The sequence below is a fragment of the Rattus norvegicus genome, chromosome 10 (assembly GCF_036323735.1).
Source record: "Rattus norvegicus strain BN/NHsdMcwi chromosome 10, GRCr8, whole genome shotgun sequence".
NCBI lineage: Eukaryota > Metazoa > Chordata > Mammalia > Rodentia > Muridae > Rattus > Rattus norvegicus.
The window spans coordinates 92062501-92172500 of NC_086028.1; the positions used below are offsets into that span (position 1 = coordinate 92062501).

Sequence of the window (110000 nt, forward strand, 5' to 3'; positions counted from 1 at the left end):
GAATTTCAAACAATTCTCAATTCTGCCTCCACACTCCTGCCTCTGCCTCAAGAGTGCTGGGATTACAGGACTCTGCTATCAGATAGTAGGTTGTCTGTCTGTCTGTCTGTCTGTCTGTCTGTCTGTCTGTCTGTCTGTTTTAAGACAGGGTCCCTCTGTAGCTCTGGCCTGGAACTCACAGTGTAGACCAGGACTTCCAGGAACTTACAGAGATCTGCCTGCCTCTGCTTCCCGCCAAGTGCTGGGGTCAAAGGTGTGTGCCAATGGTACACCTCTATAAGTGTTACGAACATCACACTAGGTCACCTATGGTGTGACTACCAGTGCACCTTGGTCCACAGTCACAGGAATATCCCAAAGGCCTTATTGACTTATTGATCTTCGGTGAGGAACATGTGGCTGAGCATCCACCATCCCCCACCCCACCCCTCTGCGTGCGTGTGTGTGTGTGTGTGTGTGTGTGTGTGTGTGTGTGTGTGTGCGCGCGCGCTCGCGCACTTCAAAAATCCCAGCACCTGCCTGCCAGCATGTCACCTGAGGGAGGCGGGAACACAGAAGGAACAGGCAACTGGACGCTCCTTGGTAACTAACTCTACCCACTTGGGAATCTTCCTGGTCACCTTGTCTGTATGCAGCCCAAACCAGGCGTGATGCTGTTAAAGTCACACAGCCATGCCAAGCCGAGGAGGGAAACCTGAGGCTCCCAGAAGCACTCAGGAGGGACAGCGGCAGCCTCTGCAGCCTCTTGGCATCAGATGTTGCTACCCAGAAATTTTGATGTAGGTGTTCAGACAGAGCTTGGTTCTCTATATTTGACATAAGCTCGTGGGGTTGGGAGTCTGGGAGTCCCCAGATGATGCCTGTGATATGAAGAAAGCAGCAGTGCCGGGCTGGGGATTTAGCTCAGTGGTAGAGCGCTTACCTAGGAAGCGCAAGGCCCTGGGTTCGGTCCCCAGCTCCGGAAAAAAAAAAAAAACGAAAGCAGCAGTGCCCTGCAGCACTAAAGTAAAGATTACCTATGGTCGCCGTTTACATTTAGTCACGGGGACCCCTCTGTGGTGGCTTGAATATGCTTGGCCCTGTGAGAAGTGGCACTGTTAGGAGGTGTGCCCTTCTTGTTAGAAGTTTGTCACTGTGGAAGTGGGACTTGGAGGTCTCCAATACATGCTCATGTTTGGCCAGTGTGACATAGAGTCGCCCCGGTGCCTGTGGAAGACAGTCCCTTTGTGCCGCCTGCAGCTCAATATGTGGAAATTTCCGCTCCGCCAGCACCATGTCTGCTTGCACGCTGCCATGCTTCCCACCATGATCCAACGGACTGAACCTCTGAGGCTGTAAACTAGCCTCGATTATACCTTTATATGACTTTATAAGAGTTGCCTTGGTCGTGGTGTCTGCTCACCACGGGAATCAAACCCAGGACCTCTGGAAGAGCAGCCAGTGCTCTTCACCACTGAGCCATCTCTCCAGCCCCTGGAGTGATATCTTTTCCAAATTATGCAGATGCGGCTGAAGCCACCGCTCAATGGTAGAACACTTACCTAGGATCTATAAGGCACGCTCTGAACTCCCCACCCCCTCCCCGGTTATGACTTACACGTACGTATCATTTCCAAGGTCCCTTGCTCTGGGGTTTTTGAGACTTATAGATCCTCACCGTTGAGTCTGCCTGCTTTCCTAGGCTCTAACTCAAGAAGCCTGAAGCGCCCTTGCCTGAACATGCTGGCTTTCTTGAACACTAACTCAAAAGGCATGGCTTCCTCTCTTCCTTTTTCCAATCTCTCTCTTCCCAGTATCTGCTGATGTTTACTTTGCTGCCCCTATGTTCTATCAAGATGTCCTCAAGGTGGGTTGGGGATTTAGCTTAGTGGTAGAGCACTTGCCTAGCAAGCGGAAGGCCCTGGGTTCGGTCCCCAGCTCCGAAAAAAAGAAAAAAAAAAAAAAAAAAAGATGTCCTCAAGGTAAGGGGGAGGAAGGGAGAAAAAAACTATTCTGAGGAAGCGTATCTCTTTCGTCCCTTCAACTATGACTTATTCTTGACACAATATGGTGTCCTCTGCCCCGTCCCCCTTCTTGCTATGCTGAGGGTTAAACCCAGGGTCTTACAGGTTAGACAGATACTCTACTTCTGCCCTGCACTCTCCCTTACCCAAGGTGCCATGTTGCAAGAAGAAAGTGAGCCCTCATCAGACCCCAAGTCAAGAGCATTTCATTTCGAAAATGCTAGACTTCTCAGAACAGAGTGACATCATCTGTCAGCCCCCCTGCCCACCCCCACCCTCCCTCCATCTAAACCATTTATTGTGACAGACAAGCAGTCTGAAAAGCATCCTGAGGAAACGCCAGCGGGTGTAGCTGAAATGCAGGGTGCAAACCACCTCCTCACAGGGCTCCAGGGCATCCAGGCACAAGCCCCTTGTCATGGACGACCTGTGCCTTCTTCAGAGGTGATACTCCCTAGGGAAGCACGGGGACTCAGAGGTGATACTCCCTAGGGAAGCACGGGGACTCAGGAGCCAGCAGGAAGTGACATAGTGGGACTTCCTGCAGCAGGGAAGGTTAAAATAGTCAGGTGATTCCGCTAACCTGAGGACCAAACTGGTCACTAAACTAACATCTTGGGGGGTAAGGATTCTTATCTCTCTCTCTCTCTCTCTCTCTCTCTCTCTCTCTCTCTCTCTCTCTCTTTCTCTCTCTCTCTTTCTCTCCCCCCCACCCCCTCCAGGAGTGCTAGGATTGCAGGGCTTCATTCATGCTAGGTAGGATCCTATCAACTGAACCGTATCCCTAACCCCTGGATGTAGGGATAATCTCTTGTGCACTGTGTGGGAGATTCACTTGTCAATAAAAAAATGATCAGCCAATGAACTGAGGCAGAACTAGAAGGTGGGGGATCTAGGAGAAGAGAGAGGGAGAGGAGGAGGGGGACAGAGAGGGAGATGGGAAAGGGGAGGGAGACCGGGACAGGGAGAATGAGGATTCTGGGAGAGAAAGAGGCACGGGAGGAGGAGATTTACCACTCAGAGAGAGGAAGATGGTTGCATGTAACTGAAGACCAGGTAACCAACCAGCCATGTGGCAGAACTTAGACTAGACTAATGGGATGATTAGGTTATGAGCTAGTCAGGGGACCATCCAAAGCCTTTGGCCAAGGCATTTATTCATATGTAAGAAGTCTCTGAGTCGTTATTTTAGGGTAAAAAAGTGTCTGGGTGGAAAGCCCAAGATTACACCTTGATATTGTGTTTGTTTTTGTTTGTTTTGAGACAGGTTCTTACTAGCCTTGGCTGGCCTGTAGCTCACTACGTAGACCAGGCTAGCCTCAAACATACCTTCTTGCCTCTACTTCCTGAGTGGTACGATTAAAAGCATGTACCACCATACCCAGCAGTTTTTTTGTTTTTTGTTTTTTTTTTTTTTTTTCCGGAGCTGGGGACCGAACCCAGGGCCTTGTGCTTGCTAGGCAAGCGCTCTACCACTGAGCCAAATCCCCAACCCCATCTTTTTTTTTTTTTTTTTTTTAAGATTTATTTATAAGTACATTGTGGCTGTCCTCAGACACACCATAGGAGAACATCAGATCTCATTACAGATGGCTGTGAGCCACCATGTGGTTGCTGGGAGTTGAACTCAGGACTTCTAGAAGAGCAGTCAGTATTCTTAACCGCTGAGCCATCTCTCCAGCTGTTTCTTGATTAAAGCCAACTAAATAGTGAATTCACCAGACACTAGTGAGGGAGTGACCTTTGACTTTTCCCAAACTGTATGCTCTGACCCCTAGCACTGTGCTAAGTAGGATAAGAATGTCACATGTAGGGGGAGTATCCCTGCTTTTAAAATGTGCTTTTAGAGTTTTTAAACAGCTGGGTGTGGTAGCCCCTATAAAGCCAGAACCCCAGAGGCAGAGTGTTGTGGTTTACCCTGAAGTTATCTGTATTTTGATGCTAATTCCACTGCCCCAAGGACAGCTTCCTAGTCACATACTCAGGAATCAGGTGACTTCACCAGAACCTTCTCCCCATTGAATTTGTAAAGTACAGGTGAGGGGCTTGTACCGGATAGAAGGAGGCCTGTCATTGGAGGAGAAGGAAGGATGGGCGGGAGAGAAGTTTGAAGGAGGAGGAGGAGGAGACTAGGAGAGAAAGGAGAGATGAGGAGAGAGAGGGTGAGAAGCCATGGCAGGTGATGTTAAGATTCTGCTCTGGGGGCTGGGGATTTAGCTCAGTGGTAGAGCGCTTACCTAGGAAGCGCAAGGCCCTGGGTTTGGAACCCCAGCTCCAAAAAAAAGAACCAAAAAAAAAAAAAAAAAGATTCTGCTCTGTGTATTTACAGGTTGTTATTAATGTTCTCAAGGGATGGATGGTACCGGGCTTTGTATGTTTAAGTGGGCAATTATATCTTATCAATTGGGTCAAAGATTATTGTGTTGTGTGTTTTTTTATGTGAGGGTTTGAGTGTAGGAAAGTGCGAGGCTGGGATGTGTTTCCGCCAAGATATCTAGCAGATATCTTGGGGCGCCACGGTGCAGACCTAGCGGGGTAAAAGACAACCCTTGCCATTTTATTTCTATATTTTTACAACAACAGCAGAGGATTGCAAGTGGGAAGACAGCCTGAGATACAGCCTAAGACTCTTCGCACCTCCTCCCCTAGCATAACAGTCTCCAGCTCAGGACTTTCTCTCTCCCAGCTTCTCCTTATAACCCAGCTACCTCTGCCATGCTCTCTCTCCTTTGTCCCCTCCTCCTCCCCACCACCCCCTCCTCTCCTGGCCAGGCCCAGTCTGCTGGCCACGTTCAGGGCACTGCTTTCTCTGTGTTCTGGACTCTCCCGGATGCCTCAGGCTGTACTCTCTCCCATTTCTACAATAGATACTTTCCCCTTTGGCTCACAAACATCTGTAATGGGATCCGATGCCCTCTTCTGGGGTGTGAAGACAGCTAAGGTGAACTCATATAAATAAAAAATTAACAAAACAAAACAAAACAAAACAAAAAACACAGAGAGGGAGGGAGGGAGGGAGAGCAAGCAAGTGAGGGCATGGCAGACCACTCCACTAATCCTGGTGCTTGTAAGACAGAAATAGAAAAGAAGATGCCCAGAGAGCGTGGGCCAGTCTGTCTAGCTGAATCTGCAAGCTTCATAGTGGCAGCTGTGCAGGCAATTGGCGCACACGGATCTCTAAGTTCAAGGCCAGCCTGCTCTACAAAATGAGTTCCAGAACAACCAGGGCTACGTAGAGAAACACTATCTCAAAAAACGATAACGTGCTGGCAGTTCCCCACGCTCAAGTGCACGCACTGCTTTCTCTCTGTGCTCTGGACTCTAACAGATACCTCTGGGTGTGTTCTCCCTCATTTCTACAATAGAAACAAAATATAATAAATGTTAGAGTAGACTAATACATATGAGCTGGGGAGATCAGGAGATGCATAACGGGGCCTAAAAGGCCTTGGTTTCTAGCTGACAGGCACAGGGACTGCTTTAGTTAGTGACCTTGCAAGGGATAGAGGTGTGATCTCTTCCCTGGAGAGCCAAGTACGGAATCGATGGTGGGGGACACTGAAAAGGTGGAATTAAAGACATAAATTACACTTGTTTGTCTTTAGAGATGCTGTGCATGGCCTTCGCTGGGCATTCTAGAGCACGGACAAGGCTTCTGTGAATTATCTTTGAAAAGAAGGAGCGGGTTCAGAATGGGGGAGGGGCGGGGCTGGGGAGGCAGCGCACAGGTTAGATTGGTAATGGCAGGACGAATGTTCTGTGGGTTTTGCTTGTTTTAGGAACAGGAACTCGGGCTGGGGATTTAGCTCAGTGGTAGAGCGCTTACCTAGGAAGCGCAAGTCCCTGGGTTCGGTCCCCAGCTCCGAAAAAAAAGAACCAAAAAAAAAAAAAAAAAAAAAGGAACAGGAACTCAAGTAGTTCCAGCTGGCCTTGAACTCCTGACTCTCCTGCTTGGCCTCCCTCGTTCTAGTGTGTGTTTCTGTCAGCTAGAGTGGAAGACCCTGGAGCTCAGGGAGCACACTTTTCAGCCGTGGCAAGAATGGGTTCCGGGGCTGGGGATTTAGCTCAGTGGTAGAGCGCTTACCTAGGAAGCGCAAGGCCCTGGGTTCGGTCCCCAGCTCCGAAAAAAAAAAAAAAAAAAAAAAGAATGGGTTCCAAACACCGCTGTGTCCAAACTAACCAGGATTAACAGCAAGTCTCAGAAGGATCGAACTAGGCTTCCTGAGATCAGCTCGCTCCTGGAGTCAAACGGTGATCAGGTTTTTGTTTGTCTTTTCGGTTAGTTGTGGTTTTGTTTTGTTTGAAACAGTGTCTCATCTCGCCATAGTCCCGGCTCTCCTGGAACTCACTTTATAGTCCAGGCTGGTTTCAAACTCAGAGATCGGCCTGCTCTGCCTCCCACGTGCTGGGATTAAAGGCGTGGCCACCCCTACCCAGGCATGAGTGTTCTCGTAAGAGAGAAGCTTTGAGAGAAATGCACACAGAGAAGGCAGCATAGAGACAGCCACAAGGTGCTAGACTTTGTACTCAGGGACTGGAGAGACGGCTCAGCTGTGGACTGTTTAATGCTCTCCCAGAAGATCCAAGTTTGGTTCCCATCACCTATAAGGGGCAGCTCACAGCCGCTTGGAACTCTCACTGCCACACTCCATGGGCACCTGCATTCACACAAGCACACAAGCTCATGCCCACACACAGGCACGCACATAAACAAATAGTGTTTAATGTTTAATTTCCTTTTAATCTTACCAAAAAGTAAAATAAAATAAAAGCTACTGGCCTTGAGCAAAGCAGGTTGGTACACTCCTATGATCCTCTCACTCAGGAGGCAGGCAGATCGCTATGCGTTCGAGGCCAGCCTGGTCTACAGAGTGAGTTCCAGGACAGCCAGGGCTACACAGAGAAACCCTGTCTTGAAAAAAACCTAAAATATGAAATAAGGAAATCTTAACTAGAAGAAGCCGGTCCCGTCTTTACTTGTCTTTCCTGTGTCGTTGGAGGATGGAAATTACCTCACACAAAATGTCAGGAAATGTTCTCAATGATCATAAAGACGTGCTGACGCTGCTCGGTTGGAAAACACTGATGTGCCGTCACGTCCATTCAAAGATGACATGGTCACTCCCAGCCTGGATCCACAGAAGAGTTTTGTCAACCCTCCACTCACTGGGACACACACTGGGAGCTTCCGGGAGTGAGGCAAGTGACCAATTCTCTCAATTACAATTTATTCTTCCTCCTTTTGTTCTCACAGGCTGTAGGAGAGACATAATAAAACTCTTTTGAGTCTGCCAGGGGAAAAAAAACAGCATAAAATCCTCTGGAACTGGAAGTAATCATTCTGTCTACAGTTCTAAGAAAAATAAACAAATCAAGGAGTGGCATTTAGAGCCGCCCCGAGTCAGTGCCAGCCAGAGAACCAGAGTTTGAAAGAGGGGGACCCTAGGGGCTAGAAAGATGGCTCAGAGGTCAAGAGCACTGACTGGTCTTCCAGAGGTCCTGAGTTCGATTCCCAGCAGCCACATGGTGGCTCACAACCACCTGTAATGGGATCCGATGCCTTCCTCTGGTGTGTCTGAAGAGGGCCTAGATGAATTGTTTGGCTCCCTTGGGTGCTGCTCTGCCTAGACTTTGCTCTGGCTAATCCTCTCCCCACCCCACCCCTGGCACTTCAGCCAGTCCTACCGGTTTCAGGGCTTGCTCACAGCATGGGGCCTTCACCTCACCTCACCCTGTCTGACCTTATCAAGTGCTGTATACTCCTGACCTCCAAACCCTGAACTTCACCGGTCCCTTCAAGCTGCAGCTCTTTTGTTTGTTCTGAGACAGGGTCTCACTCACTATGTAGCTGTCCTGGAACTCACTCTGTAGACCAGGCTGGCCTCAAACTCACAGAGATCTGCTGCCTCTGCCCTCCAGGGGCTGGCATTAAAGGTGTGCTCCATCACATCCTCAAGCAAAGAGAAGGTTCTAATGGACTTAGAATGTTTACCTGATTGCTTGTATTTTGTAGAAGTCCAGGAGTCTACCCATGCCACACACACACACACACACACACACACACACACACACACACACACAGAGAGAGAGAGAGAGAGAGACAGACAGAGACAGAGACAGGCACAGACAGAGACCTAATGGCTCATATATCTTTAAGGGACACAGTCTGGGTGATTACCAATACTTTTGTACAATAGCCAAGGTCTTCATGTGTAAATCTTCACTTTTGGCATGTTTTATAAAAGGCAATATGATGCGTCGGAAAGGGGGAAGGGTGCCTTAGCTGGGCCCACGCTGAGGCGTTCCTGGGAGGTATCACCCATAGGACAGGTCTAATATAAAAGGAAGTTTATTTGGGATCCCTGAAGGAGGTCGAGGCAGAGAAAAAAAAAAAAACAAACTAGGGGACAGAGAAGGACAGAGAAAGAAGAGAGGAGGCCAGCCATGGGCTGTTGCTAGGTAACTGTTGGGTGGAGCCAAGAGAAAATGGTAACAACATTGCCTTGAGAAAGAGTTTTTGTTGTTTTATTTTTGGTATTTATTTACTTATTCATTTATTTTATATGAGCACACTGTAGCTGTCTTCAGACACACCAGAAGAGGGCATCAGATTTCATCACAGATGGTTGTGAGCCACCATGTGGTTGTTGGGAACTGAACTCAGGACCTCTGGAAGAGCAATCAGTGCCCTTAACCACCGAGCCATCTCTCCAGCCTTATTTCTGGTATTTTTGAGACAGGGTTTCTCCGTGTAACAGCTCTGCTCTCCTGGAGCTTGATCAGACTACCTCTGCCTCCCAAATGCTGGTATTAAAGGCATTCACCACCACTGCCCAGGGAGACAGTGTTTTATTTAGCCCAGGCTGTTCTCTAACTTGTACCTAGGGATGACTTTGAACCTCTGTTTCTACCTCCCTGTACTGGGATTGAACCCTGGGCTTCCTGTGCACCAGGCAAGCTCTCTACTGACTGAGCTACACCCCAGCCTTGGTTTTCGCCTTGGGAGAATTACCAAGAGATGGAGTCACTGAGCGAGAGAAAGGTTTCCTAGTCCTTGGGACCAATTGCCCTTGAATCTTCCCAAGAACAACTGTGGCACATCCCTCTCTGCCAGCAGCTTCTAGGGGCGCTTGTCTCCTCGGGGGGCCCCCCACAATTATGACCACTTTGGACAGAAAGGAATACAAGAATAGTCGCTATTAAATGTGAGAGAAAAATTGCCTAGCTGAGAGCTTTTGAAAGAGGGGCATTTAGCGAGCTTTTGACGCCTAATTACCGTTTGATCAATCTGGGAACCGTAGACTGGTTATTTGCCTGTTGCAGAGGCTGGGAATTGCAATGCATGGCTGGTAATTTTGCCAGTGTTGGGAGCGCCCTTCACAGGCTTTTCCAGGCTTCCTCCCCACTCTGGCTGGAGCCTGTAAAGTGTCTCCTCCCCATACACTTATCTGCAATTTAGCTGAGAGGCTCACAAGGCAAGCAGGGACTGGTTGCCATAGTGTTGCCCAAGGCTGCAGGTTCTTCGCTGCCACATTTCTTACTCTTTCCTCTTCCTCCTTGTGGCAAGCAAGGCGTCACTGGCAGAATTACCAAACGTTTGGATCCACCGTGGGGCTGGTGGGAGAGTCTGTGCTTAGCATATCCAGGTCTGGGGTTTGTCTGTAGCACAGGGTTTGGATGCGCCCGCCCTGGAGGGAGGAGTCTCCACTAGGCATCTCATTCTCATCTTTTTGTTTTGTTTTTGAGACAGGGTCTCTCTGTGTAGCCCTGGCTGTCCTGGAAGTCACTCTGTAGACCAGGCAGGCCTCGAACCCACAAAGATGTACCTGCCTCCACCTCCTGAGTCCTGGGATTCAAGGTGTGCACCACCACAACCTGGACGGCAGTTCACTTTCTTTTTTTCCAGAATGGAAAAGGCCACAACTCTGCTCTGCTCCAGGAGTAGAGGGTCTCCAGGGCACAGACAAAGAGAAGTTTCTAGAAGGAGAGAACAGCACCATAACTAAATCCAAAGAAGGATAATATCCACTCAGGTGTTCAGTGTGCTCATAATGACCCACCCTTGACTAAGGGCCTGAATAAAGTGAAGACGTGACCAGTCCACGACGTGGTTCAGGGGAAGGTTCTTGTTGCAGGTATGAGGGAGAGAACAGCCAGAGGCCATAGGAAAGCAAAGGGCCATTTTGGGTTTATGTGAGTGTGTCTGTGTGGTGAGCCCTTTCCAAGGTGTCTGGGCCACCAACGGTGTGTGATAAAACACCATGGCCAAAGCAGCAAAGGCTGTACAGGTTTCAGTTTACATCACACTCCATCTCTGAGGGACATCGAGCAGGAACTCGAGGCAGGAGCCGATGCAGAGACCAGAGAGGAACGGTACTTCCTGGCCTGCCCTTTGTGGCTTGTCCAGCCTGTTTCCTTATACCATCCAGGACCACCTGCCCAGGGATGGCACTGCCTACAGTAATCGCCAGTCAAGAAAATGCCCTACAGACCTGCCTAGAGGCCAATCCTACGGAGGCATTCTTCTCAATAAAGATTCCCTCTTTCTACATGGCCCTAGCTTGTGTCAAGTTGATGTAAAAACAGCATCACCCTTCTGAGACACTCAAAACCAAGTTCGAGCCAGATGTGGTGGCACAGGCTTTAGTCCTAGCACTTGGGAAGCAGAGGCAGTCAAAGCTCTGATTTTTGTTTTTGTGTGTGTGTCTGTCTCAAGGCTAGTCTGGTCTACCTAGAGAGTAGCCAGTCAGCTAGTGAGATCCTGTCTCAATTAACCAAAGTAGGACACCTACCTACCAGAATGTTCTCACTTTGGAGCAGTTCCTCTATCCCCAATACTCAGGGTCAGCATCTATTACTAAATGCCTTAAAAACAAAACAAAACAAAAAACAAAAAAGTCATGTAGCCCAGGCTAGCCTCTAAGTGACTATGTGACTCAGGCTGGCATTAAATTCCCATTCCTCCTGTCTCCAATTCCCAGGTGATTGCAGGTGAGAACCACCACACTCTATGTGACGCTGGAGATTCAACCCGGGGCTCTGTGCATGTTGCGTAACTGATCTACCCACTGAGCTACCTCACCAGCCAACCTGCCTTTCAAAGCCCTATGGAGGAAGTCAACTCTTGTACCACCTTAGGTAGCTCAGTCAGCTGATGTGATTCTTAAGAAGTCACCTGGCTACCCCACCCTCATCCTAATTGTCACATGCTCAGAGCAATCTTGTTTGCACTACTCTTGGCCCCATTTCTGTGTCCAGGCATTTAGGTGTATCTCAGCGGCTTTGCCCTTGCTCACCCAGGACACTTTCTGAGGGCAGAAATCGTTCTTTCTGTCCATTTGTCCTCCCTCCAGATATGACTTTCTATATGCCTCATACACACACAGCAGGGACTCAGGAGCCGAATGAGCTCCCCAGACACAGGAGCCAGGGCGGAAACTACGAGAGCAACTTGGTCTGGGACACTGGTTGTCCAGAATAAACTGACTCACCTGGGTCCTGTTCCTGGAACTCTCATGAGAAGCCAACCTGGAGACCCTTGATGGAGACCCCTGGAATGAACTTCATGGCTTTCTTCTAGGAGGAGAGGTGTCTCAAAACAGGAAAGCCGCCATTTTCCTGTCTCTGCTTAGGGGCTGTGCTTAGAAGTGGGTTGGGGAAGAGAAGTGAGTGGGTTGTGGCTCCTCCCCCGTCCAGCCGTGTAACCGTGGATGTGTGGAGGGACCTCTCTGAAATTTATCTGCAAAATAGACCTTCTACACACCGCAGTGTAAGGTATATTGTCTATGAGCTGATTCTTGGAAAGAGCCAATTATAAACCATGAGAAGGTATAAGTCGTGCTTATTAGCACGAGGGTAAATACTTGGTTATCAGCAGAAATAGGTGGGCTTGGAGGCTGGGCAGAACAAGGCTGGATTATTGGAGGAGAAAGAAAGGAAACTGGATGACTAGAATAAGAAATGTATAGAGGGCCAAAGGGCCTGTTCAATCCTGTGGGTGAAGCTTGGCCGAAGCCAAAGGAAACCACAAAATGACCCCTAAACTTTTGTTTCCTCTCCCAGACTCTGAAGGCCTGGGCAGCTCCTGAGGCCAACCCACCCACCTGGATGAGTGACAGCTGCTCAAGACAGCCTACCCACCTGGATGAATGACAGCTGCTCAAGACAGCCCATCCACCTGGATGAATGACAGCAGCTCAAGACAGCCCACCTACCTGGATGAGTGACAGCCGCTCAAAACAGCCTCGGGCACTCCTGGATAAGTTGCCAGATAGGATCCTGCCTCAGGGCTCCTTCCTCAGGGTCATGGTGAAGAACTGTATAGGAGCTTAGTCACGCAAGTGCTTCAAGCCTGTAGCTACCTGGATACACTGTGTGCACAAAGGGGGCTGAGATTGTATCAAGTGCTCATAAGGAAGCCCTCCATCCCCATAAGGAGCTGAAGGGAGATGTGAACCTACCAATCCTCTACCTTGACAAAGAGAAACCTCCCTGTGAGGGTTTCACTGCAGAAGGAAAGGTACCTTGGAGGACTGGAGCTAAGAACACCACAATGTCACACCATGCAACAGGCCTCATGAGAAAGTTTTATTGAGGAGGGCGGTTATACAGAGGCAGCCTCTGAGCTACGGTGGAAGGGAAGAAGAGGGCAGGTGGTAAAGGTATTGGGGCTTTTTTAAATCTCTTTTTTAAAGATTTATTTATTTATTCTATATAAGTACACTATAGCTGAATTCAGACACACCAGAAGAGAGCATCGGATCCCATTACAGAACCACCATGTGGTTGTTGGGAATTGAACTCAGGACTTCTGGAAGAGCAGTCAGTGCTCTTAACTACTGAGCCATCTCTTCAATCCAAGGCATTGGCTTTTTATAAAGGGCTATAGCACACAGACATAGGGAGAATAGGAGACTGTGGCAACAGTGGACATGTATTCTATTTTGGTGGCTGGTAACATGGCTGCCGTTGGGTTACTGAAGATGGGCTTGAGGAGTGTGGTTTCCCAATACTCACTCCCAACCCAATCCCAGGTCAAGATAGTCAACCCAACCATAGTGGTACAGCTGCCACAGAAGCAATGCCTCACTCTGCTTCCAACGGAGCAGTCTCCTGACCCTTACACTCAACCTCCCTTCAGCCCACAAGATGCCTTCTCTTGTACAGTTTACCCAGTACGGCCCTGCCCAGCACTTGATACTTCTGCTTAGTTGGTGACCAGGTCTGAAAATTGTTGGGGTTCAGGAATTGACTCTCTAACCACACAAACACCGATCTCAGATAGGGGTAGTTTATTGAACACACACACAAAGACTGATCAATCAGAGTCACTGAGGACTTGGGAGCCAAACTGTGACACTGGTTTGTTCTCAGGGGAAGCTTTTTATAGGAAAACTCAAGTTCAGAAGTTCAGAAGCGGAATAGGGGGAACACAGCATTACATTTTGGCCAACTAGACAAAGTATTACCAACTGAACTGATTGGTGGGGCTGGAGAGATGGCTCAGCTGTTAAGAGCACTGACTGCTCTTCCAGAGGTCCTGAATTCAATTCCCAGCGGTACAATGTACTTATATATAATAAATAAAATCTTTTTTGTTTTTTAAAAAAGTGGGGTGGAGGGGTTGGGGATTTAGCTCAGTGGTAGAGCGCTTGCCTAGGAAGCGCAAGGCCCTGGGTTCGGTCCCCAGCTCCGGGAAAAAAAAAAAAAAAAAACCAAAAAAGTGGGGTGGTGATCAGGGGTTTTCCAGAATTTTGAGATAACAGACCATGAGTGATATACACCCATAACCTTATGACCCTTCAGGAGAAATTTTCAGCATCATCTTCCTTGATTACTTTGGGGAAGTGGAGTCTGAGAACCTGAACTTTGCCAGGGGCTAGCCCCGCATTCAGTTCCCGGAGGAAGGCAGCAAAAGTGGGCATGGGGTCAGCGACTGTGTGGCCAAAAAGTGCTTACTTTTGGCAATTTAACTCTTTAACTCTGCTATTCTGTGCCCCAAAGTCACCAGCTTCTGCTACTTTAACTCTGTGCTATTTTGTTGCCAAAAGCTCCTGCTGATAGCAGCAGGGGATTATGGGATGGGGAGGGGAGGTTTAGTTACTAGGGCTCCTTTCTCTCGGGTTCTAGGGCCTCTTGCTGGCCAGGTGTTAACTCTTCAGGAGTCAGAGAGAAAAGAAAAAGGAGAAAGAAGTCTCTGTCTTTGTCTCTCTCACAGACACACACACACACACACACACACACACACACACACACACACACACACAGTTTTTCAAGGTAGGGTTTCTCTGTGAAGCCCTCACTCTGAAGACTAGGCTGACCTGGAACTCCTGCTGGAATTAAAGGTGCACCAGTCTGACTTAGCCCTCTCTTCACTCTGAGGAAGGAACTCACTAAATGGTCCAGGTTGTCCTTCAACTCAAGGCCCTCAGGCCTAAGCCTCCTGAGTAACTGGGATACTGGGGTTAAAGGCCTGTGCCACCAAACCTGGCTTCCTTCCTTCCTCCCCTCCTTTTCTTCCTCCCCCTCCTCTTCTTCTTTTGACTTTGTCTCCCTTAATATCAAATATTGATCTTGGAGTCAGTTCCTCTGCCTCCCAAGTGCTGGGACTGCAGATGTGCACAGCCATGGCTGCCTCCCCCTCTCTTTCTTTAAGAGCGTCCAAAGATGCCAGGTCTCCTCTATTCCTGCGTCTGTCAGTGTCTGAGGACAGCTTTACCCCGTGGGTCCTATACTGAACTCAGGCTGGGTTCCTCAGGCTTGTCAGCTAGCACGTTTACCAGATTTGCCTCTGAAAGACCCCAGCTTAGCAGCAGTAACGCCATTTTGCAAGGCTGTACTTAAGATGACTGGTTCAGGGAAAGGTTAGAACACTGAGTACACAGCGCTGCCAAGCAAGATATGTTTGGTTGAAGGCCTGGCAACAGGACGACTTCGGTTGAGCACCTGACAATGAAAAAAAGCCCCAGGAGAGGTCCCACACCCTGGTGGGGGGCCGAGTCAGTCGTTATGTTCCAAGAAGGTAGCTAAGAAACTTGCCCCCGGGCTGAACCCTTGGGGGGCCGAGTCAGCCGTTATGTTTCTGGAAGGTAGCTAGGAAACTTGCCCCCGGGCTAAACCCTTGCCATATTAGAATCCACCAATTATATCCCTGTAACCATGCATCTGCTTCTGTATGCTTGCTTCTGCTCCCCAAAATCCTATAAAAGCCCATCCTTGGTTCTGTGGGGCGCGCCAGTCCCCCGAGTGACTGAAGCGCCCGCAGGTGCCTGTGCCTGTGTATCCCGACAATAAACCAAATCCTCTTGCTGATTGCATCCTGTGGTGTCTCAGTCTGGTCTTTGGAGTTGGAGGGTCTCCATCCCGAGGGAAAGTTCTCCCTGAGAGCTTTTCATTTGGTGCGTTGGCCGGGAAAGGAGATCCTCCACCCAGGGACCACCGACCACCCACTGGGAGGTAAGCCGGCCGGCGTCTGTCTGTCTGTCTGATTTTGTCTCGTTCTGCCTTATTCTGTCTGTTCTGTGAGCGCTCAGCCAGGTCTGTTCTGTGAGCGCTCAGCCAGGTTCTGTGAGCGCTCAGCCAGGTCTGTTCTGTGAGCGCTCAGCCAGGTCTGTTCTGTGAGCGCTCAGCCAGGTCTGTTCTGTGAGCGCTCAGCCAGGTCTGTTTTGTGAGCGCTCAGCCAGGTTGTTTGGAATTTGGGCGGGACGAAGAAGGAGCTGACGAGCTCGGACTTCTCGCCCCGCAGCCCTGGAAGACGTTCCAAGGGTGTTAGGGGCCCGACTTTTCGGGGCCCAATCTGGGAGAGGAGAAAGATCCGGACTAACGGCACCTCTGTCTGTATTTTTGGCTTTCAGAGGGCCCCGGACCTTTGCCACCTCCATCTGACTTTTTGCTTTCAGTTTGGTACCAAAGCCGTGCAGCACGCCTGTCTGTTGTTTGTTTGACTGTTGGTGTTGTTTGTTTTCTCTGTGTTCTAATCTTCCTTAGAACTAACATGGGACAGTCCCTAACAACGCCCCTAAGTCTCACTCTTGATCATTAGAAAGACGTCCACGACCGGGCACACAACCAGTCCGTCGAGGTTAAAAAAAAAAAAAAAAGGAAAATGGCAGACTCTCTGCACATCCGAGTGGCCCAACTTTCGGAGCGGGATGGCCAGTGAATGACACATTTAATAAGCCTGACCAGGTTTCTTATATTATCACTTGAGAGAGTCTCGCCTTAACCCCCCCCCCCCGGGCGGAACCCTTCGTGGACCCGAATTGGCCTCCCCTCAACCCCCAGCCTGTCCCCTCGGCCCCGCCCGGTCCGCCGGCCACGTCTTCCTCTCTCTACCTTTGTGAAATCAGAGCCTTCTAAGAAACCTGTCCTCCCGGCAGACCCAAACTCCCCTCTCATAGATCTTCTCTCTGACAGGCCCGGCTGAAACGGAGGAGGCAGAGCCGCCGGCCAGATCAGTTGCCGGGCCACAGTCTGATAAGGGTTTCTCCCCTGTCGCAGGGAGATTGCGCAATAAGCTCGAGGTGATGCCAGATTCAACCTCCCAGGCTTTCCCACTTAGACAGGGAACCGGTGGCCAGACCCAATACTGGCCGTTTTCAGCAGCTGACATTTACAATTGGAAACAACACAACCCTTCTTTCTCCAAAGATCCGGTGGCACTCACCGACCTAATAGAATCTGTTTTACTTACCCACCAGCCTACTTGGGATGACTGCCAACAGCTCTTACAGGCCCTCTTAACCTCAGGAAAAAAAAAAAAAAACAAAAAAAACAAAGAGTGTTCCTAGAGGCCAGAAAGCATGTTCTGGGAGATGATGGGCGTCCCACCCAGCTGCCTGAGGACCAAACTGGGATTTTAATACAGCTGAAGGTAAGGGACACCTACGCCTTTATCGCCAGTTGCTTCTAGCGGGTCTCCGAGGGGCTATACGACGCCCTACTAATTTGGCTCAGGTAAAACAGGTATTACAGGAAGCAGGGGAAACTCCCTCCGCCTTTCTAGAGAGACTTAAGGAGGCCTACCGTATGTACACTCCCTATGACCCAGATGACCCAGGACAAATGACGAGTGTCTCTATGTCCTTCATCTGGCAGTCTGCTCCAGATATCAGGACTAAGTTACAGAGGTTAGAAAATTTGCAGGGCTATACATTACAGGATTTACTTAAAGAAGCTGAAAAGATTTTTAATAAGAGAGAGAATTGAGTCGAATCTTGGCCGCCGTAGTTCAGGGCCAAGAAAGGAAGGGAGATAGGGGGGAGCTCGAAAGGGGCTGAAGCTGGATAAAGATCAATGTGCCTATTACAAAGAGAAAGGGCACCGGGCCAGAGAGTGCCCCAAGAAGCCTGGCGGACCCCGAAAGCCTCGACCACGAACCTCCCTCTTGGCTCTAGATAAAGATTAGGGAGGTCAGGGCCAGGAGCCCCCCCCCTGAGCCCAGGGTAACGCTTAAGTTGGGGGGCAGCCGGTTACTTTCCTGGTAGACACAGGAGCCCAGCATTCAGTCCTCACTCAAGCTTCAGGACAACTCAGCGACCGGACGGCCTGGGTACAAAGAGCTACTGGTGAGAAACAATACCGATGGACTACGGACCGCCGGGTTCAGCTGGCTACTGGTAAGGTGACCCATTCCTTCTTACATGTTCCGGACTGCCCGTACCCTCTGCTGGGCCGTGACCTGCTCACCAAACTAAATTCATTTTGAGGAAGGAGGGGCCCAAATAACTGGCCCCCACGGAACTCCCCTTCAAGTTCTAACCCTACAACTAGAGGATGAATATAGATTATATGAACCGGGACAGGACAAGCCACAATCCCTAGAAATAGACACTTGGGTCACGAATTTTCCACTGGCTTGGGCAGAGACTGGTGGGATGGGGTTGGCGCTCCAACAGCCCCCCTTAATTATACAGTTAAAGGCCACTACAACTCCAGTCTCCATAAAACAATACCCCCTGTCACATGAAGCTTATCAAGGTATAAGGCCTCACATTACGAGGCTTCTAGATCAAGGCATCCTAATCCCCTGCCGGTCGCCTTAGAATACGCCTCTTCTGCCTGTAAGAAACCTGGCACTGGAGATTATAGGCCAGTACAAGACTTGAGAAAGGTCAACAAGAGGATAGAAGATATTCATCTGACTGTTCCAAACCCTTACAATTTGCTCCTGACTTTAGGGTTCAACATCCCACCCTCATACTCCTGCAAACCTTTTGAACTGTTCATCGATGAGAAACAGGGGTATGCTAAAGGGGTCCTAACACAAAGGTTGGGACCCTGGGAACGCCCTGTGGCCTACCTGTCTAAGAAATTGGACCCTGTGGCCTCCGGCTGGCCACCGTGCCTAAGGATGGTGGCTGCTATTGCTGTCCTGATCAAGGACACTGGAAAATTGACTTTGGGACAGCCACTCACCATCCTAACACCCCACGCAGTGGAGGCCTTGGTAAAGCAGCCCCCAGACCGCTGGCTCTCTAATTCTCGCACCAAGCCTTGTTACTGGATGCAGAACGGGTTCAGTTTGGGCCCGTAGTCGCCCTCAATCCTGCCACCTTGCTTCCTCTACCAGAGGAGGCAAAACAGCATGACTGCCTACAAATCCTCGCAGAAGTACATGGAACCAGGCCGGACCTATCGGACCAGCCTCTTCAGAATGCTGACCACACATGGTACACGGATGACAACAGCTTCTTGGCAGAGGGAGAGTGAAAGGCTGGAGCTGCGGTCACTACGGAGGACAAAGTGATTTGGGCGAAAGCCCTGCCTGCTGGTACCTCCGCACAACGGGCTGAACTCATCGCCTTGACTCAGGCGCTCAAGACGACAAAAGGTAAGAGGCTAAATATATATACAGACAGCCGTTATGCCTTTGCCACGACACACATCCACGGGGAGATCTACCGGAGGCGGGAGCTGCTCACATCTAAGGGTAAAGATATTAAAAATAAGGCTAAAATTCTGGCCCTCTTAGAAGCCTATTCTTGCCCAAAAGACTGAATATTATGTATTGTCCAGGACACCAGAAAGGGCACAACCCAGAGGCACGAGGAAACCGGCTGGCCGATGCCACGGCGAGAGAAGCGGCCATGAGCAAACAAATCTTGCCCTTAAATAGCCCAGACCAACCCACGCCCCCACCAGTGGGACAAACCAGTTGGGTTTATGCCCATGAGGACATAGAGCTCCTAGAAAAAATGGGGGCCATCTACCACCCTCAACTAAAACAGTGGGTCTACAAAGGACTTTTGAATTGATCTCCTTTTTACATAAATTAACCCATTTGGGGTTTAAGAAGATGAAAACCTTACTAGATCGGGAAGAGATAAATCTGTGTTTTTTTTTTTAATTGGGACAAAGTGATACAAAAGGTGACTGAGAGTTACAAAGCGTGCGCTCAGGTTAACCTGGGAAGGACCATGATTAGACAAGGAGTTCGTCCTAGGGGACACCGTCCCGACATCCATTGGGAAATTGATTTTACTGAAATTAAACCAGGTATATATGGATACAAGTATCTCCTAGTGTTTGTAGACACCTTCTCAGGATGGGTCGAAGCCTTCCCCACAAAGCACGAGACTACAAAAATGGTCACCAAGAAGCTCCTCGAAGAAATCTTTCCCAGGTATGACATGCCTCAAGCGTTGGGGTCGGACAACGGGCCCGCTTTCGTCTCCCAAGTAAGTCAGTTGGTGGCCAAATTGCTGGGGATTGATTGGAAATTACATTGTGCCTATAGACCCCAGAGTTCAGGTCAGGTAGAACACATGAATAGAACAATTAAGGAGACTTTATCCAAACTTACGCTTGCAACTGGCTCAAAGGATTGGGTGGCCCTCCTTCCCCTAGTTCTATATCGGGCCCGGAATACCCCGGGCCCCCATGGTCTAACTCCTTTTGAAATAATATATGGAACACCACCCCCATTTGTCCATTTCTTTGATTCAAACATTGCTGATTTTGCTGACAGCCCTTCTCTGAGGGCCCATTTACAGGCCCTACAGATTGTGCAGAGAGACGTCTGGAGACCTTTGGCCACTGCTTACCAGGACAAGCTTGAGCATCCGGTGGTGCCACACCCGTTCCAGATTGGAGACACCGTGTGGGTGCACAGACACCAGACCAAGAATCTCGAGCCACGGTGAAAAGGACCCTACACCGTCCTCCTGACTACCCCGACCGCCCTAAAGGTAGACGGAGTCTCGGCTTAGATCCACACACCACACGTCAAGGCAGTCCGGTCTGAGGAATTGACTAATCACAACACTACACCCCAGACATGGAGAGTTCAGCGCATTCCAAACCCCTTAAAGTTAAAACTCCTACGTGGCTCCTCCTAGCCCTTTTGTGGCCTAGAGTCAGTGGGGGAATAAGCCCCCACCAGACAGAAATTTCTTGACCAAGTCGAGTGAAAGATTTCACTCAAAGTTAGCAAAAAAATGGGGGAATGAAAGACCCCAGCTTAGCAGCAGTAACGCCATTTTGCAAGGCTGTACTTAAGATGACTGGTTCAGGGAAAGGTTAGAACACTGAGTACACAGCGCTGCCAAGCAAGATATGTTTGGTTGAAGGCCTGGCAACAGGACGACTTCGGTTGAGCACCTGACAATGAAAAAAAGCCCCAGGAGAGGTCCCACACCCTGGTGGGGGGCCGAGTCAGTCGTTATGTTCCAAGAAGGTAGCTAAGAAACTTGCCCCCGGGCTGAACCCTTGGGGGGCCGAGTCAGCCGTTATGTTTCTGGAAGGTAGCTAGGAAACTTGCCCCCGGGCTAAACCCTTGCCATATTAGAATCCACCAATTATATCCCTGTAACCATGCATCTGCTTCTGTATGCTTGCTTCTGCTCCCCAAAATCCTATAAAAGCCCATCCTTGGTTCTGTGGGGCGCGCCAGTCCCCCGAGTGACTGAAGCGCCCGCAGGTGCCTGTGCCTGTGTATCCGGACAATAAACCAAATCCTCTTGCTGATTGCATCCTGTGGTGTCTCAGTCTGGTCTTTGGAGTTGGAGGGTCTCCATCCCGAGGGAAAGTTCTCCCTGAGAGCTTTTCACCTCCTTACCCACGGCTTTGTTTTTTTGTTTTTTTTTCCCTTTTCTTTTTTTCCGGAGCTGGGGACCGAACCCAGGGCCTTGAGCTTGCTAGGCAAGCGCTCTAACACTGAGCTAAATCCCCAACCCCCACGGCTTTGTTTTTAAGCCTGGGGCCCAACATAGTCTGGGTTTTGTGCTGCAGATATACATGTAGTCTCAACAGTCTTAGTTGTTTACCTATTTATTCATCTGTCTGTCTGTCTATTTATATAATGGTAACCCAGGCCAACCTTAAACTTATCATCCTCCTGTCTCAGATCCCTCAGTGCTGACACTCTTGGCTTTCTTTAGTCTCCTTTGACATAGAACACTTCCTCAGTACCCCTGGTCTTTTCCGACAGGGGCATCAATCATGTCACATCGCTGTGATAAGATCCCTGACAAATGCCCCTCACGGATGGGGTTGCTTTGGTTCACAGCTTGAGAGTATCAACTCTCACACCAGGGAAGGCACAGAGGCTGGAACGTCCTTGAAGCAACTGGTCCTGCCCTGCCTGAAGTCAAGAAGCAGAAGGAGCTAAATGCTGTGGGTGCTCAGCTCGACTTTTTCCCTTTCCTTTCTATTAATTACATTTTTATTTATCTCATGAGTGGAGAGGGGGCAAACATGGGGCGGTCAGAGGGTAGTTGGGAGGGAGCAGCTTCTCCTTCCAGACTGTGAGTGCCAGGGACCAAACTGAGGTCGTCGGCCTTGGTAGTAAGTGCTTCTACCTGCTGAACCATCTAGAACCCCTAGGCTTCTTCTTTCACTCAGTCCAGACCCACAATCCATGGAGCACAGGCACGGTTTCCTCTGTTAAACCTTTAGGAGATCGTCATAGACTCCCTTAGAGGCATTGCCGTGACAATTCTAAAGCCAGCCAGTTGAGAAAGGAGAGTAGGGGCTGGAGGGATGGTTCAGCGGTTAAGAGCACTGACTGCGTGGGGTTGGGGATTTAGCTCAGTGGTAGAGCGCTTGCCTAGGAAGCGCAAGGCCCTGGGTTCGGTCCTCAGCTCCGGAAAAAAAAAAAAAAAAAGAAAAAGGAAAAAAAAAAAGAGCACTGACTGCTCTTCCAGAGGTCCTGAGTTCAAATCTCAGCAACCACATGGTGGCTCACAACCATCTGTAATGGGATCTGCTGTCCTCCTCTGTGTGCCTGAAGACAACTATGGTGTACTCATATAAATAAAACAGAGAGAGACAGAGAGACAGAGACAGAGAGGAGAGTAAGCACCACAGGGCTGGGGATGTATGACAGCTGGTAGTGTGCTTGCCTGGAGTGCAGGTTAGACCCCACCCCAGCACTTCATAAACTGTAATTCCCGGGCTTAAAAGGTGGAGGGAGGCGCATCAGGACTTTGGGGTCATCCTCAGCTACACATAGAATTCAAGGTAAGGCTAGGCTGCATGAGATCATTTTTTAAAGAATCAAATTTTTTTTTAATATTCCAAGACAGTTGTGCTAAAACTGAATTACTTAAAATACAATCCTTCAATTCTTGAGCATTATGACCTAGGAAGGTAATAAATGTTATTAACACACTTGGCCACCAGGTGGCGATCTCTGCCTCCTATGAGCCTCAAAGCCCCTTGGGAAAGCTTTTAAAGTCTGTGCTTGCAAGGTGCTAGAAGCCTCTGTGGGTTTGTAAAGACACGCGGCGGCGTCTTTTCCAGCAGGGCTTCTAGTGAGTCACCTAGGTTTGGGTTCGGTAGACTCAGGGTGTGCCCCGAGATTCGCCATTTCTAACCCACCCTTTTGAGTGACAGGAGTATGGAGTAGGCATTTGAAGAAATGGATCTCTGTACAATTAGACGACCTCGCTGTGTGGTTCACCAATGAAGCTGACCTCACCCGTTGCTCTCCTGCTCGCTCCGCTCCGTCGCTTCAGCTTCTTTGTTCCTGTAGCAGGGGACCTTTGTCATTAGCTGGGTCCCCTGCAAGAGCAGTAGTTTTGAGCCCTCAGCCGCTGACCAATCCCTCCAGTCCCAGACTTCCCTCCCGCCTTTTCGACTCACATTGTCGACTGACTGCTGTTTCTTGCAACCAGTCCTGCTTCAGCCTTCCCAGTGCTGGGACTCTAGGCATGTTCCACCTCTTCCAACTTCAAATCTCAGTTTAAGGAGGCTCCCTGAACTCCCTACCAAATGAAAGACGCTCCGTAGTTCCCCCTCACACACGTCTTCTCCACTTCCCAGATCAAGCCTTTCCTCCACAGCTCTCGCCATCTTCTCTCACGTCATACAATCTACGTATTGTATCCCAAACAGAATGGCTGCCCACTCAGCAAATTCACCTTTCCTTTCTTGGCACCACAAACGTGTTCTTCATAGAAGAGCAGAGAGAAGATAATAAGAGTTGTCCTTCTGCCACTGTTTTTTTGTTTTTTGTTTTTGTTTGTTTGTTTGTTTGTTTTTTAATTGCTTCAATATCTCTACCACTTTGAAAATTGTAACAGTTACTTTGAACGCTGCTAAAAGGACATTTTGTGTAGGGTCAAGTTATTTTTGTATGAGTTAATGTTGTAAATGGGAATCTATAGCGATGGATGATGTCTGTATAAATCTGCGTCTATCTAGAACCTGTGCTGTCAGGGCACACTCTTCCTCACGCTGCTGTTACTCATGCACCATTCAGACTTGTTAGAGTAAGTGTAGGAATAGGACCGCTGAGTTTGCCCAGAGCAGTAGTTTTTATCACGAAAATGTTGGACTTGGCGTTCTCTAGTAGTTTCAGCATTAGATAGTTTTTCCTTCATACATCTGCATATTCATCTTTAGGTGGCTGAATGTTTCAGAAGTCTGTGTGCATAGTTACTAAGTTTTTAATGAACTGCTGTGTTCTGTTAATGCATATTGCCCCGTAACTCCAGTATATCTCACCTGTACTGACCAAAGCTAAATAAAAATTTTTATTACAAAAAAGTGTTTATTCTTTAGTTATTATTGTTACTACTACTTCTGCTAGTACTACTACTACTATAGTTTAGAAGTCTCACTGTGTAGCCCTTGGCTGGCCTGAAATCCAATATAGAGATCCAACTGCTTCTGTCTTCTTAGTGCTGGGATTAAAGACACATACCACAACATATAGCATCAATAAACGTCAAATCTATCTTACATATTCTTCCTGGTCTATTTTTTCCCCCTATTTGAAAACTTTCTCCTGTATTTATGTATTTAGTTAGTTTTCTTTGCTCTTTTATATGTTTATTTTGAAAAGACTTATTTTTGTGTATGACTGTTTCACTCCTATATATACATGTGTATCATGCCTGGTGCCCTTGGAGGCCGGAAGCAGGCATGAAATCTCCCCCCTACCCCAAACTGGTGTTACCGATGGTTGTGAGCCATCCTGTGGGGGCTGGGAACCAAACCTGGGTCCTCTGCAAGAGTAACCAGTGCTCTTAGCCACTGACCCATCTCCCCAGCTCTATTCTATTCTGTTCGTGTATGCGTGTAAATCTGTGGGAGTGTACGCACACAAGTTTGTGCGTGTACCTGCAGAGGCCTGGAGAGGGCTCCAGATCCTTCAGAATTGGAATCAGACACTGTTAAAGGCAGTGTGATGTGGATGCTGGAATCCGAACCCAGATCTTCATGGTTGAGCAGCAAGCACTCTCAATAAATTAATATTTATTTATTTGAAACAGAGTCTTGCTAAGGATCCTTGGTTGGCCCTCGTACTCTTCATGTAACCCAGGCTGGCCTTGATCTACCTTCCTTAGCCTCGTAGGTACTGGGATGGCTGGTATATGTCACCGAGGCCAGCTTCTGGTGGTTTTTTGATAAGTAGAAGTCACCATGGTTATGTCTTAGAGTGGCCTGGACCACTCTGTTTTTCCTTGTCTCAGCTGCAGCCTCCCCTCCCCAGCCCCTGCCTCCCGTGTGCTTTTTTTTCATCTGGCATTGACTCTAGCATTTTGGCAATCTTGGGCTATAAGAAGCCTAGGGCTTCCACTCACCCGATGTTCAGTGGTCTCAGCCTTTGCTGAGGTAGATATGGTTTGAGTGATTCAAGTACTTGTGTGTTGGAAGTCTGGTGATGACAGGTAGGGCCTAGTGTTTAGACAATGTTGGGTACTGAGTTAATAGTTTTCGTGGGACCCTACGTTAGTTCTGAAGAGAATAAGTTGTGGGCTGGTGAGATATCTCAGCTGTTATGAATACTTACTGCTCTTTCTGGGGAACTGAATTCAGTTCCCAGCACCCACGCCAAGCAATACACAATTGGCTTTAACACCGTTTGATCTGATGCCTTCCATTGGCCTCTACAGGCATTCGTACACACATGGCGTAAACTGAGACGCATGAAAGCACTTAAATAAAAATAGTAAAAGTCTTAGAAGAGACGGTTGAGGGCTAGCAAGATGGCTCAGCAGGTAAAGATGCTTGCCTGGCAACCTGAGTTAATCCCTGGGACCCATGCCAAAACGGAAGGGGAAAACCAATGCCACAAGGTTGTTCTCTGGCCTCCAGGTGTGTGCAATGACATGTGTACACCCTCATTCTCAACATCACACACACACACACTCAGAGAGACAGACACAACACATACACCTCACATACATGCACACACACGCACACACTCAGAGAGACAGACAGACATAGCACACATACACTTCACATACATGCACAAACACATCACACACATGCACACACACACACATGCACACACTCAGAGAGACAGACAGACATAGCACACATACACTTCACGTACATGCACAAACACATCACACACATGCACACACACACACACAAAATGTAATTTAAAAATAATAAAGTAAAAAGAACCTGCCCTTTTGTCAACTTCTAACGCTAACCTGGCCGAGAACCCACCTGCGAAATAAGCTTGTCTTGGTACAGGACACACTTTTTGCTGTTGTTTTGGTTTGGAATTGAGCCTCTCATTTAGCCTAGGCTGGCCATGTAGCCAAGGTGACCTTGAACTTCTGACCTCTGGCCTCTACTTTCCCCAGTACTACAATTACAGGTGTCTGTCACCACCCTGGGTATCTTAGTTTCATTCCTCTTGCTCTGAGAAAGCACTCCGATAGGGGCTCAGCGGTGAAGATCAGCTGCAGAGGACCTGGGTTCAATTCCCAGCACATACATGGCAGCTCACAGCTCCAGTTTGAGGGAATCTGATGCTGTCTTCTGATCTGCTTGGGGACCAGGCACACAGGCAGCCTAAACACTTACTACATATTTTTTAAAAATTAAAACTACCTGACAAGAAAGCAGCACAGGGGATAAAGTGATGTATCCAAATTCACAGCTGCAGGCTACAGCCCTGATGTCACAGCAGGGAAGTCGCATGGCGAGGGGCTGAAGCAAGCCCCATCCCAGTCAAGAGCAGAGAAAATGAATGCAAGCTTGGCACTCACCTGGCTTTCTCTTGGCTTCTATACTCCAGAGATGGTGCTGCCCGCTGTTAGGCTAAGCCTTTCCACATGACGAAGACAATCAAGATACCACCCCCCCCCCACAGGTATGAAACCCTCACATACACCCTTTTTTGGGGGGGTTATTTTTTATTTTGGGCATGAAACCCAGTGCATCCAAAAATCTGTAAAGTTGTTTTCTGAGAATGTTTGATCCTTAGTCGATTATTTTTCTGAGTATTTATTGGGTTCCTTGGAAAAAAACCCTCACTGCCGCCTTCGTTCCTCCCGAGCCTGTGCATGTGAGGTGAGCCCTCTACCAGCTGAACCACATCCCCAGCCAGGGGCACACACTTCCAGCCAGCACACGGTGGCATGGCATCCAATTCCAGATCTGCCCTCGCTCTGAAAGGCATTCCACAGGGTCCTGTTTCCTTTTCCTGGGGACCCTGTAGAAGTCCTGAGACTGGGGAGAGTCTTCTTCATGTCGAGTCTGGTCCCGACAACCCAAGGCTGAAGGAGAGTATTGATATACCAAACAGTAATGGAGCGGTCGCTGGCACCACACCAGACCCGCCTGTGCCAAGACAGTTCAGGAAGTGAGGCACGCAGACCAGGAAGAAGTTAGGCTGCAATGAGGGATGTTTTCCTAAAAGCAAATAAACACTTGGGAAAAAAAAATAACTCACGAGGCAGAAAAGAACTGAACTTTACAGAGAAGATTCCATGTATCGGGCTTTGGCCGGGACCATGAAGCTCATCAGTACCTGTGAGCTGTGTGTGTTCTTCACCCCGGTCCTGACCATTTAAGGAGGAGAAGAGGCAGTGAGAACTGAATGGAAGAAGGAAAGGAAAGGAAGACCCAGAGGAGGAATGAAAGACGGCCCAGCCCTTGAGAGGGAAAGGCAGGAGGATCAAGAGTTTGGGGCTAGCTTGGGCTACATAGTGAGTTTGAATCCAGCCCGGGCTGGACTAATTAATGGGGTACACACAATGAGACCCTGTCTCCAAATAAAATTCAAGTAAAATAAATAAAAACAAAACAAAAAAACCCTAAAAATGGACGATGGGGTGGTGGCTGGGAAGGTAGGGAAGTTGGTGAAGCCCTTGCCTCACAAGCACGAGGACCTGAGTTGGACCCCAGCGCCGCACAAAGGAACCAGCTACTCTGGATGTTGGTGCCTGTGAGGTGTAGGGACAAGAGAGAACAGCCTGGTTCTCTGTGACACTGGGCGCAGTGAGAGATCCTAGGGCTGCATTTATTTTATTGGCATGTGGCCTGTCCCGGTAGATGACACGTCACGGACAACTGAAGAGTAAAAATCCGTTTTATTTAATACAACTCCCCTCAGGGGCCCTCTAGCCGGGTGGCTGAGGGAAGGCAATGGGGGTTAGGTATGAGATTCCATGGCAAAATGGAGGCAGCTCCCATCCGCCCACTCAAGCCACCCTCGGAAACAGCTCAGACCTCTGGAGACTGTTTCTTTAGCAGGGAATAAATAAAGAAAAATTAGTGAGAAAAGTACACGTTTTCTTTTACTATTAAAAAAAAAAAAAAAAACAAAAAAAACAGAAGGCCACTGTAGCCAACAGTTTCTCTTCCTTGGGCCTTCAGCACGGAGTGGAAAAGAAAGCAGTTTAAGGATGTCTGCCCTCGCTCCAGTCTCGAGTTTTGCCATTGCCGGCTTGAGGCCTGTCTTCAAATGACCATTCCGCGGGCATTGCTCCCAGTCAGCTGCTGCCCCTTTGTGTGTGTGTGTGGGGGGGGGGGAGGCCATGCAGGGGACCAGGCAAACCTGAGAAGCACTGTACACCTCCAAAGATCAAGGTCAGACCAGAAAGAAAAAGAACAAAGAAACATAACAAAACAAAAAACTAACCCAGTATTTGACGGCAGCAGAGCAGAAAGCGGCTTCTGCGCGGGAGGACCCACCAAGAAGCACTCTGTCGATCCGATCCGAGACACAACATCTGAGCCTCAAAACACTCCAGGGCGGATTCTCCTGGAACCTCCTCTCACCTCCCAAAAATGCAAGGATGTTCCAGTTTAGAAGACAGGCTGGGTGGGCTGGCCATTAAACAGCGCCTCCCATTCTCTGCACACCCAACATTAACAAGGCAGGAGGGATTTACAATTGGATGGCTTGGCCTGAAGGAGTGCTACTTTGGGTGGGGACAGGGCTGGTTCATAAATAAGTGTACAGGACTCTTGCAATACAGGAGTCGGCTGCTCTTCTCGGGACACAGGCGACCTTCCGGGTACGTGCATCTGCCTTGGCTGTCTTAAGTTCCATCAAGGGAGCCTTCCGTTCTCTGTAGGACAGAAGACAAGAGTCAGGCCACCCCCTCAGGACTAGAGATCACCCTGGAGGAGAGAGGTATAAGTTGAACCAGTAGAGCGGCGTGAGAACTCCAAATGGGATGAGGGTCCTTGGGTGTGATGCTTGCCTAGCATACAAGAGGTCACCAACGCCACACCCGGTCCATGTCTGGAATCCCAGGACGCAGGAGGATCAAAGTCAAGTTCTAGGTTAGCCTGAACACACGGGAGTCAGGCCACTGTATCAAGTACCCACGTGCACCCAGCGTGGTGACCCATAGGTTCTGCACAGGCATAGAATGGAATCATCAGGTTGGAGAGATCTTACACCTAACAGATACCCTCTCCAGTTTGCCTTTGTTGTGTGTTCGTGTTCTCTCTCTCTCTCTCTCTCTCTCTCTCTCTCTCTCTCTCTCTTTCTCTCTCTCTCTCTCTCACCAGAAACTCACTCTGTAGCCCAGGGCCAGCCTGGGACTCTCAGTGGTCCTCAGGACTTAGCCTTGTCAGAGCTGGGATTGTAGATGTGAGTCACCAGGTCATCTTAGGTCCTTAGATCAGCTTAAAATCTTAGATAGCATAGAAACTCGGCTGGGTGCAGTGCTGCACACCTCTAGTCCCAGCATTCAGTTGACAGAGGCAGATCTTTGTGAGTGTGAGGCTGGCCTGGTTCCAGAGGGCTGGTGAAATGACTCAGTGGGAAGGCACTGCTACCAAGCCTGATAAACTGAGTCCAGTCCCAAGGTCCAGAGGGCTGAAGGTAAGAATCTGCTCCCAGAAGTTGTCCCCTGACTGCTGAATGCCTGTGCGCACGCACAAACACGGGATGAGAATTTAGGGGAAACAAATTCTGGAGTGCAACCTGGTGACAGTTGCAACAGGAATGTGCCTCGTGCAACTGAAGTTTTCTTTTCAAGCGCTAGGCACGGGCGTCACTCAGCAGGACACTGCTCCATTACTGAGCCACACCCCAGCTCTTGAACAATATACTTTACAATAACACAGTGGCTAATTTTAGGCTCCGTATGTTTTACTGTAATAAAAAAAAAATTAAGCGGGGTGAGGGGGGAGAAGCCAGGCATGGAGATAAATGTTTACAACCTAGCACTCGGGACCATCAAGAGTTCAAGATAATCCTCAGCTGTACAGACAGCCCCAGGCTAACCTGGGCTATCTTCATATGTGACCTGTCTCAAAATAGCAACACAGTTTCAAGTGGTAGTTTGAGTCACCCACCACTTCCTGGTTTCTGGACCCTTATCTGACCCAGCTCTGATCTCTGTCCTCAACAGGACAGACGCTGCCCCAAGAATTTCATAGCCCACCAATGAGTTTGCTTTTGTGTGTGAGTGTGTGCGCGTGTGTGTGTACGATGTGTGTATATTCAGTTGTGTGCATATGGACATGTGTATGCTAAGGTGTTCATGTAGAAGTCGGAGAACAGCCTCAAGTATTTTCACCGTCCACTTTGTTTGAGACAAGTTCTCTTTTATTTTTCACTGTTGCTAGCTGGCCCAAGAGCTTCTAGGGGTTCCCCATGCCTGGCTTTTATATGGATTGTGGGGTTGAATTCACGCATGTGACTTACCCAATGAGCCTCCTCCCGGCCCCTTATCAATTACGATCAACATCTGAGGAAGTAGTTTGGAGGCAGTGAGGGTGCCATGTTCTGAGCAGGGTACTCAGAAGTGGCCTGAACAAACTTTGAGGATTTTTGTAAAGTAGAGAGAAATTTGCAAGGCGAAAGGGCTGGGCAGTCCGGGAGATGCCGGAGCAGAGAGCCTGGCGAACGGAGAGCCCCAAAGAACGGGAAACACCAGGGCCGGCTGTTCCAACCCCTCTGCGGACACAGGACACTTGCTGTAAGTAGAGGTGGGAGCAAAAGAAGTTGTAAAGGTTGCCTGGCATCGTAGGTCAGGCTGGCTGGCTTCCAGGAGGGGACCTGGGACAATCTCCATTTTGTTTTGCCGGGTCTGGGGCTTTTAGCACAGGATGCGGACCTGAGAGGCCCAACTAGAAGACCAAGGGTCTGGCTCCTCCCTTGCCAGGATGGAACAGCACCGACGGCCAAGAAAGCGCTGTGACCCCAGAGCGCTGGAGACTTGGCAGCACTGGCAGCTTGTTGCCTGTCATTTCCTCCATTGCCCCAGAGAAAGGAGACGTGATCCTCGGTCTCGCCTTCCTCGGGCCCCAGACCAAGTCTCTCCCCAGACGCCTGTTCCCCCTCTCTTAAGCCAAACAGCACTCTGGATAACGTTGCAGGGCCAAATTCACAGACAGGAAGGGCTGGTCCGTCAGCAGGGCCCGCGGACTTGAGACTGAAGGTTAGCACACTCTCGGCGCTTAAGCCAGAAGCCAGCTGTCAGCTCTGGAACTGCCCTGCCTCTGCTCAGCATGTGGGGGCCCCAGTAACCCCAAAGGCCCTTCTGACCCCACCCCCTTGCCCGGGTCCCTGACTCCTACTTCTAGAGAGTACTCGGTGTGAGCACTTGCAGTCTACCAGGGCCGAACTGAGTGCTCTCTTGATCCCAGTTTGCAGATGTGGGAATGGGGCCAGGGAAGATGACTCAGCAGGCGAACGTGCTGGGTGCACGAGCCTAAATACATACGTGAGTTCTAACCCTGAAACCCACAGGAGGAGGAGATGGACTCTCAAACGTTATCCTGACTGCATCATCTGTGCCCGCGGGTGCGTGTGCACACACACACACACACACACACACACACCACACACACACACACCACACACACACACCACACACACACACACACCACACATACCACACCACACACACACATATACAACATACACACACACACCACACACACACCACACACACCACACACACACATATACAACATACACACACACACCACACACACACCACACACACACCACACACACACACACACACACATATACAACATACACACACACCACACACACACACCACGCACACACACACACACCACACACACACACCACGCACACACACACACCACACACATATACAACATACACACACACACCACACACACACCACACACACACACCACACACACACATATACAACATACACACACACCACACACACACCACACACACACCACACACCACACACACACACACACACACACACACACACACACACACCCCTTTTAAAAAAAAACAATTTACTGATGAGAAGACAGAACCTTACCTACAGACTAAGCAACTAGTTAGGATAATTTTGAATATGGTTTTCCTAGGCCTGTGTCAAGCTTTGACTTTGGTTGAATCCTAGGCTTTGATGGCTTGTGTTTGAAAAGTCTCATTTAACCCTTAAGAAAATCCCAGTAGGCAGATGTTACTTCATTTTCATCATCACCACCATCATCACCACCACCATCGCATCTCTACTTTACAGTGGCGCCTAGGTTTGAGGAAGTCACCTGCAGTGAGACTATAGAACCGGGACTGAGCAGGTTCTGTCATCGGGGAGGAGGGAGGGGATCCTGTAACTGACTTCATCTTGTTCCCAACCCCTAAGAGTCAGGAGTTCTTTCCCCACTCTGGAGGCCTTCACGGGTCCAGATTCGAGCTCTTTCTTTTAAGTACAGGGTGTTCTCGTCTACGTTATCTGTCTGCGTGGGCCACAAACACAATTTATAAACAAGGTAAAAATGGCAAGAGGAAAAATGAAGTCAGCGTGTGCTGTGGAAGCGAGTCAAACAATGCCGAGTTAGTAGCTGGCTAAGTGGCCGTCTCATTGTTCAGATATTTCCTCCGATGTTTTCAGAAGCAACGGCTATTAAACAAGAGAGGAATGATTGCCAGTTTTGATTTCAGGAAGGAAGCCCCTCCCATTTCCCTGCTGGGCAATTCAGTCCATTTTCTTCTGACCCATATGGCTGGTTATTAGGGAAGCTCTGCCTGCTTCTTTCATAAACAAAAGATATTTGCTTCAAGATTCGAAATCCATTTCTCAACGGCTGGGAACCCCTGAGTTCCCGCCAAATGGCTTTATTATTTGGGATGGTGGCGGGATAGGATTAGCCCAGATATTCAGAGCACCCTGGGAGCAGAGTGGACTCTGGGGGCTCAGGGAAAGCTACTCTACCACGGGCCTGGAGTTCAGAGCCTTTGTCTGGTGAGCCCCTTTGAGTGGAAGACAGTAACTCGGTTGGTTCGGTAAAGTTCCGACTGCTGGCCTGCAGCCCTGCCTTGGGTGGCCACCGGTACACACAGTCATGGGGAACGGCCAGAGAACTGGTTTTTACCAGGGTCCCACTGTGGATTGAGGTTATCATTATTCTCCAGTCTTGCACAACAGTCCCTCCCCCCCCCCTTTTGAGACAAGGTTTCTCTGTGTAACAGAGCCCTGACTGTCCTGGAACCCGGCGTTAAAGGATTGTAGACCAGACTAGCCTTGAACTCATAGAGATCCCACTGCCTCTGCCTCCTTCTCTCTGTGCACCACCACACCTGGCTCTTGTCACTTCTGAACAGTGATGACAAAGCATAGGCCAGGGCTTTTGTAGACGTGGCCTCTGTTTCTGCTTCTGGGGGGATTTGGGATGAGCTGTTCTACCAAGCCAGGTCTGCATTTCTTCAGCTATGAAATATGCTCCCTTACCCCTTCCGATACAGTAGTGCTTTCAGAAGCCTGGGTGGGTACAGCCGTTCATTTCATTTCTCCTTAAACGGATAGCCTTCCTCCTTACAGCGCCTTCCTGTCTGTCCACAGCATAATGAGCTCTGTTTAACAAGAATTCAGACCCAGCAAAACAAAGGAAGCCAGGGGCCCACTGAAGGCTACAGAAGTCTTGCTGGAAGTTTCTCCCAGACCCAAAAGACCAGTTCAGAGGCCAGTTCCTCATTTTTTGAGGAGAATAGCTGTCCTGTTAACCCCTGTGCTGCTGGGTGCCCACTGACAGGCTGGGAACCAGAAAGCTGTGGGTTATGCATGAGTTGAACTTAAACCTCTTTCCTTCCCTTTTATTGTGTGTTTCTCTGTGTGTGTCCATGCGTGTGTGCATGTGTGTGTGTACACACACATGCCTGTGTATGAATGTTCCTTTGTGAGTATGTCTATGTGGATATAGAGGCCGGATGTCAATCTCAGATGTCTTTCCTTAAGAACCGTTCATTTTTCCCCTTCCCTTCCCTTCTCTTCCCTTCCCTCTCCTTCCTTTCCCTTCCCTTCCCTTTCCTTTCCTCCTTCCCTTCTTTCAACAGGGTCTCCCGTTGGCCACAAGCTCACCAAGTAGGCCAGCAAGTTCCAGGGGTCCACCTGTCCTCACCTCCCCAGGACTGGGATTACACATGTACAAACTGAATATTTCACTTTGAGTTCTAAGATTAACCTCAGATCCTTGTGTAAACACATTACCAACTGCCCTATCTCCCTAGCTGTCCTCTCTTCACCTCTCTTCTCTTCCTCCCTCTTTTTCTCCTCCTCTTCCTTCTCTTACCAAGGACTTAGTATGTAGCCCAAACAGGCCTTGAACTCAAGCTCCTCTTTCAAGCGTGTAACACTCACCATGCCCGGGTCTCTTTCTTACTAAAAGAGAAGAAAGGCTCCCAGCTACTTGGGAGGATTTCCAGGGTTTCCCTCCCTCTATGGGCTGAGCTGTAATGGTATAAAGAAGAAGAGAATCAGTACTGGCTTAGACTGCCAGAGGAGGCCAGGGTTCCCGCTCTCGAACGGGCCAGGTTAGAGCGAGGCGCTGGGGAGAATTCGAGGAAAGCGGACCCTGGACAAGTTGGGAAACAGCTCATTGTTCTATAAGAACACATTTGTAAGGCAACACCAACAAAACCCAGGCACACACCGCAGTCCTGAAAAATAGTTCTGTAGCCAAGGAAGGCCTCAAACTTTCACAACCTTTCACCCTCAGTGTGGTGACTCTCGGATGAGCTACTACTAAACTCCGAGGGACATTTCTAACACAGTGTGTATGAAGTGTGTACTTACAGAGAATCTGTTTTCCACGAAATCTGCAAAACAAAGACGGCAAAGCAGTGAGCATGCGGGGTCTAGGGCAGCTTCAGGCTGGATCTGCTGTTGTAAGGGGGCCCTTGGGGGCGGGTGGGGGTGGGTAGGCAGGAGAACAGGACACTAGTGCATAAGGGGTCTCAGGCCATCTGCTGACAGTAAGCATTCTACCAACGACACCCCCACTTTGGCTTTCTTTTCATTTTTTTAAAGACAGGAACTCACTATGTGGCCCTGGGTGTCTTTGAACTATCTGTTCAAGACTATCCAGGGTATCCTCAAACTCACAGAAATCCACCTGCTTCTGCCTCCGGAGTGCTGGGATTAAAGAAGCGTAGCACTACACCCGGCTTCTCCTTCGGCGTTTTAAAGATTTTTAGTTAGTAGAGAAAAATGGAAAATAACAGGAAATTAGAAAGCTGCAAATCAAAGTGATCTCTGCTCCCAGACTCCACCCACTTTCGGCTCCTCCCACTCTTCCCCTAGCAGTGTTGTGGGTGGACTGTTGGGGAGGGTCAGGGAAGTTAGGGTGACAGGGACCGTGACATGTTCTATTGTATCCTTTGATGCGTTGTGGTTTTATAAGACCATTCAAGACCTTTCTCAAATGCAACTGTCCAAGTAGCTACACAGTCAAGTGGAGTGGCTACACAGCTGATTAGCTTAACCAGTTCCTAACTCTAAAACGTCAGGTTCTGGGGCTGGAAAGATGGCTCAGTGGTTAAGGACACTGGCTACCCTTCCAGAGGACCTGGGTTCAATTTCCAGTACCTACATGGTGGTTCACGTCTGTCTATAATATTAGTCTTGGGGCCTCTGACACCTTCTGGCCTCCTCGGGCACCAGGCACACACATGGTACACAGAAATGCATACAGCCAGAACACCCATACACATAAACTAAACTGAAAAACAAAAGAGGTCCTTTCCAGGTGTTTGTTGTCTTTGGCATCAAACCTATTCCCAGAGTTGATTTTACACTGTCCGTCCAGTGTCCTGGGAGTGAGGCTGGAGGAGGAGGAAGAAGAGGAGGAAGAGGAGGAAGAGGAAGGAGAGGAGGAAGGAAAAGGAGGAGGAGGAAGAGGAGGAGGCATGAGGATGCTCAGGCTCTTGGCATCCATGGCCAAACTGCCTAAGGGCAGGGCCAGCAATTTCCCTTTCCCGGGTGAGGTTCATCTTGACTCATCTTTTGTCAGAATGCACACTGTGCCTGGTTGCCCTGCCGAGCCACCGCTGTGCCCACGGCCTCAGCCAGAAGCCCGGAAGTGGAGAAAGTGAGAGAGCAGAGGGCAGGAAGCTCTGCATGGAAGGATCTCATCACCGCCTGCATCAGTGGAAGACATGCTTCACCACCAGCTGGAAGGCCAGGGTATGATTTGCCTCTCTGTACAGGACCAGGCTCCCGCCCATCCCAGAGACTCTGTGTCGGAGCTGATTCTCCAGACAGCACACAGAGTACGTGGTCTTGTGGAACAGCAGTAATGGGTACCTCATCTGCTCTCTGGGAAAAAGGTTCCCATGTGGTGCTGGGGGTGGGGCAGGGGTGGGGGTAGGGGGTGGGGCAGGGCTTGATGGCTGCTCTTACAGATGGTAAAGGTCATGGTGAGAAAGCCAGGGACAAGGGTGCAGTCCAGCCAGTAAAGTGCTTGCCAGGAATGCATGGAGCCCTGGGTTTGACTCCCAGGATCATATAAATTGGTGTGGTGTGTCACAGCCTTGTAAAGTCTGGTGTTAGGGAGGTGGAGGCAGGAAGATTAGAAGTTCAAGGTCTGGAGAGATGGCTCAGTGGTGGAGAGCACTGACTGCTCTTTCAAAGGTCCTGAGTTCAAATCCCAGCAATCACATGGTGGCTCACAACCATCTGTAATGAGATCCGATGCCCTCTTCCGGTATGACGGTGTACCCACATACATGAAATAAATAAATAACTTTAAAAAAAGGAAGTCATCCTCAGAGACAGAGAGAGACAGAGTCAGAGAGACACAGAGACAGAGACAAAGGAAGAAGAGGTGGGAAAGGAGAAGGAGAAAGATAGAAGGCGTGATGGTTTGTGTGTGCTTGGCCCAGGGAGTGGCACTATTAGGAGGTGTGGCCTTGTTGGAGTAGGTGTGGTCTTGTTGGAGTAGGTGTGGCCTTGTTGGAGTAGGTGTGTCACTGTGGGCGTGGCTTTAAGACCCTCACCCTAGCTGTCTAGGAAATCAGTCTTCCACTAGGAGCCTTCAGATGGAGATGTAGAATGCTCAGCTCCTCCTGCACCATGCCTGCTTGGATGCTGCCATGCTCCCACCTTGACAATGGACTGAACCTCTGAACCTGTGAGCCAGCCCCAATTAAATGTTGTCCTTATAAGAGTTGCCTTGGTCATGGTGTCTGTTCACAGCAGTAAAACCCTAACTAAGACAGAAGGCAAAACCAAAAAAAAAAAATTCTAAGAAACAAAAAAATGTTGAGCTTTGTATGGTGGCTCACTCTGTAAATCCCGCGCTCAAGCTGGGAGGCAGGAGGATTACCAAGAGTTCCAGGCTCTGGCCACAAAACAACAAACAAATAAAAACCTGCTTTCCCCAAGTCTACCTCCCTTTCAAACCCTGTCACATAATAAATATTCCATTGTTCCTAGTTAGAGGGAACAGGAATCACTGTCCCTAAGGGGCTCCCTCTTCTCTTCTAGCTGGGACAAAGGCATTTGGCCTCCCGAAAATCTGTACATAAGCCCAGGCGCACAGCAGGCACTCTGTCAGCTTCCACACACTGAGGGAGGCCATGACAGCACCTCCAGAGGGAGAAGAGCCCCATGCTCGGGCTTCTCTCGTTCCATGCTCTCTGGAACCAAAAAGCGGAACATGAAATGTTAAAACTCTGTATGCTGAGGCAGTACTGATGGGAAGCAAGTGCCCACCGGAGATTGGCACGGTGGGGCTCGGCATAAGGCACTTCTTTTCCCTCCCTGTCTTGCATGTTCAGGCAGGAAATGCCACCCTGGCAGTACCTGCTGGCCTAGCTGGCTTGGGGCCATACAGGATGGGTGGGGACCGACTTTCAAGAGTCCTTCTCTCCCTTCAGAGGGGACTTAGCCAGGCACACCCCTCCTCCTATTTTTTTTCCCTTTTAAATGTAGAAACAACAGAAATTTATTGCTCAGAGTTCTTGGAGCAGAGAAAGGCCAAGAGGAAGCCCAGAGCTCAGTGACCAGAGAGCGTTGTTCCAACTTTAGACATGGTGGCTTCCTGCGGAGAGGCCTCCTCTCCTTAATTTAAATTGATACAGGGTCTAACCCTGGCCCAGTCTGGCCTCAGACTTGTAGCCATCTTCCTGCTCAGCCTCTCAAGTGCCATGACGCCCATATTCGTTCGGTTCTTTCTTGATAATGCTTCCCGTCATGGCTAGCCTCGGCCCAGTCACTCCTGGTGTGGAGCGGTCAGGAATGTGAGGAAGGCTAGGGAGTCTGATGCAAACTGGGCCTGGCAGCACATAACTGTAATCCCACCGTTGGGGGTGGGGGGTTGCCACAGGAGGATTGTGAGTTGGAGGTTAATTTGAACTGTCTTAGAGAAAAGGAAAGGAACGGAGATGGGGTGGAGGTGGGGAGGGACAGGAAAAGAAGATGGCGGGGGGGGGGGGGAGATACTGGAAGCCTGAATTCCACACAAAGAGAAAGCAGGGGTGAAGGGAGGCAGAGTGGCTGACACTTGTGTGGGGAGTGGGGGTGCCCATCTGACTCAGAGCTAGGGTTGAGAGCAAGACTTGGTTTCTTTTCCAGGACAGAGGTGTAGGTGGGACCAGACGCCCTGGTCAGCTCCTGAGGTAGACAGAGAAAGCTCTGAGGGAGCTCTCCTGGTGCACAGGCACAGAAGATGGTGTCCTCTAAAGCCAGGGCTCCTCCGTGTTGGCCCTGCTGACATCCTGGGCTTAGAACTCTCAGGAGAGACTGACTGTACTGTAAGGTGTTTGGTAGCCTCCCTGACTTCTACCTGACAGACTCATCAGGACTGCCCTCCGTACATCAAGTTGTAAACGTATGCTGGGCTGGGGGTGTGACTCAGTGGGCGGGCATCTGACTGGCATGCCTGAAATCCTGGAGGCCACCTTTCCAGCACTGCAGGCCACCACCATAAAACGAACCCCCTTACAGTTCAGGTGTATCCTGCATGAAGTCTGAGGTCAATGGAGTAAACTTGTCCTAGTTAAGTGACAGACAGAAATGTATCCAGCCTCGGCCTGGTCTACTTTCTCTTACACTTCACCACTGTGCACTAAGAAACACACTAACACTTAACTTTTCCCTTTTCTGGTAAGGTAATTTATTCATAAACCAGAACTAGAGCCACTGACTGAGGCTTTGAATCCTAACCTCGGGCAAGTAATAGAAAAGGAAACAATGCTCAGCAGTTAAGAGCACTGACAGCTCTTACAGAGGACCCAGGTTCCGGTCTCAGCATCCTCCTGGCTACTCACAACCACCTGTATCCAGTCCCAGGGGATCTGACTCAATCTTTCACTCTTCCTGGTACCAGGCACCGGCATGGCTCATATGTGAAGGTCTTTTTTGTTTTTGTTTTTCAGGACAGAGTTTCTTTGTGTAGCCCTGGCTGTCCTGGAACTCACTGTCTTCGAACTCACTGTCTTCAAACTCACAGAGATCCGACTGCCTCTACCTCCGGAGTGGAGTGCTGGGATTAAAGGCATGCACATCACAGCCCAGCTAATATTTTTTTAATTAAAAGGGAAAATAACTTTTAGAACCCTGAAAGGTTAAGTTTGCATCTCAGCTATGAGGAAAGACCAGGAAATGTGGCTCAGGGGCAGAGTGGGAGCTTTGCAGACAAGAGGACTGGCTTCCATCATCCCCAACACCAATCCATCAATTAATCAATAAATCACAGGGGTGTGTGTGTGTGTGTGTGTGTGTGTGTGTGTGTGTGTGTGTGTGTGTGAGAGAGAGAGAGAGAGAGAGAGAGAGAGAGAGAGAGAGAGAGAGAGAGATCAAAAGCATCAGCCTCACTCCTCCATGAGAACTGGAGTAAATCATAAACATCAAAAAACCCCTCAGATTGCAAAAGGATGGACTGTTTCTTAGCTTGTTCTGGTTGTAACCAATGAATATTCTCTCCTTTCCTTTGGTCTCTAGATTTGGTCTTTCTCTCTCTCTCTCTCTCTCTCTCTCTCTCTCTCTCCCCCCCCCCCCCCCTCTCATTTGAACAGGGTCTCTAGAGGCCTGGGCTGCACTTGAACTTTCTATCTGAGGATGACCTTGAACTCCTCTTGGGGACAGTTCCCTTATCTCTACTTTGTTAGTTCTGGGAAAGCCTGCTCTCCCCTCACAAACAGCCAGGGGACAAGCTGGCATTAGTAACTCGCGTAGCAACTGGAAAGGACAAAGTTCAAAAAGATCTAGAGGAATTCTTTTTGTTTTGTTATTTGTTGCTGTTTGTATTTTATCCAGACGGGATACTCTGCCCTGGAACTCCCTCTGTAAACCAGCCTGGCCTTGAACTCAGAGATCCACCTGCCTCTGCATAAGAGGTTCTTACCTAAGAGTTCATTGCTGGGGCAAGAAGATGTCAGTGGGCAGCACAGACTTAGCAGACCCCGAGGGGGTTTCTGAATGTTTGAGTTAGAAGATATTTCACAGACACCACCAACCTATCACAGCTCTTACCTTCCCAAGATTCACTCTCTGCCTACTTTATAGATAGTAGTTCCTATGCCAGGGTCACTCTGTCCATCTGTCTGCTGAGACCAGAGCCAGGGAGCCCTGCAGTGGTGCTTTCCATTACAACAGAACAAAGAACGGTCCAGGCTGGAGTCTGGCCAGTGTGAACTCCAGAGAAACCAAGAGAGGCAGACCCTAAGATCCAGGAAGTCCCGAAAATATCTGTAGAGTCTGAGTGTTAGCAGAGAGATGAAGGTGAGTTGAGCATTAGACTCGGGTTAACCCTTAAAGTGACTGTAGCCCACACAAGCAGGTGGCCGGAGCTGGGGCGGGGCAAGACTGAGGAGATGGTCTCCATTTCCAAATGCCAGGAACCTGAAATGATTTTTTTTCTTTTTTTTCCTTTTTTTTTTTTTCTTTTTTTCGGAGCTGGGGACCGAACCCAGGGCCTTGTGCTTGCTAGGCAAGCGCTCTACCACTGTGCTAAATCCCCAACCCCGATTTTTTTTTATTAATTAATTAACTGGCTTGGCTTAGTAGCTCTGACTGGTCTGGAATGTTTTTTTTTTTTTTTTTTTTTGGTTCTTTTTTTCGGAGCTGGGGACCGAACCCAGGGCCTTGCGCTTCCTAGGTAAGCGCTCTACCACTGAGCTAAATCCCCAGCCCCCTGAAATGTTTTTATAGACCCTTTTGGACTTGAACCCACAGAGATCTCCCTCCTGAGTACTGGAATTAAAGGTGAACTCCATCATGCCTGGCTTATTTAATTATTCTTTTAAAAAAAAATTTTTTTTTTTGGTTCTTTTTTTCGGAGCTGGGGACCGAACCCAGGGCCTTGCGCTTCCTAGGTAAGCGCTCTACCACTGAGCTAAATCCCCAGCCCCTAAAATTTTTATCTCTTTGTTTTGCTTTTCAAGATTGGATTTCTCTGTGTGGCTATGGCTGTCTGTATTCCAGGCTGCCCTCTGCCTCGGGAACACTGGCATTAAAGGTGTGGGCCACCACCGCCATTTTTTTTTTGTTTTTTTACTTAATTTGGGTGTCGAGGTGCACTGTGCCACCATGCTCATCTGGAAGTCGGAGGACAACTTTCGGGGTTCAGTTTCTCCTTCCACCACGTGAATCACGGGGTTCAAACTCAGGCTGTCGGGCTTGGTAATGGTGGGTGCCTTGACCCACTGACCACCTTGCCAGTGCAACCCTGGGACTCTTTAAGTGTCGTGCTTATAAGAGAGCTTAAACCGGCTGGTCCAGTCTCTTTGACAGGTGAAAAGGCTCAGCGTGGCCAAACTCACAGACAGGGTATGGTGTGGTGGGGCCAAACTCACAGAATTGGCGGTGACCAAGGGCTGGGGCAGGCAGCACGTGGGGATGGAGTTATTGGTTAAGGAACTGGGAAGACTGAGGGTTGGGAGATGGATGGTGGGAACTCTGCCTGCCCAACAGTCTAAAAGGACAGAAAGGACACTACATTAGCCACCTGACTACTCGGAAACGGTTACCACATTAAGTTTTAGGTCCACTTTATAACCGTACGGGAAAAGAAGGTAAGCATAGAGTCTAACAAGACTTCAACAGTCGCACCTCCCATGGCCTACAAGCTCCCTCCCGCTCCTTTAGGACCCTCCCCCAAATCTCTCCATGGGGTCCCTTCCCAAGGCTGCTCCTGGAGGCTGGCCGGCCCAAGCCCTTCTGCTTATCTAGGGGAGTGGCCTTCCTTTGAACCTCTCAGAGGAAAGGGGGTTTCAGAGCCAAATCTCCTCCCCATGAGCCATTTCCCCAAACAGGCTACTCTGGGGTGCCACTGAAGATAGCAAGGACCGTGAGAGGGGAGCGTCCCTTCCCTACACCCAGTCAGATACCAGCAGCTCACATCCACCTTCCTTCTGCAGCCCTCTGCGCACACAGTGCATTTCTGGATTTTCTCTCTCAGCTGTCCCTGTTAGTCCAGGATGCCTGGGGGGTGAGAGACCCTAGGTGCAGAATCCATGCCAGCCAATCATAGGACCCACAGATTGACTCTTATACCGGAGTCCCCAGGCAGCCTCCACCAACATTGTATGGGTGGTTAGAAATGTAAATTCTGGGCTGGAGAGATGGCTCTTCCCGAGGTCCTGAGTTCAAATCCCGGCAACCACATGGTGGCTCACAACCATCTGTAATGAGATCTGATGCCCTCTTCTGGTGTGTCTGAAGACAGCTACAGTGTACTCATATATAATAAATAAATAAAATATTTAAAAAAAAAAGAAATGTAAATTCTTCCACTGAAGGACTCAGGCATTCAGGGAATCTGAGTTTTAACAGATCTTGAGAACCTGGAATCTAGGCCACCCCCTCATTTCACAAAGATGACTATGCTGGTTTTGGAACCAACGTGGTACAAGCTAGAGTCCTTTGGGAAGAGGGATGCTCGGCTGAAACAATGATCCCATCGGATGGCCAATAGGTAAGTATTTTCTTGATTAATGATTGAGTAAGTGCTCAGTCCACTGTGGGTGGTGTCAACCCTAGGCATGCAGTATGGGTCCTATACGAAAAGAGGCAGAACAAGATATGAGGAGTAAGCCAGTAAGCAGGACTCTTCCATGGCTTCTGCATCAGCTCCTGCCTCTGGGTTCCTGCCCTGTCCTGACTTCCCTCGGTGATGGAACTGTGGTGTGGAAATATAAGCCAAACAAACCCTCCCCAATCCAGTTGCTTTTAGTCATAATGTTTATCCCAGTATTAGAAACCCCAACTAAGACAGTTATGGAAGTCTTGGAATGTTTCATGGCTTGACCAAGACCACCAGGGCCACCACGGTCAAACAAATGCTGATTTTTTTTTTTGGCTCTACCCCAAGAATGCTGATTTTAACGTCTGTAGTAGGTCGAATTGGATTCTCCAATGGGTCTGGTGATGACATGACCCCATATCAAGACAGATGAGCAGTGAAGAACGTGAGAATTACGAGGACAATCTGCCCCATCAGATAGCCACCCTCCCTGCTTTCTTAGGCAGTCAAAGATCTGTTTCATTTTTCTTGTCTGTGTGTCTCTTTTTCTTTCCTCCTCTTTGCAAATTTAAATTTAGGTGTTTTTTTTTTTCCTACTCTATGTGCATGGTTGCTTTGTCTGTGTGTGTGTACATGCATGTGTGCACATGTGTGCGTGCGTGCGTGTGTGTGTGTGTGTGTACTACATGCATTTCTAGTACCTCTGGAGACGAGAAGAGTGTCAGATTCCGTGCAACTGAAGTAAAAAATGGCTGCGAGCCACCATGTAGGAGCTGGCAATTGAACCCCATCCTCTGCAAGAGGATCCCGTGTTCTTAGCCCCTGAGCATTCTCTCCAGCCTCTCTTTTCTCTCTTTCTCTCCCTCCCTCCATCTTTTAAAGACGACCTCTCTCTCTCACGTAGCCAACCTATCCTTGATAAATAGGCAATGGCCGCCAAAGCTTGCTTTTCCAGCTCTACCCCCTGTGCTGGGATTCCAGGCCTGTACCACCAAGTTCAGTATCCTGTCCTTTCTGTACACATTTATTGTTAAGCAGTTACATAACCCTCCCTCCCCCATCTTCTGCCTGAGTCACTCCTCGATGAGATTTCTTCCGCATGTAAATCAACCCAGTCTGCTTTTCCCTTGCTGGTCTGTCTCATTTGCAAGGCCTCAAGCAGGAACCCAGAAGTACAAGAGGAAAAACTGTCCTGTCAGCTTCTTCCCTCTAACCAAAGACAGTGCAGTTGGGAATGTGGAGTCTAGCTCTGTGATCCTGGGCAAGTGGCTTACGCTGTCTGTGCCTCTGTATTCTTAAGGGTGGTAGGATGGACAGAGTCAGACCCTAATATAAGAGCTGATGCTCTGCCAGGAAGTGGTGTCTCACACCTTTAATCCCAGCACTTAGAAGGCAGAACCAGGTGGATCTCTAAGTTTGAGGCCAGCCTGGTCTACAGAGCGAGTTCCAGGACAGCCAGGGCTACACAGAGAAACCCTGTCTCAAAAAACAAAAAGGAAAAAGAGTGAATACCCTTCTTGGCTTTTCCCCAACCCTCTGCCCACTCTCAGGGCCCCACTAGTGGTTCTAGCACGGGCCCTCCCACTCTGAGAATCAGGGGCCCCTCACTCACTAGGGTCGACCTTCCGGATTTCACTGTACACCGTCTCTGTGGCTCTCGTTCCCAGAGCTGGAAAGGGAACCAGGCACAGGTCAGTAGCTGCCTTGGAGCCCCAGGCTAGCCTACTGCTTTATCTACCCGCCACCCAGCACTGCCCTGTCCAGAAGCATCACAGAGCATATCATCCCCCTGCTTCAGAAGTTCAGACCTAACCAAAGGCTGCCTGAGATAGCCTGCAGATAGAGTTTTCTTAGCTGGCTGCCTTTGGTGTCATTGGTGTCAACATTTAGGCTCACTACAGATCCTCAGCAAAGCATGCTGGGATCTGTCCTAGCATTATTTGTTTGATTGCACTGTTTTTTGTTTGTTTGTTTTGTTACTGTTGCTTGAGACAGTTTTATGTAGGCCAGGCTGGCCTTAAAATTTGCCGTATAGGGGTTGGGGATTTAGCTCAGTGGTAGAGCGCTTGCCTAGGAAGCGCAAGGCCCTGGGTTCGATCCCCAGCTCCGAAAAAAAAAGAACCCCCCAAAAAAAATTTTTTTTTTTTTTGCCGTATAGCCCAGGCTGGCCTTGAACTCCTGATCCTCCAGCTTTTACCTCCCAAGTCCTGGGATTACAGACCTGCCTGTACCATTACAACTCAGTACACTGGTGTTTTTAGAGCTCTGCACGGTCTTGAACCTGTAGCCAGTCTCATAATTCTCTGGGCTAGACTTTCAGGAGAGAAGACAAGGCTCTCTGTTTACTTCATATTGAAATTATGTTCAAGGGTGGGCTTATTCCTGTGTTGTGTGCACTCACACAGAGTATGCACACACACTATACATCATGTATCTCATGTATGCACACTTGTGCACAGTATCCAGACTCACTCACACAGGGAATGCATTCATCTATATGCACACATACATCCAGAGACCCCGAGGAAGCAGGACGAAGCCAGAACACATCCTAAATCTCTTTGCACAGCTAGATGGGTTTGGGCTAGCTTCCTCCTCTGCCTGTCTCCCCCAGATAGCCTGAGATGTCCTGCCACATGCTGTCCTCATTGCAGATGCGTGGGGCCCCACATGGGTGTCAACTATACTAAAGATACTTTCTCACTCTGCCGGGACGCCACTCCCACAGTGACCTCTTCCTTTCTCTGGACCCTGAGCCCTTCCATTGCTGACACCTTCCTTCCTCTTATACCCCACTTCCCCAAGACTCTGAGCAAGCATCACTCCCACAGTCACATGCATTTATACCCCCAATATTGCATTCTCTGTGCCCTAAGCACTTACATGGACTCTTGTGACCCCACAGCAGTTTGGTTACATTTACCCAAAGCATCTGTACTTTCTTTGTTCCCACTGTTGTCTGCTCTTGTGGAGTCCCAAGGTCTCGTAGAGCAAAGGCCCAGCTTATGCCCCACCCCACCCCACCCCACCCCACTGCTCAGACTTCAAAGTCTTCCAGGGATCCTAGCAGGGATGACGAAAGAAAGCACCAGTCTATGCCCTGAAGCACCACGAGACCCATTCAACAACTGTACACATCTCCTATGTGTCCTCAACCAAGGAAGAAAATGTGGATCTGGTTCTAGCTTCCAGCTGCTCTAGGGAAGACAGATGTGCAAAGGGTTAATGAGCTGAAGATGTGGTTCAGGGGCACCGCTCTAGCTCAGCATGTGTAAGGCTCTGGGTTCAAGCCCCAGTACAAGCAAACAAACAAACAACAAATACCACAGGGCCGGGACATGGCTCAGTGGCAGAGAGCATTTGATGCACAAACACAAAAACTTGATCTGGAATCCTGAACTCAAACCCCAGACAATCTGGGGCATAGCTGTAGGCACCTCGAACCCCGGCAATATGAGGAGCAGAGATAGGAGGGCTGACTGCTGGGGCTTGCCAGCCTAGATCCAAGATCAGCGGGAGACTGCCTCAAGAGAATAAGGTAGTGAGTGACAGAGCATGCCACCTGACATAGATCAGAGTCTGTGACTTCTGCATGTGCTCAGAGACATGGGTACCCTAACCCCCCCCCCCCACACACACACACACGCTCACACACACAGCTAAAAATAATTGTGTGATGACTGCTACAGGATGCGGTCCATAGGAAGCATGGCTAGCTTTTCTTCCCCCCACCCTAACATGGAGAGCTAGAACAGAAAGGGGATGAATTGGGATGTCGGTGAGGCTGCTGGACGGAGGTGATCTGGACATCTTGTGAGCTCCACTGTCCCAGGTATCTCTCTGGTCTCCTCTGCAACACTGTAATATTCTCTGGACCTCAGTAGCTCCACTCTGTGCCTACCTCAAGTCAGGCAGGGCTGGCTTCCACTTCTAGATTGAGCTGTGCCCATGGTCTACGGTTGCCCCGGTTTTGCTCAGCTCAGTAAAGGGGGTGGGGAGCAGGGTGCAGCTGCTCACTGCCCTTCCCCCTCTTGTGTCCCCTTGGCAGCAGCTGCCCCTTAATGACTAGCCCAGGCCAGGAGGCTGTTTGTCTCTGCTGTCAGAGGTGTTTCCTGATGGGTCTCTATTTTGGTTTCTGTTTTTCTCCGGGTAACAGAGAAAGAGATGGCTTCAACGTCATGGGGTTTTCCCAGGAATTAGCCTCAGAGCAAACAGACATCGAATTGGGATTTAATGAGTTCCTTCCCGCCCTGCTCCATCCCCAGTGACCACTTGGTTAGCTGCCAGCCAGAGTTAGATCTGGACACGGTCCCCGTAACCTCCTCCAACTTCGATGGATGAGAGACCTTGAGAACAGGGGACTGGGCTGGCAGGCACCACTTCATGTTTAGTCATCACTGGCCTTGAACCCATGAAGCCCTTCTCTCTTCACCTAGCAATGCCCTTGTCCCCTGCTTAGGGGAGGACAGGGGCCAGCACCAGGGGTCCAGATCTGGTTCCTCAGTGTCCTTCTGCAACGAGGAGGACGCAGGGATAAGTAAACACAACTTGTATCCCCTGAAGTTCCTCTTGCCACCCAAATAACCTTTATTCTCGAATTTTTCCCAGAACCCTGGCTGAGCACCCCACAACTTGTGCAAGCTGGGAAATGTGACCGATAGCGCGGCTGCAAGGGACAGCTGCAGAATCTAGGGAGGGAAGCCAGAGGCAATTGCCACGGCCCCACCCTATTCTAGGAACTGCCACACTTCCTCTATTCAATCCCTCCAAACCCTCAAGAAAGCAAGAGAACAGCAGATACAAGGACACGCTCCCAACGAAAGGGAAATGCGGCCTTTCCCAGGGGCAGCGGTGCTTCCTTCTCTCTTTGGTGTTCTTAAGTCCCAGGGCAAACACGTGTGCTCCCATGCACACCCCTCAGATGTTTGCCTCCCCAGACCCAGGACAGCACCACTGTGGGAGGATCAATACATCTGGGTGTCAGAGCCCAGGGTGACAGGGGATTTGAGGACTTGGTCCCCTGGGCCTTCCTGTTTGTTTTCACCAGTCACAGTAAGGTGCAGCGGGTCCAGAACAGAAAGGAAGATGTGGGCCGCTCTGATCTCGTCATCCTACCCTCATGCTAACACCTTCCCTTCCCTCTAACCTCACTAACATTTAGGAAGAGGGAAACTGTTGCCTGGGTTGCCAAGCCCAGGATGAAGTGATCCGAGGATATCCCAAGCCCAGGCTGGACCAGTGACAGCTGGTACTCAGCACTCTGCAGTATCCTGTCACAGCCTACACAGGCTTGCCTCTGAGCTCCAAACCCCCGTGCTTCCTCCTCTTGGGTGTCTCACCGGCATCTCAGACTTAACCCAGCCAGACCAGATCGCATCCTCAAACACCACAGCCACCCATGAAGTTACTCCAGCAAGACATGTGGGGACTCTGGTTCCCCAATCCTGACCACGGGCTGTGATGAGTCTCAAAAGTACACCTAGACACCATCCATCGCCTGCACACACTGTCTCTTGTACGGTGAGAGCACACCTGTCTGTAGGGCTAGTCTTATTCTTCCTCAGGCCGTTTCCTCGCTGGTCCTGAGTTTGTTTTTATATACTTATACATGTTGGTGCGTGTGTATGTATGTATGTGAGTGTATGTATGTATGTATGTATGTTATCTGTGCATGTGGTTGCATGTGTTGGGAGGATTGTGTATGCACATATATGGAGGTCTAAGAAGACTGGAAGTGTGTGTGTGTGTGCACATTCCTAGGCTTTTCTTTTTTTGTTTGTTTTGCTCTGTTCTGTTTGTTCGTTTTATTGTATTGTGTTTCACCTTTTTTTTTTTTAACAGATGCCTGTTTGTTTCTTTTTCTTTCTTTTTTTTTTTTTTTTGGTTCTTTTTTTCGGAGCTGGGGACCGAACCAGGGCCTTGTGCTTCCTAGGCAAGCGCTCTACCACTGAGCTAAATCTCCAACCCCGCCTGTTTGTTTTCTAATGAGAGAAAGAAGGGGTGTGGATTTGGTTGGTCTAGCTAGCCAGCTTGCTCTGGGAGGCCCGTATCTACTTTCTGAGGAATACTAGAATTACAGGAAGGCCATCACACACACTCAGTATTTACGTGGGTTCTTGAGACCTAAACTCTAGTCCTTACACTGGCAAGATAAGGGCTCTCTATCCACTGGGCTCCCTGCCTAGTCCCTAAGGATTTTTTTTTTAAAAAAGGAACTCAGAACCAGCCCTTTCCCAGTCTGAAGCCTCCGGGAATGTTTCCTTATTCATTTCATAAATAGGACTGCGATCCTTGGGGCCCCATGTGCTCCAGCGTTACCCTGTCTGCCTAACTTCATGCCTTTTCTGTCTCTGCAGACACATAAGTCTCCTTTCAGATACTTGTGACATAGGGTCTCATGTAGCTCAGGATGGCCTTGAACTCTTGGTCCTCCTGTCACACAGCCAAGCTTAGGGATTGAGTGTGGGTATGCACCACACACCCTGCTCTTCTTTTTAAAGATTTATTTATTAATTCTATATAAGTACACTGCCACTGTCTTCAGATACGCCAAGAGAGGGCCTCAGATCCCATTACAGATGGTTATGAGCCACCATGTGGTTGCTGGGATTTGAACTTAGGACTTCTGGAAGAGCAGTCAGTGCTCTTAACCGATCTCCAGCCCCACCTAGCTCCTTTTTTTCCCCAGACGATTCTACTTTCAATCCTGATGCCCATCCCCTCTTTAGTTTTCCCAGCTCCCCTCTTAGACTGCACACACGCCAGGGAGGGAACATCCATGCCCTTGTGTCTCGCACAGTGGCTGGCACCATTATGCCTTTGTCATTGTTAGCTACCAAAATAAGTCAAACACTTCACTATAAAATAAAAAAAGACAAGAGCAGCAGGCCTTCCACGCTCCCCACCCCTCAGGTCCAGTCAGCACACCACCGACGCCCATATAACAAAACACACCTCTGGAGACTGTTCTGACAGACAGCATGGGGACGGGCCAGTGGGGTAGCACAGAACAGCACAGGACATGTCCCCTGACTGGAACGTTTCACACATATAACTGCTGACGTGGTACTTGGAACCATGCTCAGTAAGAGACGGAGGAGAAAACCCAGAACTTGTCCTAAATCACCGAGCAAGAGGTGGCTTCAGGACGCCATCACCGTGTGGTTCCAGCTAATGTTTGGCAGGTTCAGCCTGGAAAACTGCCCGGGGTTGCCTGGCTGAGAACACAGCACACAGCCTCAATGAAGAGGGAGACAGAGGGCGGCAGTCCTAAGGAGCTTCGCCCAAGGGCCAGAAGGCTTGGGATGGCTACTTCCTTTGAAGCATACAGGAGCCTAAAGGTGGGGCCATGGTGGAGAAGGGTTGGGAGATGTGCATGGTTTCTGGTGCTCAAATCGGCTCAGATCCATGTTTAGGTATATGCTGTAACCTACGACTGTGAGTCTGTCTCCCAGCACTGAATCAGATGGGGACTTACAGACAGCTTGCCCGTGCGTGCCCACACACCCAACAAAAAAACTCAGGCACAGATCCCATGGCACGCGGCAAGGAGGACTCTAGTCTTTCCCCTAACATCCCTCTAATGAGGAAAGTCCTCTGTGATGGGTAATCTCCAATTTGACTGGATTTAGAATTGCCGAGGAAGATTTACCTCTAGGCATGTCCGTGAGGGGGCGCAAAACTGGGTTAACTGAGGTGAAAAGTGCCACCCTAGAGGTGGTTGGCCACCGTGTCATGGGCTGCAGTTCCGGGCTGCTTAAACAGGACAAATGTAGCTGAGTCCCAGAATCCATTGCTTTCCCTGGACCCGGTATCTAAAAGCCTGTCTTAGTTATCATACTTCCCGTGCCACTAAGAAGTAACTGCATTGCCTCCAATGGTAAAGCAAATGAACATCTCCTCCCTTAAATGGAAGTCTTGTCAGGCATCTGGTCACAGCAATAAAGTAAGTAGCATATACATCATCCACCACCATCCTCACCACCACCAGCACCACCACTACCACCATCACCACCACCATCCTCACCACCAGCACCACCACCAGCACCACCACCATCACCACCACCACCACCATCATCATCACCACCACCACCAGCAGCACCATCATCATCATCACCACCACCACCACCACCATCATCATCACCACCACCACCAGCAGCACCATCATCATCACCACCACCACCACCACCACCACCACCACCATCATCATCATCACCACCACCACCAGCAGCACCATCATCATCATCACCACCACCAGCAGCACCACCATCATCATCACCACCACCACCATCATCATTGTTTGTGTGTGGTAGTGGTAGGTGCTCTGTGCAAACGTGAGTGCAATCCCTGCAGATACCAGAAGAGTATGCTGGACGCCTCTGGAGCTAGAGTTACAGGTGGTTGTGAACCACCCAATATGGATGCTGGGAACAGAACTCAGGTTCTCTGGTAAAACTGGGCTCTTAGCCACTGAGCCAGCTCTCCAGCCCCATGTTCCCTACTTTAAACATGCATTGGATTGACACATGTTTGGGCCCACACTGGCAACTGTTCTAGGAACACAGTGCATCTGGGCAGGGGCTGGCCTTTGAAAGAAGGCCTGGACACTGGGCGGGGGATGGGGAGAGGCGGCTCCCAAAGACTCTTCCAGAAATGACACCTCCGCTTTTGGTCCCTGCCTGGCCCTCAGAGAGCGCTCAGGATACAGTCACAATTTTATAGCTCCAGACTTAGGCGTATCTAGTAGGTCTGCAGACCACCTCTCCTCTGTGAGACCATTCTGACTGTACACGCGTCTCCTGCGGTGTCTACACCCAAGCCCAGAGCCTAACGTGGGCTCTGCTCACTGGTGAGGGCTGCTTACCTTGGTGAGGCTCAAGGGAGGACACTTCCACTTCTGTGTACTCCACATCCATGTTCTGGGAGTCTGTTAAAGGAATCACAGCGCCCGCCGTGAGTTTAGATAGCACCTCCTCTGAAGGCATCGAACTGCACTGAAGACCTTTATTCCAGTCAGCGGACACCGAGCATACCCTCTCTGACTTGTACAGTGTGGGAGGACTTTCTTTCTTTCTTTAAAGATTTATTTATTTTATGTATGAGTACACTGTAGCTGTCTTCAGACACACCAGAAGAAGGCATCGGATCCCATTACAGATGGTTGTGAGCCACCATGTGGTTGCTGGGATTTGAACTCAGGACCTCTTGAAGAGCAGTCAGTGCTCTTAACCACTGAGCTATCTTTCCAGTCCCAGCCTCTTAGTGTTTCAAGAAAATGAGGCATTCTGAGTAACAAAATCTCCAGGCTCTGTGGAGACACCCAGGAAGCTATTTTGTTATCAACTCTGGCCTTTGCTGCTGCTGCTGTTCTCCGTGTCTGGGGTCCCAGGAGAACAGGAGAGGGTGTCAGATCCTCTGGGACTAGCATTACAGATAATTGTGAGCCATTCACTGTACGGGAGCTGAAGCTGTATCCTCTGACAGCGCAGTCAATGCTTAATAACCGAGCTTTCTCTCCAGCCCTATTGCTGTTTCTTGAGACAGGGCTGTGGAGAGCTTTTGGGGCTGCCTTCTAGGAATCTGGCAGGAATTTGACATTGGGCTAGGACAGGAAACAGGCTCATGGTGAATTCAGCTAAGGAACGTGTTCTTTGTATCTTGATGTGTCTTGTTAAGACTCTGAATACAGTAATCATAGAACCTTTGTTTATGCTTTCTGTGTTCCTTAACTACTCTATTTATGCCTTAGGATCAATCATATTCTTTGTATGTTCCTAGAATAATATAAAGTCAGACTGAAAAAAAAAAAACCTGCTACAGCCTCAGCACTGGCTGAGTCTTGTTACAATGTTGTCTAATTGTCTTTTTCTTTTCAATCCTTATTCCCTCTCTTGAGATCCTGTTGACTGACTGAACTGGCTTGGTCACAGGGTCACACATATGCCAGGGCAGCCTGGAACTTGCTACACAGCCAAGGGTAGCCTTGAATATGGTCTTCCTGCCTCAGCCTCCTGAGTGCTGAGATTACAGATGTGTTTGTGTCTGCATTGTTTTAAGACCTCACAGAATCAGGGGTTCTTGCTTGCAGCTAAAACAGATGGTGTAGCCAAAGAGACTTCAGGAGCAGGCTGGGAGTTTCAGTTCTCAAGAGGGCAGCACAGAATAGAAAAGACCTTTAAGAAAGGATTTAAGCCAATTCCTCTGAGCTTTAGGCAGAAGTAAACTGTCTGTTGTCTTAAAAAAAACATTCTTAAAAATCTCCATGTCAGCTACCCAAGAGAAACTTCTCCTACAGCATTCTGAATGCCAAGAAAGCTTTTGTTGTTTGTTTGTTTTTTTAGGTATGACAGCTCATTTCTACTTAGTTAGGAGGCGTGGCCATTCGGATCACGGCTAACATCTTTGGAGAAAAAAACCCAGCCACCTACACTTTACCATTAGGCACATGTAGACAGGGCCTCTAAGAGGGGCTGGAAATTATCCAGCCACCTCAGAGTTTACGTTTTCTTTTTTTCTGTGGCTATTTATGTATGTATTTATTTATTTTGGAAGACAGGATCTTACTACTTATGATGTAGTTCTAGCTAGCCTAGACTCTATGTAAGCCACCTGCCTCTGGCTTCTGAGTGTTGGGATTAAAGGTGTGTGTCACCACGCATAGCTGCCTGCGATTTTTCTTTTAATGTCAAAGTTTCTGGTACAATATTTAAATAATTACCTTTATTTTGATTTATGGGTTTTACTGCATCAATTCCAGAAACATCATCATAACCTGGTTGAAAAATAACAGGATGAGTGACAATAAGAATTAGTTTCTTGTAAGTGTGTGTATGTGTGTGTGTGTTCTCACCCATGCATGTGAGTGAGTGCATGTGTGTAAATGTGTTCTCACCCATGCATGTATATATGTGTTCTCACCCAAGCATGTGAGTGTGAGTGCATGTGTGTAAATGTGTTCTCACCCATGCATGTATATATGTGTTCTCACCCATGCATGTGAGCGTGAGTGCATGTGTGTAAATGTGTTCTCACCCATGCATGTGTGTGTTCTCACCTATGTGTGAGTGTGTGAATGCATGAGAGCATGTGTGTGCTCTAACCCATGCATGTGTGTATGCACATGCATGTGTTCTCACCCATGCATGTGTGTGCTCTCACTTATGTGTGAGTGCATGAGAGCATGTGTGTGTATTCTCACCCATGCATGTATGTGTGTTCTCACCTATGTGTGAGTGCATGAGAGCATGTGTGTGCATTCTCACCCATGCTTGTGTGTGAGTGCATGAGAGCTTGTGTGTGCATTCTCACCCATGCACGTGTGTGCTCTTACCCATGCATATGTGTGTGAGTGCATGAGTGAGTGCTTGTGTATGTGCTTTCACTCATGCACATGTGCATGTGCAGGAGTGTTCGTGTGCTCGAGTGCCAGAGGCTGATGTGATAGCTGGTGTCACATGTCTTCCTCTCTCACTCTCCACTGTAGTTTTGGAGGCGGAGTCTCTGTGAACCTGGAACTTGCTGACTCAGCTGGACTAGCTCATGATGGAGCCCACAGGGTATGATCATTCCTTCCACCTCCCCCAGCACTGGGGTTATAGGTGCTTGCTGCCACATATGACGTTTACATGGGTGCCGGGGAATCAGACCCAAGTCCTCATGCTCACACAGCAAACACTTTACCATCTCCCAGCCCTCCTATAACTTCTAAAACCTCGAGCACTGCTAAGAAGGCAAAGTCTGATTTCTTCAGTCCAGGTGACAAACACCTTTGCCTCTGGCCCTGGGTCTCCTCCTTCGTCTCACTGTGCTGTGTGTGAGCTTTTCCTGCCTAGAAAGCACGGCTTCAGAGGGGCACTTTCATTTCAGAGTTATTCGGAATTCAGAATGGCTTGATGTGAGTGAACTGATTAAAAATTAAGCTTCTTTCTAGAAGGGACCAGTCACTAAAAACACTTTTTAGTGAAGTCAGCTTTCACTAAAAGCTGGTGGTTAGCTGACACTCTCTGGTTAGGGAAGTGGGTTGATGAGATATGGTTTAAAGAATAACAGTGTCTCTGAACTATGGCGTGAGTGTCCATATGGAGAATGAAGTGTGGGGCTCGCTCGCCCTTGCCCTGAATGTGTGAGGCCTTGGATCAACCCCAAGACTATAAAACAAACAAACATTTTAGCATATTCTTTGCCTTAAGAAACTGTTATATATATATATATATATATATATATATATATATATATATATATATATATATATGTAAGATATTATAACTACTATTCTTCAGGAACACATGATTCTCTAATGTGTGTCTGAGGTAATTAGCATTATTATTCAAATTGTTTGTTTTTAATTGCTTGCTTTGAGACAAGGTATTTGAGATGTAGCCTTAACTGGCCTTGGAACTCACTATATAGACCAAGATGGACTCCAGTTTGTGGTGATCCTTCTGTATCCACCCTGAGTGCTGAGATGTTAGGCATGAACCACCATACCTGCCTCTGAGTGACTTTCTTACAGACTCAAGGGTCCTGAGACTCACTGGGCAGCCTCACTCCACTGAGGCCTGCACTAGAGTGACATCTCACGCCTTTAATCCCAGCATTCGGGAGGCAGAGGCAGGTAGATCTCTGTGAGTTCTAGACCAGCCTGGTTTACAGAGTGAGTTCCAGGACAGCCAGGGGTAAACAGAGAAATCCCGTCTCTGGGATTAAAAAAAAAAAAAGAAAAAGAAAAAGAGAAAGAAAGGATATCTTAGCACTTCTCAAAATTCTCTCTGCCAAGAGCAGAATGCCCCCCCCCCCTCTCTGTGGCAAGGTTAAGTGAAGTGGTGGAAATCCCATCCGAGATGTGTTACTGAAGATTTAATTTGATTGAATTTAATATCTGGTTTCCATCTCCCAAGCCACCTAGTTATTTTGGCAACAAGCAGTAGGGTCAGTCTCTATTTATCATCCCAAAGCAGGGAAGGGAGAAGCGGAAAAGGTCCCACCTTTCCTTTCTGTTTGGTTGTGTATCAACTTACCTCCCCATGATTGGTTAGCTACGTACCACTGCCGAAGCCAGGGCTTCCCTTCTACCTCAACCCTACCTTATACTTTGAGCTGGTAAAACCTTTTTTTTTTAATTGTTTTTTATGATTTTTTTTATTTATTATTATATATGAGTACACTGTAGCTGTCTTCAGACACACCAGAAGAGGGCATTGGATACCTTTACAGGTGGCTGTGAGCCACCATGTGGTTGCTGGGAATTGAACTCAGGACGTGTGGAAGAGCAGTCGTCGCTCTTAACCGCTGAGCCATCTCTCCAGCCCAAAACCTTCTGTAATTAAAGGAAGCCTTGGCTTTACTTACCGTAATGGCTGTTGGTTTCCACACTGGGCTCAGAAACCTTCTCACTGTTGGAGTTCAGAAGTGGGACTGCTGGCCTTCACGTGTAAATTAAAAAGGAAAGAGAAAAATATGTAATAATATTCTTCCCCCAAGCCAACAAAACCGTCAAAGGAAGATCCCCGAGAAAACAAGAAATACGCCCATTACACACTTGGAATCACAGCCCTGGGGAGGCTGGGGCAGGAGAATGGCTGTGAATTTGAGACCAGCCAGGGCTACACAATAAGACCCAAAAAGCTAGTCATGGTACCACGTGCCTGTCATCCCAGCCCTTGGGAGGTAGAGGCAAGAGGATCAGGAATTTAAGGCTACCCTGAGCAAAAACGAGGTTTTTAAATTTCAGGGGTGTGTGGGTGTCCATAATGTACGGTACCTGAGGAGGTTGGGCCATCTCTCTAGCTTGGTAAAAGCATTTCTTTAAAAAAAAAGGGGGGGGGCTGGGGATTTAGCTCAGTGGTAGAGCGCTTGCCTAGGAAGCGCAAGGGTTCGGTCCCCAGCTCCGGGGAAAAAAAAAAAAAAGAAAGAAAAAAAAACTCTATTATTCTAAGTATGTAATGTAGTTGGCAATCTTCCACTGAGACAGACAGACAGACAGAAACAACACACACACACACACACACACACACACACACACACACACACCCATTATACCCAAGGCCCTTATTCTTTAGGAGTTTGCTAAGAATCTCCAACAACTTCCTAACAGCCGCTCTCGGCTTACAGACAAACCCATCCCTGCCCTCAGAGAATCTACCCTCTCTTACAGGGACACTGACCTGGACATCTCCACGGGCTTCTGCTTGGCTTTAAAAAAGAAAGGAAAATCCAGGTCATATAAGTATACAGGACAGTGACGATCTTTCCCTTGACTCTCCTAAAACCTAAATACCCAATAAAGGAGAGAAGAGGAACTGGGGTGTAGCTCAGGCTAGACCCTCTTCCCACAAATGTATATGGCATATGGTACAAGATCATGGCACAAGTGCACACAGTATGTGCGTGCGTGCGTGCGTGCGTGCGTGCGTGCGTGCGTGCGTGCGCGCGCGCGCGCGTCCCACATGGGATGCACACCAAGAAATAGCTTCTTCTGACTAGACCGAGTATAAGGTCACCCAGATCCCCCTGGTTGGCTTGCCCAATTAGTCAAGTACCCGTGTTCATGAGCAGCAAAAGCTTCGCACCCACCAAAGCCAGGACCTTGAGTTGCCAACTGACATCCCATAAGGAGAACTCATGGTGCTCCCTCAGTCTCCTCGGGGATGCCTCACAGACATGGCCGGTTTCCGGGAAGAGCAATCTGCAGATAGGCACTCACCCTTGGCTTTCCTCAGGAAGTAGTATTTGGCTGCAACTATCAAGGCGGCAATGACCACTCCAATGACAACGACTGCAATGAGCCCTTTCTTCCACGGAGCAAGAAAGACTGGAAGTCGGGGAGAAAACAAAAGGAAGCACACATTTTCCCCCCTCCTAGCAAGAAGTAACAGCAGACTGAAGCAGCAGTTCTGACCTCCTTGTAAGTGGTATCTTGCTTTGGTGTCTGCCTGTGAGAGCTTCTGTAGCCAGCCTGTGAGGTGGTGGTGGCTTCTGCTAGAAGCCAAGGTCAGCTATGGTCTTCAAGGAGGTACCAAACCAATTTTGCTGAGGCCTTGCTCCATTTAGGGTGGCCTCTCCATCCTCCTCCTTCTCTACAGGACTCTCCCATTCAAGGGCACAGTTAAGACTCCCGTCAACGTGTCTGTGTTTGGGTATAGGTCCCTCATGGATAGATATTTAACCCACGGTATGAGTCAGCTGATAGCTCTCTATCCGATACTTAGAATTGGAACTGGATAAAATATTTTCAGTCCTTTTCCACTCAAGTTAGTAGGTTTCTGCCAATTGTAACTAATCAGACACCGGTCCCTTAGCTCTCTCAAATGAGCTAGTCTCCACTCCTCTCCCTTTTACCAGGAATGCATGCTTTTTGCCCCTTGGAAGCCCCCATACCCGGCCTCTGGTGGGGCCTGGACTCACCTCTGACTGTTAGAGGGCCGCTTCGGAGACTGGTCACAATGCTGGCTCTGTTGAACGCTGTACAATAGTACTGGCCTTCCTGCTCCTTGCTAGTTTGTTCATGGTGCCAAAACACTTGGGTGTCATTCACGGTTTCTTCGTGGAAGGGTCTGCCCTCCTTTTCTTTGTAAAACTGAAACGTGACAGGGCCAGTCCCCTCTTTCACAGAGCACCGAAGCACCATTTCATCTCCAGACTGTACATCGTTACCCGACAGGATGGAGATCGTAACTTCATCCACCGGGGCTGGAAAGCAAGCCATGGATTAGCCCGGAGAAGAGAAGGACGAAGCAAGTTAGAGGTGCACACCCGTAATCCCGGCACTCGGGGGTTGCATGCCGAAGGATCTCGTGTTCCAAGCCAGAATGCAACATAGAGACTCGGTCACAAAGAACCCAAGAGGAAGAGGGAGGGAGAGAAGAAACATAGAATGGCCACTTTTTCTCGTCAGCTTCTCTTCCAGCCTAAGATTTCAACCCTCTTCTCCCCACTTCCACTGATTAGACCAGAAGGGCAGTAACAGACACCGCCTGTCCCCATTCACTGATGAAAGGCAAGATGCTAGGGGCACGCACCTCCCACCTTGAGCATGACTGGCCACTCCCCAGAACAGCAAGACTGACTTGTATTCTCTCTTGGGAGTTTTGAGTACATGGGCATATATGTATGTATGTATGCATGTGTGTGTGTGTGTGTGTGTGTGTGTGTGTGTGTGTGTGTGTGTATTTGAACGATTTCTCTCTGCCTTTCTGCTTACAACGCTGTGTGGCACATGGGCTGGAGAGAAGGCTCAGTGGTTAGGAGCTCTGGCTGCTCTTCCAGAGAACCCCGCCGAGGTTCAATTCCTAGCAACCACATGGCTGTTCACAACCATCTGTAACTCCAGTTCCAGAGGACAGGACACCCTCAGGCAGATATATATGCAGGGAAAACACCAATGCACATGAAATAAAGAAGAATTTTTAAAAAGGTGTGTGGCACTTACCCCTGGTTTTCTTTTTCCTGTGTGCTTTTAAAGCCTCATCTCCCATTTCTTTGCTCTCCCTCAAGTCTGCCTTCCAACCCCCTGGGTTTGTTACCGTTTACGGTTACCATTGTTCATCATGTCTTTTGAGACAAGATCTCACTATGTATCTCTGGCTGGCCTCGAACTCACAGAGATCTGCCTGCCTCACCCTCTTAAGGGCTGGGAATTAAAGGTGTGCATAACCATGTTTGTTTTGTTTTGAGACAGGGTCTCATCGAGCTGGCCATGAACGCCAGATGTTAGCCTCCAAAATCCTGGGATGACAGGATGTGGCACCATCCACAGATACCCATCTGCTTCTGAAACTCCATTGCTACTTCTAGTTTCAAAGAAGCTGGAAAAGTCCCTTGATCCTCAGACCATGATCCTAAAGAGGAATTTCAGTGGAAAAGGTCATTCCTTCTTAACACGGTTTTCCAGTCTCGGCCCCGTCTAGCCTGAGCATTGCCCGGCTTCACCGCTGCTGACACGGCTTCACTACCTGTGCTGTCTCTGAGGCTGATTCTCCTCCCTTGCTAGCTGCTGCCTTCTCTTTCTCTACTTATTTTGACAGTGAAATATGGGTCTGGGCTTTCTGGAAAGTTGGTCCTCAGTCTTCCAACTCCACTCTTTTTTTTTTTTAAATAACATTTTGACTTATTTATTCTGTGTGTACATGGAACTCTGAGAACAATTTATGGAAGTCTGTCTTTCCACCAAGTAGGATCCAGGGGATTGAACTCAGGTCATTAGTCTGAGCCGGCACCTCTCTACCTGCTAAGCCATCTCACTAGCTCCTCCATTGACTTAAAGACTTTACCTCTATGCTCAGTTTTTATTTCTGAGCATTGAACCCTAAACAGAAGTTTCCTGTCCAGACAGCTTCCAGGAAGCTCACAGCTCCTTTCCCACCTGGAAGTTCAGAGAGACAAATTCTTTTTTTTTTTTTTTTTTTTGGTTCTTTTTTTCGGAGCTGGGGACCGAACCCAGGGCCTTGCGCTTCCTAGGTAAGCGCTCTACCACTGTGCTAAATCCCCAGCCCCCAGAGAGACAAATTCTGACTCCCACTGTGCCACCATTTATTCAGCAACACTCTTCTTTTAAGATTTCTTTATTTATTAATTATGTATGAGTACACTATCGCTGTCTTCAGGCACATGAGAAGAGGGCATCAGATCCCATTACAGATGGTTGTGAGACACCATGTGGTTGCTGGAATTGAACTCAGGACCTCTGGAAGAGCAGTCAGTGCTCTTAACCCCAGAGGCATCTCTCCAGCCCCTATAAACTACGTGTTGACGACACAGAGTTGTTAAGCAAAAGTTGCCAAAGGACAGAGGAGAAGGTGGATTGAGAGTTATAGTGGGATTCAGAGCAGCAGAAGCCACCCAAAGGTACAAGTCAGATGCTTGAGAAAAGATTTCCAACCCCAAGACTGTGGTGAGAAACCCAGGCTAACGTCAGCGGTTTCCACGAGCCCGTGGTCTGTAGCAAGGCCTGTGGCAGGTTTCATGTTGACTCGGATGTTCCACCAAGGCCAACAGGAGGAAATACTTGTGGCCTGCATGTCTTGGAAGTGCTTTTCTCTTCATCTGAAAAGGCCCCCAAACCAAAGAAGCCCAACTACACAATACCAGTAGTTCCTTAAGTCCAGCCACCTTCCCTTTTCAGGGGGTTCGACTGTCACTTGAAAGGTAAAAGGGGTTACAATGGCCACAGCAAGAACCCCCAGATATTCCCCAGACCCACTGTCTGGGGCTCGGTCTTGCTTTGATACGTATCTGCTCTGGGACGCACAGGTAGCACGCATCCCTGTTATCCCCACAGTCCTTAACCTTGAGCCCCGCCTTTACCTCTCACAATATAGCCACTTACCTATTACCTTGACCCTCAGGATCTCGCTGCGCACCTCGGGGTGAGAGTGGCAATTATCCACTATACACTGGTATTCCATGTCTCTGGTGGGCTTGTCTGTGAATGTCACTGGGTCATTGGAGTTCTTCTGGACGGTCTGGAAGTTGCTCTTTGCTCTTAGGAGGCGGTAAGTGATGGGCGCAGTCCCATTTACTGACTGGCAGCTGATACCTATGATTTGTCCTTTTATGATCTCAAATTTGGCATCATGAAAAATCCGGGGTTTGGAGAGCATTTCTAGAACAACAGAGAAAAATCCAAATGAAGTGGAAGCAACCACCCAACCCAGGACCTTCCTTCTGAAAACTCTGAGCTTGGCTTTCCCCATTGAGATTATGATTTCAAATGCCTGCCTGTCTGCCCGTCTTATCCGTCTCATAAGATAAGACTCATTTGACCTGAGTGTCAAATGAGTGTCTATAGGTATGTGCATGTGATAACAAGGGAGAAAAAGAACTGCTGTAGATAGATGGGGATGTAGCCCAGTGGTAGAGCACTTGCCCTAGCATGTATAAAGTCTTGAGTTCAATTCCCAGCACGAGAAAAGTGGAGGCAGGAAGAATTTTGTATATTTGTACATATATATTTTTTTAAAATGTAACTTTTTGGTTTTGGCTTTTTTTTTTTTAAAGACAGGGTTTCTTTGTAGAACCCTCAACGTCCTGGAACTAGCTCTGTATACCAGGCTAGCCACGAACTCACGGAGATCTGCCTGCCTCTGTAGCCCGAGTGCTGGGATTAAAGGAGTTTGCCACTATGGCCCGGCTTAAAACATCTAATTTTTATAAGAAAAATAACGATATAATATCTGGGTGTCGTGGAGCATGCCTTCAGTTCCACACCTGGGAGGGCAGGCGGAAAAACGGCAAGTTTGGGGCTAGCCTGAGCTACATGGTATAACCCTGTCCTGTCTCCAAAGGAGGAGAGAAACAGGAGAAGAGTGTGGGAAAGGAAGAGGAGGAAGTGATGAAAGAAGAAAGGAGGTGGAAGACCCAGGAATGGTGGTTCATGCCGGCCTGTAGGTCCACCATCCAGGTATGGTGGCTTGTGCATGACGTGGGTGCTGGGAACTGAACCCAGGTCCTTTGCAAGAGCAGCCAGTGCCTGTAACCACGGAGCCATCTCTTTAGATGCCTTGTGCATTTGTTTTTTGAGATAGGGCCCTGCCCTATAACCCAGGTTGGTCTTGAGCTCGCAACAATCCTCCAGCCTCACTCACTGGTGGGATTAATGGCATGTACCACCAACACCTAACTAGAGTCTTCTTTTTTTTTTTTTTTTTGGTTCTTTTTTTCGGGGCTGGGGACCGAACCCAGGGCCTTGCGCTTCCTAGGCAAGCGCTCTACCACTGAGCTAAATCCCCAACCCCTAGAGTCTTCTTTTTTTAATAATTTTTTTTTTTAATGTCAGGAGTCAGGGAGGATTGAGAGAGGCTATCACTATGTATCCCAGGCTAGTCTTGATCTCAGGACAATCCCTGTCTCAGCTTCCTGGGTGTCAGGATTATGGGTATGCCGCATGCCTTCTAAACAGGTCTTGGATAAACACAGACGTCTTTGTGCACACATACACACACACAGACAGATTAAATATGGAAGTCAGAGGACAACCTGTAGGAGGTGTTTCTCTGCTTCCACCCTGTGGATCACAGGGATTGAACTCAGGTTGTCTGTCTTGGCAGCAAGCACTGTTACTCAGCACGCCATTTTCCTGGTCCTCCCTGGAGTTCTCAACCTGTCTGAATCCCATCAGCCTTTGAGACTGCAGCGGGGACAGCTGACCGGCATACCCCTCCCCTCCTTCCTGCTCGACCTTTGTGAGCTGAGCAGCTGAGAGCATTACTCACCGCACACCTGGACGGGTACCAAATTGCTTCTCTTGACCACTTTGCCGATGCCTGCTGTACAGCTGTACAGCCCGCTGTCCCTCTCCTCGGCAATCTTGCTGAAATTCTGATACTGTGACAACACCGTCTCTTCCTTCTGGATGGTGAAGTTAGCTACAGGCGCACCCGAGACAGAGCAGGACAGGTCCAGCATTTCCCCTTGGTCCAGACGGCTGGAGGAGAGTTCTAGCTTCGGCCTGGGAAACAGTTCTGAAGAACAGCAGGTGGGAAGGGAGGGAGATGTGTCTGGGTACCACCTCAATCCTCTACTGGAGAGGACTGTGGCCCAGTTACTTTCAGCAAAATCAACCCTTAGGAGCCTGCAAAAAATCTTCCTCTGCTTCTCATATACCAGAGGGTGTGGCTTTAAAGAGCCAGGACTCCCTCTGAACTTGAGATCTCACTGTAGGCTCTTCCTTCATTTCATCCTGTGATGATTCACTCGTCCATCCATTCATTTATTGAGAGGGGATCTCAAGTAACCTAGGTTGGCCTTGAACTAGTAGCCAGGGGAATGGCCTTGAACTTCTGACCCTCCGATATCAGGTGAGCACCGCTATGCCTGGCTTCCACAAGTGCCTACTGTGAGGAAGACCCTTTGCTGGGCTTCGAGGAGATAACTGCATATGAGATAGTCCAACCTCAAGGAACTTATATCTAGTGCCTAATGCAGGAATACTGTTTGCAGAAGAGCCCACAGAGAGGAAACTAAACATCACCCTGGGGGCATTAAGGGAACAGACCTTGGAAAGAAGTTGTTCTAGGTGGTTCTCTGGAGAAAGTATATTTAACAATATTTGCAAGTTCATTAAGGCTAGAAGAAACCGCCATTGACAGGCCTGTTTGTATCTGAAGTCCTCAATTCTTAGTAAGCAGCCCAGTATACAGAAGAATATGTCATCTCATATATATATGTCTTCTCTAATAAGAGAATGTATACCTTGTCAAGAACACTCCAAATGTTTGTCATTATCAATAATCCACGCTGAGTATGATGGGGCATGCATGCCTTTGATCCCAGTGCTCAGGAGGCAGTCTCTCTGAGTTCTATATAGGGACCAGCCTGGTCTACATAGGAGAGTTCTAAGGCTACATTATGAGAATGTCTCAAAAATTATAATAAATAAATAAACAAACAAACAAACAAATAAATAAATAGCTCACTAAATTGCACATGAAGTCACACCCTACACCAGGAGGATCTGATGTGCTAATCCCTTAATTGGTGAATTGGCCCCCTACCTACCCCCTGTATATAAACCTGGGAGTGGTGGCTGTGATCGCATGTTCAGAGCTTGACTCTTGGGGGTTTGGGGGAACTGCTGAATGAACAGATGAATGCTTGTATGAATGAAGACTTTCAAGGGAAGAGAGGAGCTGACTCTGCTCTTGGAAACATTGTAACACAGGCTCAACCCAATCCTCCCTCTAACCATAGCACAAGCTAAGGACACAGTATCTGCGCAGAGGAGTTTAAGGTCTCCACAGTTTACATTCTAAAGCTGAATATACACAGGGAAACAAGAAAATGCACAGTATCCTTTTAAGCAATAAGTATCTTAGGGAAATAAAGCCAGGCACAGGGGTTAGGAGAACTAGTACTGGGCAACGCCTGCTATGGTGGAGCATGCCTGGGGTCCTAGTACTGGCATGGAGGCAGCAGGATCAAGAGTTCAAGGCCAGGGGGTTGGGGATTTAGCTCAGTGGTAGAGCACTTGCCTAGCAAGCTCAAGGCCCTGGGTTCGGTTCCCAGCTCCGGAAAAAAAAAAAAAAGAAATAAAAAAAAGTGGAAGAAGGTAGTGAGATAGTTCAATAGTTCAGAGCACTTACTGCTCTTGCAAAGGACCTGGATTAGGTTCCCAGTGCCTGCATCAGACAGTGCACAGCCGCCTGCAACTCCAGTTCCAAGAGCTCTGATATCCTCTGATCTTAACCACACACACACACACACACACACACACACACACACACACACACACACACGGTATATATAAATGCACACAGACATACATAAATTCCTTTTTCAAAATCTTTTTGGTTTTTTTTTTTTGGTTTTGTTTTTTGAGACAGGGTCTCACTATGCAGCCCTAGCTGTCCTGGAACTCACTATGTAGACCAGGCTGACCCTGGTCATAGAGATCTACCTGCCTCTGCTTCCCAGCTGCTGGGATTAAAGGTGTGTGCCACCATACCTGTTAAAGTCTTTTACGGGCTGGGTTACAGGTTCATGCCTTTAATCCTAGCCTTTGGGAGATAGAAGCAGGTAGATTTCTATGAGTTTGAGGCCAGCCTGGTCTACAATGGGAGTTCCAGGGCAGCCAGGGCTGTTAGTTACATAGAGAAACCCTGTTTTGAAAAACTGAAAGGAAGAAAGAAAAAAAGAAAGGAAAAGACAAAAAAGAATACCTTTTGTCAAAACCTACTCCCCTAGCCTAGCTGCACCCATCTTGCTCCATGTCCACTGGCTATTTTATACTGTTGCTGTAATCTGTCTGCCACTCATTGATGCAGAAAAATTATTCAGAGCAGAATCGTGCTGACCACAAATCCTGTTATATTCTATATGTTATGAGGTTTGTTGACCTTAAAAAAATTCCACAACCATAAGCCTCACATAGGACCCATCAAATTAAAGGACAATATGAACTGCTATGTCTAAAATGGCTTGAGTCAGGGCTAACCACTGGGCAGCACGTCCAGCATCTGCCTATGTACTCATGGTGAGTTTTGTGGGGTTTAGCCTTTTATATGCTGACGTAGAAAAATGTTCAGGGTCGTAGCCTCAGCCCCCGAACTCTGAACTATGGCCCTGATTGATCAATCTTAGCCTGTGTGTTCAATAAACTAGCCCTGTCTGACTGAGATCAGTGTTTGTGTGGGTTGTGGGGTGACTCCTAGACCCCAACACCTTTTAGAAAAAGAGTCGGGGCTGGAGTTTGGGCTCAGCCCTTAAGAGCACTGGCTATTCCTGCAGAGGACCCAGGTTCAATTCCCAATAGCAATATGGTGACTCCCAACTGTAACTCCAGTTTCAGGACAGCCTATACCCTATTCTGGCCTTCATAGACACCAAGCCTACGAGTGGTGCAGGCAAAACACATTCACACATAAAATAAAATTAAAAACACTGAAAGAGGTCATAAAGAAGAGTTGGGGACAGAGGAAAGACAGAGACACCTGCAGAGATATTAGCCAACACTCACTTGAATGCAGACCACAGTGATGTCATTTAAACATTGTGACAGTTCCCACAGACTCTCATTTAAACAGACATTGTGACTGACAGTCCTATAAGGTGAGTATCATTACATCCTCGGGTTCAAGAGCACAGGAAGTAGCAAGCAGTAGGATTGAGTCAGTACCACCACCTAAACATTCAGCTGGCACAGCCGGTGGCTGTACACGGACCCTTTCCCACAAGCCCCAGCACCCAAGACAACCTGGAAAAGAAAAGGCATCATCGGCATTGGCCAGGGTCTCACTAGATAGCCCAGACTGGCCTTGAACTTGTGATCCTCCTACCTCAGCGCCCCAAATGCTGTCATGAGAGACACGTGGAGCTATGCCTAGCCACAGTTGCCTCTTGAGCACCCGTCACCTGCCAGCCTTGCCCCGCAGTACGCCTACCTGTTATGTTGACCAGGATGCTACTGGCCTTGGAGATGCGGTTCGATTCCACTTTGCACGTGTAGTGTCCACTGTGCTCTACCAAGGCCATGACTGAGTAGACAGCTTCTTTGCTTTGCTTGGAGGTGGCCACGATCGCCTTGTCTTTCTGGATTATAATTTCTGGAAATTCCTGGGCCAAGTGTGCCACCTGCACGCTGCACTTGATGTGCAGCTGGTTTCCTTCTATGATCATCTCAGGAGGCTGGATTTGAAACTTGGGTGTAGAGAAGAACTCTGCAAGAAAGACAACAAGCTAGCTGGACTCAAGTTCCAAAACTGGGCACTTTTACTCTATTACCTGAGTGGGAGGAACCCTGTGCGTGTACAGGGGCGTGGTGTTCCAGTGTGTGTGTGTGTGTGTGTGTGTGTGTGTGTGTGTGTGTGTGTACAGGGGTGTTGTGTTCCAGTGCATGTGTGTGTATATGTGTATGTATGTGTGTATGTGTATGTGTGTATGTATATGTATGTATGTGCATCGTGTGTGTGTGTGTGTGTGTGTGTGTGTGTACAGGGGTGTGGTGTTCCAGTGCATGTGTGTGTGTATATATGTATGTATGTGTGTGTATGTGTGTATGTATGTGTGTATGTGCATGTCTGTGTGCGTCATGTGTGTGTGTGTATGTGTGTGTATAGGGGTGTGGTGTTCCAGTGTGTGTGTGTGTGTGTGTGTGTGTGTGTACAGGGGTGTTGTGTTCCAGTGCATGTGTGTGTATATGTGTATGTGTGTGTATGTGTGTATGTATGTGTGTATGTGCATGTCTGTGTGCGTCATGTGTGTGTGTGTATGTGTGTGTATAGGGGTGTGGTGTTCCAGTGTGTGTGTGTGTGTGTGTGTGTGTGTGTACAGGGGTGTTGTGTTCCAGTGCATGTGTGTGTATATGTGTATGTATGTGTGTATGTGTATGTGTGTATGTATGTGTATGTATGTGTGTATGTGCATCATGTGTGTGTGTGTGTGTGTGTGTGTGTACAGGGGTGTGGTGTTCCAGTGCGTGTGTGTGTATATATGTATGTATGTGTGTGTATGTGTGTATGTATGTGTGTATGTGCATGTCTGTGTGCATCATGTGTGTGTGTGTGTATGTGTGTGTACAGGGGTGTGGTGTTCCAGTGTGTGTGTGTGTGTGTGTGTGGGTGTGTGTGTGTACAGGGGTGTTGTGTTCCAGTGCATGTGTGTGTATATGTGTATGTATGTGTGTATGTGTATGTGTGTATGTATGTGTATGTATGTGTGTATGTGCATGTCTGTGTGCATCATGTGTGTGTGTGTATGTGTGTGTACAGGGGTGTGGTGTTCCAGTGTGTGTGTGTGTGTGTGTGTGTGTGTGTGTACAGGGGTGTTGTGTTCCAGTGCATGTGTGTATGTGTATATGTGTATGTGTGTGTATGTGTGTATGTATGTGTGTATGTGCATGTGTGTGTGCATCATGTGTGTGTGTATGTGTATGTGTGTGTGTACAGGGGCGTGGTGTTCTAGTGCATGTGTGTATGTGTATATGTGTATGTATGCATGTGTATCTATATGTGTGTGTATGTATGTGGGTGTATGTGTGTATGTGCATGTATGTGTGCGTGCGTTGTGTGTGCATGCATGTATGTATGTGCATGTGTGTGTGTGCGCGCACGTGTGTGTGTGTGTGTATGTATGTATGTGCATGTGTGTGTATAAAGGCTGGAAGAAGAGCAAGCGTGCTAACCACTGAGCAATCTTGCTAGCCCTGTTTGCCCTGGGTTTTGTTTCGTTTTGTTTTTTGAGACAGAATCTCTTATTGGCTTGGGGATCAATAACTAGGCTGAGGCTGACTAGCCAGTAAGCCTCAGGAATCTGTCGGTCTCCAGCTCTCTAGGGCTGGGATTACAAACATGGAACCACCATACCCAGTTTTACATGGGTTTGGGGCATCAAACTCGCTTTACTTTCTGAGCTCTCTCCCTAGTTTGTTTGTTTGTTTTGCTCTTTTGGCTCCTCTTCCTCGTGCCTTTCCCTCCCCACCCCAATCCCCAGCATGGATTTAGGTTGTCCCAAATGCTGGTCAACGTTTCACCCATATTTGTGTCTCTAGTCCTCTTTCATTTTTACACTGAGAGATGGTCTCACCAAATTGCCCAGACTTCCCTTGAACTTGTTCTATAGCCGAGGCTAGCCTTGGACTTTCAATCCCCCTGCCTCAGCATCCTGAGTAAGTGGGATTGTAGGCCTGCACCATCACACCCAGTCATTCCCGTCCCCTACTTATTCTTTCCAATTAATGACATTTATTTATTTGGCTCATGGGGAGAAAAGAATCTCATAGCTGAAGGTTAGTCTTGAATCCCCGGTCCCCCTGCCGGAACCTCACCAGGGCTGGGATTAGTCTGTGCTACCAAACTTATAATTATGAGAGCAGGCACCCCAAAAGGAGGCCAGCTTCTCTAATTCCGGGCTCCTTTTTGCTACATGCAACCTGTCATCACAAAGGAGGGTAGAGAGGGCAGGATTCTGACCCTGCACAGTGACGTATTCACTCCGGATGAATTCTGAGGTCTGCATTTTGATTCCGGACAGGACGCCAGCTTGGCAGCGAAACACTAACAGGTGGTCTTGCTCCTCGATGGGGAATTCTATGAGCACAAAGTTCATGTTGGAGGTCTTCTCTCTACTTAGCTTGACGTTCTTTGTCCCCAGTTCCACTTTTTCAATTTTAAAATATATTGGTGGCTTTTCTTCTTGCATGGAGCAATTGACTGTCACAATCCCACCTTCTGTCACCTCCTTTTTGTCCACGGTCACCTCAGGCATGGGTACACCTTTGGAAAATGAGAAAGTGCAGTTAGGATAAGTTCCTCTTTTTTTTTTTTTAAGATTTATTTATTTTAGTTATATAAGTACACTGTTGCTATCTTGAAGAGGGCATCAGATCCCATTACAGATGGTTGGGAGCCACCATGTGGTTGCTGGGATTTGAACTCAGGACCTCTGGAAGAGCAGTCAGTGCTCTTAACCACTGAGCCATCTCTCCAGCCCAGGATCAGTTCCTCTTAATGGCCCATCTCCCTCATCTGTCACTGTGGCTGAACGATATTAGGACCCTTTAAAGTCAGCCCTACCTACCTCAGGTGATCACTGGGCATCCGTGTGCCTGGCACTGTACGGTATGGTTTAAAAATATAACACAATGGTGTTCTCAAGGATTTGCAATCCCCTTCGGAAAATCCCAGGTGTGGTGATGCACACCTTTCATCCTTGTTCTTAGAAACAGGCAGATCTGAGTTCAAGGCCAGCCTGTTCTACCTGGTGAGCTCCAGGACAACCAGGGCTACGGAGTGAGACTCTGTCTCAAAAGTAAAAAAAAAGCGTCATGAATCTTTCACTGCCCCCCCCCCGTGTGTGTGTGTGTGTGTGTGTGTGTGTGTGTGTGTGTGTGTGTGTGTGCGCGCACGCACCTCCATGTGGAGGTCACAGGCCAATATTGGGCATCTTCCTCAGATAGATCTCTCACTGAACTGAACTTGTATTTCACTAATTCAATCAAGCTGAATGGCCAAAACCCCAAGCATCCTCCTGTCTGTCTGCATCCCCAGTTGTAGGATTGCAGGCATCCCAGGACATGGGTACTGGGGATCTGCACACTCATGTCTTCTGTTAGAATGGAAAGCCTTTTACAGATTGAGCTATCCCTGGCCTCTGTTGTAATTTATTTAATGCCCACTACAAGCCTCAGTCTTCACCCAAAATATAAAAAATAGGCCAGTTGTTGTTCTTTGTTTTGAGACAGGGTTTCTCTGTGTAGCCCTGGCTGCCCTGGGGCCTTGCTTTGTAGACCAGGCTGGCCTCAGACTCACAAAGACCCACCTGCTTCTGCCTCCTGAGTGCTGGGTTTAAAGGCGCGTGTTTTTCAACAACCTCTGCCCATCTGGAAATAGGCCGAATTTAATCTCTGAGATTTTATAGCCCAAAAGAGCAGATGGGTGTTTGGGGAAACATGTTTCATAACAACTAAGACACAGCCTGGGAAATGCTCTGTGGGGTGACGTCATCCCGGGAAGAGAGTAAGTTTACCCAGACTAAGATAGCATAACGTCTCTAGGTTACCTAGTGGCTTGCCCCATGGCCTACTATGGTCTGTATTGTTCACCACTGACTGAAGTCTTTACCTCATGCAGTTGTACACCAATGGGCCAGAAGCTGTTTAAGCACTCCAAATCCCCGACTGACTACTTCACTCCACTCATGAGGATTCCAGAACTTAATGTTCTTGCTACATTTTACTTAATATTTGTTTGGTGTTGTGTGTGGTCCCAAGAGTACTATGGTGTAGGTGTGTAGGTCACAGGACACTCACTATACGAGTCAGTCCTCTCCTTCTACCACGGGGTCCAGGGGATTGAACGCCACTTCTCGGGTTTGACCGCAATAACTTTAACCTCCCAGGTACCTCTGTGGGTCCTGAAGTTTAGAGCGGCTACCGGACTTGTCCAGATGGTGACTCAGGCAGAGAGACTGCAGTCTAGTGGGGTTTCTTCTGTTTTTCCAGACTGGGTTTTTCTGTGTAGCCTGGTTATCCTAGAACTCACTCGGTAGACCAGGTTATCTTGAACTCACAGAGTTCTACCTGCCTCTGCCTTTGGAGTGCTGGGATTAAAGGTGTGCGCCACCGAGGCCTGCCTCATGTGGCACAGCCTGCGGTCTGTCATTGTCACAGAGGGGCATAAACACTGTAAGGGTTGGTGCCTTGGAAGAAATCAACTCTGTTGAGAAAGTGCTAGAAGAAACCCAGTAGCGAGTCATGGAGCCGCTCGCCCTTAACACTAGCGCATGCGCAGGAGACTGAAGCCAGCCCGGGCGGTGGGGAGACTGTTTCAGAGACAGTGTTGGGAGAATAAAGTGTAGTCTGTTAAGGAGGATGGGGAAAGGTGTTCCCAAGGCCCGGACACCATCCCTAAGGAGGATGTTCTGCCCTCACACAGAGGGAGTTTCTAAAGCCTGCAGTTCCAGGTCCTGATGGCAGGTAGTGAGCAGGAAAGGTGGAGAGTAAGGGAGAGGGAAACCAGTGTGACTGGCGTCACCGTGACAGCATGACCGGCTCGCACCGTCCAAGCCTCCGGACTCACCGTTCACCGTCAGCTGGTACTCAATTGTGGTTTTTTCCTTGCTGTTCAGTATCACGGTGCATTTGTACTTCCCGGCGTGGAAGACCCGAGACTGAGGAATGACGAAGCTCTCTGTGTGCTCACTGGAGGAGACGTTGTACACCAGCGCATCGTCCTTATAGAATAGCACCTGGTGCTGAGGCCTAGATTTCGAGGTGGTGCTGATATCGACAAGGCACTGCAGGGTCAGTTTCTGCCCATTCGATACCTCCCAGGAGGGCCGACTTTCCATATGGATGCTGTTAATGGTGAAAGCTGAGGCAAAGCAGAAGGATGGCAGACACCGTTACCTCAGAAACAGCATGGTCTAGAGGGATACAAACCCACGCACACAACACACACACCACACCACACACACATCCACACACCCTACACATATACATACTACACACACGTCCACACACAGCACACACATACACCACACACGTCCACACACATATATAGACACATACCACATACACATACTATACCATACATAACACATACATATATATACCACACCACACATATACATACACACACCACACACACACATACATACACACCACATACATACACACACACCACATACACATACCATACCATACACAACACGTACACATATATACCACATATATATACCATACCATACACAACACATACATATATGCACCATACACCACACACACACACACACACACACACACACACACACACACACACCATACCACACACATATACACATACACCCATACACCCTATACATATACACATACAACACATGGCACACACATTCACCACACACATTACATATACATACATACACCACACCACACACACCCCCACATACATACATACCACATACACATACCATACCACACGCAACATATACATATATACACCAAACACCACATACATACACACAACACATAAACATACCACACATACATACACACACCACACACATACTACATACACACAAATAAGTCTTTTTAAAGAAGGAGTTATTTCTTAAGTTGTTGTGATGAATATATAGGAAGGTAGCCAGAAAGTATACAATACTTGTGGTACACAGTAGTTGCTTAATAAACAGTGACTCTGTCCTAAAGTCAGACATGCCCAAGAATGTTCACCCATGGTTCTATTGTCCCTGTCTCTCCCCACTTCTTTACCTCTTTCTCTTTCCCTCCCTCCTCTTTTCCTTCTCTCTTCCTTCTTTGTCCCCCCTCCTTCCCACCACCCTAGTTCTGTCCTAGTTCTCATTCTGGAGACCAGGCTGGCCATGAACTCAGAGACGCCATGCCTCTGCTTCCCGAGTGCTGGGATTAAAGATGTGTGCACCACACTAGACTGCTTCCTCTGCCTTATTTTCTCTCTCTCTCTCTCTCTCTCTCTCTCTCTCTCTCTCTCTCTCTCTCTCTCTCTCTTTTAACATTTAAAATGCTATCTCCAGTAAATGTTTTCAAGACCCTGTGGGAAAATACAGATCGAAGCACACAAAAATTAAGGCACAGTATTGGTCAGATGTGGGGCTAACATCTGTTAAGTCCCAGCATTTGGAAGGCTAAGGCAGGAAAATTGCTATGAGCTCAAGGTCGGTCCAGGTCCCAGAGAGAGACTGTGTCTCAAGTTTAAAAAAATTAACTGAGATAGGGTTGTAGGATTATAGAAAATCCAAGGCCAACCTAGGCTACACAGTGCATCTCAGGCAAGCCAGGAAAGTTGTGAAATCTCAGATAAATAGGTAGATAGAGGATAGATAAAGTCAGACAGACAGAGAGATGGGCAGATGGATAGATGTGTTAAGGGAGGGCCGGGGATGCATTTCAGGGGTTGGGTGCTTGCCTAACATGTGAAATGGCCTGGGTTCAATCCCCAGTACCACAAACGAAAATGTATATTGAGGTGAGACATATATCTGGTTTTGGAAAGTACCTTATATAAAAAAAAAAATAGAAGAGGCTTTAAAAAGACACTCGTTGCCTGAAATGGATGTAGGTAGGTAGAAACAATAAAACTCTATGTTGTGACCAGCAAGTGTTTGTCATTTAGTGGCCTCAGAGTGTGAGGCACAAAACCACGTCAGGAAGTTTGATAAGGTAGAACACGTCAGGTAGAGCACGTTGAGCCTGGGAGACACAGCCCCTGAGACTTAGGTGACTCCCCCCTCCCTGCCACATTCCTGGCCCAGCTCCTCACATAAAAGAAATGTGTCTTAAGGTCACGTAAGCCCAGACTAGAGTTCTCCATGCTAATGAGGTACCTAGAGGCCTGGCGGGCTTAGCCAATAAGCTTTCCTTCTCAGACACTCCTCCCTGTAAAAGATGGTTAATCTCAGGTCCACCTGAGAAGTAGGTAGGGTGCTTTAAGCATCCATTTTCCTACTGTTTAGAACCATAGACTGTCTCTTCCATCAAGATCTGCCACGGGGAGCCATGGAGAAGACCTTAATTATAGAAACATAATTCTCCAGTAGAAGGCCTCTCTGTGCTCCCGGTCACTGCCTCTTGCCAAGCTAAGGACAATCACTGCTGGTACAAGCCGGAACTCCCCCTGTCCCTCACCTGATAGATGCTGCCCCCAGCCCTTGGGCCCCCAACTCCATTCTTGGCTTTTCCACAACTCCCAGCGGCACCTAGATGTCCAAGAGTCAGAAAACCCTCCCAGCCTGGGGCCTCATTGCAGGCACGGGGAACCCCGAATCAGCTCTGGCTTTCCCATATCTCAGACTGCACTTTCTCACCGCCCCCCTACATACATGCATACCACATACACATACCATACCACATGCAACATATACATAGCTCGGCACCCACCCTGGTGGTAGTGGTGGCATGGGATAAGTGCAGTCAAACTCCCCATGTTCCACCTCCCCAAAAAACTGCACCCAAAGGCAGGGAGGACACAGACCCATGTCAGAGGTGTCACCAGATGGGGAAGACGTGAAACCAGTTTTATTGTATTTTTCAGGCAGAGTTTGATGTAGCCTAGCACTTCTTCTAGCTCATTAGACAGCTGAGGATAACAACTTCTGGCCTTCCGGCCTCCACCTCCTAAGCCAGTGGTTCTCATCCTTCCTAATACTGTTCTTCATGCTGTGGTGATCCCTCCCCCACCATGAAATTACTTTTGTTATTACTTTATAACAGAAATCTTGCTACTGTTATGAATCTTTTTTTTTTTCCCCCGGAGCTGGGGACCGAACCCAGGGCCTTGCGCTTGCTAGGCAAATGCTCTACCTGTGAGCTAAATCCCCAACCCCACTGTTATGAATCTTAATGTAAACATCTGATACTCAGGACATCTGAAAAGCGGCCTCCATGGGGGTCTCTCTCGACCCCGGGGTTGAGAACCGGTGTCCTATATAATGGGATGCGTCACTAGGCCAGGATTACAGTGACATAGATGAAGGCTTACACACCCTTACACATAAAACAAGCAAACCTAAAAAGAAAAATCTATAGGCGATCTTATTTTTCAATAATCTAAAACTGAACACAGTGACTGACTCACGCCTGAAATCCCACAGCAGGAAACTGAGGCAGGAGGCGCCCTGTGAGCAACAGAGCATACACACACACACACACACACACACACACACACACACACACACACACACACAAGGAAACGAATGGCAGTGCCTCTGGCCTGTATGCGCAAGAGATAGCCTGCTACATACCACATAGGGTGACACCTTCAAGCCTAGCAGTTGGCCAGGGTAAACCCAAAATGCGTATATGCGTATGGCTATGAGAAATTCAAAGACCCCGAGGGGATGGTGGAAGATATCAGTTATCACGTACCAGGTACCGGGCACATAGTGGTTTGAAGGAAAATGGCCCCCATAGGCCATTAGGAAGTGGCACCATCAAGAAGTGAAGATTTGGGCTGGAGAGATGGCTCAGAGGTTAAGAGCACTGACTGTTCTTCCAGAGGTCCTGAGTTCAAATCCCAGCAACCACATGGTGGCTCACAACCATCCGTAATGAGATCTGATGCCCTCTTCTGGTGTGTCTGAAGACAGTTACAGTGTACTTATAATAAATAAATAAATAAATAAATAAATAAATAAATCTTTAAAAAAAAGTGAAGACTTGCTACAGTAGGTTGTGGGGGTCACAAGGCTACGCCGCCTGGACATGCAGGCCCAGAGCAGGGAAGAAGCAATTCTACTCCTGATGGTCTCTTTACTTTACCAGTCTGTGGTGTCTGCTCTGTCAGCCTAAACAGACTAACGAGGATGGAGATACCCAGGGTGGCTAGTGCACATGAACGTAGCACTCAGGAGACTGAGGCGAGATTATTACTGTGAACTCAAGGACTCGAGCTACAAAGTAAAACCCTGCCTGGCCAGGGCTAGAGTTAACAGAATGTTAACAGAATGCCTCCCCGGCATGCACGATGAAGCCCTGGGTACAATCCCCAGCACCATGTTTTTAAAAAGACAAAGGCCAGTGAGAAGGTCATTGGGTAAAGGCATCTGCCACCAAGCCTGATGACCTGAGTTCAGTCCCTGGAACCCACGTGGTGGAAGGAGAGGTCATACCCCAGCAAACTATCCTCTGACCTTCATATGTGTGGAATGGCTGTCCCTCCTCCTAATGAATTTTTAAAACATGTAAAGGAGAAATACCCTGTCCACACACACAGACACATAGACACACACACAGACACATAGACACACATACACATAGACACACAGAGTGACACACAGACACATAGACACACATACAGACTCATAGACACACATACACATAGACATACACACAGACACATAGACACACATACACACATAGACACACACAATATGGCAGTACATATCCTTAACGCCTGTACTCAGTTGACCAGTCTGGTCTACATAGCAAGTTCTGGGCCCTTCAGAGGCTACATAGTAAGACCCTGTCTAAAACAGTGCCCCCCTCCCCAAAAAAACAAAACCCAATACTCACAAAATTGTCTTACGGAGGGGCAGAGAGTATGATTCTATTTGCTTGGCACGTGTGAGCCGTGGGTTCGGCGCCAGCACCAGGAAAAGAGATAGAAAAAAATAAAACCTGACAGCTGGTACCCCAGTGCTAGGCAAGCCAGGCCAGGGAGCACAGCTGATTCATTTCTAGACTCTGGACCTTCAGACGCCACCAACGGGTTTTGTTTCCCTTTGGGATCTAAAAGTTCTTTCATTTCAATGGACTACTAGTGAGGTAGAGGGAGGAAGATCCGAAGTTCAAGTTCAAGGTCAACGGCGGGCTATGTAGCAAGTCTGAGGCTACCCTGGCCTATATATTGAGACCCTGTCTCAAAAAAAAAAACCAAAAACAAAAAACAAAAACAAAAAAGCAAAAAACCAATCAACCAACAAATAAATCAAACAAACAAAAAAAACCCAAACAAACAAAAAACCAACAACAAAACCCCACATAGAGCAGGGCCTAGGGCTCCGTGGGAGAACTGATAGGCCAGTCAGGGCTATATAGTGAGATCCTGCTTTTTACAAAAATCGGGTGTAACAAAACTGGAGGTTCCCACATGTACCAACGTCTCAGAGCAGAGATGGCTGTCCACAGCCTGCTTGCTTCTTCATGAAGGTTTTGGGGGTTTATGTCCTCCAAAAGGTAACATGAATATAAACAGGGAAAAGATGAAATTATACTACTATTCATAGTGAATTTCCACACACACATAAAATAGAGAAATTCAGAAACGACCCAGTAAAAAAATGTAAAGTGAGACATTCTCAGAATTTGACTTCTTACCAGGAAATGAGCAGGCACAGGCCACCTCTGAGGTGGGCAGGGCAGTTAGTGACTTCAACCCAAGGTTGTTAGCAGTGGGTCCCAGTCAGCCCAGGTTCGCCTCCCACTCTGGAGTGGAGGATGACTCAGAGATTTTTATCTTCCTGCCGGCCACCCAGGCAGGGGCCACCACGCTTGGCGTATGATCTGCTGAGGAATCAGTCTGTCCATCACAGAATAAATGGGAGGGTTTTTTTTAATGTTTATTTATTTATTTATTGTATATGAGTACACTATAGCTGTCTTCAGACACACCAGAAGAGGGCATTACAGACGGTTGCAAGCCACCATGTGGTTGCTGGGATTTGAACTCAGGACCTCTGGAAGAGCAGTCAGTGTTCTTAACCGCGGAGCCATCTCTCCAGCCAACGGGAGTTTTAAAGCTTCATCTCTTCTCTGTTTCTAGAAATGTATTTCACGCAGAACTTTGTAACATCCTAGTGCCCAAACCGGGGGTGTAGATTAGCAGTAGACCACACGCCTAGCATGTATAAAGTCCTCGACTGGATTCCCCGGACTGCCAGAAATAAACCAAAGAGTTCTTTAGACTCCCAGATCTATTCACACTGCCTGGTCTCCACCCTAGTTACTGTACAGACAGCATTCTGAACAGGCAGCCTTTAGCTAGGTAGGGTTGAGAGTTATTATTGTTATTATTATTATTACTATTGGGGTTTTTTGTTTGTTTGTTTTGTTTCTCTGTGTATATCTGGCTGTGCTGGAACTCACTCTGTAGACCAGACCAGCGTCTAATTCAGAGATCCACCCTCCTTTGCCTCCCGAGTGCTGGGATTAACGCTGTGCACCACTAAGCCTGACTATTTGGAGGCTGTTTTGTTTGTAACAAACTTGCGGTCTTTCTGCTTCTCTATGTTGAAACTGGAATGCTAACACATCTGCATGCCTTGGGAATTTTTTCTTGGTGTTAGGAAATTGAAGCTCGTTGTGCCCTTTGAATGCCACTGAGCCACACCTTGCCCAGTCCCACTCCCCTACCTCCATATTTTTACCTTGGTTAGTGACTGAGGCAAGGGGCCTGTGGTAATAAAGAGGCCTAGACCTGATGGGTAATCCCTTCTTTTCTCCTTCACACTACAGGACAACTATAGGAAACACTACAGGGGCCTCGGCACTTGGCCCAGTACGGAGTGGGTCAGTGGACCCCATCCCACCCCGCCCCCTCCGCTTCATTCCACTAAAAAACTAAGTTCACACAAAGCATTGCATTCTGTTCACACTACTGTTCATTTCATTGATCGTTTTCACCACATGTACGTGTGTGTTCTCCATATGGGTTTATATACATTCAGACAGTGTCCAAGGAGGTTAAGAAAGGGGTGTCCGGTTCCCGAGAGCTGCCCAACACGGATGCAAAAGGCTAAGAACTCTTAACCCCTATGCCATCCCTATTCTCCCTTCCCTCTTCCCTTACTGCCTTTTAAGAGTCAATCCGAGCCAGTTGTGGTGACACACGCAGGTAGGGTTTGCTGAAGGAGGCAGAGGCAGGAGGATGATGAGTTTGAGGGCAGCCTGGGCTACAGTTTTGGGGCTGGAGAGATGGCTCAGCGGTTAAGAGCACTGACTGCTCTTCCAGAGGTCCTGAGTTCAAATCCCAGCAACCACAACCACCTGCAATGGGATCTGATGCCCTCTTCTGGTGTGTCTGAAGACAGGGAACAGTGTACTCGTATGCATAAAATAAATAAATAACCCTTAAAAAAAAAAGTCCATCCAACCAGGCCAGTTAGTCAGCAGGAATCCTAGGAATGCCTCCCCAAAGGGGAATTCTGTTCCACCTAAGTAAAGACTACCTAGAAGGAACTTTTCTTTCTTCAAAAGTAAGTCTCCCACCTCCAGGCAGCTTCCAACAGCTATTTGAAGCATCCCACCCCGTGGCCCTCATAATTTCCCTTCTCTTCCACTTCCTCTTCCCGACCATTGTGATCAAAATCTGAGCGGGGATACCCTGAGCATTCGGTCTCTGAGGCCCACCTCACACACTCTGCCACACTGTCCTCTACTGCAAAAGGCATGACTTTTTCATGTCCCTGAAGTTTTATAACTTAGCTGCTCTGTTGTTTTTCTCAAACTCTGTCTACAACGTTTTATTTTTTAAATTTATTTATTTATTATATATATATATATGTACACTAGCTGTCTTCAGACACACAGAAGAGGACATCAGATCCCATTACAGATGGTTGTGAGCTACCATGTGGTTGTGGGATTTGAACTCAGGACCTCTGGAAGGGCAGTCAGCGCTCTGAACCGCTGAGCCATCTCTCCAGGCCTGTCTACAAGGTTAAAGAAAAAAATTTCAACGCTGAGCATAGTGGTTCAGGACATTGAGAAGTACACAGAGAATGTCTGCCTCAAAAACTCAATTAAAGCATTGGGTATGGCTTTTGTAAGGAGGGTGGTGTCGACACGGTGAGTTCTCGAACACACGTCCACTTGTGTGATGTGCACCTGGATCACTGGAAGGGACCTCCTGCCACCATTCAGCCAGCAGGAGGATCACAGGACAGAAGAACTGGAAACAGTGCAGAAACCTTAAGGTACCAGGTGCCTGGCACACACTTCTAATCCTAGTGCCCAGGAAGCAAAGGGAACAGCCAAGAGTTCGAGGCCAATCTGGTCTAGAGTGCAAACTCTAGGCCAGGCAGTGAAACCTTGCCTCAAGGGGAGATGGGGCAGGGGCAAGAGAGATGTCTTAGTGATTAAGAGCACTTGTCCAGGGGCTGGGGATTTAGCTCAGCGGTAGAGCCCTTACCTAGGAAGCGCAAGGCCCTGGGTTCGGTCCCCAGCTCCGAAAAAAAAAAGAACCAAAAAAAAAAAGAAAAAGATAAATAAAAACTGTCGAGATGGATGAGCAGGCCAAGTTCTTTGAATTTGGGGATCCCAGGACCCACGTGGTCGGAGAGAATTACTTTCAGAGTCGTCCTCTGACCTCTAAAACCACATCAGGGAGTGCACGCCAAGCTCGGGTACACACACTAAATAAAAAGGCATTAAAGATTTAAAATAAGGAGGGGTTGGGGATTTAGCTCAGTGGTAGAGCGCTTGCCTAGGAAGCGCAAGGCCCTGGGTTCGGTCCCCAGCTCCAAAAAAAAAGAAAAAAGGAAAAAAAAAAGATTTAAAATAAGGAAAATTCCCAAAGCGAGCCAGGCCAGCTTCTCACCCTAAACAGAGATAATAACCAACTTCGATATCATGGTGGCCACTCTGCTCTAGACAACCTCCAAAGCGACCCTCGGCCCTGTTTGTCACATTCCCCACGTTCCACCGGGGATCACAGCACTCTCTACCCCAGTGGAGCCAGGACGCTCCTTCTGATGTTAGTTCCAGACGTGCATAGCCTCCATCTAGACAAGCTCTCTCCTCCAGGACCTCGGGCCAGCAGTCACGTCCCATGAGGGGGTGTCTCACAGGATGAAGAAAGAACTGAGGCCTTCGGTGCGGCCCCAAGAGTCAGCTCCGAAGCAGATGCCTAGGCTTAGTCAGCCTTCATGGAGTAACTCTGACCTTGACCAAAAGGGTCTTTCATCACATGAGCTCCTGAGCCAGAGTTACCCACAAGACTGGTGAGCTACTCAATGCATACTATTTTCAGTCAGAACCTTGGAATAATTCAAGGTTGGTTTTTTTTTAAATATATATATATATTTTTTAAAGACAGTCTTATGGGCTGGAGAGATGGCCCAGTGGTTAAGAGCACTGGCTGCTCTTCCACAGGTCCTGAGTTCAATTCCCAGTAACCACGTGGCGGCTCACAACCATCTGTAATGAGATCTGATGCCCTCTTCTGCTGTGTCTGAAGACAGCTACAGTGTACTCAATATACATAAAATAAATAAGTCAAAAAAATTTTCAAAAAAAGACAATCATGCTATGTAGCTCAGGCTAGCCTTAAACTCTTCCCAATCCTGCCTTAGTTTCCCAAGTACTGGGACTGCAGCGTGATCCGGCACACCCCTCTTCCAGCTCCTTTCCTGTTCTGTTAACACAAAGTTTGGCTGGGCACTCCCTCTGTAACCTAGGCAGCCTTAGAAAATCCAACCGCCCGGATTCAGCTCTCAGAGTAAGTATGGCAATGGGGGTGTGGTTTGTTTGTTTGAGTTTCTCTGTGTAGCCCTGGCTATCCTGGAATAGTTGCAGACTGGCCATGAGCTAGCCGAGGATTAGCTTGAGTTTTGAACTTTGTGATTTTCCTGTCTCTACCTCCCAAGTCCTAGGGTTATAGGCAGGACCCACCATGTATGGTTTAGGCAGTCTTAGGGATCAAAAACCGGGCTCCACCCATGCCAGATGAACTCCGAGGAATATCCCCAGTCTTGTTCATTGGTCTTTGATTTTGCAAAATCAAGCACACACACACACACACACACACACACACACACACATATATCTGGCAGATCTTGAGAATTCTCCATGTCTATAAGACAGAATTTTTACTCCTCTCCATAAGTAAATTCCCCCACCCCCTACCCCCAGCAGAAGCACACTGCAGTGTTGCACAGCGGTCTCACCGCTATAAATCTCACCGCTATAAAGGACTGTAACTATTCACGGCCTGGGGGAACTAGGAGTGTATGTGGTGTTGGAAATATCCCACAGTCCTCCTGTTACGCACAACTGTATTTTCCAGAGGGCCCTGGACTTTTTTCCACGATCCTCATTAAGCCTCAAACTGTTCAGAACAGATCATGGAGAACGGGGTACAGAACAGCCTAAAGAGAGAGCCTAGACAGAGACAGGTCTACAAAGGGAGTTCTGGGACATCCAGGGCTACACAGAGGACATCCAGGGCTACACAGAGCATCCCTGTCTGCGGGGGAGGAGGGGTAGGCACAACACTAAACACCGATGGCTTAGTAGTAGGGCTTTCTTCCCAAATCAGGTCCCCTTAGCAAGATGAGCCCACATCCCCAGCCCCTCCAGCCACCTGGCTCACAACCTGGAAATGACTCAGAGTTGTGGGGAGGGGAGGAGGAACTGCCCACAATTGTCAGGAAAATTACAATGCTTCTCGTTCCGTTCCTCGTTCCTCGTTCCTCGGAAGCAGGAGTCCCTGAGGCACTTCCTTGTTATCACAGGACGTGCTAGCCCATCTGCCCCAGGGACTCTCAAGCATCTCTGTGTTCACTTCAAGTTCCTTAGCCATGTGACATTTATCCAACAACTGTGCCCGGTACTGGGTGTCAGGGGGAATAAGAAATTACCTCTGCTCTATGAGAGTGCAGACCGGGGGAGAATTGGATATAGCTCAGTCATGTCGGTGATGCAGAGAGGAAAGGATTGCTCAGGAGAGGACAAGGATATGTGCTGGATGTGCCCAGATTGAGTCTGCTGGGCCAGAGGCTGGCCAGCTGTTGGGTTCTCCAGAACAGTATATATCAGAACAGCAGTATAAGACACCTATGCATTCTGGGTATGGCCAGTTCTGGGAGCAGAGTATAGGAAAGAGGGGTCAGATGGCTCAGGATGGTAATGCCAAAATGAACGGGAGTTCTAGAATGTTCTAGCTCACCATGGCTTCAGACTCCGTGCAAGTGAGTGACCAGGGGTGGTTCAACGGAAGTGGAAGAAGCTGGGAAAACAGACGGGCATACAGGACTCTCAAAAGAACCCAAAGGACTTCATTTCACCCTAGAACTATATACAAGGCTCGAGGAGCTCTAAATGTCACTCACAATACATTTTAAAGGCAGGCAAAGTGGCACAAACCTTTAATCCCAGCACTGAGGAGACAAAGGCAGACAGATCTGAGTTCAAGGGCAGCCTGGTCTGCAGAGTGAGTTCCACGATAGCCAGGGCTACATAGCAAGACCCTGCCTCAAAAATAAATAAATGAAAATAAAAAAAAATTTAGACTACATTTTACCACAAGTGTTTAATGCCTAGTTTGATTGACTATAGGACCTGGAAAACAGAAGTTCCCTAGTTACAGATAATGCCAGGTAAAAGAGAGAAAAACAAAGGCTTGCTTCTGAGGGGAAATCTGAAGGCCTGGCAGATACTATACTGTAGGCCCGGGACTAAAGCCTGAGGTTCCGGGGAGAGACCACTATGGAACAGAGAACCAGGCAGCATGCTGAGGAGGGAGACTGGCTATGGAGAGACTGTAATCAGGAGGCTCCAGAGACAGGAATGGGCTGCACAGAACCAGGCTCCCTTGAGGGCAAGGAAAGCGGGTTTACGAGGGAGATTAAAAACCGGAAGGAAATCCTAGGTCAAGAGAAGCTGGATCCTGGTATGATCAGGGGCAGCAAAAGTTACGGGATGGAAAAGGCTTGGTATCAGGTAGTCTTTGGTGGAACTGAGATTCCAGGGAGGGAGGCCATAACCAGAGGAAGCAGAGGCTTGGCCATTCTAAACTAGCCTCAAAGGTCCACTGAGAACGGAAGCAAGTGGGGTGTGGGGGTCCTTGTGGTGAAGGAGGGATAGGCTCTGGCCCAGGTGGCCCAGTAGGGACCTGGTCAGCCTGAGGGAATATGCCCGCGCTCTAAACCCAGGAGGGAGCCAGCAGGATGGGTGGGAAGGCAGATTAGCCAGCAGCCAGCACTAGGCCGGAAGTCCAGGGAGTTCCCTGCAGGGAGACGCAGGCTGAGGTGAACCAGAGGCCTGAGAGAAGGGTCAAGTTTGGCCAGAACATGACTTGAAGAGTTGGGGAAGAAAACTAGAAAAACAATAAAACCCACGTTTCACACACTCCACTTGTGTGGCTTGGGGAGCAGGGCACTAGCCTGCTTATCCCTAGGGTTGACCCTGCAGAGTTGAGTCTCAGTTTCCTGGATGGTAGCAGGGATCCGAGGGGTCAGCAGGCACGTCATTAGGCCTACCTTATGCTGCTCATGCGAGAAGGAAATGGTTCTCGAGACTAATCAAGAGGCCATTCCCATCTCAAAGACAACTCGCAGACTGCAATTCTTTCGTTCTGGTCTGGATAGGGACGTCAGCACCTTCCCTTAAAGGTAGAAAGTGATCACCAAAGCACTACAGACTAGGTTTTTGTCCTTTTGGTTTCCTTCCTTCCTTCCTTCCTTCCTTCCTTCCTTCCTTCCTTCCTTCCTTCCTTCCTTCCTTCTCCTTCCCTCCCACCCCCTTCTTTTGAGATAGGGTTTCTCTGTGTGACCCTGGCTATCCTAGAACTTACTCTGTAGACCAGGCTGGCCCTGCCTCTGCCTTCCAAGAGCTGGAATTACAGGAGGGCACGGGCACCACCACTACCACCACCACCACCACCACCATCCTGTGGTTGTTTTGTTTCTTGAGACAAGATCTCATGTACCAAAATTTGACCTCCTGCCTCCACTTCCTGAGTTCAGGGATAATAAGACCCATGCCACCATGTCTGGCATGAGCAGTGCCAGGGAAGAAACCAGTTTTGTGAACATTTTCCTTCTACTGCCTTTCCTGGAGAGATAGTGAGTCTTCTCTGGGAACCCAAGAAAGGGACTGGGTAGTGTGAACTTTTGCCTGCTAATGTTCCCTACAGGGCTGTATAGTATTCCCTCCTGATTTTGTTCTGGATCTTTGCCATCTGTTGAGTTTTACTGCGGTCCCTTGGGCAGACCCTCCTCTAAAGCACACTAGTTGATGTCTCTTATACTATCCTTTTGTCAGCTCAAAGAGAAATCTGCACCCTATACCCTTAAAAGCAGGTCAGGTAGTCTCTGAAGAGAAACCCAAAAGCCTTAGAGAGATTTCGGGATCAGCAGAACATCCTTCAGGACCAACTCAATTCTTTGCAGAGCTGTATGACTAAATCTGACTCCCGATAAGGATGGGATCTGTACCCTCAGAACAAGGCCACTTCCACACCAACAAATCCTAACTGGTTTGAGATGGGGCCCAAAGAAACAGAGCCCAGACCAAAATCTGACTACAGGCCTCACCCTAAGTATGGGCTTTTGGTTCCCTCCCACTCCGGCTCCTCCCTGAGGACCCCTCCTTGTTATCCTCATACTCACACTTTTGCTCTGTCTTTAAAGCATTTTACTGGGCTGGAGAGATGGCTCAGTGGAGCACTGACTGCTCCTCCAGAGGTCCTGAGTTCAACTCCTAACACCACATGGTGGCTCACAACCATCTGTAATAAGACCTGATGCTGCCCTCTTCTGGTGTGTCTGAAGACAGCTACGGTGTATTCACATACATAAAATAAAGTATTTTAAACTCAGAATCAAACCAAGGTTCCCCCTATACCAAAACAAGGGGTTCTAGGTAAGCCCTCCCAGTGGGTCACACCCTATGGCAGGCGATAGGGCTCTGACAGGTACAACATTAACAACCAATCAGATTAAGGAAGACCTAATCTGGGCACAGCAAACCACAGTCACCCTACAAAATCAAATAGATTCCCTGGCTGCAGTGTCCTCCAAAACAGAAGACTAGGCCTGATGATGCCCCCCAAAGAGAGGCATCTCTGCCTCCCTAGGGATGAGGGCTGTTTCTAAGTAAACCAACATGGCCTACTATGGGAGAATGGTAAACAGTTCTGAGAAAGACTCAGAGAGAAAGGGTTGGCATGGATACGTGGACTTCTTGGGGCCATGGATCACCCCTTGGCAGACCCATTCACTGTTATACTAACTTTGCTCTTTGGTCTCTGCCTTTTCAACTGTGTCACCAAGTTCTTTCAAAAAGGGTCACTCAGTTAGTTCTTCACAGCTAAAAGCTACTAGCCACTCTCCCGCCTGGAAGGGACATCAGCATGCTCCTTCTACCATTGGACTGTCACCTCACTCTAGCTGGAAGATGCACTTCCTCCCAAAACTGCAACCACCCACCCCTTTGCTTTTGTTTCTTTTCTCTTTCCCCTGAGACAGGGTTTCTCTGTGTAACAGTCCTGGATGACCTGGAACTTGCTCTGTAGACCAGGCTGGCCTCCAACTCACAGAGATCTACCTGCTTCTGCTCCCAGGTGCTAGGATCAAAGGCCTTCGCCACCAGGCCCAGTTCCATCCCCTTCTTTTTCCCCATTCATATCTGGGAATATATTATCTAACAGCCTCGGGCCGTGAGGAATGGTACTGGGCAACAGCCCTAGCCATAAAGAATGGCTCAGCCCCAGCCGGACTGGTCAGCTCCATCTGCAGAAACAAAGTGCCTGGGTATCAAAAAGAACCCATCCTGTTTCCAGTCCACTGAGTTTCCAGTAACTTCCTGGTAGTTACGCGCGCGCACACACACACACACACACACACAGATACACACACACTCACACACACACAGACACACACACTCACACACTCACACACACACACACACACACACTCCCAGCCCCTCATCCTTCATCCCTGGGAAAGGTTGGGGTCCCTCCCAGTTTCAACAAAGCAGCTTCGATCTGTTGCCTGCTTCTCTGCCTCCTGTTTCTTATAGCTGGTGTCTTGTGAAGCAGAAAAAGAGAGAGGGGGGGAGGGAGGGAGGGAGGGAGAGAGAGAGAGAGAGAATGAGTAAGTTACAAGCTACAAGCTGTGGGGCTCTTGAGAAGCAAGAACCCTCTAGGGCTGGCAGGGCAGAATCCAGACAGGAGGTAGGGAATGCTGGGATGTAGTTCAGTCAGTAGAGTTCTTGCCTAGCACACTTAAAGCCCTGGGTTTGACTCCCAGCACTGCATAAACCTGGTGTGGTGTGTGCCAATATAACCTCAGCCCTTGGGAAGGGAAAGTAGGAGGGCTAGAAAATCAATGTCACCCTGAGCTACACAGTGAGGTTCAGGTATATGACACCCTGTGTTCGAAAGAGATACGAAGCGGGGGGGGGGGTAGGGGAGACAGACAGACAGCTCAAGTGAGTTGCCGCCCTACTCCAATCTCAACTTTCCCCTACTCCATGCCACCGGGCACCAGGCTGGTGGCACACAGCTGTGAACCCAGCACTGGAGAGGCTGAGGCAAAAGGACTTAGAGTTCATAGGCAGCCTGGGCTACACCGTGGGTTCAAGACTACCTTCGGGTACAGAGTAAGACTCCTGACTCAAACCAGACCAAGCCAAGCATAGCCAAGCACAAGCCCCAGACAGATGTCTGGGTTCCGGGTTGTGGATTTCTAGGCTGAGTCACGTCTTTGTGAGGCTCACCGATTCCACCCTTAAGTGAGGATGACTTGAAGATAACAAGTCTGTCTCCAGGTGTGGCCAAGGGAGCTGGAAGCTTAAGGAAGTACAGACACAGACTCACAGACCCCAGTCCTCTCCACCCTGGGGCCATCCCTCCTCCCTGACTCAACTCAGCCCTCCATTTAAAAAAGCTGTAGGGGTCAGCCTTTATCCCAGGATCCCTAGTCTTCACACACCGAAATAGCTTTTGACTAACCAGAGAGTGTAACCTGTGGCCTTCTTGCTGACTGACCCACAGCCCCTGGGCTGGGCTGAGCCTCTTCCTTCGAAGTCTCCGACAAGGCAAGACAAATCCCCTCAATCCGAAAAATTCGGAGGTTCCGAACCTGCTCTCAAGTGGACAATAGGCCTGGCTGAAAGACAGACAGACTCCTTCCCCATGTGTAAGTTCAGAAGAGCTCAGATAGGAATGGTGCTTCCTAGGTGGGTAGGAGACGGGTTCTGGAGGGTCCTTATATTTAACCTCTCAGGAGAGAGGGAGTCCTGATACCCATTTACTGTCTGTTCCTTCAACCTCCACAGTCTATATGTCAGTCATATCTCACTTGTACATTAAAACAATCGAAAGAAAACCATTTTTTTTTAGTTTTTTTTTTGGGGGGGGGATTTGGTTTTGTACTGTTTCAGACAGGGTCCCTCATGTAGCCCTCACACTTCTATGTAGGCGAAGCTGGACTTCACTACTGATCTTTCTGGATCTGCCTTCCAAGTACACCAAACACGAGCGAATAAAGAGAGGGGTTTGAAAGTAAACAATCAGATGGGTAAATAGGATGCAAAAAAGACACAGCTTATGACAGAAAGGCCGCAAACAAATAAGGAATCGCAGGGGTTTTAAAGAGAAAGGCATCTCTTCAATTCCGACAAAGAGAAAGCCACCCAGATCTAAGACTGCAGGAGTCTTCCAGGATTCAGCTGAGGTGGGCCACCAGGATCTAAGACGGCCTACAACTCTGTCTCTAAAACACACTCTGAACCCAAGAACAAGGTTTTGTTCTAAATGCATGCGTGTGCGTGTGTGTACATAAAGACAGAATCCACGTTAGATTTTTCATTTGTAAAACAGCAACCCTAAGCAGTCTGACCCCCCCCCCCCCCCCCCAGTTAAGAATTTCAGAAAAGACACAAAGGAATCCATGTAAAAATACCGGGACTTACAGTTTTCCTGAGCCTGGAGGCTTGCATCTAGAAGAGAAAGAAAAAGAAAACCAATCTGTTGGTTTCACTAATTCAAGTCTCATGAAAACAAAAGAGAGAAGTGGGCTAAAAAACTCACAGAGCAGCATGGTGAGCAGCAGAGCCAGGAGCATCTTGTCAGCCGACTGAGGCCCACCTCAGCTGAATCCTGAAAGACTCCTGCAGACTGAGGCAAGCAGCTAGTGCTGCCTTCCGGCCATGCCTCAGGGGCAGAATTCTTTTCCCTGCCACAGACCAGAAGCTTGCTGTGTGAAAAGCAGAAACAACTCTGACAATCTCTCCAGGCGCGCAGAGACCGGCTCTGGTACTTGTCAGGTAATGGCGGCCATAGCTGGAAACCAAGAACAATGAGGTCTGGGAGGACCTGATATCTCCTCAGGAAATGACTGGCCTTCCGGAGGGACCACTGAAACCAGTGGCTTTGTCTAGAAGAGGAGAAAACAACAACAACCAAAAAAAAAAAAAAAAAAAAAAAAAAAAAAAAAAAAAAACAACAACAAAAAACAAAAAAACAAAAAACCCAGAAGTGACATTTGCCTCAGAGTTCTTGAGCCTCTTGCCTCATCTGGGTTTGGGGACTTCTTCCTCCTGACAGGGTGAGGGTTTTTTATTTCCCTCCCTTCAGCTTCCACCCAAAAGTGCTTCTGTGGGATACCTAGTAAGGCCTGTGGCCTCCCTGAGGGGGCTGTGTCCTTTCAGAGTAAATCTGGGCCTCCTCTCCTTCACTGGCTAGCTTCTCTGACAACATGAGGAGTACTACTCCCCAATATCACTGCTGGTGACTCAGTAGAAAGAGGGATTTTCTTAAGCCTCTGCAGTGGGCCCTGGCCACTGACTTAGTCACCAAAGGTGCTCCTTTGGCCCCAGATATGTGTGTGTGTGTGTGTGTGTGTGTGTGGTGTGGTGTGTGGTGTGTGTGTATCTGTAGTACACAATAGACCACAGGGAGTTTTTTCTCTCCCCCATGGAACTCCCATAATTTTTTTTAACATTTATTTATTTGTGTATGTAGGGCGGAGTGCATGTGTACCACACTATGTGTTTGATGGGGGGTTGGAAGTCAACTTGGAGGAATTTTCCCCTTCCACTCCATGAGTCCCAGGATCAAACTTAGATCACCAGCCATGGAAGCTGGAACCTTTACCCAGTGAGCCACTTGGTCCCCCTCTCAAATGCTTACGTATCTTCACGAGAATATGAATACATCGTGAGACTATGTCCCCAAACAATACAAAAGCAAACAAATAGACCCAAGGAGTGGTACTTTGATGTCTGTCCAGTCTAGTGATGGCAATTACTGTATTGTCAGAATTTGACTATCTCTGCCTTAATGATATCTGTCTACCTGCCTGTTTGCCTGCCTGCCTGCCTTTCTCCCTTCCTTCTTCCTTCCCTCCCTCCCTCCTTTCCTTCTTTGTTTTAGGAACAGGATTTCTTATTGCTTTGGCTGTCCTTGAACTCACTATGTAGAGAACTTGCTCCCTGACCCTGCTGCTTGCACCCAACACACGGCAAGAAGTCCAGCCTGCCATTTTGTTTCTGAAGCACCATCCATTAGGGCTTTCAGGGGTCACGGAAGGCACATTTTGGTTGAGGACTAGTCTCTTGTCTCACGGCAAGAGCCAAAAAGTGATGGTTTCAACCTAGAAAACCTCCTTGCTCTGACTGGTTTGAAGAGACCGTCTTTCCTTCCTTCCTTCCTCTCTCCCTCCCTCCTTGCTTCTTTCTTCATCTTCCTTCTCTCTTTTTGTTTCCTCCTCTTCTCTCTTTCATTCTGGTTTTTTTGTTTTTTGGGGTTTTTGTTTTTTGTTTTTTCAAGACAAGGTCTCTCTGAGTACCCCTGGCTGTCCTGGAACTCACTCTGTAGACCAGGCTGGCCTCAAACTCATAATAGAGATCCACCTGCCTCTGCCTCCCGAGTGCTGGGATTGAAGGTGTGTGTCCCACACTGCCCAGTTTGTTGTTGTTGTTCTTACTGAGACAAGTCACCTGGCTCTGTGGCGCAATGGATAGCACATTGGACTTACTGAGACAAGTCTTCACTATTTCTCCCAATTATATAGCCTTGGCTATCCTAGAACTCCCTATGTAGACCAGGATAGCTCAAATTCAGAGATCCGCCTGCCTCTGCCTCCTGAGTGCTGGGATTAAATTCTGTTCCATCATGACCATCCATGACCAGCTGTGGCCACATGTTAAAAAATAATACATTTAGGGCTGGAGAGATGGCTCAGTGGTTAAGAGCACTGACTGCTCTTCCAGAGGTCCTGAGTTCAATTCCCAGCAACTACATGGTGGCTCACAACCATCTGTAATGAGATCTGATGCCCTCTTCTGGTGCATCTGAAGACAATTAAAGTGTACTTACATATAATAAATAAATAAATAGGCTGGGGATTTAGCTCAGTGGTAGAGCGCTTACCTAGGAAGCGCAAGGCCCTGGGTTCGGTCCCCAGCTCCGAAAAAAAGAACCACAAAATAAATAAATAAATAAATAAATAAATAAATAAATAAATAAATAAATCTTTAAAAAAATAATAATAAATTTAAGAGGGGTCAGCGGGTAAGAACCTTTGTTCCTCTTGCAAACAGAACCCTGGTTTGATCCCTAACCCCTACATAACCAAGAGCTGACACCTCTCTGACCTCTGTGATCACCAGACATTCAGGGGACACACATACATACATGGGGGCAACATACTCATACACGTTACAAACAAAAAACATTTAAAAATAATCAATTAAGGGCCAGAGAGATATCAGTAGAGGTGCTTGCCACCCAAGCCAGATAACCGGGGTCTGAGTACACAACAGGAGACAGTTGACTTCGACAAGCTGTCCCCTGATCGCCACACAAGCACGGTGACGTGCACGCCCTTTCCATAACAAACAAGTAAAATTTTTAAATTAATAATTGAGTTGCTTTTTGGTTGTGTGTAATCTTTTTCCACCTTCTTTCCCTCCCTTGTTCTTAGTGAAGCCTTTGATGGGAAGACAGGCAGGGAAGGCTGCTTCCAACTGTGTTGACTCCTTGGTAACGGATCAAGGGTCTGATTCCTACACGGCCAAGAGTGAGTGCCCTGATGATGTCGTCGTCGTCTTCTTCTTCCTCCTTCTCCTCCTCGTCCTCCTTCTTCTTCTTTTTTTTTTAAAGATCTATTTATTTATTTTGTATATGAGTACACTGTCACCGTCTTCAGACACACCAGAAGAGGGCATTGGATCCCATTACAGATGGTTGTGAGCCACCATGTGGTTTGCTGGGATTTGAACTCATGACCTCTGGAAGAGCAGTCAGTGCTCTTAACCACTAAGCCACCTCTCCAGCCCCTCCTTCTTCTTCCTTCCCCTCCTCCTCCTCCTCCTCCATCTCCTTCTCATTCTTCTCCTCCTCTTCCTTTTTTCTTCTTCTTCCTTCTTTTCTTCTTCCTCCTTTTCCTCTTTCTTTTCTTCCTCCTCCTCTCTCTCCTCTTCTTTCTTCTCTTCCTCTCCTTTTTCTCTTCCTCCTCCCCCTCCTCTTCTTCCTCTTCCTCCTCCCGCTCCTCCCTCATCCACCTGAAGAAGTACACATGGTCATCTCTGTGTGTTGGGCTCCTGCCTACAAGTGACACGGGCCCATGTCATACCTAGAAAGCTGCCTACAGGCCTAAACTTCTGGAGGCAGCCTTTCTGAGGAGCTGCAGTGGGTGGACTGGGGGAAAGAGGAGGATGGGGCAGGTGGCAGACCCCTTGTACAGGCACCCAGCGAGGCAAACTTTCATCCACTTCTAGGCTGAGGTGACAGTAAATATGACTCAGAGCTATGTGCCCCCAGCCTTGTTCAAGGCTCTACTGAACCTTGAAATGAGGCTGTGGAGGACTAATCCCCTATCCACAGGCATCAGACATAGCCCAGCCAGGGTTTACGCCCACAAGAGTGTGCAGTACAGAGAGTTCTAGTCTCTGGTCTGAGGTTTAAGGATGAGCTCATTCCTCACCTAGAATGGAGCTAACATGACCATCTACCCATTTTGGGGATGTGTCAGCAAGCTCCGATGAGAACTAGCATTCGTAAGCCACTTAACCTCAGAGGACACTGTCAGTCAGCTGGACATTGGAAACCATGGAAGGATTTCAAGAGTAGATAGGACTCTGTATGGCTCTCATGCAACATCCCAAAGAAGGCAGGGGAAGTGGGCAGAGGTACTAGGTGATACACATTGCTACAAGTTTTAAAAACCGTGAGACTTCCTCTGTAGAAATTGCAGACTGAGAAAGAACAGGTGTCCTGTGACCTAGAGGAAGAAGAGAGGTTATCTGACCTGGTTAAAAATGCCCAGGGGCAGGCATCTGCTTGCCTGTGTTTACACTAGAGGGCTCAGATACTGTATCTATTGCAGATCCCTGCAGTCCAGGCAAGCAAAGTTCATGCCCAAAGGGTGGGTTGTCCTGCTTCCTAATGGCTTCCGGCCTCCTCTGCAAATATTTATTCTCCAATGTGTGTGTGTGTGTGTGTGTGTGTGTGTGTGTGTGTGTGTGTGTGTAATTTTTCCTCTTATTTTCACAATAATGAATCTAGGAGGAAAGGATATTGCTGCCTGGGGACTCTTCTCACTCTTAAGAGTTTATCTCACTTTCTCTTAATAAATCTGGCATCACCTTACTTAAAAAGATGGAGGCTGGAGAGTTGGTTCTGCGGTTAAAGAGTACTTGTTCTTGCAGCGGATCCAGGTTCAGTTCCCAGCACCCACATGGAGGCTCACAACTGTGACTTCAGTTCCAGGGGACCCTATGCTATCTTTTGACTTCCATGAGCACATGCTGTGCATACATATATGCAGGCATACACTCATACACTTTTTTTTAAGTAAGTCTAAAAAAAAAACCCAGGTGGTGGTGGTACACACCTTTAAACCCAACAATGGGAGGCAGGAGGAGGACCGTCATGAGTTCAAGGCCACCCTTGGCTACATTGTGAGTTCTAAGTTAGCCCGAGCTTAGAGGGAGAGACTGCCTCAACAGTAAAGTGAGAAACTACTGCAAGTTAGAGTTTAAATACGTGAAGGAAGCCAGGCAACGATGAGGGGAGGGGGAGGGGCAAGGGAGAGAGATGGCTCAATAGTTAAGAGCACTGGCTGCTCTTCTGAGGACCTGGGTTCAATTCCCAGCAACCAATGGTGGCTCACAACTGTCTAGCTCTAATTCTAAGGGATCCAATACCCCACACAGACATACATACAGGCAAAACACCAATAAATATTAAATAAAAACAAGTTAATTTTTAAAATAGGAAGAGAGGTAGAAGTGGTTTTTTGAGATATATATATATATATATATATATATATATATATATATATATATATATATATATAACAAATATATATATTGGTTCTTTTTTTCGGAGCTGGGGACTGAACCCAGGGCCTTGCGCTTCCTAGGCAAGCGCTCTACCACTGAGCTAAATCCCCAACCCTTTATATTATTTTTTTTAAAATGTTTTTGAGACTGGGTCACACCACACAGCCCAGGCTAGTGTTATCTGTCCCCCAGTGTTGGCTTTTATTTTTTTTAAGACAGGGGTTCATCTATCTCAAGTTGGCCTTGAACTTGTCATTAACCAAAAGAACTTTGAACTCCTAACTTTTCTTTGTTTTAGAAAAAAAGATTTGTTTATGTATGTATATGAATACACTGTCACTCTCTTCAGACACACCAGAATGGGGCACCACCAGATCTCATTACAGATGGTTGTGAGCCACAAGGTGGGTGCTGGGAATTGAACTCAGGACCTCTGGGAGAACAAGTCAGTTCTTAACTGCTCTTAACTGCTGAACCATCTCCCCAAACTTCTGATTTTTCTACCCCTACCTCCAAAGTGACGCCAGAAGGTCTTAAAATCCCTAGATTAGAATTACAGATAGTTGTCAGCTGCCCTGTGGGAGCTGGGTCCTCAGAAAAAAATATTTTTTAAAATTTATTTATTTTATGTATATTGAATACACAGTCGCTGTCTTCAGACACACCAGAAGAGGGCATCCGATCCCATTACAGATGGTTGTGAGTCACCATGTGGTTGCTGGGAATTGAACTCAGGACCTCTAGAAGAGCAGTCAGTGCTCTTTAACTGCAGAGCCATCTCTCTAGACCCACAGCAATTATTTTTAAACGCTCTCTAGGCCTTTCCACCAGCATTTTTGTTTCGAATAACTCTGTGGTATTCCATATGGTAGCCCAAGGGGCTGACTCCCCATCCCCCACCCTCCCTCACCCCACCCCACCACCACCATAGAGTAACATCCCACAGGGTGTGAATCAGGACTTCATACTTCATGGGCGACTCTCAGCCTCCCACAGAGTCCTGATCCATATTATAGATGGAGCTATCAAGGGAAAGGATGATTGATTACAAATGGCTCCTTAGTCCTGTCTTAAAAGCCAACTAATGGGGTTGGGGATTTAGCTCAGTGGTAGAGCGCTTGCCTAGCAACCGCAAAGCCCTGGGTTCAGTCCCGAGCTCCGAAAAAAAGAAAAAAAAAAAAGCCAACTAATTTGAACTCAATAGTAACTGAACATCCTGGATAATGTCAGCCCTCCTTAGGACCTCTCAGGGGTGAACCCTGTCTCCAGGACACATTTACACAGAAACACCAGTCTTTCCCAGGCAGGGCTGATGAAGTAATCTGTTTCCCGATTATCCTTTCTCTCTCAAGTCAAACAGCACTGGGTGAGGCTGGAGACTTGGAAGAGCCAGGATGCCTCTCCATGACAGGCAGGAGCCAGAGATGTAGGGAGGAAGCGATGGGACAGGGAGTGGCTCTAGGCTGGACCCTGGGAAAGAGATAAGTGGCTGCCTTGCCCACCAGAGCTTTGTGGGAGGTTGGTTCTTCTTTCCCTGCTGAGTCATAGGTTACAGATTGAGTTCTGCTGGGAAGTTAGACATAGGGAGGCCCATGCGAGAGGTTCATTCTCTAGCTCTCTCTCTGTCTCTCTGTCTGTCTCTGTCTGTCTCTGTTGCCCTTCACTTCTGCACTAGACAATGACATCTGCTACAGGACATTGCCTCTGCCACTCATTGCCTGTTTGGTCAGTTGCTGTTGTATTTATTTCGGCAGGGATTCCTAGAGTCCTAGTTAACCACTACAGAGCATCTTCTGCTCCTCCTGCCTGCGCTTTCAGTGTCATGCCTGGCTCCTGGTGACGTTTTTGTTGTTGTTGTTTGTTTTTTTTGACAATTGGTTCTATCTCTGTTTTCTCCCTTCTGGCGTTAAATCATCCTTGAATCTAATCTTAATGCCATCAGAACCCTCATCAGAGCTACTCAACGGGAGCATAAAGAAACCTCAGTGACACTCTACCAGAGACTTGTGTCAGGTAAACTTAAAAATTCTTTAGTCCCACAGTATCTAAAGACAGTGCTTCGTGTACACGAAGCTGGTCTCAAAGTCACTATGTAGAGGAAGATGATCTCAAAGGTCTGACTCCACAAGAGCTGAGACTACACGGGTGAAACACCAAGCCAGTTTACAGGATGTTTTGGATGGATCGTGGGACGCTGTGCATGCTAGGGTTTTTTTTTTGTTGGTTTTTTTTTTTGCGCATGCGTGGAGCTTCATACACGTTAGGAACAACAGAGCTACGTCTTTCAAAATGCTACTGAAACAGAGTTAGGCTGTGGCATGGCTTCAATTTCCACACACTTCTCCAGAATAGGATTCCTCAGGAGGGTGTGCTACATAGCGTGTGGTGTGTGTGTGTGTGTGTGTGTGTGTGTGTGTGTGTGTGTGTGTGTGTGTGTGTGTGTGTGTGTGTGCGCGCGCGCGCGCGCGCGCGCGCATTGCATGTAGTGTATGCACACAGGTAGACTCATATACACAGGCACACGTGGAGTCCAGAGCTTGACTTCGAGATGCCTTTCTCCACCCTCATGTTTTGAGACAGGCTCTCTCATGGAACCTAAAGTTTGCCATTTTGGCTACATTGTCTGGCGAGTGGACCCCCTGGGATTTGCCCGGCTCTGCTTCACAAAACCCGGGATTACAAACCGGTGACGCCGCAGAACAACCAATTTATGTTTATCCCTGACTAGCTTACAAACGAGACTCAGACTCTGGTTATTTTGTCCTTGACAACTACTGGAGGATCACCCCTAATCTACTTTCCTAACTTTGCTGGCCTGGCTGCATCTCCAGAGGTCTTCCCCAAATACTTGCGGTTTTTCCTAGCCACGTGCTCACTGTACCTCTCCTCTCGTGTGCCTTGTCCTCTCCTCGGCGGTCTCTCCTCCTCTTCCCCTTTGCTTCTCCAACCACCAACCAGGTAACTCAAAAACCCGCCTACCTCTAATCCCTCCAGTAATTGGCTGCAGTCAATTTTATTTAGCCAATGGTTTTAAATCAGGGAACAAGGTTTGCACAACAAAAGCTGGTAACCCTGAGACTTCACTTAGCAGGCCTAGACCTTTGGGTACAGAAATTAGCATTGGGTACAGAAATTATGTATTACAGTACATAGCAACAGATAAGATCTCCTCTGGACGCCATACTAGCTTTTACCTTAGTTCTGAGGATCTGAACTCAGATCCTGAAGCAAGCGGTTTGCCTGATGAGACCAGAGTAACTCCAAGTGTTGCTCTGCCGGCCGCCCCCATTTTACTGTGAACCCTCGAGCCCTATACTCTTTTCATTTACAATAAAACCACCGGGTTTTAACCCCATACAAGTTGAGATTAGCCTGCTGCCTTAGAGTAGCCTTGGGCCTATATTGTAAAAAGTCACATAATATTGTAAAAAGTCCCATCCCAGGACTAATACTCAGTTTATAATTTTTTTTCTTGATTGTCCCCTGAACATCTGCTTGTGATTTAATGCTTCAAAGGGAGACTTGCTCTGGCTTTTTCAGGGTTGTTGCTATGAGCTCGGAGCCTGACCTCGACCCTAACTGATTAGCATTTTCCCTGCGGTGAATAAAGTTGCTTTTGATTTGATTGGGGGGTGGGGGGGAAGGCTGGAGAGATGGCTCAGTGGTTAAGAGCACTGACTGCTCTTCCTTGAGTTCAATTCTCAGCAACCACATGGTGGCTCACAACCATCTGTAATGGGATCCAATGCCCTCTTCTGGTGTGTCTGAAGATGCTACAGTGTACTCACATCATTAAATAAATAAATAGATTTGATTTATTTCTGACTTTGGTGGTCTTTTCTTATTATTTGCCCCCATGACTGCAACATTGCCCACTGAACTGTCTCCCGGCCTGAGTCCTGATGCCTAAAGATGGAGGCCGCTCTTGCTACTATAGCAACCATGAAGCTATTACCAGTCGAACCAACTCCAGTTTGTGTCCTCTGTCTCCCTTCTCGCTCTTTTCTGTCTCATACATAGGGAAATTTGGTAAAATAAGAGGAAGTTTAGAGAGTAGTTTACCCTGCCAGGAACAGCGTGGGAGAAAATAGCTGTGGTTATCTAGAGGTCAGCTGGGGATTCTTGGGTACAAACAGTAACTCTGGTGGGAGGGACGGGCAGTCACTAGCTTATCACCTGGTTTTGCTCCAGATGTTTAAGTTGGCTGCTGAGCAAATGCTAAACCTATCAAGAAAGACAAGCTGGCAAACACGGATTACTGTCTCCAGCCACGCCTCTCCTCAACCTCGGGGTGGAGGTGGGTGGTGGGGTGGGTGTAGTTCAGGGACCCTTTAATGGAAGATACAAGGACACTCCTGGGAGAGGAAAGAAAGGAGGGAGGGGGAAAGTAAAAGAAAGGAAGAGAAGAGGAAGGAAGAAAGGGAGGGAGGGGGAGGGGAGGGACAGAGGGACAGAGGGACAGAGGGAGGAAGGAAGGAAAAGAAGGAACAAAAAGAAAAGAAACCAAGCCATAAGGGGTTGGGGATTTAGCTCAGTGGTAGAGCGCTTGCCTAGCAAGCGCAAGGTCCTGGGTTCGGTCCTCAGCTCCCCCCCCCCAAAAAAGAAAGAAAGAAAGAAAGAAAGAAAGAAAGAAACCAAACCATTAGCCTAAGCCCAGAGTCTCTTCAAGCTTCTAGCTTTGAACCCACTGTCCTCAGGGGAGTAGGGCTTGAGAAGACTGAAGAGTTTTCCTTCCCAGTGAGAAAGCCCCAGCAGCTGCTTGTGCATAGGGACTAAGTCCCAAATCTGCAACTTTTACTTAAGGTAGGGGCAGGAGGATCAGAAGGATCTACTACATGGCACTTTTGAGGCTGGCCTGACCTACAGGAGACCCTATCTCCGCACACTCCACACCTCTAGCAGTGGCTAGTGTCTTGCTAATGGCCCAGGAAGAGCTGAAAGCCATTTCTCAAACCTGGGCTGCTGAACTGTGATAATGACTGGGGAAAGAAGGAAGCAGAATTCAAGAGGTCAGGGTGCAAACGTAGCCCTGTTTCTGCAAACAGCTCTGAGAAGTTAAGAGGGGGGGAAATGGTCCATTAAAGTATCAAGAAACATGTTAGGCTGGCCTAGGACATATAAGCACACCCTGTCACCAAAAATAAAATCAAGGCTAGTGGCTCAGCTGGCAGAAATCGGGCCTTGCAAACACAAAGCCATCCCTGACCCTGTGTAAACTGGGCACGGTGGTTCCAACCTGTGACATCAACATTCAGCTTGAGTTTGATTCCCAGCACTCACATTAAAAAAAAAAAAAAATGGAGCAGAACAAGGGAGGTAGAGACACATTGTGTGACTTCTCCTGGGAGAACTGGGAGTCTCGAAACACTCATCTACTCACTCCGAATAGGGAGCCCACAACAGACCAAAGTGAACCATGGGGTTTTCCTGGATTTGTTTACAGGAATATGGGTGAAGGAGTTACTTAAAAGAGCAGAAATGATTCCAAGACAGCTACATGGTCAAAGCCCACTCCAGGATGGGTGACAGCTCACAAAAGTTTGGAACCTGGAGCACAGTGCACAGCTTGCAGGTGGTTCAACAGCCTAGAGATTGTCCTTTCCCAGTGACTTAGTTGGTCTAAACCTTTTCCAGGCAGCTTGGCTGGTTTCTGCTAGCTCTGGGCAGCTGCTCTGGCCTCAGTGTCTTTTTTGAAGCTTGGCTTGTCTAAGGTAACTCTCAGCAGCCTTCATTGTTTATTCTGACACACAAGGTCCAGGTAAGTCTGATCAGTTTCAGGACCTTCCTGAAGCTATTTTGTGTCTGTTTATCTTCCTGACTAAAGAGCTTCCTCTACAGGACAGAGGAACAGCTCAATGGAAGGAAACTATTACACATCGGACAGGAAGAGCCTTGGGGCTTGGTCCTAGCCTACCTAGCTGTTGTCTCTGTCTCATTCAACATATTTTTTGATGGCTCACATGAAGAATTTTTGCGGTTGTTTTTGTTTGTTTGTTTGTTTGTTTGTTTGTAGTCCAGGCTAGACTCAATCTCACAGCAACCCTCCTGCCTAATCCTTTTAAGTGCCGGGATTGCAAGCCTGTTCCTCCATGCCAACTTACAGAAGACTTCATTGCTGCAGTTCAGGCATAATGTCTGCCCAGTGTACACACAGCCCTGGGTTTGATTTCCAGCGTCAGAAAGGAGGAAAAGAATTGCAGATCTGGGGACTGGAGAGATGGCTCAGTGGTTAAGAGCACTGACTGCTCTTCCAGAAGTCCTGAGTTCAATTCCCAGCAACCACATGGTGACTTACAACCATCTGTAATGGGATCCGATGCCCTCTTCTGCTGTGTCTGAAGACAGCTACAGTGTACTCAAAAAAAAAGCCTCTTTGAGAGTCTCATTTCCAAAAAAGAAAAAATTGCAGATCTGATGGCTCTCTACAAGACTTCCCCAGAGAACATAGCGCCCTTTTTCTCACATCCCCCAACCCATGACCTTAGCAAAGACTGCGTTCTATCCTGATTGACTACAGCATGAGGCTTCCATCAACTCTAACAGCGGCCATCCCTGCCCCCATGCTGCCTAGATCACCCAGCATGGGCTACATATTTACAGCTCACTCTCACGGGTTTAGGATGTGCAGTGGACAGTTTGGAACCCTTGTACACAGTGGGCCCTTCCCCTGGCCCCAGGTCCTTCATCCTCTGTGCGTGTCCCCTTTGCTGGGTCATTTTAGTTCTGAGTCTGTAGCAATTCTTACAGTGTCAGAGCACCACCGGGGCAGGGTGGAGATCTCAGACCCTGTGTGCACAGGGCAGAAGGAATTTCCTGGTCTTCTGTGTCAAGTGTAATGTGGGGCTACAAACAGGCAGGGGAGAAAGCTTCACTTTTTAAGTGGATCTATAAATAACCTACATTACACATCTACTTGCCACTTAGAGTCTGAAGATTTATCTTTCTCCATCTGAGGAGTATGGCAAGGAGCCAAGCTCCCCGACCCACGTCTTCCTCATGCCCCAGCTCACTGGGGCAAAGACTGCTCTTCACAAGGCCAGCATGGGTAAGAAAAGTCATCAAGGGAAGCCGGGAATGAAACTCGGCTGATCAATTGTGGGTCTGGTATTCTTGAAGCCCAGGGTTCGATCCCCAAACAAATGGAGCAGTGACTGGTAATTCTAGCACTCAGGCGTCAGAGGTAAGAGGATCAGAAGTTCAAGGTCATCCTCTATTCCTATTAACTCTAGGCTAGCCCAGACTACAGGAGCCTGTCAGAGACAGAGAGAGGGTTGGGGGAGAAGTCTTCAGAGAGCTAGGCAATTTCAAGTGTTATCCTTTTTGACTTAACTTTATGTCAGATCGACAAGTATCAGAAAAGGTTGTGGAAAAAAAATTTGTATTAGATCAATAACACTCTTGGACATCTCCAATAAAAGCTGGGCATTGTCAAGCACTGAGTAGTGGGGGAGGTGGGGCGCGTGCCCTTGCCATGTACAATGTATATGGAGAGGTCAGAGGTCGACCTGAAAGATTTGGTTCTTTCCTATCGTGTGGGGCCTGGGGACTGAACTCAGATTGTTGGTCTTGGTGGTAAAGCACCTTCCCACGGAGCTGTCTCACCAGCCCTCCGGTGCTCTCTCGTACAGTGAGTCTACAGGTTATCCGTGCCTCCCTGCTATCTTTGAATACTTTACGTCTCCCTAGATTGTAGACTCTGCCATCCACACGGATGACTGACATCAGAAAAACATGATTTGTCTGAGATGAGGATGGTGCGGCCGCCCTATTCATGTGCAAGGACTTGACATCCATTAAGAGAAGTCGTCTCCATGTCGTTCATGGAGAATCTGTAACTTCAGATGATTAGTCTGCTAGTCTGTCATCTCCCTAGTCATATATGCATATGGATTAGTTTGTTGTCTGTTTTGTTTGGGAGACAGGGTTTCACTCTGTAGCCCAGGTGAACCCAAAAGTCTCTGTGTAGCTCAGGATAGCTTTGCAGTTAGGGTAATCCTCCTGCCTCATTTAGCTGGTGCTAGGATCATATATATGTATGATATATGTCACATATATAACATATATATGTGGATTATATAAATGGATAATATACATGGAATATATGTGTGTATAATTTTATATATATGTATATATACATATGTATATGTTCTTCTGAGTCTCCTTCTGGGCAGATGTAGAACATCACTGATTGCATCAGTTAGTAAGAAAATAAAATATATGATAATTATTTATTTCACATGTGTTTGAGGTTGTGACTTCCGAGACTTAGCCTTCAACACAAGGCGACTGTGGACCTTTCGTCTCACACATAATAACTAATATTTATTTATTGAGACAGGGTCTAGAGGTATAGCACAGGCTGGCCACAGACATTCCGGAGCATTCTGCCTCTTCTTCCGGAGCATTGCCATTACGGGTGTGCCCACCTCGAGCATTATGGTTACCATTATTTCCCATCTTCCCTCCCTCTCCTTCTCCCTGCCCAGTGCACTGACACCTCTTCTCACAGATCCCACCAGGCACCCTGAGACACTGTGTGTCCCTGGTACCAGGGAACACCTCTTAGCCAGGAAGTGAGTTACTGTCAAAGGCCGGATCGGTGCCACTCCCTGCTCCCACTCCCTTGCCCTGTCTCCTGGCTGCAAGCTTACGCCCTGAAAGGAGGGTGAGATGCCACTTCTGCACTGGAGGCTCCGAGAGACCCCTAAAATGATGTTGCCTCTCTGTCTGTGAACTCAGTCACCAGCAATCCGTCTCAGGGTCTTGAACCACCTGACCCTCCCTCCCCTCTCCAACACCTAACTGTTTGGAGCTCTCAATCCCCTGGCCTCAGACACCTGTCCCTGGGAATTACAGGTGTGCTCCCCCGCCCCATCACCTCACGCTTTCACAAGAGAAAGGAACCTCTCAGAGAGACCAGTGCAGGGGCACCCACCGTTGACCCACAGTTGATGGTCTTGGATGGTGGAGTTCGTTGGAACTCCTGCTGGCTGACTCCAGTCCTGAGCCCTCTGTGGGCCTGGGAAAGAAAATCATTTCGGACATCTTGAAATGCCACACAATAGGAAAAACATTGGCCTAGGACATAGCTGAAGGGGTCAAAGTCTGAAAATGTCCAAACACACTAAATATGAAATACTTAGTTCGCGGGGTTACTCTCGGATGTAATTCTTCACTCCGTTCTATACAGCTGTCTCGCGGCTTCCTGTTTCTTCACAGTTTCATTGCCCGATTAAACACAATCAAAATAAATAGATACATTAAAAAAATTTTTTTAAAGGGCAGCCAAGTTGGGATTTGAGAATATGCACAGGAAATGGTGCTTGTGGACGGCGGAGCAAGTCATGTGACTCCGGACGAAGCCAGGAGCCACACGAACATGGCTAAAACTGGGGTGGAAAAGACTAGCAGGTCTCAGGCAGGACCCTCCTGGATGTTCAGTGCCTACTCAGTTAGAGCTCTTTAAAAATAGAACAGCTGATGGGCTGGCAGGCACCTGCTGCTGACATTAAGAATCTGAGGTCGGGGGGGGGGGGGGGGGGTGTGTGTGGGGGAGGGGTTGGGGATTTAGCTCAGCCGTAGAGCGCTTGCCTAGCAAGCGCAAGGGCCTGGGTTCCGTCCCCAGCTCCGAAAAAAAAGAAAAAAAAAAAAAAGAATCTGAGGTCGGTCGACCCCTGGGACCCCCATGATGGACAAAACAAACTCAAACAAGGTGTCCTCTGACCCATATGTGTGTGCGTGTCTATTTGTGTGTACATGTGTGCGCGTGTGTGCACGCACACACATACACAGACAAAGATAAGACTTTTTTAATTAAAAAAAATGGACCAGTTGAGATAGCTGAGAGGGATAGCCTTGGTGATATAAACCTTTAATCCCAGCACTCTAGAGGTAGAGGTAGGTGGATCTCTGTGAGTTCAAGGCCAGCCTGGTCTATCGAGACCCTGTCTCAAAAACAAAGCAAAACAAAGCAGAGAGAGAGCAAGAGATGGCTGGGAGGGTTGAGGCTCTTGCCGACCAAAGATGTCACCTTGGTGTCCTAAACTCAATTCCTGGAACCCCACCTAAGGGTAGAAAGGGGAAAGCAGACTGTGACCTCCACTCTTCCTGTGGCACATGCTTACACACACGCGCACACACACACACACACACACACACACACACACACACACACACTACAGGAATGGTCACAGCAAGGAGATTTTCAATTCCAGATTTCTTAAGAAAGTAAATGTTCCTCAGTGGGTGAACGACTAGTAAATGTCAGTACACCCAGACCACAAGTTATTATTCTATGATGAAAAGGGACCGAGTTTAGATACACCCAACTTGGGTGAATTTCCAGGAATTATTCAGAGAAAAATAAAAAACCAAACAAACAAAAAAGCTAATCTCTCGCCCCTGATATGATCCAATTTTTAAAACATCAAAAATAAGTCTGTAGAGAGAAGACAGGTTACAGGTTGAACACCCCAATCCAAAAGGTAGAAACCCAAAATGCTCCAAAATCAGAAATTCTTTTCCCATGGTGTGGAATCCACAATGTGAATCTTTGTTCCCTGCACAAAAGTACTCAAGATATGGTATAAAATTATCTTTGGGTTAAATATATAACTATAGAGTGGATGAATGACCTTTGTCTGGTCTTGGCAATATCTCATCTCTATATATTATCCGTGAAACAATAACCCAAGATCTGAACAAATGAATTGGAAAATCTAAAGTACTTTGGGTCCTAAGCATTTTGGATATGGAATATACAGCTCATGATAGCAGCAGATGTTAGGAATGGGAGCCAGGGGGGCTGGAGAGATGGCTCAGAGGTTAAGAGCACTGTCTGCTCTTCCAGAGGTCCTGAGTTCAATTCCCAGCAACCACATGGTGGTTCACAACCACCTATAGCCAGGTCTGGTGCCCTCTTCTGGCCTGTAGTTGCATACATGCAGGCAGAAAGCTGTATGATGTATACATAATAAATAAATAAATGTAAAAAAAAAAAAAGAAAGAAAGAAAAAAAAAAAAAGGAATGGGAGCCAGGAGGAAGTGGGATGATTCCCAGGGACAGATGAGGAACCCTTGTGTTACTAGAATGGTTCAATGTCCCCCAGCTCCAGTATTTTTTTTAAGGTATTATCCAGGCTGGAGAGATGGCTCAGTAGTTAAGAGCACTGACTGCAGGGGTTGGGGATTTAGCTCAGTGGTAGAGCGCTTGCCTAGCAAGCGCAAGGCCCTGAGTTTGGTCCCCAGCTCCGGAAAAAAAAAAAAAAAAAAAAAAAAAAAGAGCGCTGACTGCTCTTCCAGAGGTCCTGAGCTCAAGTCTCAACAATCACATGGTGGCTCACAACCATCTGTAATGGGATCTGATGCCCTCTTCTGGTATGGCTGAAGACAGCTACAGTGCACTCATATATAATAAATAAAAATTTAAAAAAGGTATTATCAGTCAGGTATGATGGTAAATACCTTTGATCCCAGCACTGAGGAGACTGAGCTATGTGGTTCTCTGTGAGTTCGAGGCCAGTGTGCTCTCCATAGCAAGTTCTAGGCCAGCCAAGTCTATACGGTAAGACCCTGTCTCAGAAATATATAAAATAATATTTTTAGCCTTGTATGTGCATATGTTTGGGCATATGAATGCCACATCATATATGGGGAGGTCAAGGACAACTTTGTGGAGATAAGTCTCTCCTTCTACCTTTATGGGCATTATGGCGGTCAAATTCCAGTTGCCAGGTTTCCACAGAAAGCATTTCCACCCCCAAGCCGTCTCGCTGCACCCTATGCGGGGTGTTGACTGGTTTTCTGGCACACGAATCTGCACAGGTAACAAAGCTACACAGAGTATCACCCACAAGCAGACACAAAGAACACACGTAATACCAAGAAGAGTCTGATCTCTGGGTGGACTCCACGGGAATTCCCACCCTCGAGGTGTTTAAGACAGGGTCCTGTGTGGGGCTGGCTGGTCTTGAGTTCACATCCATCTTCCTCCTCCTGCTTAGTTCATGTGTTACCATGACTACCGACACCGAATATTACCATTGAGGGAGCAGGACGAAGGGTTAGCCCATACCGTTCACTACACATGAACATGAACATTTTATTGTCGAGATTTAAAATACCTTCTTTTGAAAGGGGAGGGAGGCAGTCTCCTGTCCTTGGAGGATATAAGGGCTGAGGCCACTGTTGTCGGGGTATCACAGCATCTCTGGGACTCCCAGAGTCTTAGGCTCTGTCGGACTTTGTGAGACCCTTTAGGCTGTAGAGCGTAGTGTGGAAGTCCCCTATTTCTGCTGGTTCCCAAGCACTCAGAGGAGCATCCTCTGGGCCAGAAGAGGCGAAGTGAGCTGTGCTAAAGGCCTTACCACCAAGGACTAGCATTGTCCTTAGCACCTGGTGATATGATTGGCCAGTGACTGCCAGGCCTGGCAGTGAGTTGAAACATCCTAAGGGGCTTCCTTCATTGTCTCTGGGACCCTCTTAGTGCTTGCCCAGTGACCTTTTGATCCCCAAATCTGGCATAGGTATATGAAGCCCTCACCTGCAGCTTTAATCGGAGAACAGATTCCTACTGAGGTCTCCCAAGCTGGTAGCACCCATAGTGAGACTTTGACCACACAAAGGGCCTTGACATTTCGGTTCTCGGCTACCTGAGAACTATAGATCCATTTTTAACCCCCTGACTCCAGAGGCCCCTGAAGGAAGGAGAAGGCTGGGCCACTGAGGCTGTATTGTTCTGTGCCAGCATTGTTCAGGTCCTCGCTGACCCAGAAGGCCCCTGGAGCCCAGGGGAATCCAGCCTGATTGTTTTTCCCAAGCCCCGGTCCTTCAGGTGTGAGTGGCAGTGCTGAGGCCACGTAGGTTACTGTGGCATTTCTGCGGCAGGAAAGAGGAAGGAACTGTGACCTGCGCTGCTGTGGCATCAACAATGCGTCCCCAACAGCAGTGGCAGGGACAGCGGAAGAGAGCTCCGTTTCCATAGCGATAAATCACTGGGAAGGGAGCTAGCTCCAGGATTTTTCCCTTCTCTGGGTTCCCTGCAAACCCACACCAGGCGCCAGGGTGGTTGGAAGCCCCAGCCTCTAAGTAGTGTGTCTGGGTCTTCAGAAACACAAGTCCAACATGGCCTGGTAGGGAAGCACGTACAACCCCAGAATTCCTGACACTGAGGCAGGAGAATTAGCTGGTTTTGACTGGGCCACATAAGGAGTTCCAATCCAGCCAAGATTACAGAGAACAAGGAAGACCTTATCTCAAGACAACAAAAAGCAGGTAGGGTGGCTCAGTGGATAAAGAGTAGCTGCAGCCAAGTCTGATGATCTGAGTTCAATTCCTGGTACCCACATGGTGGAAAGTGGGAAGGAGAGACCCAATGCCAGCAAGCTGTCCTGTGTCCTATGTGCACTATGTCAGAAATAGTCAGACAGACAGACATACATGCACGCGTACGCGTGCGCACACACACACACACACACGCACACACGCGCGCGCGCGCACACATGCGCACACATGGACACACATTTTGGGTATTTTGTTTGTTTGGTTGGTTTGGTTTTTTTCAGGCAGGGTTTCACTACATAGCTGTGGCTGTCCCGGGACTCACTCTGTAGACCACGCTCGCTAACCTCAAACTCACAGAGATCAGCCTGGCTTTCCCTCCCAAGTTCTGGGATTAAAGGCATGCGCCACCACTGCCCAACTTCAAACATACAATTTTTAATGCCAAAAAGGAAAGAAAAAGTTCCTATCCCAGCCCTCTCTCCTTTTTTGTTTGGTTTTATGTTTGAGCCAGGCTCTCCCTGGCTGTCCCGGAACTCACCAGGCCGGCCTCAAACTCACAGAGCTCTGCCTGCCTCTTCCTCTTCACCAGCCACAGTGCCGAGATGAAAGGAGTACACGCCTTGGGCAGCTTGTTGATCTCTGCTGTGGTTTTAAAGTAGAAGTCAAGGGTCTGAGAGATGCTTCAGCTGCTGGAGATGTGAGCCTTGGAACCTGCATTCCACCTCAGAATCCAACCAAAGGTAGAAGCCGAGAGCCAGTTCCACAAAGCTGCCCTCTGACCTCCATGCACACCGTGGCACGCGTGCCTGTGTACACACTCCACGCACTCACACACGGGACAAAAATTTTAAAAGACAAAAAGGCAAGAGTCAGGCGTGTGGCGTGGTGTATGTTCACAGTCCTACCGCTTGAGAGACTGAGGCAGGAGGGCGGAGAGACGGCTCATCAGTGAACACTTCTGCTCTCCCAGAGGGTTTGTGACTCCATAGGACACCTGGGATGCATAGGACCCATGGACATACATACAGGCAAAATGACACACAGATTAAATAAGTGGATAAGTACTAAAGGGGCCATCTTTATGAGTACTCCCTGGTCGAAATGCTTTGACATTCTTTTTCTTCTTTTGACATAGGTGTTCTCTGTGTAGTCTTGGCTGACCTGGAGCTTACTCTATAGACCAGGCTGTCATGCTGTGACTATAACGGGTGTTTAGCAAAGGTGTCTCATGACTGGTTATGCTTTAGCCCCTGAGCACACTGCTAGGCACATTATCCTGAATATTTCCTTTGGTTATACGTCCCTTTCAGACTGGCCCAGACAACAAAGGACCAACATTTTGTCAGAATAGCATGTGGTAGGCTCAAATGGCCTTTCTGAATGTCTGCCATCCCCTCCCTTCCTGCCTGTCCTGGCTGGAACTGGGAGAGATCCCACCTTCAGTTCTAGGCCACCAGGTTCAGCCTGGCCACAGCTGTAAATTGCTAAGAGATCCAATTAACCCGCCCACCTGCAACCCAGAGGCTACAGGCAAACTCCACCGAGGGCTGCTTTCCCTCTGGCCTCACTTGAAAATGAAATCAAATCCTACATGCAAATGATTTAGCACTAACTAAAATGTGCAACAGGCAGTTCTCGACACATAGGAATAGTTATCTCCTCTGGGCATGGTGGCATTCAAGAGGAAGAAGCAGGAGGATCTCTGTGAGTTCCAGGACAGCCAGAGCTACACAGAGAAACCCCGTCTCCAAAACAAACAAACAAACAAACAAACAAACAAATATAACAAAACAAAACAAACCTGGGCTTGGGGCATGGTGGAAAACGGGCAAAGGGGAACTTCTGGGGTGATGGAAAGTTTCTGAGACTGAATCGGGATGCAAGCCGCATATATTTACAACATAGAGTCCTTAGACTTAGTAAAAAAAAAAAATGAAGGTTGCTCAGCTAAACTTCAGATAACAAGATGTAGTTTATTTGTTTTTTTGTTTTTTTCGGAGCTGAGGACCAAACCCAGGGCCTTGCGCTTGCTAGGCAAGTGCTCTACCACTGAGCTAAATCCCCAACCCCAACAAGATGTAGTTTTAAGCCACTGCTATAGACACACACAGGCCTGTGATCCAAGCTACTGGAGTGGCTGACACAGGAAAAGCCCAAGTCGGGGGCTGATGGGCTTCAGAGTCCGAATCAATTGTAGATAACTACCGATTGAAATGGGGAACAGGCTGTAGTGACGCTGGACTTGCAAGGCATCCCCCCCACCCGCCCACCCGCCCCCGCCCGCCCCGGGAGCTGGGGACCGAACCCAGGGCCTTGCGCTTTCTAGGCAAGCACTCTACCACTGAGCTAAA

At 48.2% G+C, this 110000-nt stretch overlaps 1 protein-coding gene across 9 annotated transcripts; it reads right to left on the minus strand.

The window, feature by feature from the left end:
* Positions 1 to 27762: 27762 nt before the first annotated feature.
* On the minus strand, positions 27763 to 89502 carry Pecam1 (platelet and endothelial cell adhesion molecule 1). 9 transcript variants are annotated; one of them, XM_039085778.2, is made up of 17 exons: positions 89111 to 89442; positions 88993 to 89019; positions 77674 to 77875; positions 71903 to 72196; positions 69296 to 69598; positions 66770 to 67045; positions 63104 to 63352; positions 61219 to 61494; positions 58299 to 58583; positions 57598 to 57705; positions 57059 to 57086; positions 56244 to 56317; positions 53614 to 53667; positions 51760 to 51822; positions 44509 to 44565; positions 34727 to 34749; positions 27763 to 28765 (listed from the first exon to the last, which is right to left on the minus strand). In XM_039085778.2, exons 4-17 carry the CDS (start codon positions 72171 to 72173, stop codon positions 28736 to 28738), a joined length of 2097 nt encoding a protein of 698 aa, XP_038941706.1. In that variant the 5' UTR covers positions 72174 to 72196; positions 77674 to 77875; positions 88993 to 89019; positions 89111 to 89442; the 3' UTR covers positions 27763 to 28735.
* Positions 89503 to 110000: the final 20498 nt, after the last annotated feature.

Bases quoted from the DNA above. Each gene is read 5' to 3' on its own strand.
- Pecam1 (XM_039085774.2), bottom strand. From the start codon at position 89,144: ATGCTCCTGGCTCTGCTGCTCACCATGCTGCTCT. The intron at 72,197-88,992 runs GTAAGTCCCGGT...GCTTTGCCTCAG, and splicing joins CCTCCAGGCTCAGGAAAACT to CTTTCACCATTAACAGCATC. The intron at 57,087-57,597 runs GTGAGTGCCTAT...TCTTTTTTAAAG, and splicing joins CTTCCTGAGGAAAGCCAAGG to CCAAGCAGAAGCCCGTGGAG.